The following is a 121,408-nucleotide window of genomic DNA, read 5'->3' on the forward strand; positions in this document are numbered from 1 at the left end:
CCCACCGAAAACTGACATGGGCACAGACATTAAAGGTTGTTCAACAGACTGGCAGGGATGCATTTCATAGTGACAATAGGTCAAAGGATTGCTTATTTTTTGGCACCGCACCAACCAGAAAATGGCATCAACATAATCTTTCAATATGAACCACTCAGGACATTTCCATAGTGAACACTCCATCGCCTCAGATACTTAAAACCAAATTATCCTTCTCCTCAGCCAGTTGCTCTCTTTCGGTTCTCGCTTTCGCCCCGCTTACCGCCTGTCGGCTCCCGCACCTTCAGCTGAGAACTTCAGGCCATGAAGAAAACAAACATAATGGCCTCGGTTCCCTGGAGTCCATTCGTCTTTCCTTTTCCCATTACACCAAGCTCTGGTTGGCCTGGCATGGTGCCTTGATACCAACAATGGGTAACCAGTAGACACCCGCAACTATGTGACCTCCTCTGTAGCAGGTCAAATGTAAAATATGTCAGTGACACTTTGGCCGTACTAACCACAGCCATAAGACATGATGAGACTAAATAGTGGGGTGTGAATGTGGGCTTGCTGTGGGAACAATAGAGCCACTTTGGGGGACTTGGGTTATTTATCATGTAAAAAGATAGGAGGGTATAATCTCATATGATTTCAACCTCCAATTGACGGCGTGTGTGATATTTGTGTTTTACTGTGCAGTCTGAGACTGGAATGTAAGGAATGGTCTGTCTCAAACGGGGGGCAAGGCAATATTTTTTATATAAGAGAGCCCAAATAAACTTTAAGTGGGTGGGAGTTCCCATCGGACCAGCACCTTTGTGTCAGAGCAGAGGACTAAATCAGGGCAGGAATATAATATGCAAGCAGTCATAACAGTCAAAAACACTTTTCCAAGTCGTTTGAAAAAAAAAAAAGTCCAGGCGGCTCTCAGTTTGTATTTTCACTTAATGACACAAGCAGGTGTTGAAACATTTTGAAGAAATTTGACATTTAATGGATTACACCGTGCTTTTTCACCAAAGTTAGATGGAGTGTCAGCATTTAGGGCCTGGTCTGTTAAAATAAAGCCACTGCCAGCATTCACTTAGGCATAGCTGAATTATGGGAATGTCTCTTTTAAAAGATTGCAGTGCAAAAGTTGGTTTCTAATGTAGACTGCAGCCCCGGATGGGCCGTTAGCTTTCTGCAGCAGCCGTCTTTTTTTGACACACGTTCTCTGATTGGACTGTGTTGGACAAGAAAAGAGAGGTCCACGGGACATTTCCATCCTTCCAACGTAATAGGTGCAGAAAATTTGCAAATGCAAACAAGGCTGTTGAGGTGCTGGCTAGACTGTTTTCAGTGACGCAATCATTTCAATGTCTCTGTGGCATGCTGAAGAACATACCACAGCAAATTTCTTTTTCAGGTAAAAATTTGCAAATGTCTTAAATTTAAGACAGTCAATTTACACAGTGTTCATCCTTGTTCTGTTATACTGGACGTAAACTTCTGCTTTGTTTTATTCAGCACAAGTTGAGATTTAAGGCGCTTCATGGCCAATTGTCCAAAACGTCAGTCATTACCTTCATTCAAAATTAGAATGAATCAACTTAAACAACTGTGCAGCAGTCTTGTGTTAACCGTCCTAGTATCTCCTATCATTTTTTTCTGATCTGATTCTCTTCTTAATATATATTTTTGGGACAAAATGTCCAGTTTGTTGCCCGTCTTGTCTAAAGACTGTTACCCAAATGTCCCAGCTGCAGATTTTGAGCAAGCTCTGCAGTGGAGGTAACTTGATCCAGTAAAGAGTTCCTCAAATGCGGACAGTTCAGGAGACTCCCTGGACATTCTTTCTTGTCCAGTATTAGAAACTGTGTTTTACATTTTTGATTCAAAGTAATTACAGTGGCACAATTTTCTATGAAAGTAAAAAATTGCTAGAGAAAGACAACACTAATTTCAGGCATGTCAGACTGATAAAATTACTTCACAGCTCTACCTGGATGTAGGAAATGACCATGCCAAAAATGAAACAAGATAACGATTTTGTGACAACGCATGCATTTCAGATCATGTGTGAACTGAAGCTGCTATTGTAAGTCAGCAAAAACCTTTATGTAAGCCCTTTAATGTAAACAGCTGCTATTTATAATATTTTCTGCTCATCTGAATGAATATTTTAGCCAAGTGCTAGTCTCGTGCATATATAGAAATGCAAGACGAATTGCTACCAACACAAGGACTTCATTATTAATAATATTAAAATCCAGATAAACACCCATGACTTCCTCCACCGCGCACCTTGCTGCACTGTGGCATTCTGAGGTATTTCAAGCTTGTGAAGCTACGTCTCACACTCCTGCAGCTTAGAACATGTGTGAGAGAGGAGAGTCAACATGTGGAGCTGATTTTTATGTGTGGAAATAAGCCAACATCAGCACGTCTGAGGTTGATTAGTATAAATATGTATGTTCTTGTGAATTTGTGCATGTAATAAATGAAAACATGTGATTTTGCGCATGCTTATATATATATATATATATATATATATATATATATATATATATATATATATATATATATATATATATATATATATATATGTGTTAAAGGGATGTAACCTCTTTAAAATGGCAGCTGCTTTGTGCTTAGTCTTTTTTTGTTTAGATAAGCAAACCAAAAATTAGTTTAAATAAAGGATTTATGCCTGGACATAAAGTCAGAGCTCGCCAGACTTCACTTGTTGGTTCAAGAGACAAGAAGTTAATGAATGAGAAAATGCCATAAAAAAACAACAACTTTTAGTTTGAAGACTGCAGCTCCCCTCACCCACACCATCTCCCTCCTCCCTTTAGGTTTCATGAAATCATGACTACATTAAAAGAGGTGTGGACTTTCCAAGGAGCTGTCAGTCCAACAAGGCCAGCAGGTACTTTGCTCAGACACACACAAACACACTTCCCTCTGGGAAAAGGTGCATGATTTATAAGCACTGTCGCCACTCCGCCAGGCTCCAGCTGCCATGAGTCGCACCGTAATTTTAAAGCATCATTTGTAGCAGTGATGAGGAGGCAACTCTGACTCATGCATGTGACGGCTGCTGCAGAAAGCTAACGGCCCATCTGTCATTCTAAGCGGCAGTGATGTTCCTCCTGAGCAGGGGCAGCCACGTTTGAACAGGTAGAACAGAAACCTAACGTTGTTTATTTTCACAATATACCGTCTGTTTATTGTTGCCCTAATAGAGTCACACCAGTTACATCACTTGTGTTAAGTGTTGACAATTTGTTTTTGAAAGATTAAGGTGAGAAGGAAAGTTCAGGAGCCTGCCAATGTGCAGTCGGCAAGAATTTATAGGACTATTTGCAAGTAACCACTTTTGACATTTCCACACACTACTTTAGGGGGGGAAACTTCTAAATGCATCTTAAATTATAAGCAAATTTATTGGTCCTGAATATAGTCTCTAAGTAAAAGCAAGAGAAAAAAAACCCCCTCATGTTTAAAAAAAGGATTTTGTTAGACTTTCGAAATCCTGAGCACATTTTTAAGCATAGTCTGGCCCTGGAAGATTAACATGAGAAAGGAGAGGTGGCTAACGACTTCTGCAAGGTGCCGTCCATACAAGAAATATTTTGTTCCCATGCAAGAACTTCTTAGAACTGAAAGTGAACCCAGAGCCTCCACAAAGAATAGTACTGTATATCTTGGATTATTCAGCTTTTAGCTTTATAACACAAAAATTCCAACAAAAATCACAATTTCCTGAGCTTAACACAAGTTGTGACAACACTGACACCGAATCTTTCTGAATTCTGGTGACAGAGTCATGGATGGTCAAGTCTTATTGGTGAAGGATGGCCATTACGGTCTCATGCAAAAGGCAAGCTTTGTAGCTCAAATCATTGAAGTAGTTAATGCTGCTTCTAATTGAACGAGTTTAGTGTAAATGTTGCATTTAAAGGGACAGTATTATGTATTTTCCAGGCATATAGTGTCATTTTATAGCACAATCAAGTAACTATATTACTTTCAGTTGTTATAAAAAATGCTGCATACATCAAATATGACTTCAAAAAATTTGACTTTGCAATTTAAAGCCTTGAAACTGGGTCTTTATAAGAAGATCCTGCTCTGTCCTCCGCTTTCAGCACATCATCACAACAACGTATTTCTGCATCAAGCTTTAGTTGCACTGAGAAGTAGCTCATATGATGAGCTCAGTAGATGCAGTTCCACCTCTTGTTTGCTAAGAGCTGCTGTCGCTAGTCTGAAGGAGCTCAGTAGAGGAGTCGTAGGAGAGCAGTGCTCTGTGAGGCTTAGAGACTGCAGCTCTGAGGAAGAGCTGAGTGGGAAATACGTCACTTGGCGAGACCAAGCGTTTTGTAACCCTGAATGGCTGGAGATTAAAGGATTTTTCAAACATGCATAAAAGAGTCAAGGCAGCACTCCAGGTATGTTTCTGATGAGTTAATGACATGATGAAAAGTTGATTTTACATAATACTGCCCCTTTAGAGAGAGTCTGTAAAGGGGGCGTGTTTTGGCGAAAGTCGGTCCTTTTGTACCAGCAGGGACGCCGTTCTCCAGCCGAGATTCACCATGGCCTCTGCACCGACTTGCACAGCATTTACTTCGTGTTTACTGTTTCTTACGTTACTATTTGCAGTTGTGTTTTGCGACGCTGATGCAGAAGAAGAGGAGCATGCCAAGCACACATACACTGTGGAGATGTTCACCGAGGCGGTGCCAACTGCACCCCACTTTGTCATGTTTTACGCCCCATGGTAAGTGCAGAAAATGAGTCTTTTTGAACGACGTTTGACAGATTAGTCGGTTATGGCATCTCTCTCTCTTTGCCAACTCGTGTAAGTGCAGAAAACCTCCCGTGTTGTTGTGGTAACAGTTTACCGGTAAACTGGCTGGCTAGCTACTAAGCTACCTAGCCCACCCGCTAAACACAGTTGATTCGGTTAGCTTAGATGCTAGGCTAGATTAGCATAGCGGCTTATCAGATTTAAACATTTACAGTTAGCGCTCTATAGCATGACGTCACACATACTTCAGGCAGATGAAATAATGTTGAGCATTTTCAGGTAAAAAAGTACTAAACTACAGTTGTCGTCGTTGTTTTTGCACCACGTAGGTGAAGTTTTCAAAGTTATAAGGAGGTGGCTTTGCTTACGTGGCGCGCACTGATTCACTGTTATGTGAGTGGCTTCAAAACTGGGGGTCCGCGGTCCTGCAGAGGCCCTTGGTCGTGCAAAGGGGACAAAAAGGAGATGAGCTCAACTTTTTGTAAGCTGGAGATGTTTCTGCTATAAAACACTGTTTTACTAGTTATCTCATCGGGACATAAAATTCTGCATAAACGCAACTGATTCAAATGAATTAAATCCTGAAATTGTCATCAATTTTAAGAATATAATGGCACAATGTTGGACAGCTTTCAATTTAAATCGAACGGGAGCAAATCTAAAACATTCAAGGGAATATTTTTAATTGCTATAATTGAGAGTTGCCCCATCCAGGGACCACCAAACATCTCACAATGTCCCTTTTTTTTATTATGGTCAATGGTGTGATTTCTCAAAAGCTTATTGAGACTTTCAGTTGAATAGTAAGGAATATTGTGGTATGTAACTTGGCAGCATTGACCTTCACAGTATTCCTTTTTGGTGGGGGAAGAGACTATTCTGAAATCTATTAGGATTATTTTCTGATGTAAAACAAACAAACAAAAAAACAACATTTGCGTGGTCCATACTGTATTTGTATCTGGAATCCTTCCTGTTTCACAACCGTCCAGACATGAATTGTAAGATGTTAAACCGATAAAAAAAACAACTATCTTTTTAAGGCTGGTTACGAAAAGACAACAAATTTGCACCCAAAAAAATCAATAATTGGCTAATTGTTTTTCTTTGCCATTAATAATAAAATTAAAATAAATTGTTTTAGAAAATAACATTATGTACCAGAGTATAGTAAGGAAAAAATAATAATACTTTTCATGTTGTCTAACTCCTCTGTAATAAAAGGGAAAGTACAAAATGAAAAGACATTTTCCTTGGCCTTCCTGGAAAATAACACCAATATATAGCGAACACATTTTAAAAGTTCCTCTTGTCCTTGTTTTCTAGACATTGTTAAATTGAATCTCATGAAGTGAAAATCACAGATTTTACTCTGGTATTTTGGTGGAACTCTGTCAAATACTTTAAATCCTTCACTGAAAAACCTCTGCTGCCATTTAGCGTCTCCAAGGAGGACGTGAACATCGGCCGAGACCGATTTTTGACTCAGATCTATCCAAAGTTTTCCATCGAGTTTCACACCTTTCCAGCAAAACCAGAATAAGTTTCTCAACTATTCACGTGAGCTGCAAACATTTTAGCAACGTAAAAACCTGGAATTTTTTTAAGAGAATGCAAACGTGTCCAATAACCCATTTTTATCACTTTTATGTCCAGGTGCGGCCATTGCCAGAGACTGCAGCCGGCATGGAATGAACTGGCAGACAAATACAACGGCATGGATGATCCTCCTGTATATGTGGTGAAAGTGGACTGCGTCCAGAACACCAAGTTCTGTTCCAGCGAGCACGGCGTCAGAGGATACCCCACGTAAGTAAGAGAACGCCACAGAGAGATGCATAGACAGGACAGTTTGTCTGCTTGAAAAAAGAAAAAAAAAAACCCTGAACAGTATGCAAATGATTTCAAAACTATAATGTATTTCAGCATTCATTCATATCAGAAGTGAATCTTGCTAATTTTTCAATTCATGGCTAAAAATGTGACTCATAAGATCAGACTGTGAAATGGTCAATTCACTGCACCACTTATGTTAACACACCTCTTTACAACTTAGAAATAAACTTGCTTTCTGTTAATCATTGAAACTGGTGACACATTGACCCAAATGTAGAGAAATATTCTGCCAGAAATCTTCGTCCAAGCCCTAACCTTGCTGCTGACACCTGCGAACACAGCAGGAACACAACCGACTCTAAATAATTATTGACTATTCGGTTTAATAACCAATTTTATTCATTTGAATTGTGTGCTATTTAAAGCATTATTTTGTGTGTTCATGTGCAGACTAAAGTTGTTTAAGCCAGACCAAGAAGCAGTGAAGTACCAGGGACCAAGAGATCTGCAGTCTTTGGAGACGTGGATGCTGAAGACGCTCCAGGAGGAGCCTTCGGTGAGTTTCCTTCACTCAGTAATCAGCCTCAAAGCGACGTTTTGTGAATTAAAGGTTTCTATCCACTTCTGTTCTCCAGGAACCAGTAAGTGAGCAGGAATCCCCTAAAGCCCCAGAGCCCAAACAGGGCATGTATGACCTCACTGCAGCTAACTTTAAGGAACACATATCCAAAGGTAAATGTGAGGCTTCATTAGTCTCACTAGTTACTGTGTAATTACATTTTTTTTTACCGCAGTTGCAGCTGTATCCGGCTGTAAAAGTTTCACTCTTGTTCCATATTTGAATGCTTTTTCAGTTTTCATCCACACTAAGATGTGATTCTGCATCTGTCATTAAGTAACTTAAAATGGCTTATTGCTTTGCTTTGAATATCAGGATAAACTAACAGTTTAAAAAAAAAAACTTCATGTAAAGTCACCTCATGCTTTTGGACTGGGCAATAATAAACTGTCAATGAGAGGACGGTTCCTAAGCTCCACTGAAGCTCAAGAATCGTCATTAAAAATAAAAACAAATGATTTCCTGTTTGGATATGACACGGGCGCCTTTTACCATCTGGTTATTGCTTGTAGCTCTGCATCCTGGCAACAGCAAAGCAATAATTTGAGCTATAAAGTAGCATACCTGGTTGCATAAGCGCTGCAGGCTGGGTATGCTTTTTATAGCAGGTAATGCTGTGTGCATAAAGAAATGAGTTTACGTTACTAAAAGTATAAATCTTGAATCAAGGCAACTTCTTTTTTTAAAAGTTATATTAATTTCTTGTAATGGCTTCTGTGTTTCATTTCCAGGCGCTCATTTTATTAAGTTCTTTGCACCCTGGTGTGGCCACTGCAAAGCCATGGCGCCGACCTGGGAGCAGCTGGCCTCCAGCTTTGAACACTCTGACGACGTAAAGATAGGAAAGGTGGGCTGAGGGTGTCATCACTGTTGAAAACAGTCTTAGAAGATCTCCACACTTTACAAGCTTAGTGTTTCGCTTTAAATGTTCAACTTCTACCGATGTTGCAGGGATCTAGTTGTGTGCTGTCTCCTCTCCTTAGACCAAAGTCCCTTTGCACAGTCAGTTGATTTGTGTGACAGAACAGGTTGTTAATCACATGAGGTGTTGCTCGTTTTGCATAGGAGGGTCAGAAACAATGCAGGTGCCAGTGTTTGGTGTGATGTCATTCCTGTTTTAATGCTGGTAATTTGCCTGTGACCCAGGTGGACTGCACACAGCACTACGAGGTGTGCTCTGAGAACGGTGTCAGAGGATACCCAACACTGCTGTTCTTCCACAATGGACAAAAGGTTTGGAAGCAGGCTGCAGGGTTGGCAGATGACCCAGTCTGGTGTGTGTGTCCGTGTGATAATTCTCCTGCTCTTATTTGTTTTATTAAGATAGAACAATACAAAGGGAAGAGAGACCTGGACTCGTTCAAAGAGTTTGCAGACAACCAGCTGAAGGCTGCGCTCTCTGTAGAGCAGAAGGAGGAACCAGCCGAGGAGCAGAAATCAAACGAGATTCCCACTGATGAGCCAGCAGACGAGGAGGTAAAGGTGGGTGTGGACAGCAGGCGCGCATAGCACATATAGGAACGAATACTTTTGTGTTCTGTTCTGAATTTCTTTGGGTGTGACCGTATCTTGCAAAGAAATCTCATGGTATCAAAACAGCAACGCAGTTCATTTTGCTCATATAGAAGGCGCCAGTTCACAACAATCGCCTCGAGGCGCTTTTACAAACGTCGTTTCAAATGACACAGTGGCATTTTACAGCACGTTATTGTTAAAAATAAATTGATATCACAACGCGTGATCCCGTTGACTATTAAAGGAATTGTAAGCTAACGTTATGAGCCTCAAGTTTGGCAGCTGGTACAGTAAGAAAGTAGTTCTTTAGTCAACAGTAGAACAGTAAAGATTCTTCATCAGGTTTGTTTGGGGTTTTTTCATACTACTATCTACTAATAATGTTAGAAACTTAACAAAAGCATAAGATGTTTGCTTGCAGAAAAGTCTTGGTTACAACTGCCAGTGATCATGATTAATTTTCTTTAGACCCATAAAGTGTAAGTATGCCGTTCTGTGTTTGCAGTCCGACGTGTTGATCCTCACCGAGAGCAACTTTGACGAAACGGTAGCGAAGGGCTTCACCTTCGTCAAATTCTACGCTCCATGGTAAGATCACCTCTGTAGGAACAAATGGCCGTGTGGATATTTTAATAGTACCACTATATGACAATATAATCAATTTCTAATTGCATCTTAATCAGATTCTGAAGTCTCTAGATATTTTTATTGCTGCTGTGCACGGAGGCTACAAAGTTCAGTTTTGGTCCCATCTAATGACCTTGTTCCACTTCTGCTTTAAAATGAATTCATTTATTTAATCAAGTCAACTTTTATTTACCACGTTGGGTTTAACGTAGGGGTGTCAGAGGTGAATACACACAAAACACTTCAGATATTTTTTGTATGTGCTACTCTGCTGTTCTCATAAAATCCCTAATAAATAAGGAAACTGATGAATAATTTATATTTAAAAAGGGACTGTCTTTTCTTGCATAGTTTTAAAATGACAAGTAAATATAATCCTGAATAATTTTTTACAAAGGGATTTTAAGTTCCCAATGCACATCAGTTCTTGATTAAAATGGCACAACTCTCGTCTTCCTGCTGTGCAGGTGTGGTCACTGCAAGAATCTCGCTCCAACTTGGGACGACCTTTCCAAGAAGGAGTTTCCTGGTCTCACTGATGTCAAGATCGCCAAAGTGGACTGCACCGTCGAGCGCACGCTGTGCAACAAGTATTCTGTAGGTTTAACTCTGTCTTCTCAAGTCCGAGTGTGCTTTAGAAGTTCACTGAAGAAAACGTTTTTGTCTTTTACACCTGCCTGATCCTGCCCCACACAGCCCAGACTTGTATAGAGCAACTCTGCAGCTTAAGCTTCACTCAAACTGGCTGTTGCTAAGGCTAATCAAACCTGATGTAATCCTGTTTTTTGTTTTTGTACGTCTTTTTCTCAGGTGCGGGGTTACCCAACGTTGATCATCTTCAGAGCTGGGGCGCAGGGTGACGAGCATCACGGGGGGCGGGACCTGGAGAGCCTGCACAGCTTCGTGATGAGGCAGGCGAGAGACGAGCTGTAGGAAGCAACAGCTCTCTACCTGGAGTCTCCTGTTATCTGGCCAGCTGGACAAGAGTCTCTGTCCTGCCACTGCCAAGTCGGATTTCCTTCAGGAAGGAGTTAAGCCAGCGACAGACTGATGTCATCGTCTGGGTCTCTGGTTTTTTTTTATTTTGTATTTACAGACAGAATAAATGTGTTGGAAATGTATTTTTTTATAAATCTCTCGAGCTGACATCTTATGTTTGTAAACCTCTGCAAGCACCGGTCCAATAATCACCAGAAACAACGACAACTGTACCAAAACGTTCATTAAAAATCTTGTTTGTTTTTTTCTTTTGTTTTCTGACTCCTGTGGGTTCCCTTCCCCTCCTACTTAAATTATAAACCTCTACTGTCATGACGCTGTGACTCTTAAGTTGTAAAGGTTGTGATGTCTCTGTGAGGTTGAGGGTTATTTTAAAGGTACATCATGTATATCTGCTGATAGCCTATCTGATGTAACTCTCAGGGAAAATAAGTGGACCAGAATAATGTCACTCACACAAGATTGTTGTTGACACGGTAACCTGAGCCGTGGACCAGATTGTTTACACTTCACTAAATACAAAAAGCTCTAAAAATGATCAATCACCTTTGTTTCATGTGAAATGTATATGTGACATCTTTTTACTTTTTTTTAGCTTTTGAAGCTTCAAGTCATTAATTATGCAACTGTATTTTAGTTCACCTCTTTTAAAAAAAAAAAAAAAAAAAACATCCAAATGCAGTTTGTTTATGTTTTTCTCAAGCTAAGTGAATCGCAGATCAGGACCATCTGCATTCATTTCTTTATCACTGATTATTTTGATTGAATCATCATTGAATGTCCCTGGTATAAATATGAATAGTTTATTAAATGACAATAACATAAGAACCTGACTAGCCTCGTTGAAAAGTAAAGCTGAACTTGCACCAACTAAACTTCTTTCAGTAAATTTACTGAATTTTTTTTTTACTTGATTCTCTAGTTTTAGAGAATTTGAAACATTTTTCATGGATTGTCCAACCTGCCTGTGTTCAGTGTTTATGCTCTCGACCGGCTATGTGAAAAATGACCTGTGGCTTTTATTGTCCAACCCAGGTTCACAAACAGGCAAAAGCAACAGTTTTATCAGGTTGTTTTTTTTTCTTTCTTAATAAGCAACACGTGGTCTAAAGAGGTTTTTCAATGGGCCGCATTTGTTCCCTATCCACAAGTTTTGTACGAAAAGAAAAAAAAAACAAAAGTGGAAAGTTGTAACATAAGATTTCATAATAAATTTTGCCAAAAACATGTTTGTATTTCTCGCTTTAATGTGGTATTTTCTTTTTCAATAAAAGGTGCAATAAATAAGCTGAAAATGTACACGTATTTACAGAAAAAAAAAAAAACAGTCTTAACAGGATCACAAATGTAAACAGCAGCTTTCCAGAGGTATATAATATTTAAGATAGGTTAGGCACAAAAGGTATTTTGATTGGTACGGATACAAGTTTTTTTTTTTTCTCTCGTTCAGATATGTTCTTTTAAATATTCCACGTTATTTAAGGCTCACAGTAACGCGCTCAGGTGGGAAGACGCTGCAGCTAAATCTGAGCATAATGTCGCTCTCAGGGCTACAGAAGAAAAAAGAACTCGTCATACGGACCGTTTTAGTCTCTGCAAATGTTTTTCCACAATCCCTTGTAAAGGGGTTAGACGTGTTTGTGAGCTTTGCGAGTGCAGCTAAACAGAAATGGCCGTTTGTGGCATGTCGGGGGGCGAAGGGGCTGAATTTCTGTCCCTTTTGTAGAAAAACACGAGTTTGGCCACAACATGGATCGGGTTAAACCGGCCCCGGAGAACTGCGTGTCAGCCGGAGCCTGGCAAATATTGACACAGAGCGCATTATTTGGAGGAGTGTGCTGCTAAAACAGAATGCGGTCTCTTCGGTTGAGTCCAAATGATATTTTGGGAAAAGTAAATATGGCTTGCGAGGAAAACACAGTAGGAAAAAAAAAAAAAAAAAAAGGATAAATACGAATGTACTGACAGATGCATCAGTTAGCATTTGCTGTAAAGTTGCAACTGGCCTCGTTTGTTCTCGTCTCGATGGTGCGGGTTTTGAGTCGGCTGAGCAGGTGTTCGGGTCGGTCGCGGGGAAACTGATCTTTCGTACGCCTCCTCAGATCTGATCCGCTGTGTTTTCCATCGGAGAGGAGATGGGGAATGAAAGCAGCAGTCTGACTAGTCCATCAACAGATCGGTTAGGGCCTCTCAGCGAGGATTGACGCGTCAGGCCTTCTTACGATTCAATAAACACACAATATACAAACCAAACACTCTTCTTAGACACACAAAGTCCGTGAAGGTGAAGTCTGGAGTGCGACGCTAACAACGACGCTGTAAATCTCAGTCTGGTGTCGTCGACATGTTAATAGTTTCGGTTTGTGATTATTGAACTAAATGCTGATACCTTCCAGGCTCGAAAAAACAAACAAACAACTGGAGTCCAGCTGAGTTCAGCCATGTCCGTCGGCGCACAACCAGTCCTCACTGGTGTCAGTGGCAGCCACAGGCGCGTACCACCATGTTCTTGTACTTCTTCAGGATGACGTTGGAGTTGTCGTCGAAGAAGAGGACGGAGATGGCGTGGAGCTTGGTGGGGGCGCAGCACGGCTTCGGCACATTCTCCGGGTTCATCAGGTGCACCTGGAGATATGGGAAATGTGACAACACTGTTTATATTGGAGCAGATACTTAAACTCACATGCAGATGTTTTCGCGAGGAGCCTTAGCAAATTCATATGATACCGTTCTGCGACAAAGAGAGACTTCTGGGTGTCAAGTTAATTTTAAAATCAGACAAAGACAGTTGGCAAATGATTGATGATTTAATTTACTAAAAGATGTGAAAGACCGTAAGCTTTAATACGCATGGGTTGCGTTGCAAGACATATCATACCAGAAAGTCAACATCGGTGACAAAAAGGATGGTTTTAGAAGGGAACAGTCAAAGGCTAGACCTACATTAGACTGAAAGCCTGTGGCATGTTTTGAGTATATAAAATTTTTCTCTTTGCCCATTTTAGATACTTTCACATAGCTTACCACCCTTTCAGTGTTTTAAATATCCCCACCTTACAACACAAAGTACTGGGGTGTGTGACTCGAAAGCGACACGTCATTTTCAAAATGTCTTCAGAACTAAAATCTGGAAATAGTGGCATGCATCTGAATTCAGTGCGTTATTTAACTCCGGCACAGATGCTGCTTCTCTATGAAGTTGAAACATGGAGGTGGAAGCATCATGCTGCGGGAATGTTTTTTCTTAAGAAAGCACATACATTTTTTTTTTTTTTTTAAAAACACTCAAAGTTTGTAGAATCTTAAACAAAAAAACCAAAACTATTTGTTAACTTGTGACAATGACCCTAAACATGTGGAACGCTTTCGATTTTGTGTGTTAGAATGGCCCAGTCAAAGTCCAGACCTAAATCCAATTGGAAATCTGAGACCAGATTTAAATGTATCAGTCACTTGTTTTCAGTTTTACTGACAACATGGCAACAAAGCATGGATTTCATCTGAAATACACAAATGTACATATGCATCAAGCAGAGTGAGACAGTCCTACCAGCGTTTGCACGATGGCGTGGTTGGTGGCATTCATGTGTCCATTCAGGGGGAAGGAACATTCTCCATCACAGTAGTTGGCGGCGTAGCCTTCGGGGGCGATGATCCAGTCCTGAAGAGACACATATGAACTTAATTTGCATGTGGCACATCTGTCTCTACTAGCTCTGAGCAGCAATTTAACAAAGAACCCTTAAAGTTTGTTTTAAAGCTATTTGATTGGTGGGAGGCCTTAAAAATGCAAAAGCAACAGTTTCTGCAGTCTTCTAAAAGTTTACAACGTCTCTGAGGACATCTACCATATTACTCAAGGAAGCAATATTTCTCCCCTTTCTTCCTTCCTGTCTGCGCTTCACTGTATCCGCCTGATGAGTTATCAGCATGTTTTAACCTCATTCCGACTTGTTTTCATGTTTTTAGCTTTCCACCACGTCGTTTCTCTTCTTGCATCTCTCTTTTCCCTTCTGTCTCATGGCAACGTGAGTCTTTTTGTTGTTGTTGTTCTAAAACAAGACTGAGATTAACCAAGTATATGTTACGTTGTTGATGTAATGTGCGAGTGCACATTCAGGTGAGTAATTGCTTGCGTTATTCCTCTAGATGTCAGTGGTGTGTCAACAGCTATCGGCATGTTTGAAAAAGATGAGTGGATCTCTGGCCTTTTCTTCCACGGTTTCTCTCTGAACTCCCACACACACACACACACACACACACCCACACACACACCCACACACACCTGGGGGCTGACATTTGGGTCTGCTCCCACTCGGCTGTGTATATCTGCCTCTCCTGCTAGTTTAACCTGCCTTGTTAGCAGCGGTTTCTTATCACCTTGTGAGAGTGGCCTGCAGTGTTTAACGGGAGCAGACGAAAGCGCCTCCCACACCAGCAGCAGCAACTTATTTCTGCCTTTGTGACTTGAGATGCCTTGTCTGTGGTAGTTGTATGAAGTCTAATAAGTCAAGACTTATCAGAAGCTTTCTCAGTGTTCCACATTTTCTCACATTCAGTTGCACTGGATTCATTCAATTGTATGTTTATCGTCTTAAAATGAATGAATTTATTGAAAAATCCTAAAGCATTTTCGTTTTAGCTTCTTTGGAAGGAATGAAATCAATTAACTGGACCATGTTTATTGAACAATGTGACCACACAGCTTCAGAAAAAAGGACAATTCACAAAGTTTTGGCTTATTAGGTTCCAGTATAATGGGTATATTAAATATATCTTCTTCTTTTTGCTATTTTGTCACACATGACACAATGATAACCCGAGGAAAGGAACATGGCCCAATGTGGAAACGTAGTTTCCTTCTAAAATTAACTGGTTCAGACACCAGCTTACATAAATTCATGAAAAATAACATTTTGACAAAATGTTGTACAAGTATTATTATATGTTGCTTCATATTCAACACACATAATTCAGTGGTGGTTTATGGAACTCTAACTCTAGACATTGCTATTTCACTCCCTGACAAAAATAAACTGATATATATATATATAAGCAAAGAAATAATTATCAAGAACTTATTTTATACTTCTAACAAAACAAAATAAAAATAAATAAAATAAGATACTACCTGGTTATCCAAATTTATCCTTATAATAGCCAAAAGAGCTTTTTGTCTATGACGTTTTTATTATTACAGAAAAACTGTAAAAAAAAATGTTTAGTGATACATCAGATTTTTCTACGATTTACTTGCTGTGTTTTAAAAAAGATGCAAAATATAATTCATTCTTCCCAATAAAGCAATTTGTCTTTGAGCGGAATTAACAGCCTGTAAAGACTCATTAAAAACAAATGAACTCAACAGCAAGACTTCATCAAAAGTGCTTAAAAAGTAAAAGTACCTGCCAGCCCAGCTCTCTGAAGCTAACATACAGCTCGTGTCTTTTGCACGCCGTCTTCTGATTGCTGCTGTTGTAATCTGGAACAGAAGAACAGAAATCACTAGGAAACATCCCTAAGATCAAACTTAACTACAGTTAAACACATATCACGATTTTATTATCCTTTTTTCTCAACATATCAGCGCATGAAGACAGCAAAACAGAAAAGACTCCTCCCTCGGTGAATGATGACGTAAAACACAATTAAGTGGAGTGAAAACAAACATCACACTCCCGGCCTGAGAGCAGAAGAAAAACACAACTGGACTCGTGTAATGCTCTGGGTGGAGGAGCCTGTGTGGGCGTGAACCAGAGCTCAGGCACCAGCGCTCATTACGTGCGTTTGTGCGCCGTACGTGCTTCACATTCGTCCCCTGGATGAGGCACTTGAACGCGTGCCTAATTGAATTTTCCGGTGTCAGCCAATGTCTGGCAAAACGCGCAAGTGGCGAGATGGTGACAACTGTGTTTATGGATTCTCCTGCCATGCGGTTTGTCGTTAATCATCTCTGTTCCATTCTGCAGGCGTCGCGCGGGGCAGGTATAGGGTTTTTTTGTTTTGTTTTGTTTTTGGTTTTTGGAGTTGAAGAGGTCATTGCTGGCAGCGGGAGCAGCGCTGAAGTCAAGATAGTGACACAGACTTTCCGAAGAAGGTTTCAAGGGCTGCCTCTCCGGCTTTTCTGTCTTCTTTCCTGTTGATTTGATTGCTAGGTTTATGATTTCATCGTGAAGCTCTAAAGGGAGGACAGGGAGCAAAAAAACAACCAAAAACAAAAAGAGGCCTTCTGTGACGATGGTTAGGCTTCTGATTCGCATCCAGGATGGAGATGTTGCAGTTTATTATTTTAACTTCAATTTCATCCAAAAGGGTTTGGCTTATTATATTACATTAATTACAACTGGTTATTTAGCTACTTAGTTACTTGTTATTTTTATTTAACCTTTATTTTCGAAAATCTCATTGAGATTAAAAATCTCCTTTGCAAGGCAATCCTGGACAAGACTAGCAGCGGCACACAGAGGTTACAGAAAATTCACACACAAAAAAATTTATAAAAATTACCAACATTGCAAAAACGTTAATCAAAAGATTCCCCAGTTAAAACATTTACAAATAGATGATTCCTTTTCAAAAATCAGTAAGAAGAGCCTTAAAATCATTTAGAGACAAAAAGTCCTTTTAGATTCATGCATTTCTGCAACTGGTTCCAAGAAGATGGAGCAGAAAACCGAAAACATTTCTGTCCAAGTTCAGTTCGTATTTTAGTAATAGAATGATAATTGTGTTATTATTAGTAAAATTGTGCAGCTGCTCAAGCATCCATAGCCTATACCCACTTGACTTCGTCAAATGGAGACTGTTCGAAAGCAGTCACTGTTTGAGCTGCAAGCTAGACCGTAGACAGGTCGATAATCCATCATAGGGTAATACAGAAGCTCACCTGTTTAAGGAAACCAATTAACTCAACAGTCATGTTTCTGAGCCGTCTGAGAAAATCGGAGTACCCAGAGAGAAGCCATGCATGCACAGAGAGAACATGCAGCTTCCATGCAGAAAGTCCACAGGCCAGGATTCCAACCCAAGTCCTTCTTGCTACTAAATATGCAACAGTGCAACCTTATTGAAACTGTTTCTTTTGTTGTTTTTTTATATAGTTTTAAATATATATATATACTTCTGTTGCTATCAGTTACATGATTATATATTGATTACAGCTGATTAAATGTTTCAATAACACATTTTATTATCATTGTTATTAGATTTGACGACACTTGAATCCAAGAGTACTCTGTAATTTGGCCATCTTGTGCGATAAAAGAATTGCGTGCATGAAAAGTTTGATGATTTTTTTTTTTTTTTTATTAGAGCAAAATATAAAAGCTCTCCATGTAAGGAGGTGGCCTTTTTTTTATTTTTATCCTCCAAAGTTTTCCCCTGAGTGCGTCTGTCAGAGGAGGCATGAGTCAGAGGCCAGTCTGAGATTTGTCACTCAGTCACAGCCACCCATCCACTCAGCTCACCAACTTGTCAGCCTTGTTTGGTCAGCTGGAGTTGCAAGGAGACACATACACACACACACACACCCACACACACACACACACACAAGTTCGCACGCACAGGCAGACAGTGTAAACAAACACGCTTCAGTTATGGAAGGGTCATTGATTTTGGTTCTTTACGTCTCAGTGTCCATCATTCATGAGCAGTGGCATTTGGAAAACAAACAGTAACACACACGCACACATACACACCCCGCCCCACACACACACACACACGTATAAATGAACCAAAGTTTATGTGTTTGATGTCAATGGACAAGGCTACTCAGCTACTCACTGAAGATTTGTAATTTAAATTCACCAGAGCCGGTTGCATTCAGATTTCATCATCAGTTAGATGTCACTTCTCACAGTTCTGCCCAGACCTAAGAGTTTTAGCTCGCCTTATGAAGTTGGATTTATGACTGTTCATCTGAGACTGTAAGAATAAAGACCCTACATGTCGTTCGTATGGTGTCATCCGGATGAGATTTTTCCTTCCTTTCCATTTTTTTTTTTCGGTGCATTCATATCAACCATGTTTAGTTCCCTTTAATCAAACTCTAGCTAGAAAGTCCAGTTTATTAAGGGAGCCATAAATGCGCAAATTCTGATGCAAACCGAAAAAGAATATTCTGGTTCGGTTGAAGTGAACTCTGGCGAATGCTAAGTGGTCTAGAGGCCGATCCGAAGGCAGGGAGCGGACGATAGCGCAGGGCATTCTGGGTAAATGCAACCAAAACAAACAAGTGTCTGTCTCACTTTCAACTTTTTACCAAAGACAAAAAAATAAATAAAATCCTACACACGACTAAAATCTGACGCTACTCCATTTTAGTTTAAGCTTTGTTGAACTCAGTGTTTTCTTCTTCAAAGGTGTTTGCCTTGTTTCCTTCAGTGGCTCTTGGTGCAGCGCCACCACAGGCGAGGGCAGGAACAGGTTTTTGTTGAGGGGTTTGGATTATTTGAAACAGTGCAGTGTGAAAGCAAACCAAAGTGTAACAAAAGTTACAAAAGTCATTTTTATCCCCAATCGAACCGAGTCTACCGGACTATCAAGTGTGAAAACATCCTTCAGCAAACTCTGGGTGTCGTTTCTGTGGCTGAGTCCACTCTATAGGAGGCAGGAAGCCGAAGGTGAGACAGCGTGAGGCAAAGAGTGCTGCGGTGGGGTCAAAGGGCCGGCTGTAAGCGTCGGATACAGTCAGGTGTTTCCCTAGTTTATGGTTCCTTCCTTTCCAATAGGAAGGGCCGTTCACTGGCTGTGGGCTGAAGTGGAAATAGGGAGTTTACTCTAGCTGTATGGGTCCGTGCTGTCAGTCATGTTCCTGCATGCGTGGCTAAATGTTTATCGGCAATAAAACCTAGGGTCAAGTGTTGGTCCTGCCTCCCTGCGGACCGGGTGACCTTTCAGCATCGTCAGCAGCAGAGAGTACATGGATTTAACAGCTTTACTGCAGGAAAGCGTCCACACACCAAGCCACAGGCTGGTCCTGGATCTGAAATATGACTGTTTTTCCTATAAATATTCAAGCGAAAAGTCCACTCTGGCTTTGCATTGTTAGGAACAGTTCTGGTGCGTAGCCTGTTTATATACAGGAAACATACAAGGACAGAGGAAAAACTCAGCTGAAGGGACAAGACCGACTGGCTGAGAAACTTGGCTGACCTGATTAGAACTTGAGGTGGCATTTATAGAGAATGAAATAACACATGGCGGTAGCGACATACCCCCACTCAGTTCTGAGATATTATGGGAAAAGTTGATTTACAGATTCAGGACCTTGAAAAAGTATTCATCTCTTCTAAATGTCTGCCCATTTTTCTTTTCACGTTGCAATCACAAACGTCTATAGATTACAAACTACCGCGTTATTGTGGATCGCGAGCGACGTGTAAAAATCTGAATAGGTTGGCGTGCATTCATATTTAGTCTCCTTTACTCTAATATCCCTAAATAAAAATCAAGTAAAACTCACATCAGAAGTCACCTATTTAGTAAATTCACTTGTGAATAATTTATTCTCGGAATAAATCCAGCCTTGAGGGTTCAGTAGAGAAATGTAGAGAGCAAACATAATCATGAATATCAGAGAATACAGTAGGCACATTAAAACATCAATGGAGAAAAAAAGCAAGGAAGAAAACCTTGGTGACTCTGGGGGAGCTGCAGAGATCCATCCACAGGTCAGTTAGGAAAATCTGTAGACATGAAATCTAATCAAATCAAGAAATTTGACTTTGACATAAAAGTGACAAGTTTGTTGAGATATTGAAATATCTTCACAAACCTGATCATCAAAAGTAAATCATCTATCCTGATGATTAACATTTTTTGAAGGGCAATTTTGACTTTGAGACCTTATAACACAATTCATGTAAGGTTTTGGTTGTGTGTGATTTTTATCTTTGTTTTAATTAATGTTTTTGGTCATTTAATTATTTTAGATATTTAAAATATAGTATCTTCTAGTTCCATTGATGAGTGTCTTTCTTTTTCTTTTTTACAAAATTTAAGTTTATTGATTCACAGGGTAAATTATTAATTATTAATTCTTGTTGTTGTTGCTATTATTATTATTATTATTATTATTATTATTATTATTATTATTATTATTATTATTATTATTATTATTATCATAATTATACTCAAAAATGGTCTCAAAACAGCAATAATTTCAAGAACAATTTATCATCCAGTAAAATTTGTTACAGGTCTAACCATAAGTGAAGGTAACACGGTCATAATGTGAAAAAAGGAATCTGGTTAGGTGAGACTAATGTAGCAGAATGTTAAAGTTTATACATTTGCAATGATAAATTACAGTATAATGTAGCATCATCCATGAGGGCATTAACAATTAAATATCTGTGCACATCCCCTGGCTTCTGCATGCAACACACAATATGTGGTGCATTAAAATCTTGTAAAAAATATTCACTACCTCAAAGTGCACATAGCCATGTCATACACACACTTTCACACAGACCCCCTACTACTCCTTCATCCAGGTCTGCTTTATGATGCGTGACATTCAGCTTCGGGTCAAATCACAGCCAAGGGTGGAGAGTGGATGAAGCTGTTCGGCTGCCTGCACACTCATCAGGCTTCAACAGCAGACGCTACTTAATAAGAAGAAACACGAGGCTGCCGCAGCAGCGACTTACATGACAAGGTTTGGAAATATTGTGTAATGACGTAAATCGATGTTTAGTCTCTGTGTATTACAGAAAACCAAACTGACATGACAGGCTTTACGTAAAATGGAAATGTGTCCCTCTTATCGGTGAATCGGTACAAACTCCAAAGAAAAACATTTGTTTTTATGCAAAAAAGAAAAAGCAGCATATAATGACAATCTTTAACTTGTATTTCTTTGATCCTAAAAAAGAGAGTTTACAATTTTACAAACAACACCAGAGGTGGTTGTACTTCAGAGTAAGCAGCCTACTATTTTTTTTTTTTTTTCTTACAGATTCACAGATTTTTCCTTGCACCTCCTGGCCTTCAAAGTCCTCAGTATTTACAGTCTGTGGGGCTCTTTAAGAGGAATAAAGCTGATATTTACTGTGGGCTTTCATTGAGGGTAAAAGCCCAGATTTGTGGTGCCCATAAACCACATCGCCCCTTCCTGCTTGTAAAAATTTAATGCCACACAGCTACTGCTGAGCTCTGGCTCCCATGAGGCCTCCATTCATTTCTTTTTCCTTTCCTCGACAGAGGAGAGACGGCACAGAAGAAGAAGAAAGGATGGACTACCTATTTTATGCTATATTATATCAACATTGGCCATTCATGAATTCACTACATGCTTACAAAAAAAAAGATTAGTTCCAATAAAGTTCATTAGATATTAAGATATTATTTTATTTTCATCTTCTACACATCAGTACCCAACAGTAAATCACACATATACAGTATATTACATTGATTAAAGAAATCGTGTAAAAGATTTTCTGTTCAAAAAATACATTATACATTAGAATTCAGGATTTGCTAAGTCCGAAGCTCTTATTTTGTTACAAAATTATTCAAACTACTGACCAATTTAGATTTAAAGTTATTTCCGATCAACCAAGAGGTTTGTGATGGCAAAAATGCAACAGGCATCTCTAAAATTAAAATGATGTAAAAGGAGTATCAGTGTTGGGGAGGAAGAGCATATGTATCTGTTTTTATTTATATTTCACTTAAAAATTGGATGCTGAAACCCTTTTTGAAATTATTGACCAGATTTCCAGTCAGAGGAAACATTTGCGTAAAATTAGATGCATTTATGTCCATTTTTCATGATGCGTGTGAATAATTTGGGCAACTAGATGTTCATTAGAGTTTTTTAAAATTAATACATTTGTTTGACATTGCAACAACTTTGTGGTGCAGAAGCAAATCTGTCATGTTGTTCTGTTTGCTGTTTCTTTTTCATCAACAAGTTTGGAGATAATAAAGGAAATCCACTATATTTATTTCTTGAGATACATATGATATATTCTACAATTACAATGTTGCAGTTTAAACTTGCAAGTGTTGTATGTTGTGTTTACGTTACCTCCATGAACTGTAAATCTGCTGTCACAGTTAATGAAATACACTAAAGCAGGCCTTATGTTCATCAAGTTTCCTAAAGTTACATTTGAGAGATGGTTCAATTTTCAGCATCTAAATAAACTGAACTGAACTGGCCGACCTGTAAATAATCATAATGGACGCCCAGTGCCAAGCCAAGCATTTGCAAATATTACTAACAGGCTTTTTAAAAGACTAAACGTTAACCATAGTTTCTTGTTCTTCCTGATTTGGAGTCAGGCTAAATATTTGAACTTCCTGTTAAAAAAAAGAAGAAGGATTTCCTTTAATAAAATGGCAAAGTGAATACAAACTGGCATATTGGAGCAGCTTGCCTACCTGTGTTTGACTCAAACATCCTGCTAGACCAACATGACTCCAGAACTCCGTACTAAAAACCCAATTTTCATTGAATCCTTTGAGAAGGGGCAGCGGCTGTTAGTTCCCACCCTGCGTGTTGAATAGCAGAGGAAACACAGAAAGCTTCCTCAAAGCGGGACTCTTGATAAAACTGTAAACCGATATTAACCTGCCTCCACAAGGCCTGCCATTCATAACCACCCATACGCTTTCGCCTTGCCGCCTTCGGGGCGGAAAAAAGCTGTAAATTATATTTATCGCAAGCCGTTCCCAAAAATAGAAGATTCACGGGGTGCCGTTTCAGATGGTGTAGCCGCAGTGTTAGCTTTAGTGACATAAAAGGTTAGTTCAGCCAGAGAAGGACACCGCACTTTAGAAACTGGATCAGAGAAATGCCCAGTTCAAGAAAGCTCAAAGTTCTGTTCAGCTCACATGACTTCCTGCAGACAAGCAGGACAGTCACTGCTGTCTCTGATGTTCCTCCCCCCCACCCCCTTCTCCCAGTCCCTTCAACCTTTTTACTGACGTTTATCTTTCTTCCTGTCTTTCATCACAGAGGTTATTAAACCCTGCGATGGAGCTCCGCCATGTCTAATTACTCTAACGGTAAACAAAAAGAGCTCGGGTGGGGACGGAGTGGGGAGAAGGCGGAAGAGGGAGAGGAGAGGAGTGACAGATGAAAAAACACAGCTGGCTGAGCGCCGTGTTATTATAATTCTTTAAGCGATACTGTTAGCTTGGTCAGTCTTTTAGCTGCGCAGCTAATGACTAGCTACAACTAATTACAGGCCGCCAGGGCTGTGCCGGGACGCGGTATTCCTTCCCCGGATGGTTGTTAACCTCCCCCGCAGCTAGGAGCCAAGGGCCCAACCCGACTCCCATTACCTCCCCGGTCCTCTGCACCCACTAAATGCCAAATTAGCTTTAAAGGTGTTGGTATTGTTCTCCTGGCGCGGTACACGAGAGCTTTTGGTCCAATAATAATAATAATTCAGGAGGATGTTTTCAAAGACAGAATAAACATGCAAATTTGTCCAAATAGTCACGTATGGGTGTGTGTTTTCAGGCGAAAATGGAGCAAAAAAAATGATTTATTACACTTTTGATCACGGCAATATTTCAAAACTAATGTTGCAGAAATTTATTTGGCTAATTCAACCCTCTTCAGTCATCTGGAAGATATTTGATCTCACGTGTTGTTTTACGTCCAACACATTGAAACTATGAACATGGGAAAAGAGAGGTCAAAAACCTCAGAAGCATTTCAGGTTGGGTAATCAAACTTTCTGATGAACAGCCTGTTTTGGTAGTCTGAAGGGACTGAGTGAAGTTTTAGATTTTCTAATAAAACAAAGGTCAAATTAAGAAGTAAGTTAAAAAAAATAAAACATCTAAGTGTGACAAGCAGTTCTGTTCAGTCCCTCTGAGTCCACAACCAGGAACCACCTATTTCTGCAATCACTAATGCAAATCTTTTGGGTCATATTTATACCAGTTCTTCACGCCTGGAAACAACTTTTTTTTTCTTTTTTCTTTTTTTTTTTTGCCAATTCTGCAAAACAGCTGAAGTTCAGTCAAACTGTAGGTAGAACATCTGCAAACATCAATGTTCAAGTCTAACAACAAATTCTCAATTGCATTTAGTTTAGGACTTCTAATGAATGAATAAGTTTCACTCTAAGTTTCTCTTTAAGTTCAGGGACCACATAGCAGGCAAACCTCAACATCATCTTTGAAGTCTTTTGCTGTCTTTTTTTTACCTAAACGGACCTACAAGTCTCACTCTGCACAAGCAAGATATTAAAATAACTCCTGTGAGTTAAGATGCCCAACAATCACAAAGGATAACCCAGCTTGACTGGTTTTAGCTCCTTATGTTACCATCAACCTGCTGTTTGTTCCTGCTGAAGAAAAGCATTTCCACAGCATGATGTGACATCCACCATGTTTTATGCTAGGGATGGTGATAAACAAGATGGTGCGTAGTGTTTGTTTTTCTGCCACACTTTGTGTTTTTGCATGCGAGTCTGAAAGTTATATTTAAATCTCCTCTGACCGGAGTTCACAAGTGGGATTACAATCTTTAGCCGGCTTTGGTTGCAGTGGATTTCATTTAGTGGCATCAACGTAGGGGGGGTGGGAAATGCACAGTTTGGCATTTAGTAAAAAAGATGCGAGTACTGTGTACCATTTTCCTTCCACTCCACAACCATATGGAGCAATAAAACTGGATTGTGCAAGAGGGTAATTAAGTAAAACGAGATGCAGAATAAAACTCAGATATTTTAATCACACGGGTCAAGAATTTGCGCTTTAGGTAGAAGAGGATGTTGTTTTTAGAAAACACGGCATGCTGAAGTTTTCAAAGGCATCTGAACGGACGCTTGTGTGGACGCTAGCAGTTAAAAACAAACAAAATGCTTCCTCCTGACCTTGGAAATGGACTGAATTCTAGGTGAAATATTCCCTTTTACTGTGTCCTGAACTGACGCGCTGCAGCGCCGTGCCAAACATTCAGCTGTTTCCCCCGTCCAATTCAAACTTCTCCTCATCTCAGGAGTGAGTGATGCGATATTGAAACCATATGCCAGCCAGAATTCCTCATGGATCCTCCTATCCCGTCCGATCCCAGAACTCCTCTTCTAGCCTTGGACGCATGGCTGTCACAGGGGAGGCGGCGGAGAGAGGGTGGGGGGGGTGCGCTCCCAACTTCCTGTGCAGGATCTAAATATTTACACTCCCAGTCGTGCCGAGTGGCGAGTGCAGCGAGCTCTTGATGTTTTGGGTTATGTAAAGTGCATTTAACCGATTGTCGTCATTGGAGAATTTCTTTGAACAGATTTGCTTTTCTCAGATATTCTTCATCCTCCTGATGCAAAAACAGGGAAGCAAAAGCAGACTGTGGGTTTCTGTTTGCTTACGAAACCTGAAATGAGTTTTTTCTTGAAGTCACTCTTACATGAAAGCAAAGGTGACAGCCTGGCAGAGGAGGACATGAAGTTGCGCAACAAACCACGAGTTCAAAGCGGTGCCATCTTAAGACTCCGCCGTTCCTGCTCAGTGAGAAACCTGCAAGTTCAAGCTTCCACCTGGTTGTTTTCTGCATTAGTTCGGTCTTTGGAGGAAGCCACCAAAGATGCTCTGGACAAACAGAAGACAGCGCCAAACAAACTATTCGCAGAGAGCAACAGTGAAGCACAAAGCCAACCTGTCCCACAAATACATCTGTTTACCGTGCAGATGTTAGAGTCATTACACAGAGCCGGCGAAGCGAAGCGGAGGTAAATTGCTTCCCAGGTAGCCGGCCAGAAGGTTCTATTTGCAGCGCCCTGGTCAGAGCTGGGTTTTGGCACCAGGCGGCAAAAAAGCGATTCAGCTTTTTGGGTATGGACACTTAACCGTTTACGGTCTCATCATTAGCTTCAATTCTCAGCTCTGTGGATGACGTCAAGCAGCTTCAGCTCCTACGAGAAGCACAATTGTGCTTTGCTGATCAAACTGTAGTTAGGAGCTCAAACAGGTGTACTTATTTTAGTCTGTCTTTGAAACAAAAGTTTTCTCATGGCTCACCTCATGGGTTATAACCTAACCCTGATTTAAAGCCACATTGGGCAGTTTTTACGTTACCTTTTTTGTTTTTTACATATTTGTTCAAACTGTCACAATGTTGTGAAAGTATGTTATGAGACAGATAACCTGTGAAAAGATCAAGCTCTTTCACCTCTCCTCAGTGCTAATATTGCACTTGTCAAGAACAACCAATCAGAACCAGTGTCTTAGTGCAGTCAATCATGGTCATGTACATGCTGCTAAATGTGCTAATGGCGGAGAAACAACTTAACTTTTCAGGAAAACTGTTTATCTGCCATCATCTGTTGCCATGCCAACTAGCCTGAGCATTCATGGCAGGCTCTGAAATCAAAAATAAGCTGTAACGTATAGCAGGTGGAGGTTGTGACCAGTGCATGATTGACAGCGCTAAGACCCTCCTCCTGGCTCTCATTGGTTGCTTCTGACCGAATGATGCATTTCTGTAGTTAGCGCTGGGATTGGGCAGATATACCTTTTTTTTTGTTTTTCAAAAGATTATCTCCCTCATATTATTTTGTCATAACATAGTGACAGTTTTAACAATTATGCAAAAACGATATATTTTTTATAAAAGTTATATACTGCAGCTCATGACTTTATCCCTGACCTGTTTGCTGTGAATCCACCACAGATGGTCTATCAAAGGAAACAGACTAAAATGCAAAGAGCTTTTAAACTGAAAGGGTGTGAACGTTTTGTAAGGTACTATATATGATAGCACTGTATGTGTAGAAATCTGCTTGCCATCTATTTAAAGTATAATTTTTGATTTCCGTCAGACATGATTTCACCGAAGGTTTTAAGAAATCTCATCAGAAATGAAAAATTAAAAAAAATTAGCATGATTTTTCCAACCACGTTCTAGTCCCCAAAGAGAATGGTCACTATTACACATCTAAGTTATGTCTTGAACTAGTCTGTGATTTCGTTTTCTGACTAGTTTAAGAAATGAGCATCTATTTTTTGCATCAAATAAAAACAAAATAACATGTCTCCAGTGGGAAATTACATATTTGCTTAGTGGAGCTGATGGGATATTCTGCCAGAGCGACAGTTCCCTGTCTCCTGGTGCTCCGATCCAGTTTGCGGCGCCGTGGTTTGTGAGTCGCGTTATGACTCACGATCAAACCGATATTCCCATCGAGCGCCAGCGCCACTCACGCAGTAAGCCCTCGCAGTAGCAGCTTAGCTTTAAGCGCCATCGAGTTGGGCCACAATTGCTCAGCAGGTGAAAGGTGGGCGGGTTACGGTTTGATTTAATTTGAAACGCTCGCAAAGCTAATCAGATGAGGATTATCCTTCCTCATTACATCATCCGGTAAGCTGCTTGAGGAGCGAACTGCAGTGGAGTTTAAAGATGAGGTCACCTGTCAAGACAGACCACTGAATATTTTAGCAGCTCTGTTCAGAATGAATACTCCCTTTATAATAGACCGAGGTCAAAGTGCCCTGCAAGAGGATGCATGGAGATTTTTTTTTTGCATTTTTGCATTTTTGTCACATCACAACCACAAACTCTTGTAGGAATTTCGAGAATCTTTTTTTTTTTTTTTTTTGTCTCTACTGAATTTCATGTGATTTTAGTATTTGTCCCGATGCTGAAATGGCTGCATGCCATTATTGTTTGTATTTTCTTTTGTTATGTTGACCAGAGAGCTGCGAGCCAAACTGCCCTTTGGCTCGCAGAATAAATAATGTTGCTTGACTGGATTGGATTTGATTTCTTCCTTGGGTTTCCAGCTAGACTAGCATTTGGTTGCTCCGGGCTGTATTTAAAGGTATCAGACTGAGCGGGGCCACGTTTTTCTGGTTTTTATTTATGTTTTTTTTTTTTATTATTTTGGAAAAAAACGGGCATCGTACCCACCATGACTATGTGCAACTTTGTCTTTTTCTACCACCTAAAAGGCCAGTAGAACGGCCATTTAACGTGGATGTTAAACGGCTGTTTTACAAGACACCCTGCACTCTGAAAACCAAAAACGCGTCCCTTCCCGTCGAGCGCAAACAGTTGTCATAAACATGCAACTTTTCTGACACTTAATTCCGAGTCCAAACCCTCCCAGCAACAGAAATCACCTTCATAAATCACGAAGGAGGCTGAATATTCAATCTCCTTCTATCCTTATGGGGAAGCTGCAGGGAAAATAAATCCCGCACATCATCCCTGAGCTACAGTTTCCGTCTAATAGTGGCTGATTACAAAGAGATCCTGTGCAGGTCGGGTCCAATTTATCAAGTACTTCTAAAGGAAATACCTTAACCAGACAAACCGTGTGCAGGCTGGACATAATTCATGCATCTATGGAGGTAACGTATTCACCGGCCACTCTGAGGTCGGTTAAGGTTTCAGCACACTGACCTGTTTGGCCCGACCCTCTGGATGCCTCTTGCGGTTGTGTGGAGCGGTTGCGATTCTGGTGCCGCCGTTTCCCGCCGGCGGAGCGGGCGGAGCGGATGTGGACCTCGCTGACCTTAAAGAACGCCACCATGAAAGGCTGCTTCTCCAGCGCGCCATCTCGTCCGACGAGTCCCGCGTCTTTACAGCTGATGGTCTGACCTGCTTGGGAAAACAGGCAACTCTTAGATAAGCATCACAGCCCGGTTTGGCTCGTTCTGACTGTTTTATGATCCGTTTTTTGTTTCGTGTTGTCAAAAGGAAGTGAGTTATTTAAACTGATGAATATTCACTGAAATCTATAAACCGATCTAGAACAAAACGTCGATTTGAAACCAGGCTGAGTTTCTCACCGCTACTGGTCTCCACGCTGACCTGCAGGCCCAGGTTATGCACCGGACTCATCACCCACAGGTTGCTGGTCGCCGTGATGTCAAACTCCAGCCATCCTTCCTCGGATGCCCAAAGCCTCCGGGACTCCAGCAGGAACAGATCCGCCTCTCTAAGGCAAACAAAACAGCCAGAACTTCTAAAAAACAGGCGTCGCACATACACCGGTGCAGTTGAGTTGAGTTGGAGTAAAACTGTCTTGTTCAGTTTATTATTGTTTTTATAAGTTTCTGTATGTTTTTCAGGCCAAATCTCCCTTTAAAAATGATTTTTATCTCAAGACATCATGTATAAACTGACTCTTCAAATTTAATGTTTAGCTCTATCGATTCATATTTGAGTTTTTGAATGAAATTTTTTCTCATGGAAAAGAACCTAAATATTGGACATGAGTGAGGTCAGATTCTCTCCGCCACTTTCTGTGAGTCATGCACGCTAAAATCACCTACAACATTTTTCTGTGCGAAGGAGTCAAGCGGAATGTGTCGAACGCGGGAGAGAAGTGTGACTCGTTAATGAGAAGCGAGAACTGAGGAGGCGTAAGGAAAAGGCAGAGAGTGGGTGATAAGAGGGCCCTGTCCTCCCACCGTCCCATTAGAGACGGTAATAACACAGCGGAGAGCCCGTGGGACCGTCCTCCCAGAGACGACATCAAAGCTCCGCAATCATCCAGGTGTTCGCAGAATGCCCCTGCAGTCATGTCTCTGCGGCCCCGCTTTATTGGTCTGTAATGAGAGCGTTTCTGACAGCCTCCGCACGAAACCCCCTGCACGCAAGTCGCTCCAGCTGGGCCAGGACGCCGACGCTTCACACGGCGATCATGTGACGAAAAAAGATCTCCACCTGAGATCCAGTGAAACTGTTTATCACTGACTTCTTACACAAACTGGAACCTATAATTAACTGAAGTTTTGTTGTTTTGTATTTTTTTCCTTTTAGGATTTGGGGTGAGTGACATGAACTTATCGGAATATTTTGTGGTCGTGTTGTGATAACGACAGCGACAATAAGAACTGGTTATTGCTTAATTTTTAGGTAACTGTGTGGATGTGACGGCACGGCACACAAACACAAATGCTGATCTTGAAAACCATTTGCATTTGTTATGCTTCTGTAGGACAGCAGTCGCATAAAGGAGGATGATCTGTATCACTAAACTGCACACAGTGACTACTGCATTTAATCATATTTATTGTTATTTTCATTGTAGAGAAAATAGTAAATCTAACAATCCCAAAAATACAGACAGTTTTGGAGGATTTTAAGCAGCATTTAATTGGAATTGATCAGAACGATAAATCGGAATTAATTTCATGATGAGATAGTCATCATGAGAAATTATAAACAATACCATAAATGTCCACCCCTAGCTTGAAACCGCTTCTTTAAATAGATCTTGTTGGCTGCTTTGCTTATCTTTATATGCGAAGTAGAAGAATTTCCTGGTCCTTTACAAAAAAGGCAGATTTGTAAAAGTAATAAACCAAAACGTGAGTAGCGTTTCTTGGAATAGAGGTACGTTTATCAGCATTAATTTCATTTTTAAAAAGTTATATAATTATTTTCAAAGATAAACATAAGTTAAGTGCCCTATGATTGGTAAAAAAAAAAAAAAAATGCTGATTAGCGGTCAGCAGTTGGGAGTAGCCTGCCTTTTCTCATGTCAGCTCTGCCACATTTTTGGCATTGTAATCTCTCGCATTCCTGGCCTGCTGCTCAAGAAGCCAATCGAATGAAAAGAACAAAGGGCGTCAAGCTAATTAAACACTCTATCATTACAGCTCAGAGCCAAAACGGGAGTCAGGGCCACGGGAAAAGTTAATAGGCTTCCTGCAGATTTGGCGATTGCAAAGTTTCAGTTTAACGTGGAAAATTAGGAGAGGGGGGGGAAAGGACCTTAAAGCTAAAAATCTTTTACTTTTATTTCACTTAAGCCCCAACTTGGTAACCCAACAACATCTTAAGAGAAAAAATTAATTTAAGAATGTGAAATTTAAGTAGTTGTCTGTTCAACTGCCATGTTTTAACAACAACGAGTGGTAAGCTTTAATTCTCCTTAAAATGCAGATGTATGAGCCTTACGGATTGAACACATTAGGGAGATATTGAGCGCTAAAGCCACCCAGCTCAAGGTGTCTTACTACATCAATTCTCCATTCCTCAAGAGCCTGCTAAAGCGAAGCGACTGAGAATAAGTTGAAGTATATCAGAAACTCTCTTTACGTTGTTTGTCAGGAAGCAGACTTCCTGAAACACCAAACCCATTCAGAGGCACTGTTTATCTGCCCTGCAGAGGTAAGGTAAATGTTTGATGGGTATCAGCTGTGGTTATCTAGAAGATGGGACTTTTTTAAAGCTGAAGTTATTTCTGCCAAAAGGGGGGTAGGGGCTTGTTCAGCTTTGCATTATAAGCATGGGATGAAGCGATGGACACCAAAAAGGAAAGCAGAATGCTGGTTTCTAAGCAGCAGGAGTTTCACAGCAAAAAATTAGTTTCAGTGGAAAACTGCATCCCTTCTGGAAAACTTTGCATCTATGGGTTCACAGTCTCAGCTGTCGTTCTATGAAGACGTCAGAGGATTGTTGGAGGACATTAGTGAACAGCAGCATCATGAAGACCAAGGAACACGGCAGATGAGTGAGGGATGATCAAGTTGAGAAGTTCAAGGAAGGGTTAGGCTACAAAGCTTCGAACATCTCACACAGCCCTGTTAAATCCATCATCCAAAAACGTAAAGCTGCGAACCCACCAACATGTGGAAGTCTATCTACACTCTCGGATCGGACAACAAGAGTACCAGAGAAGCAGCCAAACGGCCCATTATAACTGTGGAGGAGCTCAGGTGTTATGGCCTGTTGACAGTACAGCTATTAGCACTCCACAAATCTGGCCTTTATGGAATAAAAAGGAAGCTATAGCTGAAACAAAAACATAAATCTTATTTGATGTTTTATACACACCATGTAGGAGACGCAGCAAGCACCTTTTGGCCTTAATGTAAAAACTATGCGGTGGTGTGAAAAAGCTCAAGGGATGCTACGACTTCTGCAATCACTGAGAGTTTGTAGAAACATGCCTTTATTTCATGTAGGGCAGCAACTGGTTTAACCATGAAATTCTGGAAGTTTCAGCAACCTTGACATAGGGAGATAAGACTTTTTTTTTTGAAAGAGCCAAGAGTAAAAGGCCTCTCATGTGTGCTAGTACCTGTCAGGGTGCTCCTTAACGACCTGGTAGACTTTGAGCATGAAGGTGTCGTTGCGAAACGCTTGGCTCACGCACTCCTTGTAAAGGCGAAACTCGGCTGCCGTGATGGCCTCGCCCTCTGGGATCTGCGACAGGTTGAACTTAAACTCCTTGTGGTGACGCCGCTGCGGAGAGAGCTCCCGGTCATACTCCACTGCGGGATCGGGAAACACAGAAATACAGGGGGGGGGGGGGGGGAGTCAACAAAACTGCAGCATACAACCAATATTCATCATCACTTTTTTTGTTGTTGTTTTGGTTTGTTTTTTTCTGTAGCTGCACTCACAGTCCAGACATATGACTCTACAAATAAAGACCAAAGTATATATTTACAAACAGGGATTTCCGTTTAAATATACAGCAGAGACTGATGAGCGGATATCCTTTTCGCAGACGCTGTTCTGAGGTCGACCACGGAAGTCTTTCATGCATGTAAAACATGTGATTTATACATGAACTCTAATAGGTTTTGAGGCTTTCACCGCCCAAAAATAAATCCCTGTTATCATCAGTTCGAAGTGATGTTTTTTCTCAGCACCGGCGAACTTGGAGACATCTTGCGACACACTTCTGACAATGTGTAGAGGACAAAAACTCTCCCTGCTGTGCTTCTAAGAGCAACATAGGCTATAATGATACCGTGCGCCAAGAGGAGTAGGTTATTTTCACAGTTGGATGCCTTAATCCCACTTGAGAGACTGGAAGGTTTACACAGGAAGGAAGAAATCCAAGTAAAAACCGGGGCCTGCTGCACACATTTCTTGTTTACAGGAGGAGCTGGAAAAAGGTAAGACTTTCACAAAGTTATTCCCTCTGAACCTAAAACCCACACCAGCAGGCTTTTGACTAAAGAGTTTCTCATACGTCCCATCCCGCCAGAAACACCAACACGCTGTCATCATCTCTAATCCAGCTTCCAATCAGCGCAGAGACATTCAGTAATCTGCGGTCTCACCACGACCGACTTTAACTGCAGACTCGCTGAGAACCGTTCCACCAACTCAGCTTTTCACCCAATAAAACTGGTTCCGAGCGGTTTCCGGATCTCACCCGGGGTCGCTGCTTTTTGCGCGACACGCTTCAGTCGCCTTTCTCGGCGAGGCCGCGCGAAGAAATTACACCACTCCCGAACCTGGCGGGTTTGGTTTTGTGCGTCCGAGAGACTAAAAACAGTGGGAAACTGCTTGCTTGGTCCTGCGTGAAACCAACATCATCTGTTTACCAGGAGCCGTAAAGCATCCTAATTAGATATGCCGAAGTTCATTTCTTCAATGGAGGTTTCTGTGGCAGATTCTGTTGGCCAGACTGAGCAAACTACCACAGCTGCAAGCAGTACTTAGGCAACACTAAAGTGCCTCGCAAAAGTATTCACGACAACGGAGCTTTTTCACATTTTCGCAAAGCGTGAGCATTTACATATTTTTAATCGGGATTTTATGAGTACACATATCCAAAGCAGCACATAGGGATGCCTGATTTTGACGACACATTTTTATTAATAAAGATCTTAAAAATGTGACATGCAGTCACTTTGATATCCCTAAACAAACCCAGTTAATAGTCAAACATGCAGGTAGCTGTATCTCAGTTACGGCCCAAACATACAGCCAAAACTTCAGTGGAATACTAAGAGTAGTCATATATTTTTACAAACACCCTTTGCATCTTCACACCTCAAAGGGTTAATAGAACAATAATAATAATAATAAGAAGAAGAAGAAGAAGAAGAATAGACTAGAGTTTAGATCAGTGCATTTCATGTCTTAGAATGAATCAATCAGAGTGAAGATTTAAAACAAACAGAGAATATGTGGCAATATTTAAAAATTAAGTGGGCAAAAATTACTAAGTGCACAAAAGTTTGGCTTGGGTTGTGGGGAGTAATTATCCCAAAAATACATGAAATTGAAACACGTTTCAGATTTTTATTTGTGAAATATTTTAAAACTAATTTTCCAGAGTTATACGCTATGTCAAATGTCAAACTCGAGGATTGTGGGCCAATCCGTGCCTTCCATAATGATTTATGTGTTGGCTAATCGCACAAAATTTTACTACTTGTGGTTATAATGTTATTAAATATGAAAAAGTTCTGATATGCAAGCAGCGAACAGTTGCAGGCCACCATGGACATGGACAGACATCTGACCCGATCACAGTTTTACAGCACATCACGCTTTGGATAGGTTTACAGCTGAAACCTCAGTTTAATTACCGCTTTAGCCAAACGCTTTAAAGGTTTCTGGTCACTTTATGATGTGGAGACCCACCCTGTGTGAACCAGTGACACGTTCTGGGAACAGAGCGTGTCACACAAGATAAAACTGTGCAAATGTGAGAACACTGGAACCAGTCAGGCTTTCACAGAAGTGCCAGCCCCGCCTTGGACCCACACCCAGGAAGGTCAACGCTCCCCGCCTCTCCCCAGGCACTTCCAGCTCTCGTGAACTCAAGCGAGGCGCCGGAGACGTGTCAGTCGAAACGCTCATGCATAATGCATCTCTGCGTTGCTAAAAAAAAAAACTCGGTCAAAACAAATTTTCATCACCGAAGCATCTCGGTTTACGGCTGCCTCTCTGTCTCTCTGCGACGCAGGAAACCACCAGTTGAGAATGAGATGTTATTCGCATCAGCGTCACTGAGACTTCTATCAGATGTGACAGTGATCGTTTCATCATCTTCCTCCAAAAGCTGCCCACACACACACACACACACACACACACACACACACGCACATACAGCAGCGACTGTGTGTGATAACAGCTCGCCTCTTGTGTTGACGGGTAGATCGATCCACTAAGCCTGTGTGCGGAGGCCTCAATCAGAGGTCATGCTACGCAGAATGACTTTACAAGACTCACTGTGCACCTCTGGGCTTCAACACAAACACACTGAAATTTTATACTGCGCCATTTAACATTCTAGTGACTTTCTAGCTAGAAAACTTTTGATAAGCTATATGGGGTTGTGAGAAGAGTTGTTGTTTTTTTTCTTGCCATTCAAGCATATGTGATAACTGTTAACTGGGAAAATAAAGAAAAACCCTGACGTAAATGTAAAAATAAATAAGAATTTTAAATATTAGCAGCTTATTGGCAAGAGCTGATTTAATGAGCTCTCAAAGAAAAAGTGCTGTGGTGCCACCACTGCTAGTCAGCTGGCTGAAAGAAGGAGACAACCTCTCTTCAAGCACAATTTTTTTATGATTGCAAATATTAGTTGCAAGAAACTAGTTGAAAAAAAACAATAGCAAAAGAAAAAAGACAGTGGAGATGAGATTGGATCCCTTCACTCTTAGTAAGTTAACACATCTTTTAAACCCAGATTTAACAAACTACAAGAAAGGCACATATCATTTACAAGATATGACTCAGAAGAAATTTCACTTTGTATTTTAACGTCTTCAAATTGGGCCTCTGTCTCTTTAAAAACTCCTTCTTTTTCTGAACCTCTGCCTTCAGGAAGTCATCGCAACATGGCTGCTCTGTTAGCCCTTTAGCGACGTTTTTATCAGCGTTGCACTGAGACGTAACTCCTATAATGAGCTCAATAGCTGGGAAATTAAAGGATTTCTTAAACATGCATGAAAGAATCAAAGCGCCATATTATAACATGATTTAAAGCTCAAAAAAGTCAATTTCACATAATACTGCCCCTTTAAGCAGAAGGACTAATTAAAAGCAAATGAAATATAAAAAAAATTCTCTACATCTGTCATTAACATAAACTCTGTCTGTAGTTGTTTCTCTCATTACTTGACAAATTTCTTTTGGTAATTTTCCCCATGATGTCACACAAGGAACCAGTGTGTTTGAGATGTTGTCTTAAAACACAGGCAATGACATCACACTTTAGGACTCCCCAAATTATTTAAAGGAATTGTAATTTTACCATCAGAAGACATTTGAGTTTGTAGAAAGTGACAGATAAGTGTTTACGTTGCTGTTTTATTATTAATTATTATCATCATTATTCATCCAGTACAGTGTACGTTAATATCAGGTTTCAACTGTATTTGGGAAAGTCCTCTGTAGAAAGTGTGTGGGGAAAAAAAACGACAAGCAAGAAAGAGACTGAATACCACACTGCAACACGTTGAACGATTAAGAACCAATCAGGGAAAGGCAAATGTTTGGACTTCAGTAACAAATAAATGAAACAGATTTCCCACACGACGACAAGCAGAAGCCAAACTGAGTCTTTTTGATCCTCTATTGAAGATGCTCTGAGAGTTGCTTCCAATTTCCTGAACAATCCAACAAACTTTCTGGTAGTTGCAGAGAAAGAGTTTTGAGAGCCAATCTCAAAAGGGGGAAAACACTTTACCCCTGGATGAAAAATGTGTCCGCAGATGTCATTAGGCTTTAATGAAATTCACAGGGCGCGTTCCTTTAACGATTATTTTCCACCAAACCCAAACGAAGCCTCCAAGCGCCTCGAGCTCACTAAACAACTCAGCGGCCCCGCTCATCAATCAGTCAATCATTTTTGTAAATTTCAGAAAGGGGAGTCGTTCTCGACGGCCACACAATTAAAACTATGGAATACAGGCACAGGCCGAGTCTCCCATCTCACATTATGGTGGGTTTTTATCACTGCAGCCCTGTGTGAAGCAGCCTGGGAGCCGCAGCCTTCCTGGATAAGTAGCATTCCAGCTGCTTCTCCGCCTTCTCAGCTTGAATTTCGATTAAAATCCACGGAGGGTTCGCATTTAAAATCAAAAGGAAGTCTTCACACGGCGAGCGCGGGGAGCGTAACCTCTGCACTAATCCACCGTGACGTGAGCTTTGAGACAGAAACACACAAAAGGGAGAAGGGATGTAGGTTTTTAGGATGATCCAGGCAGGAGTTCGCCGGAATAAACAGAACGCGTCACAAACAGAGAAATCGTCCCCGTTTGTAAAAACACACGAATTACAGAGTTCAGTGACTCATTTAAATATTTTTGCCTTTCATTTTCAACATTGCGAAGGCACAAAGTGGCAGTCAGACCAACCATGAAACCAGACAGCATCAGGGGAATTTTATGATTCACCCCGGCACGGTGGGTGATATCATCGGCTGCGAGAAGCACCACAACATACGGGGAGGAAAAACAAACCAAAAGGAAAAGTGAGTAAGGAAAGGAAAGCGGACCAAGACGACGACTGCCTGATAAGAACGACAGAAAAAGGGACAAAATGCACAAAGTTCCGGGGAATGAGAGTGCCGCAACCTGAGTCATGGGACAGACGGGGAGACTGGAAGGGACAAACTGGGAGGAAGGAGAGGAAAGAGTCGGCCTGGGCTGCAGTAGAAAAGAGGAGCGCAGGAGATAGCTGCTGACAGGAAGAGAGTGAGTTGGAGGATTTGCAGATTCCCCTGGACATTTTGACAGTAGCTGTTCTCTCGTTTCCACCTGCGCAACATCTGGCTCTGCTGTCTGCTGCTGCTGTAGGTATCATGGCTAATCCCCCCCCCCACACACACACATAGAGAAAGGATGAGTCTGAATAAACTTTGCTCTCTTATGTTTCCATATGGCTCCTTTTAACAACCTAAATTTTGATTTATTATTTGAGAATATTAGTGGTTTAAAAGGTCATTATAAGACATAATGCACAGCTTTCTTTCCATCCCACTGAGAAGGAAAAATACTGTTTATCCTTAAATGTCATTTTAATTCAAATCAGCGGTGAATGATTCATTTATTTAACTTTTATTTAACCAAAAAGCCCACAAAGTTCAGATGTGAAAAAAAGCAAGCAACAAAATATCAGCTGGTGACTGGAATTTGGCCTAAACCCAAAAATCTGATTCTTCTTACTGTTTTCCCGAATGCACCAGTAGGTCCTGTCGAGACATTTCTGGAACTCGTTCTGGATAAGAAAGAGCACAAGACCTCAGGAGCAAACAAAAAATTTACTCTGGTTTGTCCTTTTGTGCTTGTTGACAGTGTTTTGTAGAGTTCAGATAAGACCTTCATTCAAGTAGTGACCGCCGATGAAGCGGCTGGTCCAGCTATGATAATCGCTGATATGAAATACAAAACGCAGCTAAAAATGTTCATTTTGAAATCAATTTAACATATTAGCCTCCTGTTTTGCATGAACTCCTTTCTCACATACAATGTCACAATTTAAGGAATGAATAAAACAGGACGGCAAAAGATAATCATCCTAAGTGCATTTCTTTCCTGAGGAGAAAGTAGAATTGGTTAAAATTAAGAATGTCGAAGGTTTAAAATGCCGAGATCGGAAATCGTTGCAAAAATTGTGATTGGTGCATCACAAAAATAAGTTACTACGAGGAAATTAGGCAAGTTAAACTTTAGCCTAAGTCGCCGTCTGTAAAGTGAGAAGCAGTTTGGATGGAGAAGACGGAAGAAAATAAAATCCCCTCATGAGTGAATGAAAGCCGCAGCTTATAAAAAATATAATAAAAGTCATTCAATGAAAAATCTACTGCAGTGATGGAAAGCGGAAAAAATATCTACTGGCTGAAATGCAGAAATTGAAAATGGAAAATATCAAATAGGCCCAATCAAAAATAACAATCTGGAAAATAAGGTAGAAGCAGAAAAAAACAAATCTGGAGAAACACACTGGGCAGACCTCTCTGTGGTTAGTGGCCAGTTCATGTCTAATGGTGCTCAGCCAATTCCTCTGAAGGATAGCTGAACATTGTATTGTAGTGTGTTGTGATACACTACAATACAACGTGATTAAATACGATAAAACTTGCTCTGTAATTTGTTTTTGCCAACTTAGGCTAACTGTGACCCAAAGTTAAAAACGTACATAATGGGATTTCCTGAATCGCATAATTAGAACTCAAACAATAGTCTCTCCGTCACAGACGCTTCTCATGATTCCACACGGACTTTCTCCAAATGACAGGAAAAAACCTGCAGGCCCACAATGTTTGACTTGGATGCACAAAGATCCTTTTAAAACAGTACAGTGCCAGCCGCATCCAGTGGGACTCCTGGTGAAGATGTTTAATAATAACAGCTTCGGCAGTGGCTTCCTGTGGCATTCTGCCACTGAAAATGTGAAAAATGTCAGCCTTTTAATTTCAACACATTTATTTAGTGAGAGGAAAAATGAAAAATGAAGTTTTGCCTAATAGAAACATCATGTGAGTAGATTGTAGAATGATTTTCTAAGTGATTTCGACATCTTTCTACAGTTCTCTATTAAAACTGCAGTATATAACCCTTATAAAAAGGTTTTTCGCTGTTGTTAAATGTGTAAGTATGTCCTGACAGTGTAATATGAGAGACATAATCGGTGACAAAAATTAAGCTCCTCTGGCTTGTGTTCCTACTGCCATCTGCAGAAACAACCAATCAGAGCCGGGGGCGGGTCTTAGCGCTGTCAATCACACTGCTCACACCCTTTCCCCACCCAGGGCGTAAAAGTGCAAAATTGCTGGTTTGCTACAGCTGTGCTAATTTGTGGAGAAACAGTGCAACGTTATATATAAAAATGTAAAAACTTATTTTTATATAAGTTACATACTTACATAAAAATAATTATGAGGTTAAAGTCTATGGCTTTAACCTCGAAGCCATAGACTATAATATCTAGGTTTTTCTCTATTATAATAGATTAAAGTAGTTGCTTGTTATCTAAGGTTGCTGAGCTCTTTTATTACATCTGTCAGTTTAAATGACTTCTGTGTATTTTCAACCTCACACACTAGCAGACATGTAATGGCCAAGTCATGTCAGCTTCGGTACCACTCTAAATACAAATAAGAAGAGACAGCTTTGTGCCACAAGTCATTTTTTACAGAATAATGGTAGAATATTTAAAAGTCCTTTCATACCTGGAGTTGCCTAATGCTAGTCAGTGGCCCCAGCTGGTCATTGGGTTTCACTGCCTCGGAATATAAGCTTTCATTTTAAAGGAAAGCTTATCCCATAATGCATGTATGGAAAACCAGGGCTGTATTGTGTGTCTTTGTCTTCATCCAACACAAAAAAAGATCCTTACATCTGGTTTAGTGAAACATAGGAAGCAAAAGTATGGTTTTACACCAAATCCCTGACTCCCCAGAATGAATACTGGGAAACAAATAAAGTTCCAATTTGGAGAGTGGGAATTCAAACCAGTTAAGTGCTCTTACTTTAGGATGCAGCCACAAACTTCAATGTATTTTAATGTGATTTCATATAATTCACCTACACAAGGTAGAGCATAATGGTGAAAGGAGAAGGATGCATGTCTGCTTTACTGTCTTACAAACAATTTGAAAATTTTGACCTGCATTTGTTTTCTTTCCCTCTGAGGAATGAAAACATTCCACCTAAAATCTTCTACAAGCATTTGATATCTAGAAAGTAACATTTTTGACAACAGTGTTGTTGGCGAGCTTCTGTGAAGATCAAGCGTCAAGTCTTGCCACAGATTCTTAATTGGATTTAGGGCTGGACTTTGACTGGGCCACTCCAATTAAGTGATTGAAATCCTCCCATTGTAGTTTTTACTACTCATGTTTGCTGAATCCCCCTACAGGACTGATGGTGAACAAATGGAGTTAAAAATATACGTTACTAATAAGACAGATAATTTTTCTTCTTCTTTTCTTAAACATATTTTTTTTTAACCAACCAGCACATCACGTATAAGCTTTAGAAAGACAATATCCACTATTCATCTATTCTCTACAAATACACTGAAGTTTGTCATAGTATCAAGACAAATAGGGGAAGGGCCAAGAGGTATGAAACCTTTTCCAAGGTACAGAAGGTATAAATAATCCAACAGAGCTCTTTGCTTTCTATTAAGATCAGCATTTTGCTGTTTTCTATTACAAAGTAAAGTAGAGGCAGAACTGAAACCAGATGAAAGATTCAAATGAGAATTTTCAAAAAAAGTTAAGTTTTGAAAAACACCCTTTAATTACATTTTTGCACACCAAGAACCTGTCAGCGCGGCTAAAGGCTTTGCAGATGGCTAACGCAATAAAATATGCGATGGATGTCCAAGGCATGAGAAGAATCCATCTGTGTTTATGTAATTACAGCCCATAATCTGTCTGGTTTTTCTCTCCGACTTCATGGTTTCCGAGGAGAGGTCAGATATGTCCATGTCCTCCGTCCCTTGGTTATTCCTCCAAAGTCTCATCTAATTAATGGTTTGGCCCATCAGCCTGAGTTGCTCTGGAAACTTTTGAAAGTCGACACGTTCACAACTCTTCGGCAATCCCCGCTATTTTCAATAAAAAGAAAAACATCCCATGAACTGGTAATCGTTGTGGTGTAAACATCAGTCTTTCTGAGGAGGCCAAAACCATATTTCATGTCTTAAACTCTTTAACCTTTGGCACGGATGCAGCTTGAGGCAACTCTTGATCTCTTTTCAATATATCCACTCTGCTGCAGAGTTGGCACCACGCTCGGCTGACTCAAGGAGCCGTCTGTACATCGTGACGAGGAGCTCTTTGTACTCAGTCAGCCAGCAAAGCGGCTCCCGGGGTCGAGGCAAGGACGATGGGGTCGGAGGTCTGCTGGGAGCAACTTTGTATACATGTGTGCGCACCTTTGGAGATCCATCCTGTGCTCTGATCTTCTCCCCTGACCCCGGATCAAAGCAGACATGCTGCACACCACGGGACCTTGCAAGGGCCACTGGCAGGGCCCCCCCCCACCCCCGAGTGCATGTCCATACCATGCAAGCACACAAAATGCAGCTCACGCATGCAGGAAAGGCGCCTAAACACACATGGGCACAGTCCGACCAGCGAAAACGAACCAAAGTTACCAGTTGCAAGCAAAAGAAATAAAGTGAAACAAGTAGCAGGTTCTTACACTTGCATTCCCACCACAAATGTGCAAGCGGTCTGAGGATTGAGGGCCAGACAGCAGCAGCATCCGTCCATGGCGAGGATATGAGGCAGCGAGTCCAGCCCATTACAGACTGTCAGGCCCCATTAGCAAACTGGGAAATGGCAGCCAGCAGCGCTATGCCGCGTGTCCAGAGGAAATCTGTAGAGTGGCTTTAGCACGTTGGTGTTTACCACCAGGTTTAAGGAGCTCCTATCAGACGACTAGTAGGTGGTTGATGCTCAGTGGAGCGCATAGCTGGAGTAACAATGTGCAACGATTTGCTATCCATTTTTTATATATTTATTAAAAGCTTGGTATTTACAAATCATAGGTGGAAGGTCAGAAGCAAATATTTTTGTAGAAATATGCAGAATTGCCTGATAAATAAATGAAAATAACACAAATAACCGCAAGATATCAATGTTTCGAGGCAGGTACCGACTGACAGACTCAGAGTCATTTGTGTTTCTCCTTCTGCCGTCTTGTTGAGAATAGTTTTAATTGAAAAGAAAATGGTCAGTTAGATACTTATGCAGTCTCCAAATAGCATTTTCAACACCCTGTGTATCACCATTAACCCTAACTATGATCATGTGGTAATACTCTCATTTGTGGCAAACAGACATCCTTTAGCTCTGTTGTCAGAGGCAAGAGCACTGGAAGTGGTGATGTGGCGTTAAATTTGATATTAATCATCAGAGCCTACTTTTAATTTTTGCACAATGACAAGTTGGGTTTTAATTAACATATGAAGATCTTTCAAAACTGAAGCTACTTCTTTGAAAGTTAGCAAATAAAGACGACGCACCGCTCATGCATATAGAACTTTTCAGGATGTTCTTATTACTGGCAGTGAGACTTGATGGAGCAGGAAGTGAAACCGGACTCACGGTGTGCTAATGCTGTGTCATTTGCTTCAGTAGATTAATCTGCGCATACAGATTTGGAACAAGACGCACAGCAACTGGTTTAGGCCGCGAACCGTTTCCAAATCGCAGCACAAGCTAATAAAAGGCTCTGCGAGATCTGATGAATTCAGGCTGCACACAGACACAGAAATCTATTGACGGTCTTGGATATCCAGCCTGCTCCTCATCCATTACCTCCCACAGGTTACTGTATATAATGATCTCACTGGACAGGCATCCCCACAAACAATGGCCCCATTTGAACCATATAATCACATTTTTCTACAGTCATCGTCTTCCATATAATCCCTGAAAAACCAGTTTTTTTTTTAACGGCCTACCCCAAAAACCGCAGCACATAAAGTCAGGCCAATAACACAGACAAACACACATACATCTGCGGGCTCAGAGTGTTTGATTTTTGTTCCCACTCTCCCACTCCATCACCACTGTGCTGCATTCCATGCTGGATGATAAAATGAGGTTTGGATACACATCTATCTTTTGTCATTTCGAGATCTTCAGCTGCAGTGTAATGTGTGTGGGTGCGTGCGTTTGCGCGCGCACGTGTGTGTCTAAGCTTGAGGGGAGGAGGATAATTCGCTGTAATTGCTCCATTGCTGGGACTTTGCTAACAGATAGATATCCAAGGTATGGCTGTTGGACTGCGGAGTATCAGTATTTTCCATCAACGCACTGACAGCCGCATGCTAGCAGTCTCAGACCCAGCTCTCTGTTGACTTTCCAGATGGCCTCCAGTTAGCTGGATGTGTCATACCTGTGTGTCAATAGGAGATTTGATTCCATCTCTCCAGCCACCATTACTCAGGATTAAGACATGGACCCCCAAACTCAGACGCTGCGGGCATTTAAGGAGTATTAGAAAGTCTGTTTTTCTGACTAATCCGCTGTTCGCAAGAGTGATGATCAGATTACAGCAGAGACTCTGGTCCAAACATTTATCTGTAAATGTTTGCAGCCCTTGAGTGGCCACCATCAGAGCAGTGCGTTCCAGAAGCGCCTACACACATTGAATATATTAGTAAATTTAATATTTTTATCATGAAGAAAACAAAAAAAAGGTCAACGGGAATGATATAAATAAGGGTTTAGATCTTCTGATACGTTGCTTATTTTGGGAAAAATTGTAGTTGAATTTTAAAGCTTAAGACAAGTTGTAGGCAATGAAACCAAGAATGAGTTAAAGAAAACTGACAAGGCTCACTAGCTGGTATAAATATGCTAATATGACATATGATTTAATTCACTCAGTCACTTTAAACATCTACAATGTGGAAAGTAATGATAAAATGAAAACTTCAAAACACCTGAAACACTGAGTACCTTTAAATCTAGAAACATAATCAATGAAACATGAATCAACAATCTGAGGCTTAACGATGGCACTTGACAAAATGTAATGTTTCAATTGTTGACTGTGGGCTCTATGACTTTGTACTTTTGCGTTTTTATGATGTAAAGCACTTTGAAATGCCTGGTTGCTGAAATGTGCTAAACAAATAAAATTTGATTTGATTTGAAAAAAGGAGAATTTTGATTTCATGACAGGATTTAGTTGGTCAACTTTGATCTACTGTGAAATGGGAGAACACCTATTCAAATTTTACTACGCATTTCATGCAAAGAAACAGTCGCTACCATTTACATATGAAATCGGTTACAACAGTGGTGGGTTCACTTCAACCCCCCTATATCGTCTTGATCCATTCAGAAAGGCGACGTCTGAGACCGGGATTAAAACACCGTGTTGTCTCACAGGACTACACGGGACCACAATGTGAATCAAGACAACATCATGTAGAAAACTATCTAAATTGGGGTCACTTTAAAAATATTTGTTCATATGTATATCTTAGTAAAAAGAAGGAAAAGCAAAGGTAGCGCTAAATTCTCTACATTCAGATACAATTGAGTCCAAAGTCCCTCGTGACATTTGTTTATATCATTAATAAAATAAAATTATCACATTGTTGCACTACAGCAAACTAGAAAGAAGGAAAGTCAGGAAAATTGAACAGCAGCTGATGACATGTGGGTCTCTGACTCAGGCGTAAAGCGAAACCCTATAAACCCATTGGATAGGAAATGTGGATTTGGAAAACCGCATATTAAAATTGCACCTTTAAAACTTTGCTGCAACACACGGCTGAAGTTGGGGTTGAGGAGTTTCAGGAGACTGACGAGAGAAATCTGTGTGCGAACAGCAGAAGAAACCATGGGAATTTATGCAGCCACATGTAAAATTTACACGCATGTCTACAATCTCACCAGAGCATCTGCGTCCGTTTGAACATTAGGTCTAAATGGTCACAGACAAACACTCATCAATATTAATGGCCAGTTGCGATTCTCTTCTCCCCGAAGCCCCTGTAAAAACAATAGCTCGTTTTACCGGACACCGCTCCGAGCCAACGAGCTGTCGACAAAAGACGATGCAACATCTTTCTCACATTTATGAGGAAATTCCATGAAATCAGGACAGAAATGAGCTGGAAAACAAACAGCGTCGATTTCCCACTCAAACTTTATGGGACGTTAATAAAAATGTAATTGTGTAATACTGCAGAGCAGCTGTAGTAACAACTTCTGGTCAGGATGATGGTGGTCCTGCAGTGCAGCCCAACTCAGAGCCCTGGCCGCGCACAGAAGATCTGATCGCGATGATAGAAGAGCCATATGTCGCTCAGTGATGGAAGGGAAGAATCAATAGGCGGCGTGGTCAAAGTTAAGCTAAAACACAAATGAATTTCTACTCGTTATAATCCTCTCTTAACGTAAGCTGAATATTTCTGCATGTTTGTGTAGCCGTCATTTTTTTCAGCTACAGCAGCAGATTTGCAGAAAACCAAACTTTCTTGTTTGTGTCTGACCAAAACAATAAACTGAACCAACCACTGTACTAGTAACAAATGGATGGACAGAAGGACAGAGAGAGGGCCAGGGGCTCTGGTACAAACAGCCAATGAGAATAAAATCTCAAAAATATATATATATTTTTTTCAAATCCTGTTTTTCTTCCCATGCAAATCCAAACCTGGAATATCTTAATTAAATTTCCATAGCTTTTCCTAGATTTTTTTCCCCAGACAATGGGGGAGCCTTGTACACTTGAAAAGACGTACCACTTGGAGCTGGACAGACAAGTTACATCGATGACAGGTGCTTTGTGTACTTCCACGACTGTCTCCTGTAAAATACGATCGAGCTACAAATCTGTCCGAGTGTTTCATGGGTAAAGAGTCTTTGAGATGTTTGTGGACAAAATGAAGTCTCCAAATGCAGTCGAACCAATGTTCCTTGGAAATTTGGCGATTATGCCAACAGGCGGCCTGATCGCTCGTTTTGTTCCATCGCAACAAGTGGATCTCCATCGCTAACACTCGATTATGACTACCTAAAGTCCTTCAGCGGGATTACGATCACAGGACTCCCTCAGGCCATCTTTCACAATGAACAGAGAGGCACTGGTGGGGGTTTTTTCAGGTACCAACCCTGGGTTTGAATTTTTCCAGACGCTTTTATTGACTTGACTTATGGAAGACTCACACAGAGATAAGTTTGTGTTCTAGTCATCTCGTAAACTGTGGCGTACATACTTCCTATTTTCATGTTGATTGATGGGCGAGCCGTTTGTGCCCTGGTTGTCCATGCGTGCCGACGATGAGAGTCTGAAGGACAGGCTCTGCAGAGGCCTGCTTTAGCTGTTACTGGCTGGTTATCGCCAGCAGGTGTGTTTGTGTGTGTGTGAGAGAGAGAGATAGAGAGAGAGAGATAGAGAGAGAATTAGAGAGAGGCTGGTTTGGTCCTAGATTTAAAGGAGGAAGCCAGTGTCAGGGCTGAGAGATGAATTTCTCCTGAGGGATCGGATAAATAAGGAAAAAATATCTTTGAAAAGGGAAACACAGCTGTTTCCAAAGAAGAAGTCAAACTAAAAGTGCCGTTACATTCCAGAGCCGCGAGGTAGAGGGCCGGTTGGTTCAGTAACGCCGTCTTTGCCTCTTCCTCCCCACAAAACTATTCCTACACGCTCTCATGGTACATCCCCCCCAATCTTCACCTCTGCATTTCTTTCCCCTCCACCCTCTCTGTCTTAAAGACAGACGGACCGAAGTGTGATTCCCTCTGGAAAGTCTGCATTGACCACAACGCATTTCGGCGGCTTAGAGGCTGAGCATATGATCCACTGATAAATCACGGCGTGCTGGCTCCGCACTCCCCACTCATCCGCCGCCCACTCCCCCCCCCCCCCGGGGTGACTTACATGTAAGGCCGGCTGCTTGTTTTACACGTGGGCTCGGCTCCAAAAACAGCGACGGTAACCAGATACCTGGATATCCAAAAAGCAGGTGGGCCTCGAGGAAATCCAGGAGAAAAATAATCAAAGTTTCTAATAATACTTCTGTCTGCAGTGTCTGAGATGAAAGTGTAGAAACATGCGGAATTCACCATACCGTGAGATATTCCCAGAAAGCAAACAATGCACATCTGGATGGCCTTCTTAAACGGACGTATACGGCTGCGGCGTAATGGGGAGTCGTCGTGGGAGCGGTCCCAGAAACCGTCAGCTCCAACGCCTTGCAAAGCATTCATACGCCTTGATCTTTTCGGCACCACGCTCCGACATATTTTATTGGGATTTTATGCAAGACGAACACAAAGCATTGCAAATACGACCACCCCATTCATTCTGACAGCCCTAAATAAAATCCAACGCAACCATTTGCCTTCAGAATTTACCTGAAGGCAAATGGTAAGATTTAGTCACAGCATCCATGCAGCTGTTATTTTAAAGGTGTCAGACGAGCAAAATAGCCACCAAAAATGCATGCTGGAAAAGCTCCTACTGCCTAAAGCACCGTGTCCACAGTGAAGGACGGCAGTGGTGTAATCATGCTGTGGGGTTGCTTTTGTCCAACAGGGAGAGGGGAAGCTGATCTGGGTTGATGGGGAAACTGATGACAATAAAAACCTGGCAGAAACCGCAAGAAACCCGAAACCTGGACGTAGGTTAACCTTCCAGCACGACAAAAACCCTGAACATTCAGCCAGAGCCACAATGAAAGTAGTTTGATCAAAGGATATTATTCATTTGTTAGAATGGACCCGACTTAAACCCAACAGAAGAACAAAGAAAGAGGCAGGGCTGGTAGAGACATTGTCCGAAACATCTGCAGCTCGAATTCAAGCAAAAGCGGAGGCAACAAAGCTCTGACTCGGGGTGCTAATATCCATGGCATCCGTTCCCCAGTTACGCAAAATACTTGGTATTGCTTTATCACATGAAACCCATAAAGTATACAAAGATGTTTGTTTAAGCAACTTAATGTGGAACAAAGAGTTCAAAAACTTTTGTGAAGCATTCTGCATGTAAATTTCAACTACCGTACCCAGATTTGATCAGAAAAGAGAGAAAAATAAATACTGCAAAATGTTTCTTTTACAACAACAAGAGATGATGTGTAATTACTTTGTTATGTGTGTTGTTTTAGAGAAACATGTTTCATAAATCCTGTCCTGTTATTGTTTTCTGTTGTTTTGGGGATAACAATGAACTGATTTAGGCAACAATAGAAGTTGACACTGGAAACATCAGGTGGAACGCGTGACATCTCACCAGGTTAACACTGAGAGACTTGAATACTGAACTAAAAAAAAAAAAAGCATAAATAAATCTTAGTTCACAGCAGCTTTCTGTGTTTCTGACGGACCCAGATCTCACTGAGGTCCTGTGTGGTGAAAGTGAGGAGTGGGACAGAGTTTCCTCAGACTCAGACAACTCAAGAACTTTAACACTAGAGCCACAGTCACAAACATGCACCCCAAGATCCCCAAAGATTCGTAGTGGTAACTTGGGGTTAAGAGGCGCCTGGAATTGAACACAAATTTCTAATTGCAAGACAACAACTACAGAGGAGCAGTTGTTCAAATAGTGTCTCCAAGTTATTTCAACCACACGAGGTACGGTGGTCTTACTGTTTTTATAGAAAACATTTTTGCTCATACATTGTTTGACGAGTAAACTTAAATGTAAATGTTTATCTGCAAGTTTGAAACACCTTCTTTTCCAGACATGAACAAGAAAGTGATTGTACATGTCGACATTTACATTAAAATGGGCTGAATATTTAACAGGGTGTCCTACATTTGTTTCATAACACCGTACCTCATCGCGGATCTGCACCGCTCAGCATGTTGGCTGGCTACGGCGCTGCACGAAACAGAAACGAGAGACTTCCTCCTGGGACGAGATACATATTTGACCTTTGAACGCAGCCTGATAAGGTCTCTAGGAGACGGATTGCTCGGAGGTGTGGAGAGCGTCTGTACGGTAGGAAGGACTGGGCAGAGTTTCCCCTGCACATCCTCAGCGATAAGATCCTTTTATCCAAACAGGCTCGTGGCACTGGGAGTGGACTCAGAGACATCAATGACTTGCCTCGGCTCGGAGTCAGACCCAAGCACACGTAATGCACAATGAGATAGGAGTAAAACAAACCAACTGCAGTGATGAAGGGCCGGTTGCACTCATGCAAGGCCTTGACAATGCATTCACACCCCTTTAACTTTCACATTTTGTCATGCCATAACCACGATCTTTCATGTGTGACTTCATGTGCTAGGCTAACACAAAGGAGTGAGCAACTAGAAAAGTGAAAAGAGATTCTATGTGGTTTTTAGAACATCAGTACTCAGCACCGATGAGTGAGCGGTATTATGTAGATCCACCTTTTTACAGCTGCAAATGTTTTGGGGCTGCGATGTCTTTCCCAACTCCCCACATCCAAAGACTGATTTCATTTTTCTTCTTCTTCTTTACTAAAGCTCAGTCAAACTGGATGGAATCATCTTTAAACGTCAATTCCTGCCACACAGATTTGGTCTCGACTTTGACTGGGCCATTAAAATGCAAGGTTCTACTTTGGTCATAACCATTCCACTGACGCTACAGCTGATATTTAGGGCTGCAGAAGATAAACATCGCCACAGGATGATTCTGTTACCACAGTGTTTAAGCATGTAAATGCTGCGTTGAGGCGCTATGTGAAGTGTTAGCCACAAAAAGCTGGATTCGTGCACAACCACTAGTAATATTTGCTAGTATATTATGAGAAAATGGTCTCAAAACAACAATACTATAGTTTATTGTAATAATTACTGGAACAATTTATCATCCAGCAAAATCTATCATGATGAGGCCTAGTGGGACCATTACCGAACAGGACTGCATTTCCAATTGGGTACATACTTGAAGCAGTTGCTTTCAACTAAAAAAAAAAAAAAAACTAAACAAAAAAAAACTAAAATGTATTGAAGGTTCCAGTTGCAGAGTGACAAAATGCAAAAGTTTAAAGGCTGTGAATACTTTTACAAGTATTTACAGATACATTACTTGTCCTCATCCATTACGCCCTTCTTTTTGTTAACCTTCCTCTGTCCATCTGACTGTTTTCCTGTCGGTATCAGGCAGGCTGCGGGTCAGCTTATGGATCATAAATTTGTCAGAGGCGGCATTGCAGTGAAGGGCGGCTACTTGCTCCGGAGGGTCAGGAGCATTTGCACTCGTATGGTGTCTTTTTTTGTGTGTGTGTGGACCCCTCACTTGTTGTTTCAGGCACGTCCTCTTGAACGAGGCGGCCAGCTTGGGAGCATCGTGCGAGGCCGAAGGGCTCGCCTGTCTCCGAGTCTGATGAAGACTCCTTGAGGGAACAGCGTCGTCCAACAAACCTCTTCAACTTAATCGGCACAAACATACACAACCACTACGAGCCATGCTTGTATTTGTCTTCTGGTGAGGACTTGACTGAGTAAGTGGCCACATTCATTCCCCAACCCTTGATCCTCTCCATGTGGGAAAACTCCACCCTGACATGCTGTAAAATAACTCTTGTTTTTCTACTTTAGGTTTCCATCGCTACTGTGTAAGGAAGCACAGCTTACGTTCTTGGAATCTGCTTTTTTTTTTTTTTTTAAGTACATAAAAAGACACATTAAATAGATTTAGTGCTAAGAATTACAGGTTAGTCTGTTGAGCTGTCCTCAACAGTGCTTACATGTGTATTTTCTGGTAAATATTAAGCTACTTGGCTTAAATCTGCTCATGCAACACCATCCACTACTTCCAAAAGCATCTTCTGCTGCTGCAATGTGCAAGCCCAGCTGTTTATGTTGACGCTATAAACCTTTAAGAATTTGAAAACATGTCAATAAGCATCTAGAAAAGCCCGCAGCATGCTTCTTTGTCTTGGGATCTGCACTTCTGGCAGTCTCGATTTAACACCAACAAATCAAACACGAAGAGAACCTCCTCCAGATCCCTTGGTGTGAAGACTGAGCTATTTTTTTTTAACAGATGATTTGTCAGCTTTGCAGGAAAAGATGATAAAGCCATGATTTGAAAAAGCAAACTGAAAATGAATGATCACCACAAGGTGCAGCACTGATTCAGACGGGATGCGTCAGATTAATACAAAAAAGGGAGAAGACAATCAAGATAAAAAGTAGCACAATATTCACATACTATCATGTTGAACCTTCGAAAAGTATTTAGTATTTAGAATTCCGAAGCTGAACGAAGCGGGCGCCTGGTTTTTAAGATGTTTTACAAATAAAAATCTGTAAAGTGTGGCATGCTTTTGTATTCAGCCCCATTAAATCAGATGCTTTCAAATAAAATCAACTTCCGTCAGAAGTCCCCTAATTAGTAAAGAGAGTCAACCTTGTGTTTCAGTACTACTTCATGTGTTCTTTAGTTTAAAGCAGAGCTAGATTATCCAACAACATGCTGAGATTTGAACATCTCACGATGATCCAAAACTAAAAAACATTCATCTAAAGTGACAGGCATTATGACATCCAGGCCTGTCATAATTTTAACAAATTTTGCTGGACAATACATTGTTATTGCGATAAATGATATTACCATTTTGAGGCCATTTTCAGTTAATATAATCCAAGTACACCCAACTCAGACACACACAAAAAAAAGCTTTAACTTCTAAAGAACACTTAAAACTAGGACCGGAAAACACTTTTCAATATCCAAAATAAAAACAAACTAAAACAACAGTAATTAAAATGGTTTATGAAGTCTACATAAACCAACATGGCATTTCAGAAAATTGTGATTCGGCTTAGACGAGGAAAACAGGCAAACGTTTTCTCAAATGCGTGCAGCGTTTCTCAAAATGGCGGCTTTTCAGTGACATTAAAAGGGAGCGTTTCTTTGATGATTGTTGTCGAAATGGGAATTACCGTGCTCGTTTTAATTTATCATGCAGATAAATGAATTAGTGCTCACTGTGACAGACTTACTGACAGCAGCAGGTTGGAGGTTGTAAAAAAACACTTAAAACTGTGGTGAAGTTTCATCTTCGCCACTGATGGAGATCTGTGGTGAAGGGTCATTGTCTAGGGAAAATGACCCTAGACATTCAGGCGTTCATTCAGATCTAAATTTCATTGAGAATCTGTAGAAAACCTGAACACTGCTGTTCACATACACTCTTCATTGGATCTGATTAAACAATCTGAGAAAAAAACGGGGGGAAAAAACCAGCAGCTGTGATTGCAACAATCTAAAAAGCATGGGGTCAGGAGGACTGAAGTCATATATAGGGATGTCACAACAAAAATAAATCTATGAATCCATTTTCTTCCAGTTCACAGTAACGCACCTCTTCGCATTGGTTGCAACGTTACATAACGGGGCTGAACGTGAATATACAAAATAAAGGAGCCAGGAGTGATTCATTTGAACCGATTCCGCGATTATTCATCTTGGACTAATGTTTCTGCACATCTGCAAACACGATGACACGCAAGTACACACAAATGCGTTTATGCAACCCTGAGAACAAACACACAAACAGCCACAAAATAAAGCTCATGCCCATTCAAGGTCGCCAGAGGCTTTAAATCAAATCGGCCGTCAAGTTTGTCACCCTCAGAGCATTCCTCGAGTCCATCTGTTTTCCTTTCATTTTCTTCTCCTCCGTCTCCCTTTCCCTTTTCATTGATCTGAGATAAATCCTCGCGGGCTTCCCGGTGGCTTCACAAAAGAATGCGACGGCGAGAATATCCAACGGGGGAGGGCCGCGGGGGGGCATTCGCGCCATTCCTGTCGGCCACGAGACGCACAGGGTTGTTACGATAATGGATGGAGTTTGCTGGGCACACGAGGACGCACACTTGATGGAGTTCAGCGGGTCGCCAGTTCACAACCTCTGTCCACTCTGAAATTCCACACGCATACCAGCGGGGCCGGCTAGAAAACAACACCTAATGTATCACACAATCACAGCTGAGAATCGTGTTAGAAGAGGGGCGAGAGGGGTAAAAGGAGGGCAAAATGGGAACAGAATGAAACGAGAGAATCACAGCGAGTACTTTGCTGACTTTGTCCCAGCTCGGCAACATAGTAACGAAATACATGCAATTTTTGTTTTGAATTATTTAAAAAGAAAAAAAGCTCATCCCAATCTCCAAAGTAAAAAACACAATGTGGAGTCAGAGCAAATGCTCTGAACCAAGAGAAACACCGGCAAAGAACAGTAGGAAATGGAAGCATGCTGGACTGATGCTCAGGTGAGCCACATGTGCCGGCAGGTCTTGTACTTTTCGTGTTTTTGTGTCTTGATCACGAAAGACCCAAAACCCACCGGCTCTGCAAACACTCCCACATACGTCACTCAGGATGTCAACAACAGTTTTCTTGTAGCAGAAACAGATTTTTGTTCTTTGTTGACACAAAACAAGCAACGTCAACAAGCCGAATGCCCCGTCTTAGCCGAACTCATGTTTGTTTGCTTAATATGTGAAAGATGCACTTTGCATAATAACGGGCCTGTTGCCTGTTTTAACAGATTTGGCCCCAAACGTCACACTTAAATCTGTTAATTAATCATCGAATCATTGTGAGAAAGGAAAGCACAAACTACCTTGACCAAAAGAAAAAGTAAGCTGGCTTTCTAGGAGAACATGTACGCACGAAACAAAGAGCAACATTTTTATTTTTTCCCCCACATCTTTGGTGTCTTGCCTCGTTTTCTGTCTCCGAAATGCAAACATAAGAGATGCAAACAAAGACAACTCAAGTACAAACACTAATTCCTGCCTAATGATGTCTTCTGTGTGGGCTCCTTGAAGACGGTAAACACGACACAAAGACTGACAGTTTAAAACCCCTTTTAGGAGGAGATAGCCGAGCTGGAGTTGAGGCGCAAACATTCTTTCTCATTGCTTCTGCCTGTTTGGAGGAACCTTACTGAGCCTTGCACAACTTTGTCGCAATTTTGTCAAGACGCAAACACAAACCCCAGTGTACTCCATTTGTTTTTTGTCTGATAGGAGCGCATAATTTTAAATATAAGATTAATACAGGGTGAGGGATTTAAATGTAGCCCTTATGACAGAGTATTGGGGGGAAAATATTAATTACGAGAACAAAGTTATAATAATCACAGAATGAACCTACAATATTACAAGAATAAATTCACAATAATATCAGAAAAAGGACCTAATGGCATGAGACTAAAGTTGTATGACAAAAAGTCACAAAGTTATGAGAATAAAATTGTAAAATATAAGGAAAAAAGTTGTAATTATGAGCACAAACTCATTATTATGCGAATAAAGTCAAAATCCAAGAAAAAAGCCATTACATTATAAGAATAAAGTCCTAATATGAGAACAAAGTAATAAAATACCAGAAAAAGGTCATAATTATAAGAGAATAAACTCATTATGTGAGTAAAGTTGTAAAATATGAGAATAAACTCATATTATGTGAATAGTGTTTTTTAAAAAAGCCATGATATTGAGAATAGAGCTGCAATAATATGAGAATAAAGTCATAATACGACAAAGTCATAAAATGAGAAAAAAAAAGTCAATTATATGAGAATAAAATGTACTTGAGTGTAAACGCAAGCCACACTTTTCAGATTTTAACTAATGCATGATGTTCCATCCATTTCACAGTGACGTGCTGATCTATATGATAAAGTCCTGCTAAAATACACTCATGTTTGCGAGAGTAAGAAAGAACGTGAAAATGTTCAAGGCGTACGAGCAACATTCAGATGCACTGAAAGAGAAATGCAGAAAAACAAAACTACTGACGCAGCAAGTGAACCTGAAAGCCTAAAGCTGAAAAAAAAGAGCAAATTCCTGTGTGCCTGCAGTCAGAGGTGATAAATGGGAGCAGCAGCTCTTAATCAGATATCCCTGCAGGGTTATCAGCCCGGTGTAGTGGAGTGTTGCCAGCAGGGAGTGCGCTGCATTTCGCCTCCTTATCTGGTCGCACTCCTCCATCCTGTGCGCCACTATCGCCCCGGACTGGAACTGTACCCGGCTAAGGCGTGGGAACTGATGGGTGGAGAAGAGTCGGCGGAGGGAGAAGAGCGTCGCGAGTCATGTAATCTCTGTACTTAGCCCCAATCTCAGCTGCCATCTTGTCAAGTTGGAGATTTATGGCGTGAGAGGGAGCGATACGATCGAGATGCGAGGGAACGGGGGGTGGAAGAGGGACGTGCACAACCAGCAGGGTGGGGAGGGGGTATGACAGAAGTAACTGACTTTAAAGTCAAGATAGAATCTTATTTATGATTTCTACAGCTTGGGAGATCCTGTAATCAAAACGCAACAGAAAGTGGTTGGACGACAGAGTCGTTCTGTTACACTGCATCCTGTCAGAGAAACACGCAGGCCGACTGGAAAAGACATAATCTGGTTAACCAGAGAAGTTTCCTACATCAGTCCTGTTTGTTTCTGGAGGCAGCTTGTATGTTTTTGCCAGAGAGTCTGACAAACGGTACAATCCAAACATGAGGTATGGGGGGGGGGAAGAGCTCCAAAACCCTGAAACTCAATAAGCCGAATTATTTGTATATCTTGGGCCATTCTTCAATATCTCAGCAAGTTCAAGTGAATTTGAAGCACCGGTGAAATATTTTACGCCGTAAACGGTTAAAAACAAACAGAGGTCCACAGTTTGTTAATTTGACTTTTTCTTGCAGAGGAGCTTAAAGTGCCAAGTTTACGTGTCCGTTAAGATCCTTCACTCTGCTGTAAAATATCCTGAATTCCTTCTGCTTTGAGCATTCTCGCTGAAATGATGGGTGGTCCTCTGCTCTGCTCTCCGAGGCCTTGCAGGAAGTGTTTCAAAACGATTTGGAGAAAATTTTCCAAAGCTACATTCTGTTTCAAACAATCGGCTCTTTGGTCAAAGCCAGTTAATTATTTGATCATGCTGGGGCTTTCGCTGCAAAAGGAAGTGGCTTACCTGGGCTTAGACGCTGAGAAACGCAGCCAGGCATCACAAGACAAGCAAAAAGCAGCCATCTAATAAGGGCACTTCATTTCTGAATAAGCTGCGAGCGCTGCTGGGACGTGGCTAATCTCTCTTAAGCTTTTTTGAGTTGTTTGCCTTTAAAGTTTGGGAGGTAAGGTGGGAAGAAAGCGGTTGTTGACTTAGGCCAGAGGACTAGTGACAGCTCAGCTATAGCCACGCAATGAGGTGTGCAGAGGCTGAAATGAGACAGAGAAAAGAGAAAATGGAGCTGGAAGCGATGACAGACAAGAGCACAAAAGCACAAAGTCGTTTCTGAAGTTTTGCTGCGGACGAAAGCCATGAAAAGTCCCTTCCTAGACAACGAGAAAACACAAAGTCTGACAGCAAGCAGGAGGCCGAGTGGAGGAACTTTGAACCACTTGAACAGAGAGGCAAAAAAACATCTTGATACAGAGTTTTGCTTGCAATATTCTTTGCTTCTTTTCAAATCCAGACTTAACTTGAAATGGAGAGTTACTAGAAAAGTCCAACAGGTCTAGTTATTGTAAATCCATTTCAGACCAAGTTATAAAGAAAACTCGTATGAGTTTAAAGGACATTTAGATAATAAGGCAGTGCAAAAAGAAAAAAAAACATGTGGTGTACATTTGTATACTCTATTCTGATACCTCTACATATAGAAAGTCAAGTGGATCTTTCAGAGTTCCCTAACTAGTAGATTGAGTTCAACTCAGTACAAAGTTGTTTGGTGAAGACCTCAGAGGTTTGTTAGAGAACATTAAAAACAAAGAGCAACATGAAGACCAAGGAAGTGCTGCAGTGAAGTTGTGGAAAAGTTTAAAAAAGGGTTGGGTTATACAAACAGAGGACTGAACACAAGACATTTACAAAAAGAACAGAAAGCCTTGCATCCTTTACTTACTTTGTGTTGGTCCCTTGCATAAAATCCTAACAAAATACACTGGAAATTGTAGTTTAACTAGATGAAGTGTGGAAAAGTTCAAGAGGGATGGATATTTTTGCAAAGCATTGGATTTGCAATGCTTTGCTACCAGCTAAGGGGGGGTTATGATGAAGTAAACGCCATCCAAAGATTAATACACTGTCCTCCTATTCTCCGAGATCAAGTAACGGGTCCATTAGGTCCAGAATGGATCTATAGTCCTTCAAGTGAGTTCTGGGTCTTCTCCAGGGTTTTCTCCCAGCAGGACAACACCAACAAAACATCTACACAAAACTCCCCAGGAAAAGTTCAGATCAGATGCCCAAACCACTTCAACCGATTCCCTTTGAGGCAAATAAGCAGCGACTTTACTTTGGATGGTGGACTTCCTCCTACTACCTGTAAGAGGAAGTCTAGACACCAAGCAGAGGAAGCTCAGTCCAGCAGACTGCGTCTTGAGACGGACAACACGGGCACATTTATAGTTTCTTCTGTGACCTATTAAACCAGCAATTTCTCAGAATCTTTGACTTAAAGAAATGACAAGGTAACAGCTAAACCCCAAATTTCACTCCTCAAAGCAACCTACAACATTCTCCGTACTGACCATCATATGACTGTCCCTTTGAAAAGCTGTTAGGCTGCATCCCCCTTCATTGAGAGCAGTCACCTTTAACCAACATACCCTAACTTTTCACACATCGTCTTGTGCATTTACTGTTTGTAGACAATTTTATGTTATTTTATGATGAAGCTAGATAGACCAGTGGCCTCATAAAAAATATAAGATTGATGTTGACAGATTTTTCTTTCTTTCAGCAAAAAGTGAGAAACTGTGAATATTACAGTGCCTTTCCCCCTTCCTTTTTCTAAAGCAAGAGTAGCATCACGTGTTGTCAGGCTGTGCCAAAAAAAAAAAAATCCACAACAAGCAAGTGAAAGCAATTTCAAGCAATAGTTAGGAGTGACCAGTCCTCCCCCCCACCCCTCCTTAAGGACGCCGGTGTGTGTTCGGACATGTTTAGAGCTGCATGACTCATGCAGTCCAGTGTCACTCAGACCTCAGTGGAAAGCAGGACGTCCACAAGGCAAACAAGTGATGTAGGTGCTATTCAAGGAATGAGGATGAAAACGGAGCTGGAAAATGTGTTTCTACTGCCCTAAGTTTTCTAAGTTTTCCATAACTTATTCAGCTTTCCCCCCTCCTCTTCTTCCTTGTTTTTTCATGGGCGATTCTTAAAAAGTGATGACAAAGGCGAGCGGACGACTGAACAGCAGGTCCACATGAATCATCCGAGAGGGCTAAAGAGGCATATGGTGTGCAGAAAGCGCATTTAAGACGGCATGTAAAGCAGGGGCCCGAAAATCTATCGGTGTCCCAAGAGAATATCTTCCGAAACTGAGCTGTCTGTCTTTGTTACAACCTCACTTGACGGGGATACACATCAGTTCAAGCTAAAACTAAATCATAGCCACCGCTTCATTTGACGTAGGTCACCTAAAATGTCAGCCTGTGTAGCTCTGCATGAGCAGGAGATGCCAACGCTGACAGGGAACTTGAGGGTTTAAAGGGATTGTTAGGTTCTACTGGTGAGATTGTGTTAAAAAGGTATCAATCTTATTCCTATTACCCAAAATGCTTTGCATTATTTATGTGTGCACCTTTCAGATCTGCATTCTCATGTTTAAGCAAACTGTCTATGAAAGAAAATATGGATCAGATCTCATGGGAACATCAACCTCTCCACAGTAAGTGGCAATAAACAGAAAACAGAACGTAATTAACTTATGGAGTTACCCAGCATGCTGGGTTCTTAGATTTATCATCTTTTGGGAACCACAGGAAACTGAACCCCTGATTGCAGGAATAATCTCATTTCACTTCGGGCGCATGTTGAATACACTTGTTGGAGTCAAAAGCTAAATTTTGCCTGACTAAATGAGCAAGAGACAAGCAGTCGTGTTCAGACATGTTCATTAAACAGAGAAAGAAAAAGAAATTTGTGTTAATCACAAACCAGTTAGTTCAAAATGTGGCGTACCACATACAATTAGCAGTCAAAACAAACAGCTTTACTGTAGCTACTGCTATCTTTCCAGAAGTTGTGTCCACAGTTAGTCTTGCAGAAAAACCACCTGGAATAAGGTGGATGAGCAGTTCATATGTAACCTGAAGTAGACTAATGTCTTTGTATCTATATTTAGTATAAATCAATAATTGTTGGTCGTGAAGGATCAGGACCAAAGAAGATTTCTGCCATCTTTAAGTAACTGAAATGGCAGATGTTATAGCAGTTTAAGTAATCACAGTTTTATGAAAACAAACCATTTTTACATTTGCTCTCTGTGTTTTTTTGGGGGGGGGGGTTCACAAAGCAGCTAATGATTTTCTACAGGAAACAGTGATCAGAGGTGGTGCACCACCATTGATCTTCCCCAGTGAAACATACTGAGAACCGAGCGAAAAGTAACAGAATATCAATAAGGTGGTGCAAAAATCCATACGTTTTGCATTTTCTATGACTGTAATATTTTTGCTTTTCATAGTACTTCTTTCAGTTTTTAGACAATTGGTGCCACACTGCCTCCAACTTCCGTTTCCTGTGTAAAATAACCATTTACTTTAAACGTAATGACAGCTTAAACATTCGTAAAACAGTGTTTGCTTAAGCGCTGTTTTACTTATTTCCCTTTTGACGACTAAGTATTTTCAAGATGGCAGACCTCCACTTTGACCTTGGTCCGTCCATACAACTCACTAATCAGGATTTGTATTAAATGAAGACACCAAGAAACTTATCTAGTGAAGGTAAGACATTAACTCCTTAAAAATCAATGCAAGCGCACCAACTACCATGTTTTATGCTTGGCCCAGACTGATTAGCTTGTTACAGTGTCCTTCTCTAAACAGCATTTGCCAGATAAGCAGCTCCTCTTGCGTGTGTCTCTTAATCTCGCTCCACATTATTCAAACCAGCTCAGACAGATTGTTTGGCCCCTTCACTTTTCTTCCTTTCATTTATCTTAATTCTAATTTGTAGTTTCACTCTGGCCACACATGATATCCAGATTTTTGGACAATAACAGGGACCACCCAGAAGTGTTTCAGGCCTCCTCCTTCAACAGCTCTCTCTCTCTACGTCGCCCCACAGTAATGGCTCCGTTCGACCAAAAAGACACATTAAAATCTAATCGGGATGGCAATGACACACAGTAGTCGTGCGCAGCTTTATTTGCAAAGCAGATGGAAGGCCTTGGCCTGTCCGACATTAATTACAATCACATTCGGAGAGGAAGCCGTCCCTCCTCCAGGGCGGTCAGGACTTTGTGTACGGCTGGAGGAGATGGCAACCTAATCCCCCAGGTCACTGCAGAAATCTGAGGGAATTGTCAAAAGATGCACAGGACGTGATTAATCAAAGTAGGGGAGCCAGATGTGCAGCGGCACAGGAGTATAAACCAAAACCTGCACAGCAGAGGAAGAACAAAACCACAGACACACAAACACCACACTGCCACCATCACACCAGACTCCCACCCTGCAACCCCCTTCTTCCCCCCTACAGAAGCCCACAGAGGGGGTTCGATATTTGAGACCAAAAACGACGGCTTCCATCTTCGTGGATATCTGGTTTTCATCACGGCGTATTGCAACACCAACACCCAGAGGACCAATAAGTGGAGAAGTATTTTGGATGTCGGCCACTTCAGCCTAATTCTTCACATCACAGGAAGAATAGAGAGGCTATTTATGGTTTATACAGGTGAGGAGGAAAACATTTTTAGAAAGTCTGGTCCCATGAGGAGGCAGGAGGGGGGGAGAAAAAAAACAAACTCCAAAACATAATTCTGGAGTGGTGAGACGTTCCCGCTGCGCTGATGGCCAAACCATGACAATACCTTCTGTTCCCAAGAAGAATGCTAATCAATCTGGTTTCAGACCTCCTCTTCCACTGGCCTGTGACTCTGGCAGGACCTCTGTTTATCTTCCAGAGCTCTGTTTAGAGTCTCCCAGTAAACACTGGAGCTGCTAATGGAAGGAAGGGCTTTGAGCTTTCATGTTCCAAACTCGTTATGATTAAAGTGTCCCTGTTTATCATGCTGGGGGCTAATTAAAGACCAATCCGCTCGGAGGGGAAACACAAACAATGCGACGCAATTTACGCACAGTAAACCCGCAGCTTTTTAGCACTGGAGGTCAAGATCAGGAATAAGCCTTTATATACAAATACCAGTGGTGGCGGTTGATGGTTTTGCCAAGGGTCCTGGGTTTATTTCTCCCGCTTTAAAACACACATCACGGAGCAGATTGCACAGCGAGACTGACCACAGAATTTCAGTCCCATAAGTGAACGGAGGAGGGCAAATTTATCCGGAGCGAGGACGCAGCAATAAATTACCCAGAAACAATACGAAGCTCATTTGTCCCACCGCATAGGAAATGAATGAGTTACTTGTTGCCTTTGTGGTGTGTGCACAGTGGGAGAGTTCATTATAAACTACTACACTGTGGAGTAAATTCAGGTAAAGTGAGACATCAGGGGTAAAAAAAAAAAAAAAAAAAAAAAAGCAGACCCAGTGAAGACCCTTGGCTTGGTTAAGTGAGCCAACACAATGGTTTGGTAGTAAATAACCAAAATCAAATAATCATTTTGGTCACTCGTGATCATCAAATCACATATAACCGAGGACACGTCACACATCACGAATTAGGAATCAAGATGTGCTTTATTAAGTAAATTTGATGAGACAATAGGTTGATAAATGATATAAAAACGTTAATGATGTAACGGTGCGTCGTAGCAAAATATATGCTTTGCTTAGTAATTACAGAAATCCTCTCTTTTTCTTTTCCAAAATAAGCTCATTTGATGAAGCAAATTGGGACAAGATGCTTCTGGACATTGATTTTCATGCATACAAGTAGAAATGTATTTCTGCTATACCAGATAAAACCCTGAATATACTAATCATTTTTACAGTCAGTGACGGTCTCGGGAGCCATGTCATCTTGGTCCACAAACTTCATGCTTCCCTCGTCTTCATGTAGATGCTGATCCAACTTTGTTGTAGGACTTAACACCTGGCCACACAGGCAAATGTGTCATTACTGTGTTTAAGGTATCTCTGTCTTTGTTTGGTCAGCAAATTGGTCTGACATAAACCCAACAGAAAACCTGTAGTTGAAGACCACTTACAAAGCAATCTGGGCTTACCCAACACATCAGCCGACTCACAGGCTGGTCACATTCATTATACAGTGATTCGTGCAATAGGAGCCCAAATATTGAGTATACAGTGAAGTTTATGAACATATTTTTCCATATGCTCAGATTTCTGTATTGAAATTCCTTTTTTAAAAATTGGTCTAGTTTGTGTTTTCTGATCAATTCAAATCTGATTTGTCCAGTTCTGGAACCAATAATTGACCAGATTAATAGAAAGAAACGCTTGAAATATATCACTATATATGTAATAATTCCATATGAGCTCCCCAATTTGAGCTGAATTTCCAAAAACAACTGAAGATACACGACTTGTAGATGCATGTTGGTGTAGCCTCTGCTTGTAAACGCTCATAGATCTTAATGTAGTAGAACATTGTTACATCTCGAACATGGACAGTCACAAAGAGGAAGAAAGTGCAAGAGGCACCGAAACATCATGGAAAATTAGCTGAGAAGAGAACAAGTAGGGAGGGAGTTGGACAGCAAGAGAGAGAGGGAGAAAGCTGACCTCAGCTGGGGAAAATATTTATAAAGAAGGATATGAGAATACAATCACACTACAGACTGGATGAGAATCAACAATAACCGTTTTACAGCTTTATAAATGGACCGCAGCAATAAAGCATCCCAAATGATCAAACATGTCCCTTGAAATTGTGTAGTATATTGTGAAGCCGCAGGCTGGACATTTAGACGTAAGGTGAGCCGATACCTGAAGTAACAAAACGTATGTGACGATTAGTTTTTACACTCAGCTGAGTTCAGAAGGTGCAATTATCAATAACGTCCCTATAATAACCGAATTCATTCTATACGTGCGTAATGGCGCGTCAGCTGCGCGCCGTGATGGAGAGCCAAACCGGGGAGCAGGTCTACAGGTGGACGAGGAAACAGATGTGCTTCTTAAAGTAACAGGTGGCCACCTTTGGATTTGTGTCCTAGTATTTCACTCTTTAATTACATTTTATGCCTCTCAGTTTTCTCGTCGATTCCCGAACAACAACAACAACAAAAAAGACGCAACCAAGCACAAACACAAGATATTTTCACTGCACTCACCTAAGTTAACGAAGCTCATCACCATATCCGCGTCGTTCAGGAAGGCTGTTTCTTGATACGTTGCCAGAGGGGGGCTCTGGGTGGTTGGAACGGACTGGTGTCTCTCCAGCGCGCCTTCCACTTGGCTTTTCTCCTCACTCGATAAAGTTTTGTACAAGTCCAGCATGAAAAGCGGAGCGGAGTTGTACTTTCCGTGGGACAGATGCGGCCGCGGTCTGTGCGGCAGCCCCAGGACGGACAGGATTTCCTTCTGCATCTCCCTCTTTTCGTGCGTCCGCAGCCTCCGGTGGATGAAGCCCGGCTGCCCCTCGCCGATGCCCTCCAGTGAGTAGTGACTCCCCGCCGCCGCGTACGTGCAGTAGTAAGCGCTCCACCACACTCCGACCAAGGCAAGCAGGCGGCTGGTCATGGTGTTGTCCCCGCTGTGCTCTCCAGAGTCCCCCGGTTGAGCCTGGCTTGGAGTTTCGGTTGCCTCTCCGAACGCAAATCGCGCGTAATGGTAGCCAAAGTCCACCCGAGAACACCGCTATCAGTCGACACGATTGATCAAAAGCACAGCAGAAGTCCCGTGTCAAGCCATTTGAAATGCGCAATAAAGGAAAATACGCATAATAGCACCGCTCCCGCTTGCATTTCTGCTCCCCGCAGCGCGCTTTGCTGCTCCGGGATAAAGTGCACCATGTGAGAGTTTATTCTGAGCGCTCCGCTACTCTTCGGTCAGTGGACACGCTTCCACAAACAGAACTGCGCCTCTGGTTGAAGCCATTCTATCGAAGCGGACACATTCACTCCCGGAGTTGATGACAAAGAAAGGAAGAAAAAGGGTCTCAGCGGCGCTCCAACTCCTACAGGTTGAGTGTCAGAGTGTGGAAAGAATCAGCAGGTTGCAGTCCATAATATCTCTGTGCGTGTGAATTCCTGCCGAGCGTGTGTGAGTGTGTGTGCCAGAAACCGCCCACTCCGTGTGCCCTCAGAGGTGGAGCTCTTTAAACTAAGTTTAACATCATATTTCCACATTTCGTTCATCGCTCTGTTCAAATAACTCCGATTGGTGACGTATAATTTTAGTAATGAGAATTATTTTCACTTTGTGTATACATATTACGTTGTTTTTATTTATTTTTTGTTGTTTTTGTTGTTTTTAAAACAATGTGATGTAATTCAGATTTATAACTTCAAAAAGTCCCGCTGGGTTTTGGCTTAAAATGAGCGCGTCCTACATGCGTTAAGACTTTGGGGTTATTCTTGCGTTTGCTGACAGATGCACGACTTCAGCCACTGAGCTGAGATGTCCAGTGGAGGCACGACCCCTGACGATGGACTTGGAAACAGCAAGCGGATCATGCGCATCACCTTCCCGGGATGGCGCTCTGATTGGCCCCCTCAGCTTAATTCAATTCAGTTCATCAGTGTAAATTCGCAAATAATATAACCTCAAAACGTATTCACAACGCAAACAGGTGTAGTTTCTTTCCTGTTATGCTACAGAAATTAGCCAAACCTGGCCATAGACAGACATAAATGAGTAATTTACATTCAGTGGAATCTGATTGCGATTCTAACAAAATATAGTAAAATTCAGATGGTTATATAGTAATAATCTATCAACAGCTAGTCTAGAGCACATTCAGGAAGTACTGAGAGATCAACATATTAGAAAATGAATACAGAAGATTTGCATGTTTTGTTGACTAGACTGTGAAATTATTTTTCATTCTAGTCTTAAAGGAGGACATCACATATTTTCTGGGCACTTAGCACCATTTTATAGCATATACATACATATATATATATATATATATATATATATATATATATATATATATATATATATATATATATATATATATATATATATATATATATATATATATAAATCTCAAGAAAAAATTTAAAGAAATATCTTCATATCAAAACTGAAATGGGCTTCTGACTCTTTAAGAACTTCCTTTCCTTTTGGACACTCCACCTTCAGCACTTTATTATAAAATGATTCTTCATTGATGCCATCCATTGATGCTGCTTACATCGATTTTGGAGCAGTGTAGTTTGTACGATAAGTTCAGATAAGTGACCTTCCACCAGCTGTTTGCTAATTGCTGCTGCTAGTCTGAAGGAGCTGAGTGGTTAAGGTGCGGGGCAGAGATAATCAGTGACATGGAAGCTGGAAACCGCAGCTCCATGGAGGAGCTTTGGTCAAATAGGCAGCGCTTTGTGGGAGCAGGCAACCCATGAACGGTTGCTACGGGAGAATGAAGGATTTGTAGAAACATGCATGACTGTGTCAAAACAACACCATGTTTTTGATGAGGGATTGACATTACAGCATGATCTAAGCTCACAACACAGCTGATGTCTATTATATTCTGTTTATAATTCCTTATTATTTAGGTTTTTTTAATCATTTATTTGAACGGCTCATGTTCTATGACTGGAAAACAGTCAGTCCGTGGCTGTGGTGGCATCATGATGACGGTCTGTTTCACGGACAGTGGTGCTGGACGGAATAATGAATGAGGAGCGTCTTTTGACTTTTCAGCCCCAAGAAAATCTACAGCAAGCCACAAAAAAAATAAAAAATAAAATTTGGTCCTGGTTTGACAAATCATGGATTATAGTAATGCACTGCTCAGCAACATGTTAATAAATGGGCCCTCAGAGCTGGCTGGACTGAACGTTTTACTGACTCAGCCATTGTGAGAGCACCTGAATGTGGTGGGAAACAGAAACAATTTATGTTGAGTAGATAAAGCAAATCTCCCCGAGACTCCGAAGACATCCGCTCCTGGGGAGTGCTCAACGAATCGCTTAGTCAACATTATGATTTCAATTCAAAGCAGAGACATGTCATGTAAGCTAGAGGGTAAAAAGAGAATTCCTTAAAACCGTAGTTTCCCCTTCCTGTCTTTCTCTCCCATCACTCCTGTCCCCCTGCCCTGTGTTTTGTCTCCATGGTGCCTTCAGCCTGTGATGGTCCTGATGATAAGGCTCAAAGGTGTCCATATGTCCCAGTGTCTCTGCTACTGCTGCTCCCAGAGCCTATCTTATCTGCATGTGAAGAGTGAGAAGCAGCATCAAAGCCACACATTCCACCACCACCAGGCAGACACAAATACCCTCTGCTGGGTGGCTTTCAGGTTATAAACAATGAATCTCATATTGCCATGAGCTGTAAAAAAATTAAATAAAAAAAGTCTGAAAAGTTTGTATGAAACAAATGGCTTGTATAATAAAACCAGAACAGAAAGTTCCAGCCGCCAAAAAAATCTGCTGTCACTAAAGTAATTTATTTGTCTTTTTTTAACTCCTCTTAGAAGCCATTTTTCCATTTGTTTGAAAGAAAACAGTTCTGATTCATAGCATGGATTTTGTGTTGAAGCTGCACAAAAATCAGTCCTTTCAGTGGAAATTATTTTAGGTTTTCTTTTTCTCCCTCTCTCTCCTTTTTTTTTTTTTTTTTTTTTTAGAAGAAGCCTTTTTGGCTGCAGGACTGTACAGGAAAACAAAGCGGTGATTATTTTCTGGATAAAACGATGGAAGGAAATGGGTCATTTCTACCGCCTCGCACCGTGTGAGTCAGCTCGGGGTAACAAAAGGCAACAGATCCTTGTTAAAAGCTTCGCGCGCCATTAATTTTTGTCGTGTCATATTAAACAAACATTACCGAGATCGTTAAAAAAAAAAAAGCGGGGGTGTTCGCAGCTGATCCCGGACCCCAGCGCTCTCAAACGCTGTCACCGCGATCCAGATAAACGAGCCGACCAGACTGACAGGAACTTAAACAGCACTTAAGTTCTGCTATATTTATTTGACGCTGATCAGTTGGGCATGCTTGCAAGTGTGTGTTTATGGCCCGAGGTGGAGCAGGTGATGTGTGTGTGCGCTGGGTGAACTGGAAGCAGAGGGAGGAGGAAACATTAAACAGGAGCTCTGTGTCCTGTCATCACAGCGTCTAGACAGGACACCTCCTAAACCTAATGAGTTTTTTTTGTGTGTGTGGGCGTGCGTGTGTGTGTGTGTGTGTGTGTGTGTGTGTGTGTGTGTGTGTGTGTGTGTGTGTGTGTGTGTGTGGATCACCCACACAATCGTGCATCCACAGGCATTCACTGCTATACACTTTGGGGTTTAGACCTTCTTGTGTAACCTTTGTTTATTAAAAACAAAAAGAAAAAAGTGTTCAAACTTTCAAACAGCCATAAGCGGCATACATACAACGTATTTGCACACATTTGTCTCTGAAGCTAAAGCCTCCGCTTCGTAGCCACAGGAATGTTTACACCTGGCACAGATCTGACAAGAGGACTACGGATTTATTCACACAAGCTTGCACAGATATGCAAGCAGACTGCTATCAAGTGGTTTTCACATCAGTTCAAGGAATCGGTGACAAGACGGTGCAGGTTTGATGCTTTTGAAGCCACTGAAGTCCTTTGTGTTTGTGTTGGGTTTGTTTTGTGGTAATCTGTTAAAGCCCTGGTTGGCTAAGCACACAAATATTTCTGAGAAATGATTTGATACGTTTTAAATAAATGGAAAAAAAAAAAAGCTCAAGTGCAGGGCTATTTTTAAATTACTATTTTAATACCGAAAATAATGTAATTAATGAAGATTTCATTTCCCATAAGAAGCATACTGCACTGATGCAAAACTTCATCATTGTGTTTTATATTCTTGATTGTTGTATGTTGTAAAGCAGTAATTATTCAATTGACTGCAACACAAGTTTGTGGCAACAATAGACTGAGATCACCTGAAGTCACAGTTCATAAGTCCTCCTACATGTGAAAAGCTAGGGGAATTTCCCTCCTCTTCCAACTCCTGAAGAAAACTGGACTGCCCCAGGAATCGCTTCAGCCTGGATGACTTGAACTCCGTGATTAAATTCATACTGCATGGCCTGGACAGAGCAAAAGAGAAAAATTAAACCGATAGAAATTACTCAGAACAGGGGTTAAAACCTTTAAGCTGAAGAAACATTTGGAGAAATCTACTTATGCCAACTCATCTACATAAACTACTCAGGCCAATATCTCAGATCAGAACTGGAGGTTTGCAATATATTAAATCGCAATCACAGCGTCTTTAATGTGTCCAAAACTGCAATCGAAAAGGACGAATTGGATGCAATATTTTTGTAGGATTTCATATTTTAGGTACACACACACTCAAATTATGCAAGTGGGGAACATATTTCACATGACTTTCACTCGATCCCCACACGTGATGGATTTTTTCTTAGTGGCAGATTGCAAAGAGTGGTGGTGATATTATGATAAAGGAAAAGAATAAAAATAGCCACAAAAAAATGCAACATCGCTATACTAATATTCAGCAATAATATCCCAAAGGCTTGTTTTTCTAAAAAAAGTTTTGCAGCAATAATTGGACCTGATCCTTTGTACAGGATTAGCTTTGATATAAAAATTTCCATACGGCTGTTTGTAGCTTTATTGAATATGCCTAAATATTTTATAAAGTCATTATTTGTCCTTCCAAACAATTAGGAGACCCAGTGAGGCTAAATATTCTGTTCTTTGCCATAGTGCCACCAAGTTACATACGATACAAAATACCATAACAGCTACAAAATTCTGTGTGTTTCATTGATGATGATGTTGATTTTGTGCAACATCTTATGTAAAGCATGGTTTGCAAATTTCATTGCAAATAACGTGTGTAATCGGGCCCCTTTGCTCTCAAACCCTTTGGTGAATTTCTGATGCTAAGACGCCATCAGGTGTTAAAAACTTTGAACAACTTTCTGCTGTGCATTTATTTGTACGGTGAACGTAGAGGACCAGAAGTCATTGAAGCAAAATCGGGTGTAAACTGAGAAACCGATCCGTCACGTAAACACTAGTGCTACTGTGGACTGTGTAAAACGAAATATACCTGTGTGAAGGACTGGGCGTCGTAGCAGCTGTACACGGCTGAGGAGCGGTCTGTCCGGAGACACTGCTGAGGGAAGGAGCTGATCTGCTCTGCTAGCTGCACGGCTGCCTGCAACGCTGTGATTGCAACGCAAAGCAAGTCAGTTTACCAGCGGCAGTTCTTGCATGAGCGACCGTCCGATCAATCGAAAGGCAGGAAAATGATAAAAATTCTGGAGGACAAAATTCAAAGCATTCCTGCATGTAGAATCATGTACGATTTAAGCAAGTGGGTAGCCTCAACTCCAATTTGAGTGGACAAACATAAAAGCAATATGTTTGCTAAAGGTGTAACTGTCAGAGAGGTTTGATTTTTTATTTTTTAAACGTTGCGTTTGTCCAAACACCCCTTCTTGATGCCGCCCTGAGAATCTACCCATATGGCGCATCTCAAAAACTACCACGGCAGCTTAGACACACAAACACAATGTATGTGCGCGCGGAACAGCAAATGCAGCTGCATGTGATGGAAAATGCATGCAGAGCGCTTATGAAGAGTTACAAAGGAAAAGACTCCTCATAATGCGGCTGAGGTTTCCTAGCTTTACGTCACTACACCTCCGGACCCACATCAAAGCCCTGGACCTAATCCAGGTCCCTCCTATGGAAAACACTAACCCTGCTGATGGCACACTTTGATGCTTCCTTTGTATGTTTAGAAGCTGCTACTTCTTCCTTTCCCTCTGATGTTAAATGTGTGCTAAGTGATTATCCTTCACAGGGCCAATTAGGCTGCGGATAAACTGTGGGTAGAAGAACTTCCTGAAAGAATTTAGCTAATCATCCTGCAACGTCCAAGCAGGGAGATGAGGGAATGAGAGACTGAGTCATAACGAGCACACAGAACCATAAACTGCATTGGATCTTTCGGGCACTAATGCAACGCATCAATCCTCGGACTCCAGCTCACTCCTTAATAGATCTTTAAGAATACGTTTCAATTTGCTCAAATAAATACCCAGCTTTCAACAAGAAACTTGTTCAAAATGTTTCCTCTTCAAGTTCTGGAAAAAAAAAAACTACATGCAAGAAAGGCGACATATTCAAACTACTTTAAGTACCTTGTCCGTCAGGAACAACACGATTGGCCAGTCCGTAGGTTAGAGCCTCTTGAGCCCCGATCGGCCGCCCGGTCATGATCAGGTCAAGCGCTCTTGATAAACCAATGAGGCGAGGAAGCCGCACTGTCCCTCCGTCAATCAGGGGAACTCCTAGAACATTAAGGTTTAAGCATACAAAAAAATTAAACAAATAGAAGTATAGAGTTCCCTAAACACCTTGAAATCCCATTTGTACTATTTGAGATCTACAACTGAGCCAAGAATTATTCAGATATCTCTTTAATTACATTTTAAAGTTACCAGCATGCTCCATCTGAGTCTAAATAAAAATAAGATTTCAGAGTAGCCCAGCAAGAGTCCCAGCTTTAATCTGACAGAGAATCTGTGGAGGGAGCTAAATATTAGGATGACAGCAAGGAGGTCTTTTATATTCAAAGATACATCGTCAAAACACCAGAGGACACATGAAAAGGCTCCTCAAGAATTATAAGATGGGCCCATTCGCTAACATGCCAATAAAGACTTTTCAATTGATCATTAAGAAGGATGTAATTTAATGATATGGCTTTTTTTTTTAAATAAAATGTAAATTAAAAACAATTTCTCAAAATTTATCACTCCTTTAGCACAGTTTATAGTCTCATTTCCTGTCAGAAACAATGGAATATTTTTGTTGAATGCACATTTTTTCAAATCGAAATCTGCCAGGAGTGTATGCAATTTTGGACTTAACCTCCCATCTAACACCTGACCAAGGCATAGGACTGGCCTTTTATTACATTTTTGAATGAGTTTGTGTTTGTCCACGGGTTGATCTACAAAATTAGTGAAACCCAAGTTGTCAATTTAAGACAGAATGAGAATTAAACAGGGCCATAAGACTTAAACATTTTTTTCTGCTTCTTGTCCTGATGTTTACAAGACGTCGGACAGAATCTCAAAGGCCAGAAGCCTGATGTTTATCTTCAAACTTTATTTTAAATAAATACTCTCAAATACTGTTCATTTGTGTAGACGGGCTTTTAGACATGAAACGTCTTCTCCTGCTGCCTACTTGAAATGAGTTAAGAAGCAGCCAAAAGAAGAAAAAAAAACTGAAATACTTTTAGAAAACCTTAAAAACTGCTGATCAAATCCCCTTTAACAAGTTAAAAGGCCTGGAAACAGTGCATAAGGAAATTATGGGCGGCTTAATTTAAATCATTAATACATGAAAATAACATTTGGTCAAATGGAAAGGAGTTTGTACATGCGTGAAAGTACATGTTCCTGTAAAAATACATTCTGAATTTACTCAAAATCTAAACAAAAACATAAGGTAAACTATTCCCTACAAGGTAAGCCGCTGTGTAAGTGCAATAAGGGCATCTAATACTCCTGGAAACACAGGTTGCTTATGTCAGGGGGAACAAAGCTCTGAAATGGCTACGCTCCTATACTTTCTTTACATCTGGTCATATGAGCTCAAACTCCTCACTGGTATTCTCACAGGAAACGTTTTTAATTATATATTATTTCCCTGTCCCACAGAAACTCAGGGCTAGGAGGAAAGAGCAAGTACACTGCAAGGAACAGTCAGCTTCTGGCACTTATCCTAATTTCTAAGGAGCACCAGCTGGAACTGGCACACTTTCTCCCGATCGGTTCCACACCACAATCCCAACTCCCTAATTCCTCCAAGTCACTGATTCCATCTGACCACCCCTTATTGGGAGCACATGTGTCGAACATGTTGTTCTAACCCCACATCATCATGCTTCCTTTCAGATTGCATTTTCCTTTTTCTTCTTCTCTGCATGCGAAACGGTAACAAGTGATCAGATTGTACTTATGCTTTTCTTTGTTTGTTGCCATACATGTGGCAGAGAAGGGATTCTGATCAAGCTCAGGCTGCACAGGGTTTCTGCACTGTTGGTAACACGAGACTTCATCCAGTTTTACAGATGATTGTAATCAGAGAAGTGTTTTACACAGACTTTGAAGATAAACACCTAGAGCAGGTGGAACATAGCACTAATATTACCTGAATTATTTTGTTTTTAGTCAAATATACAAATTACACAGATCCCTGGTATAAAAATAGAAAGAAAGAAAAAAGAGAAAAAGGCATGTGTAATGGAGTTGGATTTGGTCCAGGACACTTCTGTTACCTCCCTACTGGGTTCATCTCTTCTTCTTGTTATTAGTAAACCTATGGTAATCCAGTGGCCTTAGGTCATAAATCATCTCAATCTTGTCAGATTTCCATTTTATTGTCCAACAATACAAAATTTTACAGTTCTCAAATGCTGGAGTTTTTGATACTTGGACGGCAGACATATTAAGTCTCCCCAGTCATCTCCCCCTTGTTGATGAATTTCTTTGCTTTCAACCGTCAGGCAAGAATCTAGGTCTCTTTTTTTATCAAAACTTACCAGGGCTGTTTATCAGGAGCTCCTTGCTAAAACCAGGTTGGTATCTGTTTCATCGTTAGAGCTTCCCAAATTTGTTGTGGCATAGTGTTCAAGTGTTCAAAATGTTAGATTTACACCTAAAGTAGCCTTAGAGCAGGCGCCCATGTACAGAGGCTATAGTCTTTGACGTGGTCGTCTTGGGTTCAATTCCTGATTTTGCAAACCTTGCTGCATGTCTTCCCCACCTTTCTTTTGCCTATTTTGTATCTAGAAACTGTCAATAAAGGCCTCTTGTGCCAATTAAAATTTTTTTTTTTTAATGTGATATTACACATATGTCAACATCCTGCAAATTCCTCAGATTTGTCCACATCCATGATGGCCGTCTACCATACTATCACCTCTCAAAGGAAGTAGATTAAGATCTGGTGACTTTGGAGGTCTTTAGGCAACAGTCAGCTTTTTGTCATGTTTAAGAAACCAGTTGTGAATTTGTTTTGCTGGAAGTAGCCATCAAGAAACACTGGTACACTGTGGTCATAAAGGAACAGACATGGTCAGCAACTACACTCAAATGGTACTAAGAGGCCTAAACTGTGTCAAGAAAAAAAACATTACGTCACCCGTTTTTAAAGCAAAACTCTGTGCCTACATTTCTTGTTTCTAACTAGAGGGTATTAAAGCTATCCTTAGTTTTCTATTAAGAAAATAAACCCAGAAGGGTGGAAAATGAAGCAACAAAGAAATACGACTTGAGAAACCAGCGTGACAACACAGGGAGGTGGAGCGAGCCAGAGGAGGACAAAGCCTGACTTAAAGACCAAGAGATAAAGAGGCAGGTTGACCTCAGTCTGTCTGACTTTGGTGCTGCTGTTGGCACCACTGCTATCAGCAACCGGAAGGATCTCCCTTCTTATCCTCCGCGGCCGTCTCCTGCACCTCCTCGCCCACGGTCTCTCTGATAGTGCAATCTCTCGGGTGCTGTTTGACAGACCTCTGCTTTGTCACACATAATAAGACTGGAGACGTTGGTGAATTGCTCCTTGAAGCAGCTTTCGACTAAAAACTTTGTGTTTGATTTGAGGTGGAGACTTTTTGTTTTAGTAGAAGGCATTGTGCATTAGTGATCCGAATGCGAGATAAATAAGACGTTGTTTCACCATTTACTCCCCAGTATTGGACAAACCAATTAAAAGGAGTCTGCAGCCATCTTGTCTTAAATGCAGATAAGTCTACTCTCAAAACAGAGGCTTGTTATTGCCAGGTTGGACATGAGTCAGCACAGCCTATTGTTATATAACCACATGTAAGAGGCAGCTCATTTCCTGCAGCACAGGGTCATCACTGCTTATCTGACGGGAATGAAGGAGAAGTCTGGAAGAAAGAAGAATCATTGTGTTTTATCTGCTTTCTGCACACTTTGATATGCGTTAGCCCTGAGGAAGCAGCACAATACACGAGTCATTAATATCTAACTGGTAATATCTCCCTGAAAACACTGAAATACACAGAAAAGGTTATCTGGAAATTAGCTGGGAACAAACATCCGCCAGTCCACACACTTATAAAGCAAGAACGCTGTGAAACATGACACACTCAGGGACTCTAGCTGGCTCCTGGTCCTGCTGGCACCCTGACCACATCAAAGCTAAACCTACCACAATGGCTTCCCATGAGGGTAATGCGATTAAGTTTGATGTGGATTAACAGTTTCCGGATAACTCCAGACTAAATGGACAGAGGCGAAAGAGCGGACTTTCAAGCGGAAGTTTGAAGCTTTGAATTGCTTGCTGGGAATCAATTAAAGTATTTCAGTTGGGTTGAGTCGGAGACGGGTTAATTTGATTTCATGACGTTTGACCGACGAGGATGAAAATGAGGCCACCAAATGTCCCAAACGCCATGTACATGTTACAGCCAAAAACTTCAATGGGAAAAAAATGGGGGGTTTTGCGACAGGCCAAATCACAATAGTAGGAAATTGCCACACGTCTTTTGAAAATAGTACATAGTTTTCAAATGTTTTTACATCAAGAAGTGTGGCAAACATTTATACTAAGAACCCCAGAATAATGACTTTTGTTGCAACTACAGCTCGAGCTCTTCTGAGGTATAACTCTACCACTGTTACACATCTAGAGACTAAATCATTTCCCAATTCCTCTTAGCAAAGCCGCACAAGCTCAATCAGATTGCATAGAAAGCATCTCCTAGCATACATTTTCAAGCGTCACCACAGATTCTTATATCTGAACTTTGAGTAGGCGCTTCTATCTTCCATTGTAGCCCTGGATGTATTTTAAGGGTTGATTTCTTGCATTTTAATGGTTGATTTCTTGCTGAAAGGTAAGCCTCCAGTCTTTTACAGCCTCTAACACATTTTCCTTTTAACAAAGACTGCCATGTATTTTGCTCCACTCTTATTCCTATCAACTCTACCCAGTTTATTCCTCCTTAGGTCTCCTGTTGGTCTCATCACAGCATGATGAGACAGCATATTTCACTGTGGGAAAAGAAAAAACAAATGTTGCTTGCATAGTTGAGGCAAACTGTAAGCATGATCTGTTCCTTTCTTTTAGAAAATGACTCTCTTCTTTCCACTCGTCCACAGAATCAGGGGAAGAGTTTCTCTCACCTGATGTGTCGATGTCTATAGTCACTCCTGAGCTACTATGGGCCCCATGGATTCTTTTGACCTTATCCATGCTGTCAGCTTTGGCGCACAGACGTGTATAATTAAGTTTGCAATGATAGCATACACTTTGTTTTGGACGGACTGAACAGTGCTCAATAAGACTTTCAAAGTTTGGGACATTGTTTTTAACTTCACCCAAACTTAGCAACCTGCTGTGTTCATCGGTCTTCATGATGATGTTTGTTGGCTAATGTTCTCTCTCAAGCCTCTGAAGATTTTTCTTCCCCAAAATAATTATGCAATACTTGGTGTTGGTTTGACATAAAATCCCAGCAAAAATACATTGAGTTTTGTAGTTTGAACTTGATGAAATGAAGAAGAAAAAAAAGTTACTGTGGTGTGAAAACTTGTAATGTAAAAATGAATTTACAGGAAGGCATTGCAGGTATCGCATAATATCTGCACTACAGGTCAAGGCTTATTCAAATTTATTTTGAAGAGTCTTGTTTTGCTTTCAGGCAAATGTAAATCCAGTTAGTTTAATCTGAATATTTTCGAATTAAAAAAAGAAAGAAAGAGAGATGCTCACGTGTTTACTCAGTTGTAATCCTGTCTGTTTTCAAAACAAAACAGCGTGACAGCTCTGTTCATTCATTCCTCATGAAGGGAAAATCCTGCAGATTAAACAGAGCTGGTTTGAAGTCGGATGATGTAATCAGTGCACTATGTCGGTCAGGTTCAGACTCTCTGAGCAGGTGTTTGGATTGGCTGATTTCAAGTTAGCTCTTGTATTGCGGTTTGACTTTAGTTCAAAACCCTGGCTTCTTTTCTTCCTCTCCATCAGTCTTGCACAGCTACGGAGACGGGACTTAGAGCTGACGAGGGGAAACGGAAAAGAACCGGGGACTTGAAGGATGCACAAGATTAGGTGGTGTGTATTTTGGAAGGGTTTCATTTTCAGTCACAAATAAAGAATCAAAGGGGTGACACTAGACCAACATTGAACAACCCCCAGGATTTAGGTTCTTGAATGAAATATTAGTTCTTTTAAGTTACATTTTCCTATGCCAGCTTTTTTTTTTCCTGCTTTACTTGTTCTTCTGGTTTAAGGAGCCAAAATAACATTGGAGATTTAAGTAAGCACTGTGGGTTTTCATTCAGGTCTCTGAGAACTCAAAGAGCTGTAGACTCTAATGCCAGATTCCTGTGATGCAACCTTCTCCTCCTTCTCATTTCCTCTCTGGCATAGCCGAGGGGCCCCAGACAGGAAGCCGCAGGTTTCGGCAGCCAATACCATGCCAGAAAACTGTCAAATCCTTGTGGTAGCCATTGGCCCACATCAGAGGAGCACAGCGCGTCTCCGAGGGGTTTTCAACTCCAAAGCCACCAGGGATTCCCTCAGGCGACCGCCATCTGTGCCCTACCCAAAATCGGTTACAGAATCTGTCCATTAAAAGGAAATAATGGCTAAAAGACATTGGATCTTTAAATAAACTCAAGCACAGCAATGCCTTTGTTGGTAAAGGGATTTTTTTTAAGTCGTTTAAATTGGCTTAAAACAAAGTTTATATTTTTTGTCTTCTAAATCCTCCGTTTGTCTTGTTCTGCTTCATTAAATTCTTCTAATGTCCCTTTACCTATATTTACATCTAAAGAAAACCAACGTCCGAGTTGAAAAGTTAAGACGTTAGTTGTGCAAGGTTAAACTTTGCAGAAAATGTTCATGAATATGCACGGCTTCCTTAGCGAAAAAGTAATAACCGTTCTTAACTGCAGCATCAAATAAAAGAAAACAGCAGTTTTAACTTAGCTGGAGGAAACGACTCAAACGTGTTGACAAATAAGCCTTGAAAGTGTGAGGCAATGACACACCACAAAATTAATCACTGGTGGAGAAATGTGCAACTTAATATGTAAAAACCGCAGCTAGTTTTCTCCCTGTCTGACAGAGTTTTAATCTGATGGAAGATGCTGGATTTACTGAGCGCTTGCAGATGGAGAGGAATAAACCTGCACTAATACACTCTGAAATTTCCAGCATTTGTCTCCAACCATTGTTCAGGTAAGTAGCTGAAAAGGTAGTACAGATGTGTAAAATTACTCAAATGAATAGTAATTTTAAGATGTACACTCTGTTCATCTTCCAAAAAACAAATGCCTGAATAAGGTGCTTTTGAATCACCTGACTTTGCATGTGCTTAATTACATGTATCAGCAGAGAAACACCAACCTGGCAACACTTTAATGAAGCCTTAATGACAGTTATTCAGATCAAATTTCAGACTTCTTATGACTGAAGTGCAAAAAAATAAATAAAAACACATCAGAATGGGAGAAAAAATTGACAGCGACAAAAGTGACTCAAAGAACCCTAAAAAAGGGGCAGGATGCCAAACAGGTAAAATGTCACTAACATGAGGCATAAAAATTAGAGTCAATCAATTTATTAGAGTCTATTTAAGCTATATAAAAAGGATATAATATATATACATATATATTTGATTGAATTGAGACTACAACTAGGTTAAGTTAGGAAACAATCGGATGTCATGTCTAATAAGAGCTTCATTTCAGCAAACATGACTGCAGCTATGCTGTTTGAAGCACTTTAGTAGGTCCAAGCATAAGTTGGCAATTATTTCCAATTACTTTCTATTATGAACGTTTAATAAAAGTGAAGAAAATAAACAAATGCTCTCTGTAAATCTGTTTGACTGCGGGAGGCGATCAGATTTTTTCAAGCCAAGAAATGGTGGAAAAAAATTCACTTTAGTGTATTTTTTGTTCATGTTCATTTCTGTATATTCCACTAAATTCAATGACCAAGTAATGTAAAGAAAAAATGTTATAAGTGTTAAAACTGAGAAGCCCAACGATGTCTCTTAAACTGGAAAGTGACAACACACTTAACACAAAAGACTCATAGCTCTGCCAGGATGCTCCCCTGTTAAATTACAGGCTTCAAATGAGAAGTTTTTCATGTTTATACTGCAAGTCTAGTACTGTCTGTAATTTATAGTAAAAAGCTGTATTTATAAACACCCTGGTTATATTTCAAGCCCTCTAGAAGCATAGCTAAAATCTATAGAAGAGTTGCTGAAGGGAAGTGAAACCGCTCTTTACACGCTGAATTGCAGGACGGGGTTTTTTGGGGGGAGGAATCCGGATCAGCTCTGTGTGTGTTTACAGCAGAAAACTTGATGCTTTAGAAGTATAGTTGAGTCAGCCGGCAAGCCTTACCAGTAAAAATGCCAAAAAGGGAAAATGTTTATAAGGAAATTGTGACATAAATAACCCGTAAGCCCTGCTTGGCTACGCTGTGGAAACCTGGCAGTTGGTTGTTTCCTCCTCTACTTATCAAGGCTGCCCAGCAGACTGTGGCCATGAAGCCAAAAGGTCACGGTCACCATCGTTATCGCTTCGAGGCCCCGTCCTTGCGCACAAACACGAGGAGGCTGTGGTGATAACAGAGGACATAGTAACGACGCTGAAAAATAGAAACAAAGTCGACTTCCTGGTACTAGGAGACAGATGATGAATGCTTGGATGCAAAGAAAACAGACGGTTGTTTTTTTGGGGTCAGGTATCATAAGCCGAGAAAAAAAAATACAACATTTTAACATTTCTAGAATCAAACTGAAAGATGCTAACTTCTACTAAAAGTAGAAAAAAAATTAAAATGTGAACATCAGTGTTGATATTTTTTTTAAGGACCACAAAGTTTAATTTAGGAGACTTTCCCTAGATTGGCAAAGTTTATCAACACACAACTCCTGAAATGCCTGTTTATATATTTTTTTCCTCAAATAAAACCAATACCTACCATAAAGAAAAGGTTAATACAAGATTCCTGAGCTGCTAGCTTGACTTTGGGAGGAATACTTAGTGACACCTAAGAAAATGTTTTTTGTCATTACCTAAGAAGAGTCGTATTAATAGAGGTTTTTGCCCTTTAGACTATTGCTGCATTGTCAAAAGCACACAGTAATGCTGATTAACTGTGAGATTCTGAAAGCTAAAGCTGTCTTGGAAGAAAAGCGGCAGAGGAACTCGGTCTTTGCCCATTCTCTGACAATTGTAGAGCCATAACATTAAAGTACATCCAACTGGTCAGAAATGGGCCAAAGAACTAGCTTGATCTTGCCAGAACAAAAACGCTTCACAATGTGCAACAATGAAAGTTACTGTGTAGCAGCAGCAGCAGCATTTGAGACTAAAATAAGCAGCATCAAAGAAAAATTAATCTGGAACTTCTTGGCCGTTTGCAGAGATATCCATTTCCAGAGGAAAGCCACCCTGTGATGACTTTGGCCTTATCCTTCTGTTTAAGAAAATAAAAACACATTGTAGCTGGTGAACAATGTTGTTTTCGAAACAGGAAACTCTGGAAGTTTGTTCACTCTTAAATATACAGGGCAGATTCCAATGAACTAAGATGGATGACTGAACTGGCTGCTGTAAAACAGCACAGGCCAACTCTGACCAGGTCAAACCTGAAGGACGGTTTACTTCATCTCTGGTTAGGCACAGAGTTTACTCTGAGGTAAACATTCAAAATCTTTGACAAATATTTAATAATGAAATGGTCCAGTTGAAATGAGTGTAGGATCAACCACTGGGGAGTCAGATGACTGGTGATCATGTATTTCTGGATAAAAATGTGGTGTTGAGCATATTGGCTTCACCCTCAAGACCCAATGATGATTCTTCTTCACTTCTCTGTCAGAGGCATCGAGCATATTTTACTTTCAAAAGGTTACCCAACCCTGTCCAGTCCAAAATACATTCCCAGGGATATGGACCTCTGTGTCATGTCATATTTATACCACAAGGAAGAGAACTCATAAATCACAAAAAACTCAACTTAAAAGAGTAAAGTATTTGTAAAACCTCTCGGTTACATTTGCTTCAAATGAAGTTTTAAGGGTAGCACTGATTGAATTGCAGGTGATTTTGAAGTCTTTCCTTACAGCATAAATATGTTTGAATAAAACTCTTACACATCCTAAAGAACAGTCCTAACAAATTTGTTCATGTCTCCACCTTGAAAAGGTCCCTTAGAGTCACAACAGATTCCAACTGGACTCAACAACCTTGAGCTTGACAGATAAATCATTCTTGGAGTTTTCTCAAATACTGTGGATGTTATCTTTACTAACAGGCCAAAGCAGTATATGGGAAAACTACTTCTGCCAAAACCAAGCTGCAATAAAAGCAGCCCGCATAAGTAAGTGAGCAGACCTGATGTTATTGCAGATGTTGTAAAAGCTCAAAATTAGTGATCAAATCTCAATTAGGCCTGTAAGGCAGAGAGCAACATACCAAATCTGCGGCAGAAGACCCCCATGACGGCGCTCTCCTCCACCACCCTCAGGTCAGCCAGCAGGGCCAGCTCCAACCCTCCGGCCACAGCGTAGCCGCTCACGGCCGCTATCAGCGGCTTCGACAGCTGCAGACGGGACGGACCCTGGAGGAAACGGCTGAATCAGTCAACCCATACATACGCAAAACATTGTTACACTGTATGGCGATCCAAAGGACTGAAGTCATCATGCAAGATGTAAACAGAGTAAACAAGGCGTGCGTATCATCACCACTCCACAGCGATTTATGCTCTTAACGCGCTACTCGGTAAAATGTTCCAGGCTTCATTTTCTAATTCATTTCTCAGACTGTCAAACAAATGAGGAACAAGAGGATTCGAGTTTTGACCACAGCTGAACAAATGAAGACGTTTGTTTTTCCTGTATGAGGTACAATGGTCTCATGTTCTGCATAGGAGGTCCACTCAATCCCAACCACCTTCAGCAACACACAGGCCAAACATTTTTATGGTGAGTGTAACTCTCCATAAAAATGTTACTGTATAATATTTAGATACTGTTAATCCATACCAACTGTTTGCAAGAGAGCATGAAGCTACAGTGAATTGCTTATGCTTTCGTTGCCCCCTTTATATCTTTTGCAAGTTAGAACCACAAACCTTTTATGCGAGACTGAAACAAAGGAGAAAATAAATATAAAGTGGAAGAAAAACAATTTTTGGTTGTCATTTTTTTAATAAATAAAAATATGAAATTGATGGCTCAGATTTGTTTTCAGCCCCTGTATATGTGTGACTGAAACATGGTGGTGGCAGAATTGTGCTGTGGGAATGACAGAGAAGATGGAGTTAAATGCTTGGCAATCCAAATAGAAAGCCTGTCCAGGGCAATGCTACTTCTGGTCAGACAGTGGCGCCAAACTTGCAACTGATTAAGAAAAAGACAGGGAAGAGAGAGTAGAAGTAGAAAAAAAAACTACGAAACATGTTTCCTAAATAGTGAGTGGCATTAATTTTTCACTCATGAAAAATTTTGCTCTTAGAAACAAATGGAAACGAAACAGTGATATCATAATGAGAAATCAATTTGTTCTTTCTTTTCTGTTTTTCTTTTTTTGTTGTTGCTCTCTTCTGAGTAGTCAGTGTAAAGACTATCATATTATTGCCCCCACCTACGCTCACGCTCATAGACACAGAGAGCTATGTCAATGCCCCAATCATGCAGCCAGAGCAACACTGAAATTGTTTAGATCAGGGCTTTTCAGCGTCAGTTCTCGAAGTCTGGCATCCTCCATGTTTTAGATGTGTCCTTGCTCCAAGACAGCTGATGCAAACGGCTGAAATAGCTCATCAGCATGTCATCAGGTTGAGCAGGAAACTGCCAGTCGCCCATTTATAAGACTGAGATATGATGAAGCAGGGAAATATCTAAAACATGGAGGGCACTGGTCTTTGATGGCCGATTTTAGAGTAACTCAAAGTACATTTGTGTGTTCGGACGGCTAAGTTGTGGTACAGATTGAAATCCCATTGAGAATTGGTGGCAAGACTTTAAAATTGCTCTTCGGACCATCCAATCTAAATTTGCTTGAGCTATTTTTGCCAGGAAGGATGGGTCAAAATCACAGGTTCAAGGTGTGCAAAGCTCGTAGAGCGATGCCCCAAAAGATTTGCAGCTGTAATTGCGAAAAGGTTGTTCCATATGATAATTAGCAGGCCAAATATGAATGTACATCACACCTTTAAGATTTTACTTGTAAACATTTGAAAATCATGTATCTACATTTCTTTTTATCATTCATTTTAATTCAACATCTTAATTATTCTCTACTTTGTGTTCTCAATAACATAACCCCATAAATTCAATGGAGGTTTGTGGCTATAATGTCGAAAAACAAAGGTACAAATGTTGGCAGGTACTGTAACACATACACAGCAGTAGCAGAAGAGTACTAGAGGCATCTCTCTTCTACTTCATTACTTAAAACAAAAATGTTCCTAACTACCTGTTCTCTCAAACGTTTTAAAATAAAAACAATTACTAGCAGCCTGAAATTCTGGCTTTAGATTTTACGATTTACATGATTACAGATTTACATGACATTGAAATGTAGATGTAAACCTCACTAGTACACGCATGCAATCAAAAACCGAGCTCTGCTCACCATTGGGCCAGGACCCTTTGTGACATCTTGCTCCAATTTAAGGGGGGCTTTTTGATTGGCCAGCATTTTCAGATCATAACCAGCGCAGAAATTCCCTCCTGGAAGAGACCGCAAAATTACAAAGTATGGCAGAGAGGAAAAGAAAATGATGAGGAAGAAAAAAAAAAAAGAAAAAAGGCTGCAATTTGGCTTGCAGCTTGCTTTCTTTTGGCTCGCCGACACACAAATCCTCCTCCTTCCCTAAAGGATGTAAATTCAATGTATAGGCACAGACGGTACATGTGCTCACATGCATCATACTCTCATTAATGGGCAAGTAATGCAGTGCAGCCACAGATCTCTTCCACTGGATTCATGTGGTAATTACAACATTGCCCAAGAGGCAAACAAACACTATGTCACTGTCTAAGGCAGGGACTCATAAAATCCTCCTCTCTCTGTAATGTGACAGTAATGAGAATGATCGTAATGAACACATGTGCCAGCAACACCCATCAACTGGGAGCTCTGATTACAGCTGTGGGTCAGCGTTGGGTTGTTAGAGGAAAAACTGTGTGTCATCCTGTTTATGGGAGCAGCACTGGAAATGAGCGTCCTACACCAGTCAGACCTTTTAAAGAAACTTGAGGAGCAAGAGCTGCGTGTTTTTATTCACAAGACATCAGCCCAGAAAATGCGACACTATCGTGAAAGAGATGATGCACTATGAGGGCAGACTAATGTCTTTTAAGCATGTAAAATGATCATTTTGCACATAATAAAAACAAATGAGACATCTGCCGTAAAAGTCTAATTTGTGGTGCCATTTATGCCTCTTTGAACATTTTTTATATTTTGTTATGTTACAACAGCTGAGATATTGAATGGGGAGATCACACAATAGACCGACACAAAGCAGTGTGCAATCATGAAGTGGAAGGAGTAAGAGACATGGTTATTTTATCTGCACATAAGGTCTGCCAAGTGTGGCTCACATTTGTGTTTAACCCTCCTCACTCAACAGGTTGTAGATGGTTGGAATTGAAGGGAAGTCTGTCAACTTTCTTTGACAAAAAGTTCAAGCTCAGCCACATTAGACTGAGAGTGATTTGACATAGTTTTTCAAGCCCACTGATTGCATTTAGTTGCATTTAGTTCTAGACTTTGACTGGGTCATTTTGATGAATGAATATAATTTGATCTGAACCAAGACACGCAAGCTCTGACTGAATGCTTAGGGTCTTTGTACAACTGGAAGGTAAACCCCAGTCTCAGGCTCAAAAGGTTTTCTTTCACACCTTATCTGCATTTACCTTCATCTGTCTTCGGAGCAGCTTCCCCGTCTCTGCTAAAGAGAACTTGCTAACATCACTATGTCTCACCATGGGGGATCTTGTGCATATTTTGGCTTCAAAATTTTCACCAAATACCTGTAGAAACCTTGTTCCACATGTTCATCATGTGCTCTGCCCAGCCTGTAGCTATTAGACAACAATGGCTTTCTTCTTGCCACTCTTTCATAAAGGTCAGATTTATGGTTGAATAAAAAATATGCCTGCCATACTTTTTCAGATTGTGAAACCCACATCGTTTTCCTTCCACTTTGCAGTGGTGCTTTAAAGCAGTAGTGTGTGACTTTCATAAAGTATGTTTTTTTTACACATTTGCTAACATTACCACTATGTCGTGACAGTACGATATGCGGCAGCTAATCATTTAATAATAATAATTTGAATTTAATTATCTCAGCTTTTAAAATAAAACATTTTATTTGGTATATATTAATAAAATCTATCTTGCTTTGTGGCTCTAGACAAATTTTATTTTATAGCAATGAGTTCAAAAACACTTTTTGGAATTTAAAAGATTGCCGACTCCTGGTCTGTGATATAAAATCCCAATAGAATATTTTACATTTTGTTGTTGAATTGTGAGTGAATATGAAAAAGTTCCACCACGATGAAAACTTTGAATATTGTGACATTAATTCTGGCTACAGAGTGGTAGTTTACACCACAGCTGGAGCAGGTGGTGAGGGGTTTTCCCTACATTAATCTTGAATCCTACAGCATAATGCTGCTCTTGTGCAAAATTATTTTACTCCTGTCCAGAGAGCTGCATCGCTAAATTGTTATCTTGACCCCCAACTTCTCCAGCAAACAGGTTGAGGTCGAACTGGACAAAGACATAGAGCTCCACATAAGTGTATGTTTCTTTAGATAAAAGGATCTCCTACTTATCAAAACAATGGGGGCTCCTATATTGAGCTGCCAAAATATTTGACACAGGAACTGAAATAAAAGTATCTGATTGAACAAGACAGTAAAGTTCTTTAATGTTTAATTCAGTTTGACTCATCAGGACAGGAAAACAGTACAGGTCCATTTAGCTGCTTCGACATCAAATTCTTGATGTGGCATTTGTGGCTCAGAGCCGATATGTTAACATAGAAAGTAATTCACTTTATTGATGAGGCTTAAGAGGGTTAATATTAGGTTTAAACCAAGAATATGTGATGATCTTTGAAGCCATTACCTTCACACTCATTGATATTCACTACAGTTTCTATAAATGATCCAAGTACTACAAAATGATATCTTAAACGATTCGCCACTTTCTGCATTTATTTAATGTGACGGCAGTGCTGCATTACCCAATTAGCATCTGCTACGTCCCTTTAGTCATGTTAAGTAACACATCTGACACAGCATCCATAGCTTTCCTGGCTAAAAAGCTACTCCCAGAAATCTGAACGTGAAATCATCAAAACAAATGTCCCAGCAAATTCAAGCCCTGCTGAAAGCAATTACTCTTAACATCATAAGTAAAAAAAAAAAGAGCGAGCTGAGAGAGTGACTGTGTCAGTGTTAATTTGACCTAAATGGATTCCGTATGTTTGCAGAAACATTACATCCACACTGGAACCTCCCTGCCTGTCACTTTACGGCACCGAGGCGCTGCTAATCACCGCAGAGGGGTCGGCCGGCTTCTCGTGATGGAGCAGCAGCGGACGATAGCCCGCTGACAGAAATGTGGGGTGTGATCGCTGAAACGCAAGGCTGACTTTTGCCCGTTTAATGCGAGCCGCTACGTAGACTGGAGCCGCCAGCAGCCATCGTGTGGAGAGGCAACAAATTATACAGTTTGAGGCCACGGCACACCTCACACAGCCTGGTCCCCGGCTGAAGACGATGTTTCCACTGGGGGAAGGAGTTTATGCACCATGTGCTATGATTAGAGCTGTGACATGATCCTGGTCCGCCAGGGCAGGTCACCTCACAGGTGTTTGTGTTCACGGTCTGGGTTTTCCAGGCATTCCCATCCAAGTATTTTGAGGATGATGGGATGATGGAAACAGAAGATTCTTTAGTTTTGAGAACTGTGTGATGTTTAGTGATTTTGTTGTATTGCCGTAAAAGCGATTCAACTCGTGTAAATTCAGTACGAAGTTCACGGAAAGGTGCAAGTGTAAAAAAAAACCCACTTGAAATGGGTTTTGCTTGCGTAAACTTCCTGTTTCTTGCTTTTGAAGTGAAGAGAGAGAAAAAGGGAAAGATCTCTACTCTGAGCATTAACTTGTGATTATTTTACAGAAGTAATGCTTAAATGGAGCTTTTATTTCCCCAAGACAGATAAAGTTTGCAACAAGGACAGATATTAAATATCTGTAATCTGAGAGATGTGTCCCAAAGGATGAATAAACAAACATTACCACATTTCTTCAGCACACATTCATAGGTCCCTTGACATGAGCATTTTTACTCCATTTAGTTTTGTCATTTGCTTTTTTTACCTTCTGTGAGTATCATAGAACTGACTTATTTCATGAATATAAAAATGTATGGCGAGGACTGGAGTTAATTTTATTTATTAAAATAATGTTTCAAAATCTGTTGACAATCCACATGGGTTGTGGCTGTTTTCATTTGTGCTTCAGAACAGAAACAATTTTAAAGTCTTTCTTCACAGTTGTGAGAAGCAGATGTCAGTGATTTGAAATCTATTAAACTTAAAAGAAAATACTCATCAACAGCTCATGAATGAATTATGATGCGGAAAAAAAATTTTCAACCAATTCAAAACGTTTAGCAGCGTCTCTCCCCAAAACACCACACTAACGCCACCTTGTTCATTTGTTATTAACCTCATAAATGCAGTGGAAACAGGGGGGCAAAAAAAGAAAAAAGTTCACATATTTATACAAAAGTGTAAATGCTCTTTATTTGAACCAATAAACCATCTCTTCATCTTATATTTCTGTCATTAAAATGTTTTAAAGGTTGAAATTGTCTTGTTTTTATCTTCTCTTTTTTGTTATAGTATAGCACAGCACACTTGTAAAAGAGATTTTTAATCTTAATGAGTTTCTCTTCCTGGTGAAATAAAGGTTACAAACAAACATTTTTTTATCCACATGCTTATCTTCATATAGCACTTTTTTATGCTTTCTGTGCAAAAAAGATGGAAGAAGGAGGAGGAGTTTCAGAACAGCCAATCTGAGATATATATATAATTTTGTTTTTTTACCTTTTGAACGTCTCAGGCTTTACACTTTTTTTTTCTCTGACTGGTATAAATTTGGTAGCAAAAGACGACAAATGCCCAATTTTAAAATCAAAAAGAAAAGTAAAAAGCTATGAATCCTTTTCTGATTGACATGAAGCAGAGACTCAAGATTTTGCTAGCATTTTCTACCTTTCCCGTGCAGAACAGCCACGTTCAAGTCAGGGTCGCTGTCGAAGGCCTGCAGCTCCTCCAGCAGACGCCCCGCTGTCTCCTGGTTCACCGCGTTACGCACCTCTGGGCGGTTTATTGCCACGGTAACCACGGATCCCCTTCGCTCTGAGACCACGGTCTGACCTGCAGCTAATGGCAGACGGCGTGTGAGATGCACAGATTATAAAAAAAAAAAAAAATCACATCACTAGGAGGAGAATGTCTGCGCTGATGTGAGTTGTGTTTATGTGCGCTACGTATCGTGGCTCGGGGTTGGACCAGGCAGCCGACCTGACATTGTTTAGGTTCATCCCGTGGATTCCAGCTGCTTCCCACACCCACAGGACGCTGCCTCCAGAGGAGACGAGGCCAGGGAAACAAAGCTACTGGATGCGTGAGAGACACTGATACAGACTGCTAAACCAAGCCCAGTGGAGGATGAAAAGCAAAGGCAATTTGTCTCAGGCGAGCTTTCGACTCTGCTACACCTTAAACAAACACAGTAATTACACAGAGCTGAGCAAGCTCCAAGGAAGTGAACCGCATCTTAACTACCTCTGTGGGACGTTGTTTGCAGTTTTATTTCAGGAACATTTTGTGGCAAAAACACGAGGAAACACTGGAGGGGACTTTTGCATCCCGCCTTTATGTGAAATTCTGAATAAATAAATAAAAAAGTATATCTAAAGAATCACACAAGTAGTATTAAAAGCAATTGATCTCAAAATGATATAAAAACATTGGAAAATGTTAAATTTGTGATGGCTTCAAATAGTTGCCAACAGCTAAACGTTATATTTTACTCTATTCCGAGGATCTATGCTACATCCATCTTGTTGGGTCAGAATAATTCTGGGAACAATATCTTGACCAACATATTTATTATGGGGCGGCACAGTGGCACAATTGCTGGCATTGTTGTCTTGTAGCAAGAGTCACTGGGGAAACAATGCATGTTCTCCCTGAACATGCATGCAAGCAGAACAAAAGAGTTCTCTCTGGGTACTCCTGCCTCCGCTCAGTCCAAACACATGCCTGTTAGATTACTTGGATACTCAAAATTGCCATTTTTTGTGAGTTTTTGTGTGTCTGTCTCTTGCCTAACAACCACTGGAGATGGACCATCATCTTTTTCCTGTTTTACTTATGTTCGATTAATGTTCTTTCAAATTATGCCAAAGCTGTAGAGTAAAAAAAAAATAAATAAATATCTATACCCCGAGTTCTAGGAATTAATCAAAATTATGCACGATTTAAATATATCATCTCATCTTCATATCCTCAATGTTTCATTTAACAATACAAGCTGCATACATTTTCTCCTGGAAACTTTGCAAACTGGGAATGAATAACATTTAATGTACACCAGGGAACAAAATATTGCAGTAATAGTTAGCAATCACGTGTTAAAAAGAAACTAATTGAGGTTGTCAGTAAACCATAAAATTTGACACATTAATACATTTATTTTTTCTACTGCTAGTTCAGAGAATCAATACATTCGGAGTTCATGTTTCAACATAACATACAATTATTCAGTTCTGTTGAGCAGGGCAGTTGAACCACTTAACATAACTTGTGTAATGAAGGAGCCTTTTCTATAATGGGAATGTTCTGCGTTTGTGAAACCAGTCTTGAATGCAGTGCAAGATTTATAACCAAAAAATCATGGCGTTTTTTTATTTTTATTTATTTATTTTTTTTGGCCTTTGCGATACGAAATATCAGACATTTATGGTCTACATCACCGTTCTCTACAATGGACTTACTATAATTTACTATTACAAATGTAAACTTTTAACAGCCTTCACGAGAAAAATCTGAAGTTAGTCATTCCGGACTTACAGTAGCTGATATTGTTCAGTTTGTGTTATTTTTGCAGTCTCCATCCTCGTCTAGTTTCCTGCATTTGATGTCAAATGAGCTACAGGTGTGTCAGAGCCTTCTTCTGCAGTGTCATCACGGTGTCCTCTGCTGCCACCTACAGTTTTCATTACGCTACTGCACACTCTTACCTGTTCCCTCGACTTCGCCTCCCGTTGAAGCGCTGTAGGGTTTTGTTGTTTTCAAAGTCATGCTCCCACACTGACTTAATATTCTGCCTTGATGCGTAGCTGCGAAAACTTGCCCAAGAGCCCGAAAATGTTTTAGCGGCATTGCAAACACTTTCTTAGAGGAACACTCAGAAATTCACAAACGATTTCGAAATGACCCGCAAACGCTTTTAAAACCAGTCAGTCTAACAGCTGAGCTATGCTGGGAAGGCGCAACCCTGTTACGGGTCCTGACAGAAACCGCAGTCAAAATGCTGAAGGTTCTGGGGACAAACATATACTTGGTGCATTGCAGCAGTCATACCGGCCCAAATGCAGCAGAGGGCGCGCTTATCCTCGATAAAATCTAGTTTCTGGGTTTAGTCACATTTTATAAAATCTGTTTCTGATTTGATTCATTGCGATGTCGCCCCTTCTATTTGGTCATCAGGACCTGCTCCAATAATCATTCACCATGACCAAAACTAAAGGTTTGACATTCTTTCAAAAAAGAAAATCTTAATTTACAGAACTTGAACTCATTCGGATTTTTGTTATCAATTCAATTCATGTATATACATCACAATCAAACTTTTCCTTTGAATCAGGATGTGTGCTTGAGCAACACAAAGTAGCACATAACTGGTGGCAGCATTATGTTGCAGGCTACTTTATCTAGTCAGATAAAATCCAAATAAAACAAGGTTTTTGTTTGAATTTTGAGACAATCGCCTTGTAAGACATTGTTTCCCATGCGTGAATCTTAAAACTGCGCAATTTTAAGATTTACAGGAAAATGGGAAACATTTTCATTTATTTTCAGCCATTTTAATCTGCTCCACTTCTATCACATGTATGACTAAGACACCACCAACAGGAAATAAAGATATGCCATCATTAAGAATATGCAAGTAGATGAGACATAACTTGTACTTTGACATAATTCACCATGTTTTTGTGGAATGTCTGCTTCTAACTGAGTTATTGGTAGAAAAGTAGTATTTCTACTTTTATTTTCATCCTTTAAATAAAGAGTGCATATTCAACATTGGAGGGCCTTTTTTAATAAAAGATTTCTTTTAATATTTGTGTTTTTTTTTTATTACACATTTTAAGGCATCATGCACAGAAACAAAAAAGCCAAACTAAAGATATAATTATGCTCACCCTCTACCAAAAATCATGTTCTAGCGTTAAATATTTGCTGTTAAAAATATGTTCATACAAATATGGCATGTAAGCTGGCATGTCAGTGAACCTCAAAGCAGAGCGTCACCTGCTTTCACAGTTTTTGTAAACATGGCTTTGAGCAAAGAGGGCAGAGGACAAGTCAAAAGAAAGGGACAGCATGCTTCAACATGGGGCTTAATTTCCCTGAAAAGCATGCAAATTATATTTACAATGTATTATTTTACTCAACAGAAACATCTTTCTTCAATCGCTTAAGTTTAAGACATTAAAAATGTGTCGACATTAACAGACAGACTTAACAGACAGATAAGACAGATGTGTCCATAATTGTCCCAAACCCACGGTCCCCAGCATGGACCTGTTCGGATTTTGTCACCAAACAAAACACTACAAGATTCTTTTTTTTTTTTTCTTACCATATCTCAAGCACTTATTTTTTTTTCTAACTTTAAGATTATAGCTTCTCATCTCCAAATCAGGCTTAGACTAGGTTTAAAAAAAAAAAAAAATGTAAATGTTGTAGTGTCCACCCAGGCAGACATCCAGAGGGTGCCGGGAGTTTTGGCACAGTTGTGTCCAGTTGTGCTCTTCTGCGGCCTTCATCTGCGTTATACGACATTAAAGACCATGGAAAGATACTGTTCGTAGGAAACTTGGATCCAGCCGTCCTGGTCTGTGTCGTATCGCCTGAAAACGTCAGTCAACCTCTGCGGAGACGACAAAACAGCCATGATAAGCGAGCTCAAACGATGGGCTACAACAACATCTTCACACACGCCACACAAAATCACCACAAACCACAAAAACTGGAACTGTAAACTTCTAGAGAGGCATATTATTCATTTATGTGCTGCATATTTCAGACCATTTAATGTCTGTTGTGTGACTGTTTAAAAACAGTAAAAATTAAAATTGTTCCTTGTGTAAAACAGTTTTTCTAGTAGCTTTCAGCTTTCAGACCACAACATTTGTTAATCTTGCCTCTAATTTACTAGCTTCTATGATTACAATGTGTAAAAAAAAAAAAAAAGTTATCCAACAGGAAAATATTTGTTATGAGGCAGCATCACAGTCATTTGCTTCAATTGTTTATCTGTTACCTGTAATACAATGCAACACTGGATGAAGTCATCAAAGGCCACCTGTCCCTTCCTCTGCCGGTCAAACTTCTCTATCAGAGTGCCGTAGAACTGGTCTGATAGACGGTAGCCTGCAATGCAACAGTAATAATGTTTCATAGGCAGTCTCCATTTGTTTTTTAACAGTTTAAAAAAAAAAAGTAAAAAAACAGCTGGAGAGCCACTGGATTTTCACTGGATATCCAGAGAATTTCCAGTGACTCTCTACTTGAGCTCCACTGGATCTCCACTGGCTATCCACTGGATCTCCACTGGCTATCCAGTGTATTTCATTAAAAAAAAACTATATCTTTTTTTTTTTTTTTTTTACTTTAGACACAAGTTTTAGATGTAAGGTAATCAAACGTTACATCAAACAGACAAGATGAACTAGGGAAAATTTACAGTGAATTATCTGGAGCATTTTAACAGGACTGCGTTAAAGCAGACCGACAGGTTTTGGTAGCGACTGATGAAGGTTAAGACACAAACATCTTATACTGCCAATCAAACTACATACAGAAAACAAGTAAAAGGGGTTTTCTGTTTTTAAACCTGCCTCTAATACTTAAGAGGAAGATAAATGTTTAACCTAAATGAATGATTAACAGAAAAGGTGGGAAGTAAAGATCAACCCAGTCAAGTGGCAAGTGTAAACTGAGGTAAAACTCTGTACCATTCTCCTGGCATGCCGCTGGACAGAGCGCCCAGCAGTTGCAGCCCTCCACCAAGGACAACAAATTTGAACTACTAAAAGCATACTTTGCTGCTCACCGAATCCGGTCAGTGCCTGCTTGAGCTCGTTCCTGTCGATGAAGCCCGAGTTGTCCCTGTCATAGGTCCTGAAGATGTTCTGCCAGTCTGTGATGTACTTCCACACGCCGGCGAACTCGTTGAAGTTGACGCCGCCTTTGTTTTCCCTGTCAAACATGGCTGAGAGGAGGGAAGCAGAACCAGCTCAGACTTCTGGTATTCCTCATGCTTGAGGTTTTCATATTTTGCCACGCTACAATCTACAAACCTTAAAAGACGTTTGTGACAGAACAACACAAACTAGCGCACGATTGCAACAGAGGAAGGAAGCATCATTCATAATGAGGATGGAGGGTCACTCACACAAAAATGTTAGTAGTAACTGACTTGCACAAGCTCACTGTGTCCCCTGCATCGCCACCGACTTGCAGATTTTGATTTTGGCCTACAATGATATTTTTTTATGTCTGAGAAGTTGCTAAATATAGTGACAAAGTTGCTAAGTTGGCAACAGTGGGGTGACCAGGCGGGTCTTTCAGTCAGCCCTCTCTCACAACAGAGCAAAAGGGAACAATGGCTTATTTTCAAAACTTTGTGGAAGTATCGACCATTATCGATCGGCCATCTGACTTATCAGTGCACCTCTAATTTTAGATATATCCCTGCTGAGATGCGGCTGATCTAAATAATTGTACAAGCTCCTCAACATGCCATCGACTTCTTGTGTAACCTGTTCATGACCCATTCTGAATAATTCTCTCCATGCCAAAGAGTATTTGCTTCTTTGTTTTGATCTGTCACAAAAGAAAATCCCCCCAAAAATTACATAAATGGTTGTGTTATGTGATAAAATGTGAAAAAGTTCAAATGGTGTGAATACTTTGAATTGAGAGACAGTGGTGCATCTCTACAGATTAACAGGAGGGTTTAATGGTGTGTTTTAGAATTCCTGCTACATAAGTCACAAAGAAATAAAACAGCTCCAAGCACCACTACTCCCATTTCCTCACTCTCATGCGGATCAATCCAATTACGGCCCAACAAAGGGAGCGTTATCGCATGATGTGCTTCTCGCTGCAAGACCATAAAACAATGGATTTACTGCGCTCGGTACAAACGGGAGGAGAGAGAATTGTAGCGATTTACTCTTAAAGCTACAACACATCAAGAGATGAAAAAGTTCAATTAAAAAATAAAAAAGTCGTTTTCTTTTGCATCTGTGCCAAAGTAGAATCAAGGCTGCGACTACACTGCAGAGCTAAAAAGTTTGCAACCCGAGCCTCCAAACTCTGACGAATCGATAAGTGGAGTCTGAGCCAGCGTTCCTGTTCTGCTGCAGATGCTGCTTTCAGCTCCATCTTATTGTCGGCTGCGGTTTTCCCACTGGAGCGCCACAAAAGATAAGTCTGTCTGTGTCCTCGCGACTTAATGGCTTAATCTGGTCGTTGTGGCGCGGCGGGGACAGATAAACAACTCAAACAGGTCTCAGCAGGAAAAGAAATTTTAAAAGAAGAGGCCACTGTGTAAAACGCGGGGCGTGTCGCCGTTAGCAGTTACTTACAGATGATGGAGCGGACCGTCACCGGGTTGAAGGGAGTCCATGTTCCTGGGAATCGAAAAGCAGCATGTTAATAATCATAGGAAAGGAACGAAACAAAATAAGGAAGAATGTTAATGTGACGCAGAAAAGCTGAAGCAGATGACGCAATTTAAGATTATCTTCAGAAATATTTATTCCTCTTATCGCTGCTCTCAAAACAAATCACAACTTTGCCACCATATTCCAGCCTTTCTTCTTTTTGGCATTTTTTTCATATCTTGTCTTATGAAAAGATACTATCAGGATGGTTGCAAAGCGTGGGCTAATTTATGACGTTCCTTATCAATTTCACGTTTTTTTGCATAAACAAACTATTTGCCCATATTTGAATCACAATACAGTATATTAATGACAGACAGCCTGAAGGAATTAAAAGGAAAACTGTACAGAAGTACTTTAAAAGTCCATTCTTATGCTGGCCAGCAGGGGGAGACGAAAATATACTTAAATAAAATCTGAAAGAGTCATGTCTTTCAAATCTGTAATTACTTACAAGTAAATACTTTTTGTTTATATATATATGTATGTATATACATATATAATATAAATAAAGATAAGCCTAATTTTGGACTTAAAGTTAATATAATATGTGTGAAAAGAATATGTTAAAAGCTGTTGTCCAGAAAATCCAAATAGTTTTGTAAATTTTCTGTCATTTTTTTTAAGTTAGAAAAATAGAAAGAAGAAAAAATTTGTGCATTAAAATTGTTGTTTTTATGCAGAGACGGAAACTGGAAATTCTCCTTTAATTCCATGATCCGCTAGCACTTAGTGTTTTTTTTTTATATCTAAAAATTAAAATAAATGTGAATCAGTCTTCTGTCCTCTTTACCAAAAAAAAAAAAAGAAGCAGAAGCAAGTCAGGAAAAACCGCCTCTGCACATCTCTGATTTTAGCTTCCTCTGCCACTTCCTCCTCTTGCTTTGGCTAGTATTTTGTCAGTAAAGCAGTGAAGAGTTGTGCATCAAACAATAACCGAACAGCTAACACCAATACAGTCCTGACAGAAGCAGAAAAGTGAAGCGTTCATCAAATGACCACAACTAACAGTTTGTCGTAAGTCGTGGTTAAAAGAGAAACGAATTAAGAGAAAACCCTGAGATGGGTGGCACTTTAAAGCCACACACACACACACACACACACACCAAACCAGTTCTTTCTTTCTCTAGCGGTCCATCTTCAATCACAGAAAATAAAACCGTCAACTCTCAAGTCCCTGCAACTTGTACGGGGGTCTAAATCTTTGCTGAGTCACCAAGTCTCTTTGTCGCAGGGCAGCAGTTTAATAGCAGAAATAAAGAAGAAAGTAGAAGGATAAGAAGATAAGCTTCTCCAAAAAAAAAAAAAAGGAAAAGCAAGACTTATTATTAGGTATTGTTACAGTAGCTGGGAGCGCTTCATTTCATTTTGCTGACCTAAGAGTGCAACTTAAAATTTTACCCGCAAACCCTAAAAGTGCATGGAAAGAAACAAAACGCTGCTCCTGCTTTCTGCACTGAGCAAGTCTGCAGCGAGAGATAAGAGCCACTCATTTAAATAAAAAGCAGAGATGCACTGAACATTCACCTTGATCCGATCCGAGGTTGAAATAAACGAAAGGACTGAAGAAAAGCTTCATGTACTCCAGGAAACAGGTCATTTCTTCTCTCTTCGTTTGCTTTGTTTTATTGATGAGGAGAGGGGCTGTTCTGGGATCAGAACTGAGGCTCAAACTGGGTCTTGGGCCAGAATCGAGAACGTTTCCTTTTTCATCTGTGGGAATGCTGATCATGGCTTATTGTGTTTCACTCTAGTTTTATTTAACCATAGGAATATCCTTTTTTCTCTCTGCCTGTTTGGAAGACATCAAACCTCAACAGCGCTCATGAGCAGTGAAGTCTGTAAATCTTGATTAAAACGGAAAGTTAGCTCTGTTTTAAGGGCCGTGCTAGCAGTTTTACACTGCAGTTAGAGCGGTTCGCTTCAAAGGCCCGGAAATTCATTTCCAGCGACGTGCGGGTCCGTTCGGCCGCATGAAACAAGAGAGGAAACAGGAGGAACAAATCACTTTTTAAACACCTGCCTTTGCTGACGGTGGGGCGTTGACTAAACTAGAAACTGCTACACCGACTTCCCTGACAACATTTCTCAAGTCTGTGGCATTCACAGAGAGGAATCTTTCCTCATTCCTCTTTGCACAATCTCTAGGTCATCCAAAGTCCTTTTTCTTTTTTATCTTTTTCTCTTCAGGTCACCCAACAAGCTTTGGGGATTGAAAGAAATTTCATTTTACTGCCAGAAAGAACAACTCCTGTAATCGCTCACTCTGCTGGTTCTTCTGATTAAATGTGTTTTTTGTAGAACTCTGACTTAATTACTGCTCTGAGCGTGTTATTTCAGCAAATGACCTTTTTATACTCCATTTAAGGATTAATTGATTACTAAGTTAGTTGACGATTATTTTAATAATCGATCAATCGTGATTAGTTTGTTCAGGCCCAGTTCATTTGTTTCTTGATTTGGCAACAATTAAGAAGAACCGATTGCAGTTTTCTGGTAAATCGCCAATTACGGATCGATAAAAAGCCTGACCTGGCGGTTCCGAATTGGCTGATATCAAAAGAAGTTTACATTTCCTTCTGCCATAAAAAGGTGACATTTTATCTCAAACCAGCCCATTCCTTCTGTATGCATGCCTTAATCTGAGATCCGTTCCTCATTATTATATTTTGTTTCTATTTTAAGAGACAGATAAAAGAGGGACGTCAATCTTGTTCCAGTGACAGAGCCGTCAAAAAATGTCCAAAGGCAGAGCCCCGAACAAGCCTGTGACCTTTCCAGCTACACAGATTCTTCAGCTCACAAAGCCGAGTACCCAAACGTTTCACAGCGGGAGCAAGCTGTGAGGTCACCGATGTATGCTGGATAGACCGCGGCTGTCCAGAGAGGAAGCGCGGGGGGGCAGTCCAGTTTCAGTGTGCGTCTCTCTCTCTCTCTCTCTGTAACGGGAAGCCGGGACAATCCACCCTCTGTCCCGTCCACACACTGTGCTCTCTGACCCGCCAACCCAACAGCGAGCAGTGAGGTGGAGAAGGAACGTAGGAGGTGAAGAAAGAGGCAGCCTGGTGGAAAAACAGAGCGCTCCGACCGCAGTGTGTACACAAACACATAACGGCCCCGTCGGAGCTCACTGAGACGCTTGTGCTTGCGCGCTTTGCATAAGCAGCCACACATCGATATACACTTTCCCAAACAGATCTTAAATGTTCAATATTAGAACTCACAAAGTAGTCTCAGAACACGCAGGAACCACGTCCTGTCAGACCGGCACAGACGTGTGACTGAGGGGCAAAAAAGACACAAGTCAGGCTTCAAATAAAGACAGATAAACAAAAACCTTTAACAAATCAGCCTGCTGAGCAAAATTAATACTGCTAAGTAACTGTTAAATGAAGAGTGCTCCTTACAGAGTTTTCTTAAGCGCACATTAATAATGAAATAGTCACTGCATAACCTCCAAAAGGATTACGAGTGTCCCCGATACAATTTTTTCCACTTCCAATATACCGATATTGGAAGGCCAATTTGACTATTGGCCAATACCAATATTGACCCGATATAATATCGGCACAAACCATACACACTTTTATTACGTATTTTTTAGTGCGGATTGTTAGAAAAGGCTTGTTCATGTGGCATTACTCAAACAAAGACCAATAGTCAAAAGCAATAGGCATGAGAACAACTCATCCATTTATTATTAACCAGTAGGTTTGCATTCAGGCACTGCTGAACAGAAATGCAGATAAAACCAGATTGCTTTCATCAGCATGTTTATGTTGAAGATTTTTGATGCAGGCCAATATAATCCAACACTTGCTTTCTTGTCTGATATTGAACCAATTTCCAATATCAATATCAGAACAAGACACTCTAAAAAAGCAAAAAAGCAAATTGAGCACTTAAGCTAGCTGTTGCTCCACATGAAAAACATCAGCAGGAGCAAAATCAAAGGGGTTATAAGGGCTGTGGATGTGTAAAACAGATACTACACTGTCTGTTCAAAGAGGTAAGCTGGTCACAATAACAATGTTAATCCAGTCTATTATAGTGATGGAATGTAGAGTTTTATTGACTTTATTAACTTTAATGATGTATTTCATAGCAACTCTATAAGTTTGAAATTACTCAGATCAGAACCTTTTTCCTAAGCTTCTATCTGATGGATCAGCTAAGGAAAATTTCCTCCCAAAATGCAATCCGTGCCTCCATTCCAGCATCCACCATTGTGCCAGTACATTATTTACTTGTTGGATAGCAAAGATTTATTTATTTATGACTTTCTTTGCATCTCTAAACAGTAAGTTGCTGGAGGGAAAGTTGGGACCAGTAAAAACACATCAAAACATCCCCAAACTGCACGACGTCGCTCTCTTTTTCACTAAGGCTTAAGGGCTCACACGCAATTGTTCAACTCTTGGCTACCGCCCCGTTACCTGTACGCTCGACTGATTCTAAAACTCGGAAGCGGGCAAGCGGCACTGCATGGTGTCTGGATGTTTAACAACAAGTCGGTTCCTTCTGAATCCGAGTCACGCTACGGCAGTAACGGTCAACAGCTGTGGCTTTCTGGTTTGTGACAGTCATGACTGCAGGACACCTGCGACAACCCTGGTGCCTCATGTCGTCGGCTAAAGAAATGACAGAGTCCAACTCTGTCTGGCTTTCCTATTCTTCTGTCAAACTGACTCAAAAGCCCATCAGATCTTACAAACTGCTGCTACTGTACGAGCGCAAATGTGAAGACTGCTGAATAAGCTTCTCAAGCTGTGCCGCTCGGCCAGCTCTGCCCGTCAGCAGTTTTACCACACTGCCGTTTCTACAGAGTTAAAGTAAAGAGGACAGTAAATCTGATTGCATTTCTGCTCTCTGCTGCGCAAAGGCAAGTCAGCAGGGAGACGATAATAAAAACAAAATTGCATAACATATATATTTTAATGCGACAATTGCAGATTCGATATGTAGGCCATTCTGTCACAACCTGGACTGAGAAAGGGAAGAGAGGAGGTAGAGCACAGAGAGATGCGACTTATTAGCAGGCGTGTAGTTAATACAAACAAAGAAACAAACTAACTTTAGGAGAATTACTAAGCTAATGTGGTTCATAACACACATTCGACCTCGAAAGGAACAGAGGAAGGATCTCTGCCGATTTGAACAGGAAGAACAGACTGAATGATTTCACATAAAGCAATTTTAGAAAAAGAGAAATTCTACAAAGTTTAATTGGTACCTAAAAACTGTTGAACAGCTTTTACAGAGCCACAACAAACGGCCCTGCCCTTTCAGTGTTGGTGGCTTAAGCGAGCGCTCTGCGGGACGGGATGCAGCGCCGCGTGTGTTCGGCTTCGTTGGCTCCGTTTCATGTCACAATGAAGGTAATGAACTGGCAGAGGAGTCTGGGCCGGGAAGCCTGCCGCTCACTCTGCAAGGTGCACGCTCGGTACTCACAGCGCCGACACGCACACAGACAGTGACGAGGAAAAATAAACAACCTGAACCTTGGCAAAAAGAAAACACAAATATCTTCTTGATAAATAGCACCAGCCTGTGCATTCATGCACAAACGCACAATGTAAACACTAATCAGTATGCTGTGCAAGAGCCACTGCGCAGTCTGATAAAACGCTCTTTCACTGCTGCTTCTGGACTCAAGACTTTTTTTTTTTTTCCTCCTTTCAAGAAAAAATAAATAAAGGGGTGTTGGGCTCTTAAAGCTTTTTGTCCCCAAAGGGAACGTGTTCAACAATCTTTCAAAATACAGATATAAACTTCTTAAGAAACAAAAGTACTGGTGTAACAAAGTAAGAGCTTCTGGATAAATGATGCCCTAAAGTTTGCCGCATTTCCGTCCTGCGATCTCATTCAAACCAAGTTCAAGAGGAGGTGTGGAGCAGTGATGTGTGGTATGAAAACAGGCAGTTTTCCAGTACGCGCTGCTCAAGCCCCTTCTCTCAGACGAAGCGCAACAAAGTCAGTTTATTTGCCAACAAGATTTGTCCGTCATTCAACTTTGCTTCTAAGAAAGGAGGAGCAGTGAAACCCGCTGTGTGATACTTGAAATCTAAAGTCCTAAAGAGTGACTGACCCTCCATCATCAGCTGCTCTGATCACCTCACTGATGTCTTCCATCCTCTTTTAAACAGGAGACGTGTTACACCGCTACCCTTTAAGCACCGCAACCTTAAAGGTTATATATTTAAAATACAATGCACATTTGACAGAGAAGATACTGAGTTCATTTTAAAGACTATACAAGCTTCCTGTCTCTGTTGATTTTTTTTTTTTGTCCAACTAATCCATCATGTAACATAAACAAGTGTAGATTTGAAGAGCTATTTCCGGCACACCTAGTTATGCGTTTACTCTGATTATACTTTTGTGCATTTGCTCGGACTATTTGATCGTTATTTTAAGATTAACCATTTGATTTTGATGACTCAGCACATTACAACGAGACAAAAAACATGAAACGATAGAAAAAAATTTGAAAGATTTTATCTCCACTATTGATCAAAAATATTCAACCGTTAAGAGGAATAAACTGATGGAAAGTAAAAAAAAAAAAAAAAAAGATTTAGTGTAAAGGGTACAAAAAAAATGGAGGAAAGTTGGGGGGGGGAAAGGGAAACCCAAATCAACAAAACGGGGATATTAGTCATGAGAATATCTATTTTATCAACACAAGCAGACATAACAATCATATGTTGGACTGCCAATGGCTTGGGAATTAAGGTAGATCATAAAATTGGGAAACACACATTTGGTTTGCTGTTAATGATCATAAAAAATACTCATGCTTCTGACTTCATATTCCACTGTAAAAGGTTTTAGTGGCCACTACCTAATCTGTTTTGTTCTAAGTTTTATTTCCAGAGTCTCTGATATTTCAAGGACTCTGAGAACAATTGAAGTGTTTCCTTTCAAGCAACACTTGGAAGCTTTCATCCCCATGTATTCTATACAGGGATAAAAATAAATCAACACCTCCAACCCAGGGATAAAAATACCATTCCCGTTCCGTTCCTGTCCTTACGGCTCGTCAGCCGCTTCATGTAAACAGCGGCAGAGATTTAAGGAACAAAACTGGGAGTGGCACATCGGCAGCATATCAATACGTACCATTGGACAGGGCCTGCTGAAGCTCAGAGTCTGAGATCACTCCACTCCGGTCTTTGTCAACCCTTGAAAGGAAAGGGGGGAAAAAAATCCACAGATTAGCCCCATTTACTTTACCCTCTTCACACCCACAGACACTAGAAGACACAATAGCAGCTGACATCGGCACCCGCCTGTGGAAATCTGATCACACCAAGCGTGTGCCAGTGTTTCAGAAGCCTGCAGGAGTGAATGGACTTCTGTGATCGGGACAAACAAGAAAGCTTGTCAGGGCGAGACTGGAGAGACTGGCTTCCAGTAAACTTAGAAAGCAAAGTGAGAAAGAATGCTGACTTGCTTCGCTGCAGACGGATGACGTCTATCGGCAGAGTCAGCTTTCAAAGATCTCAGAGAGTTAGGATGATTTCCTATGTAATAACAAAATCAAAAGTGAATGCATATATAAATTTTTATTAAAAGTGAGATTTTTTTAAGGTTTTCTTCACATTTTTTGTCAAGTTCTCAGTCTATTTTTGTCACTGTATAAAAAAATAAATACAATTTGTAGTATGGATTTATAGTAGACATTTATAAAGTTGTAAATGGGCTGGACTTATGAGTGATTGTCAAGTCATACTCAAAGTACACTCAATTTGAGCACACTTAGATCAACTCAGTCAGATGGCAATCTGGAAAGTAACCTACAGCTGTTTGAATGGATGGATGGAAGAACAAATCACTTAGACTCAAAATTTGAACTTGTTAATCTGTCACAAGAAGTGCAAAAACCGAAGTAAAAGAAATACATTCGCATTTTGTCAGTGTCCTTTTGAATTATTGAAGTGAAACATGCTCCTTTACTTCCATAGTATATTATCCAATGAATGGCATAATGGGGCTGTCAATTAGTTCAATAACCGGAAAGACTAGGTGGAACAAACACAACAACTTTAGCAACATGGAAGAAAGTGGTTAGCTTAGCAGCTCAGGAGAAAAGCTAGTGGCAGACTAAACAAACCCTTACACTTAGAGCTTTATATGCCTTGCCACATAAATATGGTGATGATGTCAAACATTGGTAGACCTAAGGTTATGGTGCAGAGACATATAGAATAGAATAGAATAGAATAGAATAGAATAGAATAGAATAGAATAGAATAGAATAGAATAGAATAGAAGTACTTTATTCATCCCAGCAGGGAAATTACTTCGCAGTTACAGCATAGAGACAAGACACAACAACAACTACCACTGAGTAGTAGTTGTAGATGAAATAAAATATAAAATGCTATAGATTGTAAAAATATGAAATGCTGTTAATATAAAAAGCAACTTAAGAGCAGACCTTGTAAAGATTCAAAATGCAGATACAGTATGTATATGTAAATATATGTACAGCAAGTGTGCCACAGTGCAGTTGTGCAAAATTGGACTGATTAGTGCAGAACAATGATTTAGCTTTTATTGTACAGAGAGATGGCATGTGGCAGGAAGGATTTCCTGTATCTGTCCCTACGACAGCGGAGCTGGAGCAGCCTATGTGAGAAGGTGCTCCGCTGTCTGTCCACTATGTGGTGGAGAGGGTGCTGTTTATTGTCCATAATAGACAGAACCTTCTTCAGTGTCCTCCTCTCCACCACAGTTTCCAGGGACTCCAGCCTTAGTCCCAGTACAGAGCCAGCTTTCCTGGTGATTTTGTCCAGTCTATTAGAGTCGCTAGCTCTGATGCTGTATGCTATAGATAGAATGCAATATGATGTCTACGCCCCCCCAATGTTTCTAAGTTCCAAGTAAAGAGACTCTTACTCAACAGGTTTTTCAGCATTATTTAAGACAGGTACTGCCATAGAGGAGCCACAGCTCGAAGCACAAGTTTACAGAGTTTGTTGGCATTGGAGATACAGTAGATGTATACTTTACACTTACTGCTGAAGAACAGAAATCACAGGCAGAAAAACGATAAAATTCACATCAGGAACATTGTTGCTTTCTTAGAAGACACCACAGAGGCTTAAGAAGCAGCTACTTAATATTTTTGATTCGGGACTCTTCCACGGAGACTCAGAGTCATGAGAACGGATAATGACACACACCATGGCCTGACGCTTTTAATCGAGTTTAGTCAAACATCCAGTGACTAAGTCGTTCCTTAGCAACCTGGACTTGTTGACGCAGCGCTCCCTCAGCAAACATACCAGCAGAGAGGAGAGGCGAGGGGGAGAAGACGGGAAAACCCTTCAGTACTCACACACTCGCGCACTCTCACAGGACCGGCCCACCGCCGACTGCTTGGGCTGAGGTTTCTGCTCCCAGCTGCGGTATATAAGATTTCTGAAGCCTACGTGGCCTTCTTTTACACGTATACGTTTGTGTGCAGTTCCGACCGCTTGAATTAGGAAAACAAACACAAACCTGCTCCGTCAGCTTGGTGGAATCAGAATAAAAAAAAAAATAAAATAAAACATCTCTGCACGTCAAGAGTAAATGAAAGTTTTGTCACAGCAAAGGTAAAGATCGGTTGGGTCGGCGCCAGCAGAGGAGCCGCCCATCCTGAATACTGACCTACTCAAAGAAGCGTGTGTGTGTGTGTTTGTGTGTCACGTTCAGTGTGTCTCCACCTCCCCATCTCGGCAGCTCATTCTGCCTCAGGCAAAGTGACCTCGCAAGTCAGGGAAGGAGTGAATTGAAAAGCATCATTAAATCTCCCTCTTCCCCCGCAGAACAGGCACCATCTGGAGTTTCCATCCCCACTGCTGTCAAGCGCAAAACCTGAGTCTAACAAACCAAACCGGGACGACACAAAAACACACGAAACAGAGTCAGTGAAGACTGCTCTGATTTTTCCCCCTGTTTCACTTTTTCCTATTATGCAACATGTCTGAGGAGCAACGCCCTTTCTGCTTTCCACACAAAAACGCCGAAGAAAGAATGAGAGTAAGAGAGAGAAAGAGAGAGAAAGGTGAAGTCACTGGTGGGGAAAAGAAGATCCCAAACTTCCCAACTTCTACTGCGCTAACAAGAACACTTTCTTCTGGTTCTTAGACAATAAGTAGCCACTGTACATGATCAGCATTCTTATTCCTGCACAGCAACAAATCTGTGTTGCTGAAAGACGACTTGGAAACATTTTTGCCATTCCGTCATCAAAGCAGAAAAAAATAGAAACATGACTCACACAGTATTACTTCATGGAGCAACATGCATTAAAAAGAGACTTGTAAGAAGCTCAAAATCATAAACAGAAGTTCTAGATATTGCTATAATATATAATATTAAACATGTTACGTACTCTATGTTACCATTACTATTAGAAATAGACGTCTCCTCTGGTGGTTGATGATGAGCTCTAGTGCCATGGATGAAATATGAATGTATCTCGTATCACCTCCATGATTTCTAATGACTTATCGCAATGACAAACTTATTCACGTGTTATTTTGATTGCATTTCTTCTTTACTGGAAACACCGCAGTTGAAAAACTGTGGTTTTCCCAACAGCAACAGAACATGGAAAAAGCTTTGAGCACATTTGTAATGGAAGCGCAGCTACTGACTGGCCGAAACCCTGCCTTTTGCGTCTTACGGCCAGCTGCCCAGCAGTGCGCAGCAACAGGTGGGTTAGAGGCAGAATGGAAATTACCAACCAGAAATATTTTCAGATGAATTAAGGGCTGACTTATTTAAAACCATTTAAACAGTTTGAGTAGAAATGTGGAAAAACTTTAGGCTTTTAAATCCTTAACATACCTCGATAGTGGTACCCAATCCATGTCCAGTCATGACACCCAATAGAAAACTCTCATGGCTCAACGCCGCTCTAATGACTCTGATCACATGACAGGGAATTCCAGCTCAGCCAGATATTGACCTGCAGATGAGGCTGAGCATGTGGGAGACAGGACTGTATGACTGTCACATGGTTTGTGTTTGGTATTTACTCTCATTATGCCTTTATATATATATATATATATATATATATATATACAATTAAGTCGTCTTTAGAAGTTATGTTTCTATGACAGCAAACCTAAAAAAAACAGGGTTTTGGACCAAAATTCAATAGTCCTCAATGAAAGCTCAGAATTCCAAAGTTCTGCATCTATTTGTAGACGTTTTTAAAGAGTAAATACAAAGGTTTACCCAGAATACTTGGCAGATGTTTCTGCAGAGGTCAGGAATTTGAATCTGAAGCCTGAATAAATACAAACCGTAAGAAAATTGTGGGGTGGATGGATTATTTACTCAATAACTTTGGGGAAAATAACGTATCCAGCTCTGGAAAACACTACGTTCACGCTGCAGACTTTATTTTCCTTCTTTTTTTTTTTTTATATAGGTCTATAAAAATGACCTATAGGTTCAAGAAGCAGCAGATAAGCAACGTCCAGGAGGAACCTATGCATACCTCACACTGCATTATTCTGAAGTTCTGCTCCCCACATGAATAATTTGCAAGGGCTGGTTCAAACCCCCCCCCCAAAAAAAAATGCCTGCAGCATTTCAGTAGTGTTGAAAGCAAATCCTCTGCAGTATTACATAACTTCAATTATTACCAGGGGCCAAACCAAATCAACATGTCCCTGATTGCCTGCTACTCTGACTGCCACAGCTGCTGACACACATTTCAGCCTCATGACCATCAAGAGCCTCGTCAGCTCTAATGTTCTCATACATACACCACATGTAACACATGGATTTACACTGGCCTTTTTGGAATTAATAATGATTTCTTTGTTTCAATAGTATTTATCAGGTATGTTAGTATGAATAAAGTTGCAGGTAAGAACCTTCAAGGACTCCTTCAAGGACTCCTGGAGGTCCTTCAAGCCCTGGTTTTAGAACTCCTTCTGCTGAAACCAGCTGATTGTTAGTTTGGCATTAAACTGTTGTGGCACTTAAAACCTTCTGTGCTGTGATCAGCTGAGTGACGAGTCACAGCCACAGGCTATGCAGCTCACGAAAAGGCACACTGCCGTAGTATTTCCTCCGCTGGGTCACGAATTTCCCCGAGGACCTTTACTATGAACCAAAAAGCAGCAGAAACGACCGGAGGAAAAAAAAAAAAAAAAAAAAAAGACAAAACAAAAAAAAAACGCACTGTCACTGAAATAATTTGGCGGAACCACCACCCAGTCCGCCTCTCTTCCTCTTCCCGCCTCTTACGACAGCAGCGAGTGCTCACTGCGGAGCGGAGCGAGAGAGAGAGAGGGAGGCAGGCGGCGGAACCGAGCCGTGTCTCCGCACTCACCTCTGGAAGATATTCCACAGGAAGCTCTGGTCCGGAGGCGCGTTGATTTGCGGGGGGGCTCTGTAGGGGCTGTGATACGCCATCTTAACAAGAAAGCTCTGTCACAACAACGACAACAACAAAAAAAAAACCCTACAAACCACAGCAGGCCGAGTACAGACTGTGCGCTTCCCTCTGCTGTAGTTTCGCTTCTTCTCAGCCGCTTCAATCAGACTTCAGCAGCGGAGCTCAAAGTGGCTGCCCACTCCCGCACAGGGGCGTGGCCAATCATTCACCGCTGCCCATACGGGGTGACGTCACACCGCCCTTCCCTTTCAACTTCAAAATAGCAGCCATGAAAGCTGTGAACCAATTTTTCCATTTTGAATAAAGTTAATAAAGGATATTGTGAAACACTTAAAGTAGAGGCGTGTGATGCGTACTACATATTTTGGCATCAATCTAATACAAGGTAAAAAAAAATAATAATAATAATAAGGCCAATATTATTAACAATGAAGCTGATACCGATATTTTTTTATTTATTATTTAGATCTGACATCAAATCAAACTTCTGACTTTCAGGTGTTTTTGCGGGGTTTTCCTTTTAATTGTTTGTGTTAAATGTGCCTACAAAATGCCTTAATAATATGTTAACATGATAAACAGAAACAATAGAACAACAAAACAATTTTCTTCCTAAAAATAAAGTGTAAAAAAATTATAATTTGAGAGTAAATCAAAACAAAATTCATGATATAATATTTGACTTAATTTTTTTTTTTTTTTTACAGAATTGTAAATGATTGGATTTTATTTAATTTACCGTACAAATCTATTTCTGGAAAATATTTAGTTTGTCTTATAACGTTTGTTATGTATTGGGACTTTATAAATGGAGCGAATTCAAATGAAAGCCGCCAATTAGTGGGTTATGTATTTATATATTTGCTGAGAGCATTATTATTATTTTTTTTTAAATTATTATTATTATTATTATTATTGTTGTTGTTGTTGTTATTATTATTATTATTAGTCTTTTGCTAAATATAACAACAAGGAAACAAATTGAGGAAAATTCTTACAGGTCATCCTGGAAAAGTTTGAGTTTAAGAATAAAATAAGAATAATTTTTATTCTTATTTACTATGCATGGTCCTGAACGCACCACGATTGTTTACTTTCAAACCGAGTTCCTTTCCTGAGAGCTGATTGGTCGGTACTGATCTCGACGCGGGAAGGTTTCCGCGCGAATTAACACGACGCTCCTGAAAGTTGCCTTCTGGAGGAGAAATTTACAAACTTCGGGGGTTGTTTTTAGTTGAAAAGTAATCGTCTTACAACATGTTTTACTACCCAAATGTTCTCCAACGTCATTCTGGATGTTTTTCCACAATTTGGTAAGTTCAACAACGCCGAGCTGCTTCTTCTTAGCTTGTGATGGAAAAATAAAAGGGATCCAACAGGAGATAACCAATAATTTCCTCAAGGAAATGCATATAGCATCTGAGCTAACTAAGAATGAATCTAAAATACACTTTAGATTAATCTAAAATACTATAAGATCAATATTATATTTAGGTTGTATTGTGTTGTTTTTACCATTCAGGCTAGCAGCCACAGGAGGTATCCGAGTCTCTCGCAGGGAGTTCCTCAGGGTCAACGTGAAGCGGACATGGTAAGAGTGAAATTAGTGTCCCCTATTTCTTGCTCTAGCTTTAGAGTATTAACTATTGGTTTTATATTATTATTTTTTTTTGTAATGAAACATAAAAACAATAGTAACGTAAAAACATCTAATTTAAAAAAAAAAAAAAAACTGTATATTTTAGCAAAAATATTGTGGAACAGAACATAATCTGAAAAGTGTGGCATGTCTTTTTTGGCGTGTCTCCACTAGCTTAGCGAATCCGCAAACTGACCGTTTTGTCCATTCCTCTTTGCAAAACAGCTTGGGCTCGTTCAGAATGGTTCCATTCTGGTCCGAATGAAACTTCTGACTCGGATTGTGACGTGCTTTGATTGAACTAATTCCACTGTTGCGCAGACGTGGACGTGTTGCGTTGTCCTGCCGGGAGGTGAACCTTCGCCAGTCTTTTGCAGCCTCTAAGAGGTTTTCCACATTTAGCTCCATCCATCTTCCTGTCAGCTCTGACCAGCTTCCCCCGCCCCCAGCTGAAGGAAAATCATTAGGACAGCATACTGCCGGCACCACAAGATATCGCAGTCAGGATATTGTCTTTGGGATGACGTGCGTTGTTAGTTTTTCTTCACCGATAGCGTTTTTGCATGTACTGTAGATCGTTTCATCGGACCATCCTCCAAAATGTTTCTGTTTCTTGTGGCTACTTTTCCATGACTGAAACTTGTTGTCAACACATTCTCCAGCCAAACACCTACAAACCAGTTATCCTTTACTGGTACTTTGTGTTGGTCTATGACGTAAAATCCCAGTAAAATATATTGAAGAGAGTATTCCGCCATTTTGGAGGTAGATGTACTTTTTCTATTTCGTGTCTTAAAACATTTCTGACTACTTTTTTTGTTCATCCCTTGCAGCAACGACATCTTGGACTATGTGATGGGACAAGTTCCTGCTCTGCAGCCCAACCAGCCCAGGCCTCGCTTCTCCCTCTACCTGTCGTCTCAGTTGCAGTACGGTGTGGTCATCATCTACCACAAGCAGTGCGCCTTCTTGCTCGGTGAGATTTAAATTGAAAAAAAAGGAGTACTCCAGCACATTTTGCCGACGTTTGGAGCGCCAGCGCTTCTCACGTTTTCTGCCAAAAGCATCTTTTACTGTTAGTCACAGGAATGCTCTTTTGGTGTGAAACACAAAACAGCCCTGCCGTCACACATCTCGCCTCCTGACTCACCCTGATAGAGCGGGATGCGCAAACCAATACGGTGCTGATGAGAGCTGGATCAGTCTCGGAAGGATCGGTCTCGATTTACTGACACCGATCCCACGTCCAAGAAATATGCAACCCACGCCGCTCTCTCAGTTCGATCGAGACTGTGAAAGACCAGCATCGTCTGCGTGTCGGCGCGTGAAGGCCCTGTAATGTGGATCGCTGTGATTGTGGAAGTTGTTGCGTCTGCCGGCCTTTTCTGTGAGGATTTGGATTTTTGTGTGTTTATTGAGTCTCTGTTGTCGTGGCTCCCTCATGAATGTTCCCAGCTGTCTCTCGTTTCTCCTGATTATCCCCGTGCCCCGCCCTGACCATATTGTTATTTGACTGATTTATTTTTGTTTCCTTGTGTTCGCTTTTCTTCTGTACACTTCGTGATCGTCATTAAAACCATCGTTTTGCATTTCAACCCGGGTCTGAATGCTCACCGCTAAATCCACCCACTTCACGACAGTTTCAAGCTGTGCACGTGAGGAAACTCGTAACCTCTCTTTGTGTTTTTCTTTTTCTTTCTTTTTTTCTTTCAGAGGAGATCCAGCAAACGATCGACCGCTGGCTCCGCTCTAAAAGACACGTCCAGATGGACCTGGCTGAATCCGACAGGTGAACACCCTCACAGTGAGCCGTGAGAAGAGACTCAGGGTGTCTGCGTGACCTTAAAGTGTCTAAAATTCATCAATATAAAATTAAGGCTTTATATCGTCTTAAATTACTTATTAAAAAATGTAAGTGCCTCAAATACGCTAATCATAGGTCTTACATTTTGTCTTGGTTGGTCTACTTTGTCTTGTACATTATATATAGTTTATTTTTCTTATGGGACTTTTCTGTAAAGCAAATGTTGGAGTCGCATGCCACATTTTCATCGCTAACTAGCTGCTAACGTACCCTTGCTAGCTAGCATGGGTAAGTGTAAATTTATCGGCAGTTTGCTGGACGACATTTGTCTTGGCGACTGGCTCAATCCCGTTACCAACCCGCACTGTGCTACATTCATTCTGTTCAAAAAAAGCTTGGCACTATTACTGTAGAAAACATCCAATTTTCTTTTGTACATTTCTGTGTCTTAAATTTCACTCATAATGCTCTTAAAACATCTTAAATTTTAGTTGGTGGAACTCTGCTCTTAGAGCAGACTGCAGAAATGAGAATGTGTTTGCTTTACTGACGTGTTGACGGATGAACTGAGCTCCTCATGCCGGGGGGCTTCATTAATATTTTAGAAGCCCCGATACGGAACTGAGGCGGCACGAGATCCTTCATGTCCGCCACGCGCGTTTTTTTATTTCCCCAATGTTCCGCAGTTTAAATCTAACACCACAAGTGCGTTAGCGTCTCGTGGATCCGTAGAAGCCGTAGTTAAAAGTGGCTCCTCTCCGTCTCGTCCTCCGGCAGGATGGCTCTGGATCTTCCCGACGGCCTCAACATGATGGAGGAGGCCGAGGGAGCTCTGGACCCCTTCTTTGGCGTGATGGCATCCCACCAGCTGCCCAGCCCCTACAAAATAGTCCCGGTACGGTCACCGCACACACACCGCCGGCGCTTTGCGCCGTTGTCGTGGCTCGTGTTGGCTCTGGCTGCCGCGCAGCAAGTAAAAAAGACGGGACATCTGCCAGCACAGTGAGCTGCTCCTCATGTCAAATATTTAGTATGTAAATATTGGCAGGTTGGACGGAGGTGGCAGCGTTGTGTCAGGAGCAACAGTGGGCATATTTACAGAGCCTTCCTAAAGTATTCACGCCCTTGAACTTTTAACGCAATTGGGGTTTTTTTCACTCCATGACCTCAAACTTTCTGTTTTAATGGGACTTGATGCTGAACGATCAGCACAAGAAAGAGGATCGTTGGGAGGTGAGAGGATAAGGAAGTTTGGTTTTAAAAATCTAAAAAGTATCTTTGCTTGGAAACACTTAAATAAATTCAAAATGAGCTGCTTTTAGAAGTGGCCTTGTTAGTAAGTAGAACCCACTGGTGTGTATTTTAGGTCTGAAATGATTAATCGTGATTAATCGATTATTGAAATATTCATTAATCATAATCATTAATATTCATTAATTCATTACTATTACTATTAACCAATAGTAATTGGTTAATCGTTGATACAGACTCAAAAATGAATATATTCAGAGCAGTAACTAAGGCCAAACTGATTTAAGATTTTAAAAAAATCTGTAAATATTTGTTTTAACACTAGGACTACCAGGATTTTGAGAAATTCCTATCTCTACCAAGAGGGGCCAAATTGGGTATCTTCCTAGAACTACCGAGAGAGGGCCAAACTGGGTTATTAGCATCCAAATGTGGACAAACTGACGACTCTGAATGGTCTAATTAGCATCCCTGTAGATGTGACCATAGCCTGAGGGACCAGCAGGGGGGAGGAGAGCCAAACTCACTACATCAACATTCACGCTGATTGTCCTTGGAACAGGATAGTAATGGCCTTATTTACATAACAAAGGCGCCTCTTCACACCCTCTCTTGGAGGGCCAAACTGGCCCCTCTCTGGTACCTAGACGAAGATTCCCATTTTGGGAATCTTTGGTAGTCCTAGTGTTAACCAAAACTCCACAAGTCAGCTGGTTCAAACTCACTAAAATAATGCAATGTTGTTGCATTTTAGGCAAGAAAATATTTATTTTCTTATTTAAAAAAAAAAAAAGAAATATTTGTTTATTTGCAGGGAGGTATTTTGTTCTATTGAGTCTGGATAGAATACCGGATCTCGAAAAGGAACTGTAGAAACCCTCCTTTTAGTTGCTGTTTCTAGCCAGAGTCCAAATACGAAGCTGAAATGCAGTTAGATCAACGTCCTTATAAAGTTAATAAATGAAAATAACGCAAATAGAATATTCTTAATTTATGTTTCCTTGTCACTTCTATGCACTATTATTCCATGTCACAGTGGCGTTTATCTCCTGGGCCACCATTTTATTGCACCACACCCAGAAAGCGCATAGTAAAGCAAATCACTTCTTTGATTTACGCTAAGGTGTAAATGTGGCAGAAACATTTGAACTTTGACCTTTTGCTGGAATCGTTCCAGATAAACAGGTGTGGAGTCAGTTGTTCTACAACATATAGATGATCTGCAGTGCCTCAAAGACACGAGCTGTCCTTAATTTAAAAAAAAAAAAAAAACCTGATTCAAATCTTCAAATTTGCTCTCAGAGTTTCAGTTAATTGACAACATCCTAAGCAAATCCAGACATCCGGTTCTGTTTTCCTGATTTGTTTTTGACCCAGACTGTTGTGTTCAGAGCAAATGATGGTGAATGAGTGGATAGTTATTGCCACAATTTTAGTTTCCAATATTAAAACCCAGAATTGTTAGATATTAGTCATTAAAGGGTGAGCTTCTTCATAACACCCAGAAAAATGTTTTCCTTTCCTCCCTTTTTAACACTAAATTTATGCTTAAAATGGCCAAAAACGCACAGCTTTTCTACACAGCTCCAAAACAGATTTTCATTTGTCACACATAGGTTTTTTTTTTATTTGTTTTTTTATGTCCTTGTAGACAGAGTTTGCGATTGAGGATTTGGTTTCGCAGCACTCTGTGGTGTCCAGCCCCACCAACGAACCAAACAATAAAGGTGAGTTTTAATTGAGCTAAAGATACGATTGCCTTTGCACTTACTTTCCCCTGATGTATGGAAATAAAAAAAATGACTTCCTGATTCTCTTGTGTATATAAATACGATCAGGAAAGAAGATAAGGGAAGAAAAACAACAACAATAAAAACCATCTTCAAGCTCACTTTTGGTGAACTGAAGGTTGAATTAGTGAAGTTGTGCTCATGTCTTCGTCAGAGGTTTTCGTGTCTCTTCCTTCAGTCGTTCTTGGTGCAGCGCCACCGCAGGCGAGGGGATGGAACAGGTTTTTTGAAGGTTTTTGTTGGTCTGACACAACGCAGCATGAAAGCAAACCGCACTAGCTGAAAATGTAGCAAATGTTGCAATTTTGCTCCCAAGTAGAGCCGAGTCTACCGGACTACCAGGTGTACAAACGCCTTAACATTGAGCTCCTGGCTCAATGTTAAGGCTTCACATGTGAAGCACTTCGTCTTTGTCTATGTGAAAAAAAAAAAAAAAAATTTCACAAAATGTCATTTTGTGAAAAAATGAAATTTCACAAATTCCTCTGAATTTCACAAAAACAATGAAATGCCAGGAAATATCCAATAAAAACCGGGTAGCTCCTGCTTGTAGACTAAAAATTGGATTTCATTGAGTCGCTCAACAGTATAATGTTCTAAAATATGAGGCGCAGGAATGGCTCGAGAGGGAGAAAGTCAAATGATTCGTCCAAGATCCCTCCCTATATGTTCCAATCCTAACAAATATTGCGAAAGATTTAGTTCTGTCTTAACGGACAAAGTTTTTGCATAAAGTAATAAAAGCTGAGATTTATTTATTAAAAGGCACAACTATGTGGATTTTTTTTTTATTGAATGGTGGGCTTTTCTATTATTGTTTTTGTCAGTATGACATTATGCGACTGGAACGAAAGACGATTTTAATTTGTAGCGCGCGCCGTATGCTTTCGATAAGAAACAACTTACAGTATTTTTAAGTGGTAACATCTTCCTGTCTGACCGCCTTGCTTTGTCTCTCCCTGGTCCGTTTCTCCTGAAGCAGGTTTCACTTTGCCTCCGGCTGCCATCACACTAACAGAGAAGGAGCAGTTTGTCATCAACACTGCTGAGGTAAACTCTCTGTCAGGGTTCAGCTTCAGGAACAACCTCAGTCATCATTTTTAGGGACAGCACACGTCCCGGTGAATTATCGAGCCGGGATGTGTGTGTGTGTGTGCGTGTGTGTGAACGGCATCTCTACTTACAGGCTGTCCGTTCATCCTTAAAAAGTCTTAAATTTGTGTGTCTCATATTAAGGCCTTTAAATGTCTTTTTTTCTGTCAGGCAGACGTTTTCATTGCGCTCTGTGATTTGAAGTGGTTGAGGCTACTGCTAATTAGTTGCTAATATTCCTTTACTAGCTAGCTAGTCCTGTTTTTTTTGCATATATCTATATTTATTTTTCACAAAATAAACATATATTGTAGATTTCTTGCTTTACATGTCTTTAATCTCATTCTTCATGGTCTTAAAAAAAAAAGTTTTAAATTTGAGTCAGTAGAGCCTGCAGGAACCGTGTTTTAACGTCTTTGTCGCACACACAGCTGTTCGCTTTGCTATCCCCTCCTGCCTTACAGTATTAAAGCCTGGCTTCGCTCGGCATAACAATTCATTTTATGCGCATGTCACACAGTGGAATTGTTGGCAAACTGTAACTAAACCCTGTTGTGTGTCGGTCGACCTCTCTGCAGTGTTTAATTGCAGGCAGATCCTCGTGCTTTGATTAACAGACTGCAGAGGCACCTCCACACGGCCTCCTCATTCTGTCACTCACAGACAGATAATGTTCCTCCTCAAGCACCCTCGGCCGATGAAGTCCATTTTGCCTTGATGAGATCTGACTTAATTAAATCAGGCTGCACTCAAACAGACATGTTGTTCATGTTTCTGCTCTTCCGGCTCCCGCCTGCCTGTCCTAAAGCGTTATCTTTGCCCCACGGGCGACACGACGTGACACGACGTACCACTAGCTTTTCTTTGGTTGCATGTTTCTCATTATTTCCTCACATTTTTTTTTATTTTTTATTTTGTTCTCCGACGAGGCAGGATTTTAACGGAGCTGAGCTTCCTGAAGCCACAGCCAGAGACATTCAGTTGCTGATGGATCAGCCTGATCACTTCAGGAGAGGTGTGTCTCTGTCTCTCATCGCTCTTTTAGTCACAAAGCTTTTACGTGCTTCGTTGGAAGCTGCTGCTGCTGCTGCTAAATATTACTTCTTGGTGTTTCTGGTTTTGTGTCCCACTAATTAAAATAAATAAATCAGTAGATTTTAATCCATGTGAGGGGAGTCTACAAAAGGCTGAACTCAGGATACTTTTTTTTTTTTTTGACCTGCTTTTAGAACAGGTGTTGCCAAACAGAGAGACTCAACATGTTGCCTAGAAAATTGAGTTGACCCTCTACTGCGGCAGCTGGTTGGCCTTGTGTGTGTGTTTTTGTTCTTCCTTGCAGTTACACTTCCCACTTGTAAATTCATTTAATATACTATTTTTATATGGATATATACATAATTTTTCAGAACTGGTCTTCTTTGTCCTGGCTGGGAAAAAAAAATCTAGCTCAATTTGAAATTGTAGTTTATTATGTAAAGCCTTGCTGGCTGTATTGAGGTGTTAATAGAGCTAAAATCTCACATTAGCGTCTTTGTAATGCAATGCCAGACATCTGGGTTTTCCCCACTTTCAGCTGTTTGGGAAAAAAAGGCTACTACACTTTTCCCTTACCTGCATACAACTTTGGCTAGAAATAAATTTGCAATACAATTTGCTCTAAAAACAGATTAAATAGGTAGAAAACTATTGTAGACTTACTGATAACTCCAGAAACTATAGTTTTAAAACTATAGCTTTAAAAAAAAAAATGTATTCATAGTGGTCTTAAAAAGTCTGCAAAAAGCCTGACGATGTCTTCCAAATCTTGTCCAAATCATTTCTTAAGTAACATTAATGTTCATTCTACAGCAGGGGGTTGCAGTATTGTTATCCACCTGATGGTGGCAGCACCTACAAAAGCCTGATCTTATCTGTGTTTTTGTGTCTGCATCTTTAAACATCTCAGAAGATCCCGTTGCTATCAGAGCGCTCTTTCTGGAGTAAATCTTAAACTCTAACCTGTATATATATGTGTGTAATTTTTATGTTTTATCTCGTTCTTTTTGTAAATATGTGCTTAAACAGAAGATGAGGAGACTAACGAGAGGACCGGGGACCGAGCCGTCTCATCCTTTGGCGTCCAGTGAGCCTGGAAACTTTTAAAACCAAACTGTAAAGGTTGTCAGTGCGAGGCCTCTCCTGTTGATCGCTCGTGCGTTCCTGCGTCCAGGCTGAAGGACACGATGCTCGGGACAGAGCAGGACGTCATGTGGCTGCTGGACGAGGAGACCGGGGAGGCTTTGGAGGTTCCTCTGGCAGCCGTGGCCCCTGAAATGACCCCTGAGCACGTAGCGATGCCACCGGAGAACGTAGGGGACAGAGCTACAGAGAGCCTCTGTGACCAGGTCAGAGACACATGGACAGAATCTGTTGCTGTTGGGTTTTTTTAGGAAACAATTGACAGCATGTTAGAGCATGTCAACGTGTACTGCTGTGCTGTAATGCCATTGGTTCTCTGCGCGTGTCGTTTACTCTGCCGCCAGGCGGTGGACCGTCCTCTGAGGACGCTCGGCGGGAGACGCAGGCGCCAGCTGGTCTTTGTGGACCCTGAGGTCCAGATCCCTGACAAAGAAATACAGCAGCAGATTGAAGATCCACTGATCGAAACTCTAAATATGGTACATAGCATATACATTAATATTTTATTTTCTGCACTAATTCAATTTAAAAAGATATTCTGGTAAAGAAAAAGAGCTTTGGGCATCTTTAAGGTTTATAAGCACTGATTTGCCTTGTCAATGTTTAATGTTTTAGTTTATGAACAAACGGCAGAACCCACAGAAATAGACCAGAGCTGCAACTAACGACAATTTTGGCAACTGATTATTCTGACGATTAATCTGATTAAAGAATTGGCACATGCTGCAGGTTTTCCACTTCACCACTTCAACCTTTTTTGTACGATATTGCAAACACATTAAAAGATGCAAGCAAACAAATAATTAAATCCCTTTCTTAAGTGAGAAAGTAAACATTTTATTACCTAAATTGCAACAGAGAAAAATATTTACAGAAAAGGGTTTTTTTATTTTCTTATGTGAAAAATGCATATATTTTTGTGCAGTTTTGTCTTTAATATTGCTCTGAGTGTGTTGCTCCTTCAGCAAATGGCGTCTTCCTGAGTCTGTATACTGAAGTTGACGATGAATCAATTGTTGAATTAGTTAACGATTATTTCAATAATCGATTTGTCACGACGAATCCGATAAATCGTTGCAGCCTTAAGAGACAAGCATTCTCTCATTTTTGATCACAACGCATCAGTTTTACTATAAACAACCTTTATTTGGTGTAAAATTATTCGATCCAGATTTGACAGGTCTGAGTATTGTACATTTTTAATTAGAGACCATTTAAGTTGATCTGGATGCCTGAAAAAGGCTGTAAAGTTTGATACACTGCCGAAACAGGAGCCATTATTGTGATGTATCATGATTTGTGGCACATAGAGATAATTAAACCTAACTAGGTACTTTTTTTTTTTTTTTTTTTTTTTTTTTGGCGTTCAAACACCTGTAATTTTATAGGAAAATCTAGAAGTCTGAGTCTGTAGAAGTATTTGTTGGAACCAACACCAGCAGCTGCATGTATAAACAACAATCTCTCTTAGGAGATGTTGTTCACTCACTGATTGAATTTTCTGTCGCTGCTTCACTGTAATCAGACTCCTGCTATCTAAGTGTGGATTTCACTAGTTTCACTTAATTACACTGCAGCTTTCTGTTTCTTCCCTTTGCTTTGAAACCCTTCTGCAGTAGAGCTCATTGATTCCGTTTCTTCTTTCTTCTTCTGCTGTTTAAATTCCTTTGAGGAGTCACGATTTACTTCCAACTCTCAAGCAAAAAAAAAAAAAAAAAAGAAGTCATGTTCCGCAGCGTTCATCTAGGTAACATGTTGTTCTTTCTGTCAGACGGAGGTGCTGCTGGACGTCCGTGCGCTGACCAAGAGGGCCTCTCCTGCTCAGCTCTTCAGCGCCCCCTGTGGATGTCAGTAACAAGAGCCGGCCCTCGCTCCACTCAAAATAAATCAATAAATCTTGTTACAGAATAAGTTTTTAACCAGCAAACATAATTTAAAATAAATGCTTGATGGTTGTTGTTTTTGGACAGGGCTAGTTTCCCCCCCCTCCTTGATAGATGAAATCGTTATTTTATGAAAGTGGAACAGAATATCTCTTAGCCCATTTTCTGCACTTAGGAGTCTCAATATCTGCTCTTAAAAAAGGCCGAACAAACGCCTCTGGCAGTAACAGGTGGAGTAATTGATTTGCATGTGAGTAGCTTCCCTAGATTTGGCCTAGATTCATTTGAACAACTAGGTTAGTGTTGGAAGTGGCTCTGCAAACCTTCATGCAGAGCTAAAATCTTGCCGGTTGATTTAAAAAAAATGTTTTTAAATGTAAGAACGAATCAGAAAACGAAACTAAAATGCTTCTGCTCAAACCTGTAAAAATTGCTTTCTATGACGTCGTCTGCCAATCTGCCCACTGTGGTAAAGAACACAGATTATCCTCTGACCCCCTCCCCACCTCCGCAGCTCTTGTCCACCCCAACCTCCTGTCGCTATGGAAACAGCGGGCCTCCATCGCCGTCCAGAGCGAGAGCGGGGCGACGCAGAGAGCGGCAGAGGAGTCAGAGCAGGACATGGAGATCCTGCGGACGGAGAGGAAGCGGAGGCACTCGCGCGTGAAGGAGGTCGGTCGGATATTTTTAGAGGAGCGGAGGAGAGCTCGGCGCGGTCGCCATGAGTGACAGAGAGCGAGAAAACGCGCCCAAACGCCGGTTCTGGTTCTCAAAAGTCCTTGCTGGAGTTCGTAGAACTGCAGCTGGGTTACTTTTGAGTTTTTAATTCGCGCGTGCTCAGCTCAGTTGACGAGACGAATGAGATCACAGAGCGTTCTGTCTGATAAACCTGTGCCCCTCTTCCCTCGCAGATGAGCAGCCAATCAGGACTTCAAACCACTGAGGGCTCATGTGAGTCTTCTCTCACAAACACAAGTTCCCCATTCATGACTTGGCAGCACAATAAAGAGATCACCATTATGCACTTTTGCGTGTAAACAGCTGTGTTGGATGCGATGCTGGAGATGCCCGACGAAGATAAGTTTGGAAGTGATGTGATGACTCCTGTCAGCAGATGGTGGGTTGCTGATGAACTGAGACAACTAGATGAACAGGGAACATGTCATTGAGTGAGTGAGTGTGTGTGTGCGTGTGTGTGTGTTTGTAGGTCTCCACATGAGGACATCCAGCCGCCAATGGAGCCGATAGCCGAGGAAAACATGGAGATGCCCGAGGCTCAGACCGACACACACTACATGCTGAGGTTCGCCAATAAAGCATGTTGCACGTTATCGCGATAACCGATATTATTATTGTTTTGAGACCAAAGTTATATTTATGAAATCCTTGAAATATAACGGTGATATGTGCTATGTAGCATATCTGTCTAGAAGTCACTGTTGTGAATAAAAAATTATATTTTGGTTAAAAAAAAAAAAAAGCTCTGGACCCCTAAAATATTTATATTATCTCCAGGAGGACAGTATTGTTTTGATACCATTTTCAAGTAATATAAATATATTTTATTTGGATGTTAGTTGATAGAGCAACACAACATAGTGCTTTTTTAAATTTGATTTCAGTTCTGAATCTTTTAAGTATGTGTTGCCACTACAGCCATGGGACATTGCATATCTTGGTATCGATACGATACCAAATAAATATAGTATTCCCATATTGATACTGATATCAATACTTTTTTTTTCCCCTTTGAGTTATTTTGTTCAGGCCTTTCAAACAGAATTTGGACAACATCTGTGTAATGTAATGTACCTAACATTAACATTGTTTCTGTGCATTTTTCTAAAGAAAGTGCAAAAAGTTTTCTTTTAAGACCAAACCAAAACAAAATCGTATTTTTTGAGGCAGAGTTGAGAAACTACAACACAAAAACAAAGTAACATTTCAAGAGGAAATCTGAAACTAAAGTATCCAACTGCGCTTTCATCAGTCTTTTTATCTCCATATTTACTTCCAGCTGCATCGCCTCCGTCCAGCAGAAATTCGGTGAAGTCGCCTTTGACTCTTTGCTGCCCCCAAAGGCTGACCGCTGTACCGCAGCTCGCACTCTGAACAAACTGCTGGGTGAGGAGATCTGCCGCTTTTCCTCAAATATTTAAAGAGTTTCCATCTGAGAAATGGTTGTGATCTGTAAGCTGTGACGGGTGACGTTAATCTGTCGTCATTTGTGTGTGCAGAGCTGCTGTCAGGTGGACAGGTGACGGCCTGCCAGACTGAGCCCTACAGTAGCATCGCCATAGCGCCAGCAGCACTCGGGACGCCAATCTGAACACACCTCAGTTCTCACCGATGAGTTTATAGCGGAATGAATTAATTCTTCTATAAATTCCATTTTTTTAATGTAATTGATAAGCAATCATTTGTTTCAGCAGTTTGCAGTTTTTTAAAAAAAAATTAAAGAACATTTTACGGAAATGTTAATCTTTTAAATATTTAATGTATTTATATGTTTTAATAATTATTTTAAAAAACATGTTGATAGTGTTTACATGTTGAGTTTTATTCAAGCTTTTTTTCTATTTTAGACCATTAAATGCTACAAAGAGCAATTTTGATTGCTCCTTTTAATTTTAAATTGTTCAACTAATTTAAAATGAAATAAAATTCTATTGACTTTTACTAAATACAAAACCTAACGTTGCCTTTTTGGTAGTGGATATGTTTTCTTTTAAGAGTAACTATT

At 40.7% G+C, this 121,408-nt stretch overlaps 5 protein-coding genes across 9 annotated transcripts; 2 read left to right on the forward strand and 3 right to left on the reverse strand.

Moving 5' to 3' along the window:
• The first annotated feature begins 4,512 nt into the window (after positions 1 to 4,512).
• txndc5 (thioredoxin domain containing 5) lies at positions 4,513 to 11,596 on the forward strand. Of its 2 annotated transcripts, none has more exons than XM_005803641.3 (10): positions 4,513 to 4,753; positions 6,440 to 6,592; positions 7,070 to 7,175; positions 7,255 to 7,351; positions 7,970 to 8,085; positions 8,385 to 8,471; positions 8,562 to 8,720; positions 9,259 to 9,341; positions 9,848 to 9,977; positions 10,191 to 11,596. In XM_005803641.3, the coding sequence occupies exons 1-10, from the start codon at positions 4,569 to 4,571 to the stop codon at positions 10,311 to 10,313; spliced, it is 1,239 nt and encodes a 412-aa protein (XP_005803698.1). In that variant the 5' UTR covers positions 4,513 to 4,568; the 3' UTR covers positions 10,314 to 11,596. The 2 variants fall into 2 exon arrangements, with proteins under 2 accessions (XP_005803698.1, XP_023182092.1); XM_023326324.1 differs by having other exon boundaries at positions 8,562 to 8,714.
• LOC102227173 (bone morphogenetic protein 6) lies at positions 11,017 to 64,595 on the reverse strand. The gene is made up of 7 exons (XM_014470480.2): positions 63,681 to 64,595; positions 32,378 to 32,570; positions 29,133 to 29,281; positions 28,744 to 28,941; positions 15,785 to 15,861; positions 13,930 to 14,040; positions 11,017 to 13,004 (listed from the first exon to the last, which is right to left on the reverse strand). Exons 1-7 carry the CDS (start codon positions 64,087 to 64,089, stop codon positions 12,855 to 12,857), a joined length of 1,287 nt encoding a protein of 428 aa, XP_014325966.1. The 5' UTR covers positions 64,090 to 64,595; the 3' UTR covers positions 11,017 to 12,854.
• A 3,645-nt stretch (positions 64,596 to 68,240) lies between these two features.
• Positions 68,241 to 90,258, reverse strand: LOC102236075 (carnitinyl-CoA dehydratase-like). Its single transcript, XM_005803676.3, has 7 exons — positions 89,898 to 90,258; positions 87,862 to 88,032; positions 83,188 to 83,285; positions 81,022 to 81,166; positions 70,672 to 70,821; positions 69,573 to 69,688; positions 68,241 to 68,577 (listed from the first exon to the last, which is right to left on the reverse strand). The coding sequence occupies exons 1-7, from the start codon at positions 90,037 to 90,039 to the stop codon at positions 68,470 to 68,472; spliced, it is 930 nt and encodes a 309-aa protein (XP_005803733.2). The 5' UTR covers positions 90,040 to 90,258; the 3' UTR covers positions 68,241 to 68,469.
• A 711-nt stretch (positions 90,259 to 90,969) lies between these two features.
• pdcd6 (programmed cell death 6) lies at positions 90,970 to 107,215 on the reverse strand. 2 transcript variants are annotated; one of them, XM_023326369.1, is made up of 6 exons: positions 106,963 to 107,215; positions 101,739 to 101,800; positions 94,539 to 94,583; positions 92,987 to 93,157; positions 92,207 to 92,316; positions 90,970 to 91,813 (listed from the first exon to the last, which is right to left on the reverse strand). In XM_023326369.1, exons 1-6 carry the CDS (start codon positions 107,043 to 107,045, stop codon positions 91,715 to 91,717), a joined length of 570 nt encoding a protein of 189 aa, XP_023182137.1. In that variant the 5' UTR covers positions 107,046 to 107,215; the 3' UTR covers positions 90,970 to 91,714. The 2 variants fall into 2 exon arrangements, with proteins under 2 accessions (XP_023182137.1, XP_005803700.1); XM_005803643.3 differs by having other exon boundaries at positions 92,999 to 93,157; positions 106,963 to 107,210.
• Positions 107,216 to 109,879: 2,664 nt separating this feature from the next.
• Positions 109,880 to 121,129, forward strand: LOC102236333 (meiotic recombination protein REC8 homolog). 3 transcript variants are annotated; one of them, XM_023326366.1, is made up of 16 exons: positions 109,880 to 110,054; positions 110,381 to 110,456; positions 111,249 to 111,366; positions 113,374 to 113,449; positions 114,492 to 114,562; positions 115,538 to 115,619; positions 116,669 to 116,726; positions 116,814 to 116,988; positions 117,127 to 117,261; positions 118,554 to 118,629; positions 119,180 to 119,337; positions 119,577 to 119,616; positions 119,707 to 119,782; positions 119,873 to 119,968; positions 120,683 to 120,789; positions 120,903 to 121,129. In XM_023326366.1, exons 2-16 carry the CDS (start codon positions 110,434 to 110,436, stop codon positions 120,992 to 120,994), a joined length of 1,383 nt encoding a protein of 460 aa, XP_023182134.1. In that variant the 5' UTR covers positions 109,880 to 110,054; positions 110,381 to 110,433; the 3' UTR covers positions 120,995 to 121,129. The 3 variants fall into 3 exon arrangements, with proteins under 3 accessions (XP_023182134.1, XP_023182135.1, XP_023182136.1); XM_023326367.1 differs by having other exon boundaries at positions 114,495 to 114,562; XM_023326368.1 differs by lacking the exons at positions 109,880 to 110,054; positions 110,381 to 110,456 and adding an exon at positions 110,503 to 110,578.
• The last annotated feature ends 279 nt before the right edge of the window (positions 121,130 to 121,408 follow it).

Source organism: Xiphophorus maculatus, chromosome 21, assembly GCF_002775205.1.
Source record: "Xiphophorus maculatus strain JP 163 A chromosome 21, X_maculatus-5.0-male, whole genome shotgun sequence".
NCBI classification, from domain to species: Eukaryota; Metazoa; Chordata; class Actinopteri; order Cyprinodontiformes; family Poeciliidae; genus Xiphophorus; species Xiphophorus maculatus.

Bases quoted from the DNA above. Each gene is read 5' to 3' on its own strand.
- txndc5 (XM_005803641.3), top strand. From the start codon at position 4,569: ATGGCCTCTGCACCGACTTGCACAGCATTTACTTCGTGTTTACTGTTT. The intron at 7,352-7,969 runs GTAAATGTGAGG...TTTCATTTCCAG, and splicing joins TAAGGAACACATATCCAAAG to GCGCTCATTTTATTAAGTTC. The intron at 8,472-8,561 runs GTTTGGAAGCAG...TGTTTTATTAAG, and splicing joins TCTTCCACAATGGACAAAAG to ATAGAACAATACAAAGGGAA.
- LOC102227173 (XM_014470480.2), bottom strand. From the start codon at position 64,089: ATGACCAGCCGCCTGCTTGCCTTGGTCGGAGTGTGGTGGAGCGCTTAC. The intron at 29,282-32,377 runs GTACTAGCACAC...TGTTTGCCTTAG, and splicing joins GTTAAGGAGCACCCTGACAG to AGAGGCGGATCTGTTCCTGC. The intron at 14,041-15,784 runs GTACTTTTACTT...GTGTCTCTTCAG, and splicing joins TCAGAGAGCTGGGCTGGCAG to GACTGGATCATCGCCCCCGA.
- LOC102236075 (XM_005803676.3), bottom strand. From the start codon at position 90,039: ATGCCGCTAAAACATTTTCGGGCTCTTGGGCAAGTTTTCGCAGCTACG. The intron at 88,033-89,897 runs GTAAGAGTGTGC...GTCTGCCATTAG, and splicing joins AGGCGAAGTCGAGGGAACAG to CTGCAGGTCAGACCGTGGTC. The intron at 68,578-69,572 runs GTATATTTCGTT...TGCTCTGTCCAG, and splicing joins ACGCCCAGTCCTTCACACAG to GCCATGCAGTATGAATTTAA.
- pdcd6 (XM_023326369.1), bottom strand. From the start codon at position 107,045: ATGGCGTATCACAGCCCCTACAGAGCCCCCCCGCAAATCAACGCGCCT. The intron at 101,801-106,962 runs GTGAGTGCGGAG...TTTCCTTTCAAG, and splicing joins CTGTGGAATATCTTCCAGAG to GGTTGACAAAGACCGGAGTG. The intron at 94,584-101,738 runs GTACGTATTGAT...TTCGATTCCCAG, and splicing joins TCAGCAGGCCCTGTCCAATG to GAACATGGACTCCCTTCAAC.
- LOC102236333 (XM_023326366.1), top strand. From the start codon at position 110,434: ATGGACCTGGCTGAATCCGACAG. The intron at 111,367-113,373 runs GTACGGTCACCG...ATGTCCTTGTAG, and splicing joins GCCCCTACAAAATAGTCCCG to ACAGAGTTTGCGATTGAGGA. The intron at 119,969-120,682 runs GTTCGCCAATAA...ATTTACTTCCAG, and splicing joins GACACACACTACATGCTGAG to CTGCATCGCCTCCGTCCAGC.